At 42.7% G+C, this 144179-nt stretch overlaps 1 protein-coding gene across 11 annotated transcripts; it reads left to right on the top strand.

Annotated features, from left to right (window-relative positions):
- Nucleotides 1-23931: 23931 nt before the first annotated feature.
- Nucleotides 23932-59366, top strand: LOC139757860 (uncharacterized). Of its 11 annotated transcripts, none has more exons than XR_011714722.1 (9): nucleotides 23932-24067; nucleotides 34311-34351; nucleotides 35205-35341; nucleotides 37291-37433; nucleotides 38163-38224; nucleotides 39659-39833; nucleotides 57459-58411; nucleotides 58500-58543; nucleotides 58632-59366. XR_011714722.1 is itself a non-coding variant. In XM_071678763.1 (7 exons), the coding sequence occupies exons 2-7, from the start codon at nucleotides 34315-34317 to the stop codon at nucleotides 58051-58053; spliced, it is 1149 nt and encodes a 382-aa protein (XP_071534864.1). In that variant the 5' UTR covers nucleotides 23932-24067; nucleotides 34311-34314; the 3' UTR covers nucleotides 58054-59366. The 11 variants fall into 11 exon arrangements, 1 of the variants encoding a protein (XP_071534864.1); XR_011714723.1 differs by having other exon boundaries at nucleotides 57459-58278; nucleotides 58324-58411; nucleotides 58500-59366; XR_011714719.1 differs by having other exon boundaries at nucleotides 57459-58190; nucleotides 58235-58278; nucleotides 58324-59366.
- Nucleotides 59367-144179: the final 84813 nt, after the last annotated feature.

Genomic DNA, 144179 nt, shown 5'->3' on the forward strand with positions numbered 1-144179 from the left:
TCTAATAACGCTCTCTGGCCATCTCTCCTACTTACATACGTATTCTTATGTATATCTCGCTTTTTGAACCAGGTATTCCCAATCACCAGTCCTTTTTCAGCACATAAATCTACAAGCTCTTCACCATTCCCATTTACAACACTGAACACATCATGTATACCAATTATTCCCTCAACTGCCACATTTCTCACCTTTGCATTTAAATCACCCATCACTATAATCCGGTCTTGAGCATCAAAACCACTAACACACTCATTCAGCTGCTCCCAAAATACTTGCCTCTCATGATCTTTCTTCTCATGCCCAGGTGCATATGCATCAATAATCACCAATCTCTCTCCATCAACTTTCAGTTTGGAGATTGAGTTGATGGAGAGAGATGGGTGATTATTGGTGCATATGCACCTGGGCATGAGAAGAAAGATCATGAGAGGCAAGTGTTTTGGGAGTAGCTGTATGTAGCATTTATGGCTCTGGAGAAGGCTTATGATGGAGTTGACAGAGATGCTCTGTGGAAGGTACTAAGAATATATGGTGTGGGAGGCAAGTTGTTAGAAGCAGTGAAAAGTTTTTATCGAGGATGTAAGGCATGTGTACGTGTAGGAAGAGAGGAAAGTGATTGGTTCTCAGTGAATGTAGGTTTGCGGCAGGGGTGTGTGATGTCTCCATGGTTGTTTAATTTGTTTATGGATGGGGTTGTTAGGGAGGTGAATGCAAGAGTTTTGGAAAGAGGGGCAAGTATGCAGTCTGTTGTGGATGAGAGAGCTTGGGAAGTGAGTCAGTTGTTGTTCGCTGATGATACAGCGCTGGTGGCTGATTCATGTGAGAAACTGCAGAAGCTGGTGATTGAGTTTGGTAAAGTGTGTGAAAAAAGAAAGTTAAGAGTAAATGTGAATAAGAGCAAGGTTATTAGGTACAGTAGGGTTGGGGGTCAAGTCAAGTGGGAGGTAAGTTTGAATGGAGAAAAACTGTAGGAAGTGAAGTGTTTTAGATATCTGGGAGTGGATCTGGCAGCGGATGGAACCATGGAAGCGGAAGTGAATCATAGGGTGGGGGAGGGGGCGAATATTTTGGGAGCCTTGAAGAATGTGTGGAAGTCGAGAACATTATCTCGGTAAGCAAAAATGGGTATGTTTGAAGGAATAGTGGTTCCACAAATGTTTTATGGTTGCGAGGCATGGGCTATTGATAGAGTCGTGCGCAGGAGGGTGGATGTGCTGGAAATGAGATGTTTGAGGACAATATGTGGTGTGAGGTGGTTTGATCGAGTAAGTGATAATAGGGTAAGAGAGATGTGTGGTAATAAAAAGAGTGTGGTTGAGAGAGCAGAAGAGGGTGTGTTGAAATGGTTTGGTCAAATGGAGAGAATGAGTGAGGAAAGATTGACCAAGAGGATATATGTTTCAGAGGAGGAGGGAACGAGGAGAAGTGGGAGACCAAATTGGAGGTGAAAAGATGGTGTGAAAAAGATTTTTAGTGATCGTGGCCTGAACATGCAGGAGGGTGAAAGGCGTGCAAGAAATAGAGTGAATTGGAACGATGTGGTATACCGGGGTCGACGTGACGTGATGTCAGTGGATTGAACCAGGGCATGTGAAGCGTCTGGGGTAAACCATGGAAAGTTCTGTGGGGCCTGGATGTGGAAAGGGAGCTGTGGTTTCGGTGCATTATTACATGACAGCTAGAGACTGAGTGTGAACTAATGGGGCCTTTGTTGTCTTTTCCTAGCGGTACCTCGCACACATGATGGGGGAGGGTGTTGTTATTCCATGTGTGGCGAGGTGGCGATGGGAATGAATAAAGGCAGATAGTATGAATTATGTACATGTCTATATATGTATATGTATTCATTGAGATGTATAGGTATGTATATTTGCGTGTGTTGACGTGTATGTATATACATGTGTATGTGTGTGTTTTGGGCCATTCTTTTGTCTGTTTCCTTGCGCTACCTAGCTAACACGGGAGACAGCGACAAAGCAAATATATATATATATATATATATATATATATATATATATATATATATATATATATATATATATATATATATATATATATATATATATATATATCAAAAGGCCATGGTAGTATACCACTTTCCTCCTCATCTTCATCACCTCCCCTGTGGGATTTACGACAACATATTAACAAAAATCAAAGCTTTTTTAACGATACGTCCAGTGCAAAGAAAACAAACAAACAGTGACCCTCATTTTAAAGCCTCTGAACTCATTACAAGGGTGTCACAACCTTGGTGCAAAGTTTTTGCTCTTTGCAAGAATTTTATTAATGAGACCATTATCAATCATCCATAAAACTTGTTCTTTCAAATTACTAATTTCGTTGTTCCTGTTTGGCTGATTTTTTACAGACCAATACATGATATTCCAATGTATGTCCATCCCTCTTTGGCAAAGTTGACAGTGTCTACATATTATCCACAGATGGAAGGTTTGCCTCATGTTGAATAACACATTGGTGTTATTCAACACATTTAAATGATGTTGTAAAGTCTCATTATGTTTAGCTATTACACCTACACTTACATTTTCCCATTCTTCTCTTATTTTCATTTCATTCTTTATCATTCATATACTCTTATAACTAACAATAGCTATGTACATGTGTTCTGTAGCTTTTTTTACCAACCCATCAGCCACTTCATCAAAATGAATATCTACATGTGATGGAATCCCTATAAACTCTACATCACATTTCATCTTTTGCAATACTCTAACCAAACGTTGACAAATGTTAACGACATGGTAGTTACATGGGCGTTTACTCTGCAAGACCTTCAGTGCACTTCTACTATCCACAAAAAAATACGCATCTTTACATTTTTCTATGGCAATCTGAAGACCCTGACAAATTGCATGTAACTCAGCCAAATTGGATGAGGTGTTATCCCTAATCCTTTCACTAATTGTTTCGTCTGCGAAACATTCATTACTGAAAAATTCCCTAATTGAAACAACACATCACGTTCGGCCATAATGGAAGACTGGTCCATCACAGTATTATGTACAGAATTACGTCTGGGGAAGCTAAATACTTTCTCCAGAAGAAAAACATTCCGTAAGTGACTGGGGTGGCAATCAGCTTTTCTCCACTCAAGCTGTGTGATATCTACTGCGATGTATCCTTCTTGCCCTGGTCTAAACCTTACGTATGTTGGTATGGAAACACAATGTTTATTACCTCCATACTCCTTCTTAACATCATACAAAGTCCTTGCATACTTGGACACATAACTAAGATTTCTTCTTTCGCTCAATTGCATCATTGCACGAGACAGTCTAGTCATCTGCATTTCTGCTAATGGATCTGAGAACAGCAGCTACAGCAAGTTCCTTTACCCTTTGTTCTGTACTTGGCAAAGTTAATTCCATTCTCATGATATGTACTCTAAGTGTTTCGTTGACAACCTAACCCTATTCTCAGGACCTCATTTTGTATGTTTCAAGTTTGTAAATATCCTTCTTACTGTACGTAGTGAGAATAGGTGCTAAGATGCCAACGCCATTTCCATCCCACGCATAAGCTCTCATTGGTCTCAAACGCCCTTTGCATGCAGTCTCCATGTACTTATCTCCCGAACTCTACCAAGATACATGTTAACTTTTCCAAATCCTCTTCCATTCAAGAATAAATCTCTCTGTTCCAATTTTCCTTAACTTGATACTCAATTTTCTCATCATTAATTACAATACCCATTCTACAGCAAAGTATGCTCAAAGAGTTTAAAATCTGTTGCATGTTACTCTTACTTTTACACTGTAACAGAATGTCATAAGCATATATCATGATCTGAGTATCTCCGGTAAATTCATGCCGAGCTATTATATTATATTCATTAGCACATCAAAAAGAGTAGGGCTAAGGACACCTCCCTGTGGAGTTCCCAACTCCAAGTCTCTCTTCTGAATACCAACCTTGAAACCAAACTCTAACCTTTCTGTTACTTAGATTATCGTCAATCCATTTTAGCAACTTCCCGGAAACACCCAAATTAACAAGTTCTTCAAGTAAACCTTCTTTATTTGCTCTGTCAAATGCCCCTTTTTAAGTCGACAAATGTTCTACAAGTAGCTTCACCATTACTCACTCTTCATGACACAATCAGCAGTGCTTTTCCCCCCGTCTCATAAACCCATGTAACTTGGATGATAAATGATTTTCAACTTTACACAACAATCTGTTCAATATTATTCTCTCATTCAATTTGCTGAAACAGGAAATTAAGGATACTGGTCGAAAATCTCCGTTGCATTTAGGTATTGGTACGATTACTGCTTTTTTACACTTGAGTGGAATACAACCTTCATTGTATGCCATATTGAACAAGTCTAGCTATACAATTGATAATGTCATATGTCACTCCATCCTCCCCTGATTGAAGAGAAACCTGGAAATATAGTTTCAAATGAGCTTAAGTTCAGACCTCTGAACCGCTGTGTTTAAAATATTTTCGGAACTTGGCTTCACTGGCGTTTAGAGTTCTGGTGGAGTTTCACAACTCTTACCTTCCAGATTGGACCTCCTTCTCTGACCTTCTGAACTCATAGGGTAAAAACCGCTCGGGATTAACTCACCTCAGTCATGTGTAATGGTTGACTCCCCAAGAACTACTGAGACCCAGCTTACTGTACTTGAAAACAAAATCCAGAAGCAGAAATCGGATTAGAAATATCATGATGGACCAGGATGTGGTCCTGGTGATGGTCATGAGAAATGAAATCAATAACAGTCTACAGGGAAAGGGTTACTGTGTGTTGGGAATTCTAATTATTTTTTTTTTCTGTTGAAAAAGTTTCATCGTTTTACAAGTTTAGCAATGTTATCAATGATGTCCATACGGAAATAAAGGTCCTTTTTTTTCTTACGTAAGAGGCTCCAGTCACCGGAAAAAGTCCACGTCAAAGCCGGACCTTAATTGAGATATGAAAAGGGAAAAAGATGAGACGAGGAAAAGTATTTAAAAACTCTGGATGATTTGAAAAACCTGGTCCTTAAAAAGTGCCAGGTCATAGTTATTGGGAAAGACACGAGAGGGAAGAAGTTCCAAAGCTTCGAGATGTAGGAAAAAAAATAGTTATCAAAACGGCCCACCCTTGCGTTGCTCACAGCCACACAATAATCATGGGACGTGATACGATGTCGAGTATTGCATAGTCTAACTCGTGGTGGGGCTACACAAGCAGCTAGCTCATGGGAGCAAAAACCAAAGTAATATCTACGGAAGGGGGGAGCTTGAATCAACGTTGAGACGTAGGGACAAGGGGTCAAGTGTGGAAGCTAGCCAAGGAGAGTTGATAACTTGGACCACTTTCGACTCAATTTTGTCAAGTAAAGATGTAGAGCTAGAACCATCCCGGATGTGCGAGCAGCACTCCATACAAAGACGGAACAATTCTTTGTGTAAACGGGGCAACTGTTTGAAAGAAAAGAAATTTCGACATCTAAACAGGACTCCTACTTTCATAGAAGCAGACAGCAATTTCTGTAACTTGGGGTTTCCAAGAATGAGTGGATGTTTAGGTAATACCAAGTATGTTCATTGAGTCAAGAGGTGGCATTACAGAAACGTCAAAGGAAAAAGGAAAGCTGTAAGGCATTCTCGATGGGGAGATAGGCATTCAGCTTCACCAGGTTTCATCTCCACCACAGAGATATCCAGTCCAAGTCTGAGTTTATTGAGGAAATTATGTCGAGACGAGATGCAGATGCAGAGGAAACAGAATTGAAGTACTAGGATCGTCAGCATATTAGTGCATTGGGTTATTCGTAGAAGAAAGGAAATCGTTGATAAAAAGAAAAAAAAAGTGTAGGGGAGAGGACAGAACCTTGAGGGTCTCCGTTGGTGATGGAGAGAGAGAAAGAGGACAGGCTGATCCATCAACAACCATGGATATACACATCGGCCAGAGAGGAGCTGCAGATAAGAGAGCAAAGCGAGGAAGGGAAGCCATAAGAGAAGAGCTTAGAAATGAGGCCCCGATGCAACACACTGTCAAAAGCCTTGGTTACATCAAGGACAACTGCATAGGATTCCCCAAAATCTTTCTGGGGTGATGACCAGACATTAGTAAGTAAGAAAGTAATCAATGGGTCTTGCCTTACGGAAGCTTATTAGTCATCAGAGAGAGAGGACTGTATGATTCAAAATATCTGAAGATATGGGACCTGAGGAGTGATTCAAAGTCTGGAAAAGGTGAAAGTGAGAGCAACAGGATGATAGCTAGAGGGGTTAGAACAGTCACCCTTCTTAGGGATGGGATGCACCAACGCATGCTTCCAAGAAGAAGAAAAAGTTCTGGTTTTTAAACCAGAACAAAAACGGAACAGACGAGCAAGCACAGGTGAAAGTTCAAAGGCAGACTCTTTCAGTGGATGACGAGGAGAGTTTATAGCACTTCCTTTGAATAAAGGAACGCTTTAACTCACGAATATCATATTTGCAATGATTACGGGCAATGATAGACGGTGAATGGAAGTCAGGCCCGATATGCCTGAATGGTGAATGGATGTCATCCTGGAGGAAGAGGGGATAAAGCTTCTGTTCCTGCAACAGTAACCTCCGATATGCATTTGGCGGAGACAGAAGCATCACCACGTAAGAGACAGTAATTTACCCAAGGAAAGATAGCAGAGAATCGTCGGAAGATATTCCAGACAGTTTTGTTGAAGTGCCAATATTTGCGCTTAGAAAGGGCTACTGGAGTGAAAGGTGACGTTGAAACATACATTTATGAGAGTGCGATCAGATGAACCAACTGGAGGCGAGATTGTGTAAATACAGCGCGAAGGATTAGAGGTGAAAAACATCCAGAGGATTAAGAGAATGGTCACAGAGGTTAGGAATATGGGCGGGGTAGGTGATTATTTCCTGTAGATCATTGAGAATGGAGAACGTGAAGGCTTCAATCCCCCACCATCCATATGGGAGGAGTTTAACCAATCCCTATGATGAATGTTGAAATCTCAGTTTGTGGGTGAGAGTATATCATGACCTCATGGCCAGAGTTTAGGTAACAGAAGAAAGATATAAGATTTGTAGAATTAGAAGAGCAGAGGGCGACATGTAGGTATATGCGAGACAGACCTTGAGCTAGATTGCATCAAAGTTTAGGGACTCAAGGTCCTCGAGGCGTGCCACAGGTGTGTTGTCGTTCACAACCTGTTCTCATTCATATGTCTTGTATAAATGTATTGTACACTGCCAGAGCGGAGGTCAAATCGTTCTCAAAGAATCTGAAGTATGGCTTAATAGAAGAAAACAAAGTTGGGAATTACAGTCCGATATATTTCACAGCTTATCTCCAACGATCGTTTCCATTAAGTTTACCCACTTTACTCACGCTAACTGGACGATCATATTCGGGCAGGGAACCACTACCTTTTGTGACCAGGTTCACGTACATAGTGGGAGTGTACGTATATAATCTTAAGATTGTATTTAACACTGAAGAAAGTGATAAAGATTTTTTCGGTTGGTGAATCTACGTAGTCTGACGTTGACGGCCTTCATGACCCTGGCAGCTGATAGACCTGAAGCCCAAACAACCCACCAACCATTTTCTTCTCCAAATTGATGCTACACTGGCAAACTTGTTGACGAACTGAAAAGAACAGTTAGGGGCTTAACTATCTCATATTTTGTTTTATTATTCTCTAATAGAATTCATCAGGAGCTACAATTGTATCTAATTTTGTCATAAGCTCATTTTCTCACAACTGTGGTCCGCCGCGCCGCTAGGCAGAGCATCGAAGCGTGGTGAGGCGTGCTGGGCGGAGCCAGCCAACCAGATGGGTGGGAACGCTCTGTATGGATGGGCCGAGCTGAGGCCAGTTTCCTCAGACGGACGGGGCGGGCTAGTGAGGGAGGGGCGGGGCCCGGGTGTGGTGGGCGTATGTCGTCAGGGCAGATAACAGGGCGGCTGCTGTAAACCCACACTCGGGTGAGCAAACAGTGGATGTCAGCGGGAGTGTTGATGCTCGTCCTTCTTATTAATGGCCGGCCAAACAGTTGGCTGCTGACACACACCTCAGCACCTGTCATAATTCCTACACACACCAAAGTAAAGACATGGTATATACAAAGTTTAAAGACGGGGCAACGAGAGTGGGAAACTAGCTCCCCATAACACAAGCAGTAGTCACTTCAGCACTACGCACCAAAGTATTATTCTACCGTTAAGAATTTCCACCAATGTGCTCCTCAGGTCTCGTGTCTTTCATTAGATCCACGCAAGTTTAGCTGAGATGTACTGTGAAGATTTTACTAAAAATGCAAGATCTCTCGTAAAGGGTTCTTAACTGTGACACCAGGGTGGGGAACCAGGATACATTATAGAAATATCATCAACAAACAACAACCTTCATTATCTGGGATCAAAACACCATTCTGCCACACCAGAAGGACCCACCGTATCACTATTGACCACAGACCACAGCAATATATATATATATATATATATATATATATATATATATATATATATATATATATATATATATATATATATATATATATATATATATTTTTTTTTTTTTTTTCATACTATTCGCCATTTCCCGCGATAGCGAAGGTAGCGTTAAGAACAGAGGACTGGGCCTTTGAGGGAATACCCTCACCTGGCCCCCTTCTCTGTTCCTTCTTTTGGAAAAAAAAAAAAACGAGAGGGGAGGATTTCCAGCCCCCCGCTCCCTTCCCCTTTTAGTCGCCTTCTACGACACGCAGGGAATACGTGGGAAGTATTCTTTCTCCCCTATCCCCAGGGATATATATATATATATATATATATATATATATATATATATATATATATATATATGAATATATATATATATATATATATATATACATATATATATATATATATATATATATATATATATATATATATATATATATATATATATATATATATATATATATATATATATAAATTTTCTGTAAAGTCTCAACAGACATCGAGTAGCTGAATACGTTTAGTTTGATCATTTTTCTTACCGGGTCACATGTTGTGGTGTAGGTAAGGGATTACAGACAACCAACTTGCATGTTTAGAGCTATACAAATCCGGGTAAGTTTAAGGCAAATTACAATGGTGGGTTGTGAACCCTGTGCATTCAGCACATAGTACAGGACGAGAGAGTTCCCCATACCTATTGACATTATGGTAATATATAAGTTGTTACAGAATTGGTCTAATGAAGGCCCTATTCATTCAGTATAAAGGCATATACTTGAGAGTTTACAAGTTTCTCTCTGGTTAGATAATGAATTTGACTTTATACAGTTGTTTTTATATATCATGTATAATATGTGCTATATAGTTGTTCCTTAGACATACGTGAAATATAATAGAAAGTCTTGAAACAGAGATTATACTGATATAACACTAGATATGAAAACGAAGCTTGGAGAATATTCCCTACCGCTCGCTTGATTTGTGACGCTGTCAGCGGCTACTTAATTGTACCGGCCAGGCTCATCCTGTGGGCGGTGGAGTAAAAGGTTTACAGAGGTCACAAAGGGTCTTTGTCAGACCTCAGTGGGTAGATAAGCATTACATAAATTGTTACATAAACTTACGCTTCCACATGGTAGGTTTACCGACTTATTTGCAAAAAAGTGGATATGATCGTAGAGTTCCAAGTATAACGTTATCAACAAGGTGGTGTGCCATTTCTTGCTAGGTTCGTTTAAACCTATCCCTAAAATACTCATTTATTTAGTTAATTATTTTTTTTTTACGATTTGAGACATAATGTTCTCCTGTGTTCAGATCTCTGGCCATAAACATGATAAACATTTCCAGACAGGCCAAAGGGCTAATAGTATATGTAAAGCCTAGCAATAGTGTCATGATAAACATTTCCAGATAAGCCAAAGTGCTCATAGTACATGTGAAACCTAGCCACAACCAATGACATCTTGCAGTTTGCTAATCTTATCTCGTTTTTCATGCTCATGTTCTACTTTACACATTTCAATATTATGGAAAATATCTATACATGTACCTGTTTATCCTCGTCCATTTGCTTCAGAGATCTGTTAGTTCCTTTCTAGATACAGTTTTGAGACTTCTGACGGACAACCCTAATGTTGTTTTCTAAAATTCATTTGCTGAGTGCAAGTCTGAATCAAGCATCAACTTTGGCATGCTTCCAGAGGCCAATATAAAAGGGAATCCATCACAATTAGATTTGAATCCTTTGACCGGAAAAATCCGCATATCTTTGGCTTCAGAGACGAACATGTTGCATTCTGATCTCAGGGTGTTGATGGCAAGTATTGAGAATAAAAATCAGAAGTAATCAAACTGAATGTAGCAATAATTTCTACAAGCTCAAGAGCCTAGACGATAATTCAGTCTGGAGGGTATATGCCCAATTACTTATTCTAATATCTTTCTCTAATCTGTTACCAATGGGCAGCACCATCTGCCCTCCCAGGGGCAGAGATGAGATGAGAGAGCCGTCAGTATAGATGCATTGGTCCTAAGTTTCTGTGTGTGTTCAAGAGCACTGACTTACATGGTTTTGAAGATCAAGTTTGTAAGGCAATTAGTTTCTTTGCTGAATAAGTAGATATGGTGATAACAAAGAGAGATAGTCTAACAGGAAGACGGGAAATGCTGCTGCTTCCTAATTTTACGAAAACATTTGTACCCCAAACACTGTCACGTAATTGGCTGTTGTTTGGAGCCATTTAGATTTTCTTGTGCTACGTCACATATGGCACAGTAGTTCTGTAGAGATAACATTATCTGAATCACCAAGTTTCAGTTCTAGCATAAGACTGGTTTCCAGTAGTCAGTCCTCCATACTGGGGTACACCAAATTCTTTCCTCATGTTGAGTATTTTGGAGGTGTGCGAGCAGTCATGTAGGATTCTTAAATCTTTAATTCTTCTTTTTTTTCTTTTCTTTCACGTTTATCAATACCTTTTTTGTTTTGTAGGACTTAAGCTGGTGCTTGGTAATCTATTTGAGATCTAATACAAGCCAAGCACATCATGTTAACAATTCGAATATTTACACCATAATTAGGATTGTAGCTTATATATTAAACTATAATCAGCATATATCATAAAAGAGTTAACAAATGAAAAAAAAGAAAAAACTATGATCTTTGAGTCTGTCTATATTGCCGATATAATTTTTGCACACCAGCTGCAGTACATGGGACTTAGATACCAAGGTATATAGAGACATAATCATTGGTTATCTAATCACTTTTCAGGTTACAGTGTCCGCGCCTACCGGTATAAGTTCGTCGACTGAAGACCTTGGGTTTCTCTACAGAAATAAGAATACCGGGGTTATCACAGGTTGTGTGTATGCAGTTAAGAACGGTTTGCATTTCACGATATATTTAAGTGTATACGACAGTATCATCAGCATAACTAATAATGATATTCCTGGGACTTTCTGGGATTGATGTCAGTTTATGAAATGATTAGTAAGTTGAACAGACCGGGCTAGATACTTCAACTTGAGGAGTGCTAAGTAGCATGTCTTTAAACTTACTTTTGTATCTTTGGAACAACACTTTGTTAGACTTTGTTAGAGAGATAAACGAGCCTCCAGTGCAGGAGCCGACCACCTATATCCATTTCTGCTTATACAAAAAAAACCCTGCCAATTAGCGATATCCAATGCAGCTTTTAGATTAAGAAAAATGATGTACTTGTGCCATTTGTCCCTACAATCCGATGAGAAAGTAATGGTACAGTTATGTACATTTCTGCCGAGTGTGAAACCATTAGTATTAGGTGACTTACGCTCGTTGAGTCTCTGTGGTAATCTGTTGAGTCTCTGTGGTAATCTGTTGAGCTCCATCTTCTCAAAACTTTTTCATACGCAACTCGTTAGAGAGATGAGGTGAAACTCATCACGTTGATTGTATTTAGGTTTTGGTACAGACGAAATGTTGGTCCATGAGAGGGTAAATGACCCGTGGCATAACTCATATCATACAGCTTTAATAATAGATTATTAGGTACATGACGTAGAAGTCTAATAATGTCATAAGTGATACCATCCTCCCCAGACGCACGCCCTTGCTGCATCAGTTTCAGACTCAGTAAATGGCACATCACATTCCCAATGTTGCTCATTTAGTATGAACTGTGTAATATCCTCCCTATCTTAAATTTGTTTTGTTTAAGATTCCTAGTCTTATGTGGCAGCATGCTATAGTTAGAAGTATGATCCTATTTCGTGATTAGTTCAACAGCCTTTTGTAACGGGTTGGGATGAGATAATAGTTTGTTTTTTCCTTCCATTGATCGTTAATACCTTTCCAGGTTTGACTTAGAGGAGTGTGTTGATTTAGTCCACTAACAAGCTATTCCCAGTCATTCTGTTTAAGTTCAATCATACGTTCTCTCGTTAATGTAAGAGACGGTTGAAATAGTTTTAGTTTGGGTGTAAGAGGTTGTCTATATTCTGTACATATTTGCTTGGCTATAAATTTGAGTTGTTTCAGTTCGGGGTCATCATAGTAATGGTGTGGCTTATTGTGAACTTTCCTCGCTTTGCTTAAAGTAACTGTATATAGTAGTCTCAAGGTTAACATTAAAAGTTTGCACATATGTTGGCTCATAATCTTCTCATCAGTTAGACATATATAATCGACGAATTTATCATGATCGTTGTTTCACAGTCAGTCTTCTATTCTGTTTGACGCCAGGTAAGTGAACATTACCTATTCAATCATAAGATCATGAGCAGTATCAGCACTGTGAGTTGTGTATGGCAGGATGAAGCTAAGGATTCTTTCATATAGGTGTTGGTCGATTCTTACTGATGATTTGACCATCATCAAGTGCATTTATGTAGAAGTGAGATGAATCTTCTGTCATTGATGTTACTGAAGAGGTCAACCAGATTCTTGACTCGACCTTCTCCAATCGGGACAGTAATTACTTTTCAGTATGAAGAAAGTTCGGTAAATATGAGTAGTGGAGGTTGGTAGGTGCATAGGCATTAAGTATATTGAGTGTAGAATTACAGACTATACCTTGATACCTTCGTATCTAAATCTGTCAGGCTTTTGGGAAGTTATAGATACATAAGGTAGTAACAGTTTGCATATATCAGACAAGTATTTGTTGATTTAGGATTTGTAACTTCGTAATCTATGTGTTGGTTTGCCAGGTGTTCAACATTCTTACAGACAAATCATACCAATGTTGTCAGTGACGACTTTGTTGTGGTCAGAATATATCTTTCTTTCAAACTATTCGCCATTTCCCGCATTAGCGAGGTAGCGTTAAGAACAGAGGAGTGGGCCTTCGAGGGAATATCCTCACCTGGCCCTCTTCTCTGTTCCTTCTTTTGGAAAATTAAAAAAAAAATAATGAGAGGGGAGGATTTCCAGCCCCCCGCTCCCTCCCCTTTTAGTCGCCTTCTACGACACGCAGGGAATACGTGGGAAGTATTCTTTCTTCCCTATCCCCAGGGATTGTCAGAATATATATGTATGTGTATATATATATATATATATATATATATATATATATATATATATATATATATATTATTTATTTATTTTATTATACTTTGTCGCTGTCTCCCGCGTTTGCGAGGTAGCGCAAGGAAACAGACGAAAGAAATGGCCCAACCCTCCCCCATACACATGTATATACATACGTCCACACACGCAAATATACATACCTACACAGCTTTCCATGGTTTACCCCAGACGCTTCACATGCCTTGATTCAATCCACTGACAGCACGTCAACCCCGGTATACCATATCGCTCCAATTCACTCTATTCCTTGCCCTCCTTTCACCCTCCTGCATGTTCAGGCCCCGATCACACAAAATCTTTTTCACTCCATCTTTCCACCTCCAATTTGGTCTCCCTCTTCTCCTTGTTCCCTCCACCTCCGACACATATATCCTCTTGGTCAATCTTTCCTCACTCATCCTCTCCATGTGCCCAAACCACTTCAAAACACCCTCTTCTGCTCTCTCAACCACGCTCTTTTTATTTCCACACATCTCTCTTACCCTTACGTTACTCACTCGACCAAACCACCTCACACCACACATTGTCCTCAAACATCTCATTTCCAGCACATCCATCCTCCTGCGCACAACTCTATCCATAGCCTACGCATCGCAACCATACAACATTGTTGGAACCACTATTCCTTCAAACATACCCATTTTGGCTTTCCGAGATAATGTTCTCGACTTCCACACATTCTTCAAGGCCCCCAGAATTTTCGCCCCCTCCCCCACCCTATGATCCACTTCCGCTTCCATGGTTCCATCCGCTGCCAGATCCACTCCCAGATATCTAAAACACTTCACTTCCTCCAGTTTTTCTCCATTCAAACTCACCTCCCAATTGACTTGACCCTCAACCCTACTGTACCTAATTACCTTGCTCTTATTCACATTTACTCTTAACTTTCTTCTTCCACACACTTTACCAAACTCAGTCACCAGCTTCTGCAGTTTCTCACATGAATCAGCCACCAGCGCTGTATCATCAGCGAACAACAACTGACTCACTTCCCAAGCTCTCTCATCCCCAACAGACTTCATACTTGCCCCTCTTTCCAAAACTCTTGCATTTACCTCCCTAACAACCCCATCCATAAACAAATTAAACAACCATGGAAACATCACACACCCCTGCCGCAAACCTACATTCACTGAGAACCAATCACTTTCCTCTCTTCCTACACGTACACATGCCTTACATCCTCGATAAAATCTTTTCACTGCTTCTAACAACTTTCCTCCCACACCATATATTCTTAATACCTTCCACAGAGCATCTCTATCAACTCTATCATATGCCTTCTCCAGATCCATAAATGCTACATACAAATCCATTTGCTTTTCTAAGTATTTCTCACATACATTCTTCAAAGCAAACACCTGATCCACACATCCTCTACCACTTCTGAAACCACACTGCTCTTCCCCAATCTGATGCTCTGTACATGCCTTCACCCTCTCAATCAATACCCTCCCATATAATTTACCAGGAATACTCAACAAACTTATACCTCTGTAATTTGAGCACTCACTCTTATCCCCTTTGCCTTTGTACAATGGCACTATGCACGCATTCCGCCAATCCTCAGGCACCTCACCATGAGTCATACATACATTAAATAACCTTACCAACCAGTCAACAATACAGTCACCCCCTTTTTTAATAAATTCCACTGCAATACCATCCAAACCTGCTGCCTTGCCGGCTTTCATCTTCCGCAAAGCTTTCACTACCTCTTCTCTGTTTACCAAATCATTTTCCCTAACCCTCTCACTTTGCACACCACCTCGACCAAAACACCCTATATCTGCCACTCTATCATCAAACACATTCAACAAACCTTCAAAATACTCACTCCATCTCCTTCTCACATCACCACTACTTGTTATCACCTCCCCATTTGCGCCCTTCACTGAAGTTCCCATTTGTTCCCTTGTCTTACGCACTTTATTTACCTCCTTCCAGAACATCTTTTTATTTTCCCTAAAATTTAATGATACTCTCTCACCCCAACTCTCATTTGCCCTTTTTTTCACCTCTTGCACCTTTCTCTTGACCTCCTGTCTCTTTCTTTTATACATCTCCCACTCAATTGCATTTTTTCCCTGCAAAAATCGTCCAAATGCCTCTCTCTTCTCTTTCACTAATACTCTTACTTCTTCATCCCACCACTCACTACCCTTTCTAATCAACCCACCTCCCACTCTTCTCATGCCACAAGCATCTTTTGCGCAATCCATCACTGATTCCCTAAATACATCCCATTCCTCCCCCACTCCCCTTACTTCCATTGTTCTCACCTTTTTCCATTCTGTACTCAGTCTCTCCTGGTACTTCCTCACATAGGTCTCCTTCTCAAGCTCACTTACTCTCACCATCCTCTTCACCCCAACATTCACTCTTCTTTTCTGAAAACCCATACAAATCTTCACCTTAGCCTCCACAAGATAATGATCAGACATCCCTCCAGTTGCACCTCTCAGCACATTAACATCCAAAAGTCTCTCTTTCGCACGCCTGTCAATTAACACGTAATCCAATAACGCTCTCTGGCCATCTCTCCTACTTACATAAGTATACTTATGTATATCTCGCTTTTTAAACCAGGTATTCCCAATCATCAGTCCTTTTTCAGCACATAAATCTACAATCTCTTCACCATTTCCATTTACAACACTGAACACCCCATGTATACCAATTATTCCCTCAACTGCCACATTAGTCACCTTTGCATTCAAATCACCCATCACTATAACCCGGTCTCGTGCATCAAAACCACTAACACACTCATTCAGCTGCTCCCAAAACACTTGCCTCTCTTGATCTTTCTTCTCATGCCCAGGTGCATATGCACCAATAATCACCCACCTCTCTCCATCAACTTTCAGTTTTACCCATATTAATCGAGAATTTACTTTCTTATACTCTATCACATACTCCCACAACTCCTGTTTCAGGAGTATATATATATATATATATATATATATATATATATATATATTATACTTTCATTATACTTTGTCGCTGTCTCCCGCGTTGGCGAAGTAGCGCAAAGAAACAGACGAAAGAATGGCTCAACCCACCCGCATAAACATGTATATACATACACGTCCACACACGCACATATACATAACTATACATTTCAACGTATACATATATATACATACACAGACTTATACATATATACGCAAGTACATAATCCATACTTGCTGCCTTTATTCATTCCCGTCGACACTCCGCCACACATGAAATGACAACCCCTCTTCCCTCGCATGCGCGAAAGTTGCGCTAGGAAAAGACAAGAAAAGGCCACATTCGTTCACACTCAGTCTCTAGCTGCCATGTATAATGCACCGAAACAACACCTCCCTTTCCACATCCAGGCCCCACAAAACTTTCCATGGTTTACCCCAGACGCTTCACATGCCCTGGTTCAATCTTGTGACAGCACCTCGACCCCGTATACCACATCGTTCCACTTCACTCTATTCCTTGCACGCCTTTCATCCTCCACCATGTTCAGGCCCCGATCGCTGAAAATCTTTTTCACTCCATCCTTCCACCTCCAATTTGCTCTCCCACATCTCGTTCCCTCCACCTCTGACACATATATCCTCTCTGCCAATCTTTCCTCACTCATTCTCTCCATGTGACCAAACCATTTCAATACACCCTCTTCTGCTCTCTCAACCACACTCTTTTTATTTCCACACATCTCTCTTACCCTTTCATTACTTACTCGATCAAATCACCTCACATTACATATTGTCCTTAAACATCTTATTTCCAACACATCCATCCTCTGCTGCACAACCCTATCTATAGCCCACGCCTCGCAACCATTTAACATTGTTGGAACCGCTATTCCTTCAAACATACCCATTTTTGCTTTCGAGATAAAGTTCTCGTCTTCTACGCATTCATCAAAGCTCCCAGAACCCTCGCCCCCTCCCCTACCCTGTGACTCACTTCCCTTTCCATGGTTCCATCCACTGCCAAATCCACTTGCAGATATCTAAAACACTTCATTTCTTCCAGTTTTTCTCCATTCAAACTTACCTTCCAATTGACTTGTCCCTCAACCATACTGTACCTAATAACCTTGCTCTTATTCACATTTGCTCTCAGCTTTCTTCTTTCACACAGTTCACCAAACTCAGTCACCAGCTTCTGCAGTTTCTCACCCGAATCAGCCACCAGCACTGTATCATCAGCGAACAACAACTGACTCACTTCACAAGCCCTCTCATCCACAACAGACTGCATACTTGCCCCTCTCTCCAAAACTCTTGCATTCACCTCCCTAACTTCCCAATCCATAAACAAATTAAACAACCATGGAGACGTCACGCACCCCTACCGCAATCCAGCACGAATCACATTCCTCTCTTCCTACTCGCACACATGCCTTACATCATCGATGAAAAATTTTCACTGCTCTTAGCAACTTGCCTACCACAAAACATACTCTTAATACCTTCCACAAAGCATCTCTGTCAATTCTATCAAATCCATTTGTTTTTCTAAGCATTTCTCACATACATTCTTCATAGCAAACACCTGATCCACACCTCTTCCACTTTTCTCTTCACCCGCCTCTTTCTTTTATACATCTCAGAGCCATTTGCAGTAGTTTCCTGCAAAAATCGTCCAAATGCCTCTCTTTGCTCTTTCATCAATAATCTTACTTCTTCATCCCACCACCCACTACCCTTTCTAATCTGCCCACCTCCAAAGCTTCTCATGCCACAAACATGTTTTGCGCAAGCCATCACTGCTTCCCTAAATATATCCTATTCCTCCCCCACTCCTCTTATGTCCTTTGCTCTCACCACTCTCTTCACCACAACATTCTCTCTTCTTCTCTGAAAACCTCTACAAATCTTCACCTTCGCCTCCACAAGATAATGATCAACCATCCCTCCAGTTGCACCTCACAGCACATTTACATCCAAAAGTCTCCCTTTCACGCGCTTATCAATTAACATGTAATCCAATAACGCTCTCTGGCCATCTCTCCTACTTACATACGTTTATTTATCTATTCATTTTGCTTTGTCGCTGTCTCCCGCGTTAGCGAAGTAGCGCAAGGAAACAGACGAAAGAATGGCCCAACCCGCCCACATACACATGTATATACATACACGTCCACACACGCAAATATACATACCTATACATCTCAATTTACACATATATATACACACACAGACATATACATATATACACATATACAAAATTCATACTGTCTGCCTTTATTTGTTCCCATCGCCACCTCGCCACACATGGAATAACAACCCCCTCCCCCCTCATGTGTGCGAGGTAGCGCTAGGAAAAGACACCAAAGGCCCCATTCGTTCACACTCAGTCTCTAGCTGTCATGTAATAATGCACCGAAACCACAGCTCCCTTTCCACATCGAGGCCCCACAGAACTTTCCATGGTTTACCCCAGACGTTTCACATGCCCTGGTTCAATCCAATGACAGCACGTCGACCCCGGTATACCACATCGTTCCAATTCACTCTATTCCTTGCACGCCTTTTACCCTCCTGCATCTTCAGGTCCTGATCACTCAAAATCTTTTTCACACCATCTTTCCACCTCCAATTAGGTCTCCCACTTCTCCTCGTTCCCTCCACCTCTGGCACATATATCCTCTTGGTCAATCTTTCCTCACTCATCCTCTCCATGTGACCAAACCAATTCAAAACACCCTCTTCTGCTCTCTCAACCACACTCTTTTTATTTCCACACTTCATAATAAAGTGCTTAAGACAAGAAAACAAATGGGAACATCGGTGAAGGGGGCTAATGGGGAGGTGATAACAAACAGTGGTAAGTGAGAAGGAGATGGAGTGAGTGTTTTGAAGGTTTGTTGAATGTGTTTGATGATAGAGTGGTAAATATAGGGTGTTTTGGTCGAGGTGGTGCTCGAAGGGAGAGGGTCAGGAAGAATGGTTTGGTAAACAGAGAATAGGTATTGAAAGTTTTGCGGAAGATGAAAGCCGGCAAGGCGGCGGATGTGGATGGTATTGAAGTGGAATCTATTATAAAAGGGGTGACTGTGTTGTTGACTGGTTGGTGATGATATTCCATATATGCTTGGTTAATGGTGAAGTGCCTGAGTTTTGGCGGAATGCATGAATAGTGCCATTGTACAAAGGCAAAGGGGATAAAGGTGAGTGTTCAAATTACAGAGATAAAAAGTTTGTTGAGTATTCCTGGGAAATTATATGGGAGGGTATTGATTGAGGTGGTGAAGTCATATAAAGAGCATCAGACTGGAGAAGAGCAGTGTGGTTTCAGAAGTGGTAAAGGATGTGTGGATCAGGTGTTTGCTTTGAAGAATGTATGTGAGAAATACTTCGAAAAACAGATAGATCTGTATGTAGCATTTATGGGTCTGGAGAAGGCATATGAGAGGGTTCATAGAGATGCTCTGTGGAAGGCATTATGAGTATATGGTGTGGGACGTAAGTTACTAGAAGCAGTGAAAAGTTTTTACCAAGGATGTAAGGCATGTGCACGAATAGGGGGAGAGGAAAGTGATTAGGTTCCAGTGAATGTCGGCTTGTGGCAGAGGTGCATGATGTCTCAGTGGTTGTTTAATTTGTTTATGGAAGGGGTTGTTAGGGAGGTGACTGCAAGGGCTTTGGAGAGACGGGTAGGTATGCAGTTTGTTGTGGATGGTTACCTGGAAAGAATGAGTGAGGAAAGAATGACTAAGAGGATATATGTGTCAGGGGTTGAGGGTACGAAGAGAAGCGGGAGACCAAATCGGAGGTGGAAGGATGGAGTGAAAAAGATTTTGAGCGATCGAGCCCTAAACATACAGGAGCGTGAAAAGCGTGCAAGGAACGATGTGGTATACCGGGGTCGACGTGTTTTCATTAGGTTGAACCAGGAAATGTGAAGGCGAACCATGGAAACTTTTGTGGGGCCTGGATGTAGAAAGGAAGCTATGGTTTCAGTGAATTACACATGAAAGCTAGGAACTGAGTGAGAATGAATGTGGCCTTTTTTGTCTTTTCCTTGCGCTGCCTAACGGGGATGGGGGTGGGGGGAATTCTATTTCATCTGTGGTGGGGTGGCGACGAGAATGGATGAAGGCAGCAAGTATGAATTATGTACATGTGTATGTATCTATATGTCTGTGTGTGTATATATATGCATACGTTGAGATGTATAGGTATGTATATGTGCGTGTGTGGACTTGTATGTATATACATGTGTATGTGGGTGGGTTGGGCCATTCTTTCGTCTGTTTCCTTGCGCTACCTCGCTAACGCGGGAGACAACGACAAAGTATAATGAATGTAATCTGTGTATGCACATATGCCTAAGTATGTATATGTGCGTGTGTGGGCATTTATATACATACATGTGGGTTTTTGAGCCAATCTTTCGTCTGTTTCCTTGCTCTACCTCACTGACGCAGGAGACGGCGATTAAGTATAATAGATAATAATGATAATGAATTAGTACATCTCTCTTACCCTTTCATTACTTACTCGATCAAACCGCCTCACACCACACATTGTCCTCAAACATTTCATTTCCAACACATCCACCCTCATCCGTACAACCCTGTCTATAGTCCATGCCTCACAACCATGTAATATTGTTGGAACCACTATTCCTTTAAACATGCTCATTTTTGCTCTCCGAGATATCGTTTTCTCTTTCCACACATTCTCTGTTGCTCCCAGACCTTTGCCCCCTCATCCACTCACTTCTACTTCCATGGTTCCATTCGCTACACCCCAGTCGCACAACATACCACACTACACCCCACACTACACCCCAGTCGTACAACACAACACACTACATCCTAGTCGTACACAACAACACACTACACCCAGTCGTACGCCACGTTACGCACTGGCTCCATCCCTTACACTAAAGGGTGTATAATCAGCCCATAGGTCCATTAAAACAGGCAACTCTGAAATAATGGCTTCTGTAAACAGAGAGATTTGGGCGAGACACAGATTCCCTTACCATCTGGCTAACATCTCCTGACAGCAGACGGCCGTAATCATGTATATACTTTTCCTTCTCGTTATGTTGGTAAAATACCAAACACAGTGGTAAAAAGTTATTAGAAATATATTTACAATAGCAAAGGTAAACATGGGCTCTCTCTGAACATGAATAATACAATTTACTCTTGATACATTGAGCTCTCTCTATCTCACTTTACTTTGCAAATCTTTGGCAAATGTGATGGATTCAGTTTTATAGCATGAGTATTTGAAATTACTGCGAGGTGTACAGATTAACATTATAGAGTTGTGTCACAGCTTTCTCTGAGAGAGAGGCTTGTAAACACTTCCAACACTAAATTTATACTTGGATACAATTCCATTTGATTATCATATTCTTATCTTACATATGTTTTATCCTTCTATGATTTTTAATAAATAAGAAATATTTACTCTTAATCTATTTACACTCTAGCAAACAAAATTTCATATAACATACGATAATGAAAATAATATAATAGACCCTGGGTAACGTAAGTTAGAAAACGAAAAATATCATTGTTTAAAGAAAAGTGAATAAAATATAATTTTATGGGTAACTAAAACAATTATTGGTAAGGGGCTATACCTGTAACACACACCACACTACTCCAAGGTCATACACTACACTACAATTCACCACAGTCATACATTAAACTTCACCATGGTCATACACTACAATACACTACACCATGGTCATACACCACACTACACCATGGTCATGCACCACACCACATTACACCATGGTCATACACCACATTGCGCTACACCATAGTCATACACCACATCACACTACGCTATGGTCATATACCACAATGCACCATGGTCATACACCACACCACACTACACAATGGTCATACACCACACCACACTACACCATGGTCATACACCACACCACACTACACCACAGTCAAACACCACAACACACTACACCACAGTCATACACCACACCATAATACATCATGGTCATACACCACACCATACTACACCACGGTCATACAGCACACCACACTACACCTTGATCATTCACCACACCACACTACACCATGGTCATACACCACACAACACTACACCACAGTCATACACCACACCACACTACATCACAGTCATACACCACACCACACTACACTACAGTCATACATCAAACCATAATACACCATGGTCATACACCACACCACACTACACCATAGTCATACACCATACCACACTACACCATGATCATACACGACACTACACCACAGTTATACACCATACCACACTACACCATAGTCATACACCACACCACACTACATCAGAGTCATACACTACACCACACTATACCATGGTCATACACCACACCACACTTCACCACAGTCATACATTACGCCACACTATACTATGGTCATACACTACACCACACTACACTAGCTAGAGTCATCCACCACACTACACCATGGTCATGCACCACATCACACTTCACCACAGTCGTACAACACACCACACCACACCAATGTCATACACCACACTACACTACACCATGGTCATACACCACACTACGCCATGGTCATACACCACACCACACTTCACTATCATATACCACATCACACTTCACCACATTCATACACCACACCACGCTACACCATGGTCATACACCACACCACACTACACCATGGTCATACACCACACTACACCATGATCATACACCACACTGCACTACACCATGGCCATTCACCACACCACACTTTACTGCAGTCGCACACCGCACCACACGACAGTCGTACACCACACTACACGACAGTCGCACACCACACTACACTACACGACAGTTATGTGTTTTGGGATTTGGAATGGATATATTTCATTCGCGTGTAAAATTAAGGAGTGAGTTGCATATTGAATAAGGCTTTATATTTCCATTCTTATGTCTGTTTTGTTATTTCTTTCAGAGCAATGGATGATCCTTGTAGCAGTGGAGACTCTGATGCTGGTAAGTCGAATACTGATGTTGCCCTTGTACAGAAGTCAGTTGTATTAATTATAGAATCGGTTATGATAATGTGTTTCAGTTTGGAGTTTGTTATCTCTCCAGTTACATCATTTCTTCATGAGAAATGATGGCTGCAGTAGACTTTGTAGTATAGCTTCTCTGCCATTCATGATGTGAAGCAAACACCAATTCTGCCACACGGGAAACACCTGCACAAACAATTATTACAATCGGGAAGACTTTCAAATTAAGACGACCTCGTCAGCTCAACCATTTGAAGTATCTACCTATCTATCTATCACACTGAAACATCTAAATCCTCTAAAAGTTTCCTTTCATGGTGTATAGAGTCATTGCTTCGAATCACTTCATCAAGAGGTTCACACGGAGTTCCGAACCAAAGCTGTCGTCAGCCTGTGTTGTTAGACAGTCACCCACACTAATAACTGCAGTTCTCGTACGAGGAGGTTGGTTCCCGTGTTGTGAGGTTGAAGTCGTGTTATGGAGGAGAATTCCCTGTCATTGGAATTGCAAAGAGGTGAGTAAACGATAGTAGAGACCGGACTATGTCTTATCCATGTGACGAAGGGATATTGAATATTATTAGGTTGTGAAAATAGCGGTCCACTATGAGTGGACTACCTCTGTGTCCTCTCCTATATCTATTTTTGTAAGTATTGTCGACAGCCCAGATCAAGTAAGCCAAAACTTGAGAGAAATATATGGCTACTAAAGTGTTCTGGAAAATCCTTTCCCTCATAACTAGGAATCACCAATGCCTTGCTAACCTAACTCGACGAATGGTGTCAGTTGGTATGTGGTTGTGCTCTGTCCCGCACATTCTAAGTCCCGTTGTACACATAAAAGTTCGTGGGGGTCCGTGTGTGTATGTGTGTGTGTGTGTGTGTATGGGTTGGTGGAGGTCCGTGTATATGTATGAGTTCGTGATGGTCCGTGTGTGTGTGTGCGTATGGGTTCGTGGAGGTCTGTGTGTATGTATGGGTTCGTGGTGGTCCAAGTGTGTGTGTATGGGTTCGTGGTGGTCAGTATGTGTGTGTGTGTGTGTGTGTGTAGGGCTCGTGTTGGTCCGTGTCTGTGTATGGGTTCGTGGTGGTCAGTGTGTGTGTGTAGGGCTCGTGTTGGTCCGTGTCTGTGTATGGGTTCGTGGGGGTCCGTATGTGTGTGTGAACCTGTGCAGTCCCCACTCCTTTCTAGACGGCGTGTCTGTATAACGACGTGACATACATACACACGTCAGAACTGTAACGTTGATGTAATGATAAAGTAAGAAAGGATTGTCAATCTTGTGTTATCATAATCAGTTGAATGATATGAGGGTTGGAACCCCTTTGATGTTTTGAGTTTTCAATAAACAAGTGATCAGTAACGACCGTAATGCAAGGTGAGATGCATTCGAATAGTTTCGAAAATTTTGCTTCGTATCCACATGAATAATATTGTCAACCATCAAACGTTGTTTAGCATATCTTCTTCATTTATTCCTCCACATACCCAATGAAAATCAAATCTGAATGATAGATAATTAAACATTTTAAGTCGAACAAGACTCGAAACAATGAGCAGTGAAGCAGTTGACCCGTAATGGAAGAGCCCCGGGTGTAAGGCAAGAGTCTACTGCATTAGGTCTATCGCTGAATGTTTGTATTATATGCCGCCAGTGATTACAAATTCAGGTTATCATATAACTATGTCCGCAATATTGATACTAAAAATTGATTGAGGCACATAAATGTACTAGGTGATGATACAGTAGTGTGGACGTGTGTGCTCACAACAGGCAAGGCTGTGTGGTTGGCTGGGTTGGCGGGCGTATGGGAGTGACAGCTCGCAAACCCTAACTCGTCCTTCTTCTCTTTTACATGCCTACATTAGGAGCTAATTGCTTTATCACATATTACAGAGTAATTATCATGGGAGTTATGCAGTTTACACAATTAGCTGATATTTCGGCAATTTTGTGTTAACTGTGATGAATATCATATTGGCATGATCGTCACACTAAGCACCTTTGTGCCTGAATCAAGTTATAGTATTAATATTGCGGCCATAATTGTGTAGTAACCTGAATTTTCAATCGCTGGCGGCATATAATTACATACCTAACCTAACCCCACTTTGGTTAATATGAACTTTAGACCCACTGCTGGAGATAGTCTATTAGCCATCAATAATAATAAAAAAACGTAGTTCCTGTACAACATCTTTTGTAGCAAATGACATTTTACCTATACTCTTGCAGAAAACGTATCCTAACCTCTAGTAACCAAACCAAGTGTAACATTTGCAAATCTGGGTTTTGTTTGATAACTTTGTCGTGTGTAAACTAAACAATTGTCAATATTCTCCATGACACAGTAATGCAGTGGATAAATATGAAGGTAACTACCATTACTCTTGTCCCCCGCTACCTCCTCCCTCTTAATGATCGTGAGTAATATTGTTGAGGAATTGAAACCTCTCGTAATATCCTCCATCTTAACATATAATCAAATACGTCGTTACTTAGGATAGCTAATCCAGAAATATTGAGCAAAGTTGCAAATGTCAACATATCCCAAAATTGACGTGTGTGCATGAGAATGTAACCTTCATGTGCTGTCAGCGATGTAACATAACATTTATGACTTGGGTCAGTAGTGTGCACGCAGGTGAAGACACCGCTTCGTTACCTGTTGACTGGGGCCTGTTTGCTATCGCCTTCATCATATGTTATTGATTAATCATTTTCGGTTACTTCTCTTTAATCAACTGAATTGCTGAGTGTGGTAGTATGTTCATTCAGACTACCCACTTCCCATTTTCTGCCAGTAACCTTGGTAACGTGATGTGTCTACATTCAGGATTATATCATATTTTGATCATTGCTATAGACTCTGGTGCTTGTAGTCTTTCTCATAGTCCAGGTCTATGGTCCTTTCATGGGCTCACGAGTCATACACCACACCATACTACACCCCAGTCGAACACCACACAATACGACATCCAAGCCGTACACTGCACCATACTACGCCCCAGTCGTACACCACACCATACTACACCACATTCATACATCGCACCATACTACATCCCATTCATTCACCACACTACACCCCAGTCATACACCACATCATACTACACCGCAGTCATACACCACATCATACTACACCGCAGTCGTACACCACACTACACAACACCCCACACTATACCCCAGTCGTTCACCGCACCATACTACATCCTAGTTGTGCACCACAAAATACTACACCCCAGTCGTACACAACAACACAAAACAGCCCAGTCGTACATCACACCACACTAAACCCCAGCCGTACAACACATCACACTACCCCAGTCGTACACCACACCATAATACACCCCAGTCGTACACCACACCATATACTACACCCCAGTCATACACCACAAAATCCTACATCATACTAAACCCCAGTCGTACAACACTCTACAGACCAGTCGTACACCACACCACACTACACCCCGGTCGCACAGCACACCATACTACTCCCGAGTCGTACACCACACCATACTACTCCCGAGTCGTACACCAGACCATATTACACCCGAGTCGTAAACCAGACCATACTACACCATAGTCGTACACATCATCCTATACCTCAGTCGTACACCACACTACACAACACCCCACACTACACCCCAGTCGTTCACCGCACCATACTACATCCTAGTTGTGCACCACAAAATACTACACCCCAGTCGTACACAACAACACAAAACAGCCCAATCGTACATCACACCACACTACACCCCAGCCGTACACCACATCACACTACCCCAGCCGTGCACCACATCACACTACCCCAGTCGTACACCACACCATACTACACCCCAGTCGTACACCACACAATACTACACCCCAGTCATACACCACAAAATCCTACACCCCAGTCGTACACCACACCATACTACTCCCCAGTCATACACCACACCATACTACACCCCAGTCGTACACCACACCATACTACACCCCAGTCATACACCACAAAATCCTACAACCCAGTCATACACCACAAAATCCTACAACCCAGTCATACACCACAAAATCCTACAACCCAGTCATACACCACACCATACTACACCCTATTCGTACACCACATCATACTACACCCCAGCCGTACACCACACCCGACTAAATCCCAGCCGTACACCACACCATACTACACCTCAGTCGCACACCACACCATATTACACCCCAGTCATACACCACACTAACACTCCTACACTACACCCCAGTCGTACACCACTCCATACTACGCCCCAGTCGTACACCACTCCATACTACACCATAGTCGTACGCCACATCACACTACACCCCAACCGTTCATCACACTACACCCCAGTCGTACACCACACCACAATACACCCCAGTCGTACACCAATCCATACTACACCCCACACTACGCCCCAGTCGCACATCACGCCATACTACGCCCCAGTCGTACATCACGCCATACTACGCCACAGTCGTACACCACATTACACTCCTATCGTACACCACATCATCCTACACCCCATTCGTACACCACATCACACTACACCCCAGCCGTACACTACACCACAGTACAACCCACACTACACCCTAGTCGCACACCACATTATACTACACTACAGTCGTACACCACACTACACCACAGTCGTACTCCATACCACATTACACCCCAGCCGTACACCACACCACACTACACCCCACACTACGCCCCAGTCGTACGCCACACCACACTACACCCAAGTCGTACACCACACCATACTACACCAAAGTCGTAAACCATACCATACTACACCCCAGTCGTACAACACACCTAACTACACTCCAGTCGTACAACATCCTTCATCCTAGTCGTACACCACACCACATTACACCCCAGTCGTACATCACACCACACTACACCCCTGTCGTACACCAGATCATCCTACACCCCACTCGTACACCACATCACTCTACACCCCAGCCTTACACTACACCACAGCACACCCCACACTGCACCCTAGTCGTACACCAAACCATACTACACCATAGTCGTACTCCACACCAAATTACACCCCAGCCGTACACCACACCACACTACACCCCATACTACGCCCCAGTAGTACGCCACACCACGCCACACCCCAGTCATACACCAAACCATACTACACTCCAGTCGTACACCACAACACACTACACCCCAGTCGTACAACACACCACACCCAGTCGTACACCACAACACAATATACCCCAGTCGTACATCACACTACACCACATCCCAGTCGTACACCACGCTACACTACACCCCATTCGTACACCGCACCATACTATACCCCACTGTACACCGCACCATACTGCATCCCAGTCGTGCACCACACCATACTACACCCCAGTCGTTCACCACACCATACTACACCCAGTCGTGCACCACACCATACTACACCCCAGTCGTACACCACATCATACTACACCACATTCGTACACCACACCATACTACGCGCTAGTCGCACACCACGTCATACTACACCCAAGTCGTACACCGCACCATACTACATCCCAGTCGTACACCACACCGTACTACACCCCCGTCGTACACCATAACACAATACATCCCAGTCGTGCATCACATAACACTACACACCAGCCGTACACCTCATTACACTACACCCCACACTACATCCCAATCGTACACCACACCATACTACACCCCAGTCGTACTCCACACCATACTACACCCCAGTCGTACACCACACCATACTACACCCCAGTCGTACACCACACCATACTACACCCCAGTCGTACACCACACCATACTACACCCCAGTCATACACCACACCATCCTACACTGCAGTCGTACAACACACCATACTACACTCCAGTCGTACAACACACCATACTAAACCCCAATCATTTACACCATACTACACCCCATTCGTACACCATACCATACCACATCCCAGTCATACACAACATACTACACCCCAGTCATACACCACACCCTAGTCGTACACCACATCATACTACACCCCAGCCGTACACCACACCATACTAAACCCCAGCCGAACACCACACCATACTACACTACAGTCGTAAACCACACCATACTACACTACAGTCGTAAACCACACCATACTACACCCCAGTCGTACACCACGCCATACTACACCCCAGTCGTACACCACAACACACTACACCCCAACCGTACATCACACTACACTATACCCTAGTCTTACACCAAACCACACTACACCCCACACTACGCCCCAGTCGTACATTGCGCCATACTACGTCCCAGACGTACACCACACCACACTACACCCCAGTCTTTCACCACACTAAACTACACCCCAGTCGTACACCATATCATACTACACGCCATTCGTACAACACACTACACTCCAGTCGTACACAACACCACACTACACCCCAATTGTACACCACACCATACTACTCCCCAGTCGTACACCACACAAAGCTACACCCCAGACGTACAACACACTATACCCTAGTCGTACACCAAACCACACTACACTCCACACTGCGCCCCAGTCGTACATCACGCCATACTACGCCCCAATCATACACCACACTACTCCCCTGCCGTACACCACATCATACTACACTCAGTCATACAACACATCATACTACACCCCAGTCGTACAACACACTACACACCAGTCGTACAACACACTACACCCCAGTCGTACAACACACTACATCCCGGTCGTACACCACACCATACTACAACCCAGTCGTACATCCCACCATACTACACCCCAGTCGTACACCTCAACACATTACACCCCAGTCGTACAACACACCACACACTAGTCGTACACCACAACACAATACACCCCGGTCATACGCCACACCACACTACACCCCAGCCGTACACCACACCATACTACACCCCAGCCGTACACCACACCACAGTACACCCAACCCGTACACCACACTACACCCCAGTCGTACACCACACCATACTACACTCCAGTCGTACACCACACCATACTACGCCCCAGTCGTACACTACACCATACTACACCCCAGCCGTACGCCACACCCCACACTACACCTCAGTATTACACCACGTTGCGCACTGCCTTCACAATTTACATTAAATGCTGTATAATCAGCCCATAGGCGTATTAAAACAGATAACTCTGAAATAATGGCTTCTGTCAACAGAGAGATACGGGCTAGACACATATTCCCTCACCATCTGGCTAACATCTGACAGCAGACGGCCGTAATCATGTACATACTTTTCCTTCTGGTTATGTTGGTTGAATACCAAACACAGTGGTAAAAAGTTGTTGAAATATATTTACAATGGCAAAAGTAAACATGGGCTTTCTGAACCTAAATATAATTTACCCTTGATGCATTGAGCTCTCTCTATCTTATTTTGCTTTACAAGTCTATGGCAAATATACTGGACTCGGTTTTATAGCATATACTTGGATACAATTCCATTTGATCATATTTTTCTCTTACGTGTGTTATGTCCTTCCATAATTTGTAATAAGTAAAAATATTCACCCTTACTTTATTTACACTTTGGTAAACAAAATTTCATATAACATACGATAATAACAACATAATTGACCCCGGATAACGTAACTTAGAGAACGAAACGTATCATTGCTCAAAGAAAACTGAATAAGATTTGATGGATAACCAAAACAATTATTGGTTAAGAGGGGAGATAACTGTAACACGCACTACACCATGATCATACACCATACCACACTTCACCACAGTCATACACCACACTTCAACGTGGTCATGCACTACACTTCACCAAGGTCATACACCACACACTATAGTCATACACCACACCACACTTCACCACAGTCATAAACCACATTTCACCATGGACATACATCACACCACACTTCACCAACGCCATACACTACACTACACCATGGTCATACACCATACCACACTAGTCCATGGTCATACACCACACTTCACCATGGTCATATACCACAACACACTACACCATGGTTATATACCACACTTTACCATGGTCATACATCACACCATGGTTATATACCACACTACACCATGGTGATATACCCCACCACACTATACCATGGTAATATACCACACATCACTACTCCATGGTCATACATCACACTCCACCATGGTCATACACCAAACCACACTTCACCATCGTCATACACCAAACTACACCATAGTCATATGACACACTTCACCATGGTCATACAACACACCACACTACACCGTGGTTATACACCACTAAACACCATGATAATATACCACACCACACTACACCATGGTCATACTCCACACTACGCCATGGTCATACATCACACTTCAACATGGTCATACACCACACCAAACTACACCATGGTCATATACCACACTTCACCATGGTCATACACCACACCACACTACACCATGGTTATACAACACACTACACCATGGTAATATACCACACCACACTACACCATGGTCATACTCTACACTACACCATGGTCATACACCACACCACACTACAACATGGTCATACACCACACCACACTTCACTACAGTCATACACCACTCCACACCACACCATGGTCACACACCAAACCACACCATGGTAATACACCACACCACACATTATCAATGTCATACACTACACCATGGACATACACCACACCACACTTCACCATGGTCATACACCACACCACACTACACCATGGTCATACACTACACCACACTACACCATGGTCATACACCACACTACACCATGGTCATACACCACACCACACTACACCATGGTCATACACCATACTACACTACATCATGGCCATACACCACACTACGCTACATCATTGTCATACACCACACCACACTACACCATGGTCATACACTACACCACAGTCATACACTCATCACAGTCATACACCACACCACACTATACCATGGTCATACATCACACCACACTACACCATGGTCACACACCACACCTACTACACCATGGTCATACACCACACCTACTACACCATGTTCATACACACACACTACACCATGGTCATACACCACACCACACTACACCATGTCATACACCACACCACACTACACCATGGTATACACACACACACTACACATGCACTACACACACACAGCACACACACTACAACATGTCATACACCACACACTCACTACAGTCACACATCACACTACACCAGTCAACACCACCTACACCATGTCATACACCACACCACACTCACCATGTTACATACACCATCGATCAACACCACACTACACCATGGTCATACACCACACCAACACTTCATGGTCATACACCACCACACTACCATGGTCATACACCAATCCCAGGTCATACACCACACTCACCATGGTCATACACATACTACACCATGGCATACACACACACTACCAATCCATGTCATACACCACACATACACATGGTCATACACCCACACCACACTAACACACACTATCACACCACACTACACCATGGTCATACACACACACATCACATGTCAACACTCACACACTCACCATGGTCATAACACCACACTACACCAGTCAATACATACACCAGGTCATACACTCACACACACAACCATCATGGTCATACACACACACTACCACCAACTTCTCACACCACTCAGTCATACACACACACACTACCATTCATCACCACACTCACTGGTCATACACACCAATCACCATGGTCTACCCACAACACACTCTACCACACTATCACCATCACTACACTACAGTCATACACCCACACTACACCATGGTCATACCACACACTACCATATACATCACCATCCACATCACACCACATACACCATGTCATACACCACACTACACCATGGTCATACACCACAACCACAGTCAACACCACACACTACACCATGGTCATACACCACACACCTTAACACATCCATGGTCTACACCACATACACGTCATACACACACACACACCATGGTCATACAACACACACACCAAGTCACACCATCACATATCTCACCACAACCACACTACACCATGGTCATACACCACACCTCACTTTACCACAGTCGTACACCACACCACGCAACATGACAACCGCACACCACACCATGCTACATGACAGTCGCACACCACACCACGCTACATGACAGTCGCACACCACACCACGCTACACGACAGTCGTACACCACGCTACACGATAGTCGTACACCACACCACGCTACACGACAGTCGCACACCACACCACGCTACACGACAGTCGCACACCACACCACGCTACACGACAGTCGCACACCACACCACGCTACGTGACAGTCGCACACCACACCACGCTACACGACAATCGTACACCACACCACGCTACACGACAGTCGTACACCACGCTACACGATAGTCGTACACCACACTACGCTACACGACAGTCGCACACCACAGCACGCTACACGACAGTCTTACACCACACTACACGATAGTCGTACACCACACCACGCTACACGATAGTCGTACACCACACCACGCTACACGACAGTCGCACACCACACCACACTACACGACAGTCGTACACCACACTACACGACAGTCGCACACCACACTACACTACACGACAGTCGTACACCACACTACACCACAGTCGCACACCACACTACACTACACGACAGTTATGTGTGTTGGGATTTGGAATGGATATATTTCATTCGCGTGTAAAATCAAGGAGTGAGTTGCATATTGACTAAGGCTTTATATTTCCATTCTTATGTCTGTTTTGTTATTTCTTTCAGAGCAATGGATGATCCTTGTAGCAGTGGAGACTCTGATGCTGGTAAGTCGAATACTGATGTTGCCCTTGTACAGAAGTCAGTTGTATTAATTATAGAATCGGTTATGATAATATGGTAATGGGGGATTTCAGTTCATGATAATGTTGTAATGGGATTTCAATTTATGATAGTGTTGTAATGGGGGATTTCAATTTATGATGTTGTAATGGGGATTTGAATTTTTGATGTAATGGGGATTGCAATTGATGGTAATGTTGTAAAGGGGATGTCAATTTGATAATGTTGTAATGAGGATTTCTATTTATAATGTTGTAATGGGAATTTCAGTTGATAATGTTGTAATGGGGATTTCAGTGTATGATAATGTTGTAATGGATTTCAATCTATGATAATGTTGTAATGGGGCATTTCAATTCAACATAAATCGGTAATGATGCATTTCAATTCAAGATAGTTCGGTAATGGTGCATTTCAATTCAAGGTAATATGAGAATGGGATATCTCAATTTAAGATGATATAATTTGTTAATAAGGTATTTCAAGATAATTCGGTAATGGTGCATTTCAGTTGAAGGTAATTTGATAATGAGACATTTCAATTTAAGATAATTTGGTAATGGGTCATTCCAATTTAAGATAATTTGGTAATGGGTCATTTCAATTTAAGATAATTTGGTAATGGGGCATTTCAAGATTATTTGATAATGGTGCATTTCAGTTTATGATAATATTGTAATGCGGAATAACGATATATTCTGTTGATGGAGCAAAGTTCGTTTGAAATTATGGATGAACGAAGGTTGAGTTTTGTTCACTGGCCAGAAAACATCCATATTTGTTAGTGTTGATGACATCTGTAATCTTATACTATTGGTTATTTAACTATATTTACAGAACACGTTTGGGTAGTGAAGGTGCTGCCAAGAGAGCTTGCTAGAAGTAAGAGGCTAACTGGAAAATACCATGTCTATCTCACTCGCATGTCTCTTACTCTTGTTGGGGTTAGAGATCGTCAGAAAACTAGATTTCCAGTAAGTCATAATTATCACTAGTATGGCTAACTCATATACAATGATGCGAGCTTCAGGGGAGTAGTGTCTTGTCAATATCAACTTTTGTGTGTGTGTGCAGGTTTTTATCTAAAAGATTGAATTAGAAAAATTTGGTGTGGGAAATTTGAAAAATTCTTGACTCAGTGTATAACTTGTGCGCGAAGTCTGCCAGCAGCAATCCTGGGTTTTAGTGTAATTCATGAATATTCATCCCTAATATTCATTTTTCATACATGTTCGCCATTTCCTACATTAGAGAGATAGCACCAGGAACAAATGAAGAAAGGCCGCACTCGCTCACATCCATTCCCTCGCTGTCATGTGTAATGCACCAAAATCACAGCTTCCTTTCCACAACTGGACCCTGCAGTCCATTCCAGCTTCCCCTAGCTGCTTCACATGCCCTGGTTCAGTCCACTGACTGCAAGTCGACCCCAGTATAGCAGCTCATTCCAATTTGCTCTCTCTTATGCGCACATTTCACCCTCCTGCATGTTCGGACCCCAGTTGCTCAAAATATTTTTCGCTTCATTATTCCACCTCCAATTTAGTCTATCGCTTCTCCTTGTTCCCTCCACCTCTGACACATATACCCTCTTTGACAATCTTTCCTCATTCGTTCCCTCCATATGTCCAAACTATTTCAATACACCTTCTTCTGCTCTCTTAACCACAATCTTTTTACTTCCAGACATCTCTCTTACCCTTTCATTACTTACTCGATCAAACCACCTCACTCCACATATTGTCCTCAAACATTTCATTTCCAACACATCCATCCTACTCCTCACATCCATGTAATATTGTTGGGAATACTATTTCTTCAGACATACCCAGTTTTGCCCTCTCAAGTAACATTTTCTTTCAATACGTTCTTCAGTGCTCCCAGAACTTTCGCTCCCTCCTCCTATGACTTGCTTCCATGGTTTCATACTCTGATATGATTACTCCCACATATCTAAAACACTTCATTTCCCCAAATTTTTCTCCATTTAAACTCTCGCCTCGACTAACCTGCCCTTCAACCTGCTTAAACTGATAATCTTACCTTTATTCACATTCACTATAATTTTCACACACTTTTCCAATCTCTGTCAGTTCATAACTTTAGGAAGTCATTTACATATATCAAAAAGGTGATTGTTCCCAAACTGTGGCACTTGCTCAGGTGGTGAACTCAGTTGGACAAAGTTCCTCCGTAATGTCCATTTTTTTCCATCACCAGTGAGGTAATCTTATCCATCAAAGAAGTTTCTCCCTTATTCCTGCCTCGTGTTTTCTCTGGACACACCTGCCCTTTTTCCTCTGTCTTGCCCTTGATACATTCTCTCTCTCTCTCTCTCTCTCTCTCTCTCTCTCTCTCTCTCTCTCTCTCTCTCTCTCTCTCTCTCTCTCTCTCTCTCTTTTAAATGATTGCCTGTAATAAGAGGTAGTAGATACATAAATGGTAGTTTGGTGGATGATTGAAATGGTAATTTTGAAAATGATGCATATGATATGTAAATAGCTGTTTATTTGAATGTATAAAGCATAACATAGGTACTGAATGTTGTCTGTGTGTTTTACTTGTCAGTCGTTGTTTCTTTTCCTAGTATTGACAGCTACATGGACTATCATTACAATCTCATTGCTCCTGTGAAAGTGTTATTTTAGCCTCTGTTGTCTGAATTATGGAAGTTTAGTTCTGTGTATGTGTAATCATAATATCCCAGAAATTGATAAGATTTTTATGGAAGTATAAAGACAGTTTAGGTCCCACTTGAGAAGTACTTGTTTTGTACTGTTACAGATGAGAGAGAAAGGTTAAATGATGGAAAATTGAGGCATACAAAAGCACATTCATCTCCATTCTAAGAAAGATTATCAAGATTTATAAAAACAGCTGATTTTTTGGATATGTTATTGATGTGATATTTGTACCTTTGCAGGTGAGTTGTATCCGTAGATGTGGTCGCTCAGGATCATTGTTCCTCCTGGGTTTGGGGCAGTCAGCTGTTACGGGTGCTGGAAACATTTGGATGCAGACTGATGATGATGTTATTGCTCAGAATATGCAAAGCAACCTACGCTAGTAAGTTATATTGGCGTACACTATGATGAAAGAAATTTTAAACATTAGGCTTAATTCAGAAGTTCCATTGCAAAATGCACAAAAATGAAAAAAAAGAAGAATCTTGTGTGTCCTCTTTAAGATGATAGACCAGCATTTAAAAGTAATAGAAAATACACGAAGTTATTCCCCTTGTATTGGCCTGGTGAGGATGTGTGAATGACATGTTTGACAATAACAACCACAACCGTTGTGAGTGAAATTTGTCAAAATGATTCTTTTTATTGAGCAAGTTTTCATATTGTATTCTAATTTGATACACAAGAAAAGCATTACTGTTAGATGAGATGAGTGTTAATACTTGAAAATATTACACCTTTTGCACTTAACTTCAACATGAGGGGAATTGGTTGAAGGCTTTGTTTATTTCTGCTTACTGAAAACTTCCTTACTTCAGACACTGTTTTTTCATATCATACTCTGATATTAATAGCTACATTAAGTGAGCAAGGAACGAGCATTGCTAGATATGAATGAATGAGGAAATTGAATTTGAAAAAATAATATCGTGGACGTCAGAAAAAAAATCCAAAAAAAGGTTTTCATGTGATCATATTTAGATGCATTACACCTTTTATGCTAGACAGAATTTTGAGGAGGTCAAGTGGCAAGCACAGATTGTGAGGATTTTGGAAATGGCTTTTCCTTTGGAAACATTTAAGCTTAGGTCTCTTTTGTTATTTGTTTCAGTGCAATGTATCATCCTTGCAACCATGGAGACGCTGCATCCGGTTATCACTCGTCTGATGCAGGTAAGTGAAACTTGTGGTAATGGGGGATTTCAATTTATGATAGTTTGGTCTGTAACAAATCTAGACAAGCACTGATTGCTCTCACTGATGAGTGTGGTCTGTAATATATTTGGAAATAGAGTGACATTACGTTTTTAAGGACTTGCAATAGTTTTCCTGCTGTTAGAAGATTCATTACAGAAATTATATATTATAATCTAAGATATACTGAAGGTAAATGACATTAAGATATTATTTTTGAGGTAAGTATGTGACCCTTAAGTAAAAAGGTCAAAATGCCATAATTTGAGGAAGGATGATGAATGCTTAAACACAAAATATCTTTAATAATAAGCACTCATTAGAAAAAGAAATCTTTCCAGAGATAAATTTCTGAACTATTAATGCGACTTCTGTTGTCTCAATAGGTCTGGTAAGTGTGAATGTACGAAATATTTCCTGATAACGATAATAGCCCATCTCTATAGTTTTCCCACAAAAATATGAAATCGGCATTATATTGATTATTATGGCAAATGACAGGAAGTGTTGTTAGCAATAGGTATACCATAGTAGCGTGGAAGCAAAGCGGTCAGTGTGAGGGCAGAGCAATGGGCACTTCTCACATTGCTTTGTCCGTGGTGTTCATCATGTTTTACACAACAAAATGAAATAAGGTACCTTTTTACTGTGCGTACATGTGTGAGATGCATGATTAAAAAGCTTATATTTCTCGTTAATAAAGTGTGTGTGTGTGTGTGTGTGTGTGTGTGCTTCTGTGAAATGTATGTTCAAAAAGCTTATACTTCTTGTTAATATGATGTTTGAGTATCTGTGTGAAATGTTTGTTTAAAAATCTTGTACTTCTTGTTAATATAATGAATGAATACCTGTGTGAAATGCATGTTTGAAAAGCTTATACTCTTGCTAATATAATGTATGAGTACCTGTGTCAGATGGAAGTTCAAAAAACTTATACTTCTTGTTAATGTATGTGTACCTGTGTGAGATGTATGTTTAAAAAGCTTATACTTCTTGTTAATATAATGTATGAGTACCTGTGTGAAATGTACGTTTAAAAATCTCATACTATTGTTAATATAATATATGAGTACCTGTGTGAGATGCATGTTTAAAAAGCTTATACTTCTTGTTAATATAATATATGAATACCTGTGTGAAATATTTATTTAAATTCTTTATACTTCTTGTTAATATAATATATGAATACCTGTGTGAAATGTATGTTTAAAAAGCTTATACTGTTGTTGATATGATATATGAGTACCTGTGTGAGATGTATGTTTAAAAAGCTTATACTTCTTGATAATATAATGTATGAGTACCTGTGTGAGATGTATGTTTAAAAAGCTTATACCACTTGTTGATATGATGTATGTGTACCTGTTTGCAATGCTTATATTTGTTGATGATAAAGTAAAAATATTGTTTTAGGTAGTGGGGGATGCAGATATGGACGGAGTGGTAGCATGACCTCCCGTCGTCGAAGAATGAGTTGTTCCTACGGGTTGGAGGGACGCATGGCGAGATCTCTGGTCCTTCATGACTCATCCTCCTCCTCCTCCTCCTCTTCTTCCTCTCCTCCTTCAGCTTATGCCATATCATACAGGTGCGACAACCATTATCCTAGTAGCAGGTCCGTGAATGAATTGCTCGGCGACAACTCTCAGTGACCGGTTGAGGCCATTTCCAATGCAAAGTATTTTCAATTATACGATTTATATCCTCCCTTACCGTTTTCGAGTTTACAAAAGAATGAATAAAGAAGGGTGGCCAAGTGAGGATATTACCTCTTAATGTTCCGTCCTCTGTTCTTAACGCTTCCTCAATAACGTGAGAAATTGCGAATATGTATGTATGTATATATATATATATATATATATATATATATATATATATATATATATATATATATATATATTTTATCCCTGGGGATAGTGGAGAAAGAATACTTCCCACGTATTCCCTGCGTGTCGTAGAAGGCGACTAAAAGGGAAGGGAGCGGGGGGCTGGAAATCCTCCCCTCTCTTTTTTTTTTTTTTAATTTTCCAAAAGAAGGAACAGACAAGGGGGCCAGGTGAGGATATTCCCTCAAAGGCCTAGTCCTCTGTTCTTAACGCTACCTCGCTATCGCGGGAAATGGCGAATAGTATGAAATATATATATATATTATCATTATTATTATTTTGCTTTGTCGCTGTCTCCCGCGTTTGCGAGGTAGCGCAAGGAAACAGACGAAAGAAATGGCACAACCCACCCCCATAAACAATGTGTACACACACACGCCCACACACGCAAATATACATACCTATACATCTCAATGTACACATATATATACACACACAGACACATACATATATACCCATGCACACAATTCACACTGTCTGCCCCTATTCATTCCCATCGCCACCTCGCCACACATGGAATACCATCCCCCTCCCCCCTCATGTGTGCGAAGTAGCACTAGGAAAAGACAACAAAGGCCCCATTCGTTCACACTCAGTCTTCAGCTGTCACGCAATAATGCCCGAAACCATAGCTCCCTTTCCACATCCAGGCCCCACACAACTTTCCATGGCTTACCCCAGACGCTTCACATGCCCTGATTCAATCCACTGACAGCACGTCAACCCCGGTATACCACATCGATCCAATTCACTCTATTCTTTGCCCGCCTTTCACCCTCCTGCATGTTCAGGCCCCGATCACTCAAAATCTTTTTCACTCCATCTTTCCACCTACAATTTGGTCTCCCTCTTCTCCTCGTTCCCTCCACCTCCGACACATATATCCTCTTGGTCAATCTTTCCTCACTCATTCTCTCCATGTGCCCAAACCATTTCAAAACACCCTCTTCTGCTCTCTCAACCACGCTCTTTTTATTTCCACACATCTCTCTTACCCTTACATTACTTACTCGATCAAACCACCTCACACCACACATTGTCCTCAAACATCTCACTTCCAGCACATCCACCCTCCTGCGCACAACTCTATCCATAGCCCACGCCTCGCAACCATACAACTATGTTGGAACCACTATTCCTTCAAACATACCCATTTTTACTTTCCGAGATAATGTTCTCAACTTCCACACATTCTTCAAGGCTCCCAGGATTTTCACCCCCTCGCCCACCCTATGATTCACTTCCGCTTCCATGGTTCCATCCGCTGCCAGATCCACTTCCAGATATCTAAAACACTTTACTTCCTCCAGTTTTTCTCCATTCAAACTTACCTCCCAATTGACTTGACCCTCAACCCTACTGTACCTAATAACCTTGCTCTTATTCACATTTACTCTTAACTTTCTTCTTTCACACACTTTACCAAACTCAGTCACCAGCTTCTGCAGTTTCTCACATGAATCAGCCACCAGCGCTGTATCATCAGCGAACAACAACTGACTCACTTCCCAAGATCTCTCATCCACAACAGACTTCATACTTGCCCCTCTTTCCAAAACTCTTGCATTCACCTCCCTAACAACCCCATCCATAAACAACGCCATTTGGTAAACATGTTTACCAAATGGCGTCCTAGCTTCGTTTCTTCGATGTATATCAACTGACTTATATTTCTCTCTTGTGTCTCCCCTGATTATGTGATTATTACACGAAAGTGCACTTGGGAACTTTTCGTGTTTCATTTTCCCCGTGGACTCATAGTAATATCTTGATCACGCGCAAAATTATGATCCTTTCCAATATATACATATGTATGCATATATATATATATATATATATATATATATATATATATATATATATATATATATATATATTTTTTTTTTATACTAATCGCCATTTCCCGCATTAGCGAGGTAGCGTTAAGAACAGAGGATGAGGACTGGGCCTTTGAGGGAATATCCTCACCTGGCCCCTTTCTCTGTTTCTTCTTTTGGAAAAAAAAAAAAAAAAAAAAAAAAAAATATATTTATATTTGTATATATATGGATTTGTATGTAGCGTTATGGATCTAGAGAAGGCATATAATAGAGTTGATAGAGATGCTCTGTGGAAGGTATTAAGAATTTATATTGTGGAGGCAAGTTGCTAGAAACAATGAAAAGTTTTTATCGAGGATGTAACGCATGTGTACGTGTAGGGAGAGAGGAAAGTATCCGTTTTTACTGAATGTTGGTTTGCGGCAGGGGTGCGTGATGTCTCCATGGTTGTTTAATTTGTTCATGGATGGGGTTGTTAGGGAGGTGAATGCAAGAGTTTTGGAAAGAGGAGCAAGTATGCAGTCTGTTGTGGATGAGAGAGCTTGGAAGGTGAGTCAGTTGTTGTTCGCTGATGATACTTCGCTCGTGGTTGATTCGGGTGAGAAACTGCGGAAGCTGGTGACTGAGTTTGGTAAAGTGTATGAAAGAAGAAAGCTGAGAGTAAATATGAATAAGAGCAAGGTTATTAGGTACAGTAGGGCTGAGGGACAAGTCAAGTGGGAGGTAAGTTTGAATGGAGAAAAACTGGAGGAAGTGAAGTGGTCAGGGAGTGGATTTAGCAGCGGATGGAACCATGGAAGTGGAAGTGAATTATAGGGTGAGGGAGGATCGAAAGCTCTGGGAGCGTTGTAAAATGTGTGGATGTCGAGAACGTTATCTTGGAGAGCAAAAATGGGTATGTTTGAAGGAATAGTGGTTACAACAATGTTATATGGTTGCGAGGCGTGGGCTATAGATAGAGTTGTGCGGAGGAGTGTCGATATGCTGGAAATGCGATGTTTGAGGACCACATGTTGTGTGAGGTGGTTTGATCGAATAAGTAATGAAAGGGTAAGAGAGATATTTGGTAATGAAATGAGTATGGTTGAGAGAGCAGAAGAGGGTGTTTTGAAATGGTTTGGTCACATGGAGAGAATGAGTGAGTAAAGATTAACAAAGAGGATATATGTGTCTGAGGTGGAGGGAACGAGAAGTGGGAGACCACATTGGAGGTGGAAAGATGTAGTGAAAAAGATTTTCAGTGATCGGGGCCTGAACATGCAGGAGGGTGAAAGGCGTGCAAGAAATACAGTGAATTGGAACGATGTAGTATACTGGGGTCGACGTGCTGTCAATGGATTGAATCCGGGCATGTGAAGCGTCTGGGGTAAACGATAGGAAGTTTTCTGGAGCCTGGATGTGGAAAGGGAGATGTGGTTTCGGAGCATTATACATGACAGCTAGTGACTGAGTGTGAACGAATATGGCCTTTGTTGTCTTTTCTTAGCACTACTTCGCGCACATGCGGGAGGAGGGTGTTGTCATTTCATGTGTGGCGGGGTGGCGACAAGAAGGAATGAGAGCAGACAGTATGAATTATGTACATGTGTATATATGTATATGTCTGAGTGTGTATATATATGTATACGTTGAGATGTATAGGTATGTATATGTGCGAGTATGGACGTGTATGTATATGCATGTGTATGCTGGTGGGTTGGGCCATTCTTCAGTCTTTTTCCTTGCGCTACCTCGCTAACGCGGGAGACAGCGACAAAGTATAATAAATCAATATATATATATATATATATATATATATATATATATATATATATATATATATATATATATAGATACCATTATATTCGCCATTTCCCACGTTAGCGAGGTAGCATTAAGAACAGATGACTGAGCCTTTGAAGGAGTATCCTCACGTGGCCCCTTCTCTGTTCCTTATTTTGGAAAATTAAGAACGAGAGGGGAGGATTTCCCTCCCGTTTTAGTCGCTTTTTACGACACGCAGGGAATACGTGGAAAATGTAAATTCTCCCCTATCCCCAGGGATTTCATATTTATATATATATATATATATATATATATATATATATATATTCATTATTTATTTTGCTTTGTCGCTGTCTCCCGCGTTAGCGAGGTAGCGCAAGGAAACAGACGAAAGAATGGCCCAACCCACCCACATACACATGTTAATACATACACGTCCACACACACAAATATACACACCTATACATCTCAATGTACACATATATATACACACACAGACATATACATATATACACATGTATATAATACATACTATCTGCCTTTATTCATTCCCACCACCACCTCGCCACACATGGAATAACAACGCCCTCCCCCCTCATGTGTGCGAGGTAGCGCTAAGAAAAGACAACAAAGGCCCCATTCGTACTCACTCACTCTCTAGCTGTCATGTAATAATGCACTAAAACCACAGCTACCTTTCCACATCCAGGCCCCACAGAACTTTCCATGATTTACCCCAGACTCTTCACATGCCCTGGTTCAATCCAATGACAGCACGTCGACCCCGGTATACCACATCGTTCCAGTTCACTCTATTCCTTGCACGACTTTCACCCTCCTGCAAGTTTAGGCCCCGATCACTCAAAATCTTTTTCACTCAATCTTTCCACCTCCAATTTGGTGTCCCACTTCTCCTCGTTCCCTCCACCTCTGACACATATATCCTCTTGGTGAATCTTTCCTCACTCATTCTCTCCATGTGACCAAACTATTTCAAAACACCCTCTTCTGCTCTCTCAACCACACTCTTTTTATTTCCACACATCTCTCTTACCCTTTCATTACTTACTCGATCAAACCACCTCACACAACATATTGTCCTCAGACATCTCATTTCCAGCACATCCACCCTCCTGCGCACAACTCTATCCATAGCCCATACCTCGCAACCATACAACATTGTTGGAACCACTATTCCTTCAAACATACCCATTTTTGCTTTCCGAGATAATGTTCTCGACTTCCAAGCATTCTTCAAGGCTCCCAGAATTTTCGCCCCCTACCCCACCCTATGATTCACTTCCGCTTCCATGGTTCCATCCGCTGCCAGATCCACTTCCAGATATCTAAAACACTTCACTTCCTCCAGTTTCTCTCCATTCAAACTTACCTCCCAATTGACTTGACCCTCAACCCTACTGTACCTAATAACCTTGTTCTTATTCACATTTACTCTTAACTTTCTTCTTTCACACACTTTACCAAACTCAGTCACCAACTTCTGCTGTATCATCAGCGAACAACAACTGACTCACTTCCCATGCTCTCTCATCCAAAACAAACTGCATACTTGCCCTTCTTTCCAAAACTCTTGCATTCACCTCTATAACAACCCCATACATAAACAAATCAAACAACCATGGAGACATCACACACCCCTGCCGCAAGCCTACATTCACTGAGAACCAATCACTTTCCTCTCTTCCTACACGTACACATGCCTTACATCCTCGATAAAAACTTTTCAACCGCTTCTAACAACTTGCCTCGCACACCATATATTCTTAATACCTTCCACAGAGCATCTCTATCAACTCTATCATATGCCTTATCCAGATCCATAAATGCTTCAAACAAATGCATTTGCTTTTCCAAGTATTCCTTACATACACTCCTCAAAGCAAACACCTGATCCACACATCCTCTACCACTTCTGAAACCACATTGCTCTTCCCCAATCTGGTGCTCTGTACATGCCTTCACCCTCTCATTCAATACCCTCCCATATAATTTACCAAGAATACTCAACAAACTTATACCTCTGTAATTTGAGCACTCACTCTTCTCCCCTTTGCCTATGTACAATGGCACTATTCAAGCATTCCGCCAATCCTCAGGCACCTCACCATGAATCATGCATACATTAAATAACCTTACCAACCAGTCAACAATACAGTCACCCACTTTTTTAATAAATTCCACTGCAATACCATCCTAACCCGCTGCCTTGCCGGCTTTCATCTTCCGTAAAGCTTTTACTACCTCTTCTCTGTTTACCAAATCATTTTCCCTAACCCTCTCACTTTGCACACCACCTCGACCAAAACACCCTATGTCTGCCACTCTATCATCAAACACATTCAACAAACCTTCAAAATACTCACTCATTCTCCTTCTCACATCACCACTACTTGTTATCACCTCTCCATTAACCCCTTCACTGAAGTTCCCATTTGCTCCCTTGTCTTACGCACTTCATTTACCTCCTTCCAAAACATCTGTTTATTCTCCCTAGAATTTAATGATACGCTCTCACCCCAACTCTCATTTGCCCTCTTTTTCACCTCTTGCACCTTTCTCTTGACCTCCTGCCTCTTTCTTTTATACATCTCCCACTCAATTGCATTTTTTCCCTGCAAAAATCGTCCAAATGCCTCTCTCTTCTCTTTCACCATTAATCTTACTTCTTCATCCCACCAATCACTACCCTTTCTAATCAACCCACCTCCGACGCTTCTCATGCCACAAGCATCTTTTGCGCAAGCCATCACTGCTTCCCTAAATACATCCCATTCCTCCCCCACTCCCCTCACCTCCTTTGTTCTCACCTTTTTCCATTCTGTACTCAGTCTCTCTTAGTACTTCCTCACACAAGTCTCCTTCCCAAGCTCACTTACTCTCACCACTCTGTTCACCCCAGCATTCTGAAAACCCATACAAATCTTCACCTTAGCCTCCACAAGATAATGATCAGACATCCCTCCAGCTGCACCTCTCAACACATTAACATCAAAAAGTCTCTCTTTCGCGAGCCTATCAATTAACACGTAATCCAATAACGCTCTCTGGCCATCTCTCCTACTTACATACGTATACTTATGTATATCTCGCTTTTTAAACCAAATATTCCCAATCACCAGTCCTTTTTCAGCACATAAATCTACAAGATCTTCACCATTTCCGTATACAGCACTGAATACCCCATGTGTACAAATTATTCTCTCAACTGCCACATTACTCACCTTTCCATTCAAATCACCCATCACCATAACCCGGTCTTGTGCATCCAAACCACTAGCACACTCATTCAGCTGCTCCCAAAATACTTGCCTCTCATGATCTTTCTTCTCATGCCCAGGTGCATATGCACCAATAATCATCCATCTCTCTTCATCAACTTTCAGTTTTACCCATATCAATCTAAGATTTACTTTCTTACACTCTATCGCATACTCCCACAACTCCTGTTTCAGGAGTAGTGCTACTCCTTCCCTTGCTCTTGTCCTCTCACTAACCTCTGACTTTACTCCCAAGACATTCCCAAACCACTCTTCCCCTTTACCCTTGAGCTTCGTTTCACTCAGAGCCAAAACCTCCAGGTTCCTTTCCACAAATATACTACCTATCTCCTTTTTTCTCATCTTGGTTACATCCACACACATTTAGACACCCCAATCTGAGCCTTCGAGGAGGATGAGCACTCACTGCGTGACTCCTTCTTCTGTTTCCCCTTTTAGAAAGTCAAAATACAAGGAGGGGAGGGTTTCTGGCCCCCCGCTCCCGTCCCCTTTAGTCGCCTTCTACGACACGTGAGGAATGCGTGGGAAGTATTCTTTCTCCCCTACATATATCATCCCTAGGGATAGGGGAGAAAGAATACTTCGCACGTATTCCCTACGTGTCGTAGAAGGCGACTAAAAGGGAAGGGAGCGGGGGCTGGGAATCCTCCCCTCTCGTTTTTAATTTTCCAAAAGAAGGAACAGAGAAGGGAGACAAGTGAGAATAGTCCCTCAAACGCTCAGTCCTCTGTTCTTAACGCCAACTCGCTAACGCGGGAAATGGTGAATAGTATTAAAAAGAAATATATATATATATATATATATATATATATATATATATATATATATATATATATATATATATATATACCTACTTCCACAACGTCTTTTTATTTTCCCTAAAATTTAATGATACTCTCACCCCAACTCTCATTTGCCCTCTTTTTCACCTCTTGCACCTTTCTCTTGACCTCTTGTCTCTTTCTTTTATACATCTCCCAGTTATTTGCACTATTTCCCTGCAAAATCGTCCAAATGCCTTTCTCTTCTCTTTCACTAACAATTATTACTTTTTCATTCTACCAATCACTACCCTTTCTAATCTGCTCACCTCCCACCTTTCTCATGTCACAGGCATCTTTTGCTGCAATCCATCACTGATTCCCTAAATACATCCCATTCCTCCCCAACTCCCCTTACGTCCTTTGCTCTCAACTTTTTCCATTCTGCACTCTCCTGGTACTTCCACACACAAGTCTTCTTTCCAAGCTCACTTACTCTCACCACTCTCTTCACCCCAACATTCTCTCTTCTTCTCTGAAAACCTCTGTAAATCTTCACCTTCGCCTCCACAAGATAATGATTAGGCATCCTCCCAGTTGCCCCTCTCAGCAAATTAACATCCAAAACTCTCTCTTTCGCGCGCCTACCAGTTAACACCTAATCCAATAACGCTCTCTGGCTATTTCTCCTACTTACATAAGTATACTTATGTATATCTCTCTCTTTCTAAACCAGGTATTCCCAATCACCAGTCCTTTTTCAGCACACAAATCTACAAGCTCTTCACCATTTCCATTTACAACACCGAATTCTCCATGTACACCAATTATACCCCCAACTGCTACATTACTCTCCATTGCATTCAAATCACCCATCACTATAACCCAGTCTCGTGCATCAAAGCTGCTAACACACTCTTTCAGCTGCTCCCCAAAAAACTTGAGTCTCATGATCTTTCTTCTCATGACCAGGTGCATAGACACCAATAATCACCCATCTTTCTCCATTCACTTTCAGTTTTACCCATATCAATCTAGAGTTTACTTTCTTGCAGTCTATCCCATACTCCACAGCTCCTGCTTCAGGCGTAGTGCTACTCCTTCCCTTGCTCTTGTCCTCTCACCAACCCCCGACTTTACTCCCAAGACATTCCCAAACCGCTCTTCCCATTTACCCTTGAGCTTCGTTTTACTCAGTGCCAAAACATCCAGATTCCTTTCCTCAAACTTACTACCTATATTTCCTTTTTTCTCATATTGGTTACATCCACACACATTTAGACACCCCAATCTGAGCTTTCGAGGAGGATGAGCACTCCCCGCCTGACCCCTTCTTTTGTTTCCCCTTTTAGAAAGTTAAAATACAAGGAGGGGAGCGTTTCTAGCCCTCCGTTCCGGTCCCCTTTAGTCGCCATCTACGACACGCGGGGAATGCGTGGGAAGTATCCTTTCTCCCCTATCCCCAGGAAGGAGGTAAATAAAGTGCGTAAGACAAGAGAACAAATGGGAACATCGGTGAACGGGGCTAATGTGGAGGTAATAACAAGTAGTGGTAAAGTGAGAGGGTGATGGAGTGAGTATTATGAAGGTTTGTTCAATGTGTATAATGATAAAGAGGGTGATATAGGGTGCTTTGGTAGGTGGTGTGCGAAGTGAGAGGGTCAGTTAGAATGATTTGGTAAACAGAGAAGAGATTGACTGTGTTGTTGACTGGTTGTTGAGGATATTCGGTGGATGTATGGTTCATGGTGAAGTACCTGAGGATTGGCGGAATGCATGTATAGTGACATTGTACAAAGGCAAAGGGAATAAAGGTGAGTGTTCAAATTACAGAGGTATAGCTTTGTTGAGTATTCCTGGGAAATATGGGAGGGTATTCATCGTGAGGGTCAAGGCATGTACAGAGCACCAGATTGGCGAGGAGCAGTGTGGTTTCAGAAGTGTTAGAGGATGTGTGGATCAGGTGTTTGCTTTGAAGAATGTATGCGAGAAATACTTAAAAAACCAGATAGATTTGTATGTAGCATTTATGGATCTGGAGAAGACGTATGATAAGAGTCGATAGAGATGCTCTGTGGAAGGTAATAAGAGTATATGGTGTGGGAGGTAAGTTGCCAGAAGCAGTGAAAAGTTTTTATCCAGGATGTAAGGCATGTGTACGACTAGGAAGAGAGGAAAGTGAGTGGTTCCCAGTGATGTCGGTGTGTGAATGTAGGTGTGTGATGTCTCCGTGGCTATTTGATTTGTTTATGGATGGGGTTGTTATAGAGGTGAATGCAAGAGTTTTGGAGAGAGGGGCAAGTATACAGTCTGTTGTGGATGAGAGGGCTTGGGAAGCGAGTCAGTTGTTTGCTGATGATACAGCTCTGGTGGCTGATTCCGGTGAAAATCTGCAGAAGCTGATGACTGAGTTTGGTAAAATGTGTGAAAGGAGAAAGCTGAGAGTAAACGTCAATAAGAGCAAGGTTATTAGGTACAGTAGGGCTGAGGGACAAGTCAATTGAGAGGTAAGTTTGAATGGAGAAAAACTGGAGGAATTAAAGTGCTTTAGATATCTGGGAGTGGATTTGGCAGTGGATGGAACCATGGAAGCGGAAGTGAGTCACAGGGTGGGGGAGGAGGCAATGGTGCTGGGAACGTTGAAGAATGTGTGGAAGGCGAGAACGTTATCTGAGAGCAAAAATAGGTATGTTTGAAGAAATAGTGGTTCTAACAATGTTGTATGGTTGCGAGGCATGGGCTATAGATGGGGTTGTGTGGAGGAGGGTGGATGTGTTGGAAAGGAGATGTTTGAGGACAATATGTGGTGTGAGGTGGTTTGATCGAGTAAGTAATGAAAGGGTAAGAGAGATGTGTGGTAATAAAAAGAGTGTGGCTGAGAGAGCAGAAAGGGGTGTATTGAAATTGTTTGGTCACATGGGGAGAATGAATGAGGAATGATTGACAAAGAGGATATATGTCTCAGAGGTGGAAGGAACGAGAAGTGGGAGACCAAATTGGAGGTGGAAGAATGGAGTGAAAAAGATTTTGGGCGACCGGGGTCTGAACATGCAGGAGGATGAAAGGCGTGCTAGGAATAGAGTGAACTGGAACGATGTGGTATACCGGGGTCGACGTGCTGTCAATGAATTGAGCCAAGGTATGTGAAGCGTTTGGGGGTAAACCATGGAAAGTTTTGTGGGGCCTAGATGTGGAAAGGGAGCTGTGGTTTCGGTGCATTAGACATGATAGCCAGAGACTGAGTGAGGACGAATGTGGCCTTTGTTGTTCTTTCCTAGCGCTACCTCGTGCGCATGCGAGGGGAGGGGGCGGGTGTCATTTTCATGTGTGGCGGGGTGGCGGCGGGAATGGATGAAGGCAGCATGTTCGTGTGTGGGCGTTTATGTATATACATGTGTATGTGGGTGGGTTATACTTTGACAGCGTCAAAGTACAATAAAGAAAAAGATACACACACACACACACACACACACACACACACACACACACACACACACATATCTTTCTTTCTTTCAAACTATTCGCCATTTCCCGCATTAGCGAGGTAGCTTTAAGAACAGAGGACTGGGCCTCTGAGGGAATACCCTCACCCGGCACAATTCTCCGTTCCTTCTTTTGGAAAATTGAAAAAAAAAAAAAAATATATCATCCCTAGGGATAGGGGAGAAAGAATACTTCGCACGTATTCCCTACGTGTCGTAGAAGGCGACTAAAAGGGAAGGGAGCGGGGGCTGGGAATCCTCCCCTCTCGTTTTTAATTTTCCAAAAGAAGGAACAGAGAAGGGAGACAAGTGAGAATAGTCCCTCAAACGCTCAGTCCTCTGTTCTTAACGCCAACTCGCTAACGCGGGAAATGGTGAATAGTATTAAAAAGAAATATATATATATATATATATATATATATATATATATATATATATATATATATATATATATATATATATATATATACTACTTCCACAACATCTTTTTGTTTTCCCTAAAGTTTGATGATACCCTCACACCCCAACTCTCATTTGCCCTCTTTTTCACCTCTTGCACCTTTCTCTTGACCTATTGTGTCTCTTTTATACATCTCCCTGTCATCTGCACTATTTCCCTGAAAAAATCGTCCAAATGCCTCGCTCTTCTCTTTCACTAACAATCTTACTTTTTCATCATACCACTCACTACCCTTTCTAATCTGCTCACCTCCCTCCTTTCTCATGTCACAGGCATCTTTTGCTGCAACCCATCACTGATTCCCTAAATACATCCCATTCCTCCCCCACTCCCCTTGCGTCCTTTGCTCTCACCTTTTTCCATCATGCACTCTCTAGGTACTTCCTCACACAAGTCTTCCTTCCAAGCTCACTTACTCTCACCACTCTCTTCACCCCAACATTTTCTCTTATCTGAAAACCACTGTAAATCTTCACCTTCGCCTCCACAAGATAATGATTTGACATCCTCCCAGTTGCCCCTCTCAGCAAATTAACATCCAAAAGTCTCTCTTTCGCGCGCCTACCAGTTAACACCTAATCCAATAACGCTCTCTGGCCATTTCTCCTACTTACATAAGTAAACTTATGTATATCTCTCTTTCTAAACCAGGTATTCCCAATCACCAGTCCTTTTTGAGCACACAAATCTACAAGCTCTTCACCATTTCCATTTACAACACCGAATTCCCCATGTACACCAATTATACCCCCAACTGCTACATTACTCACCATTGCATTCAAATCACCCATCACTATAACCCAGTCTCGTGCATCAAAGCTGCTAACACACTCTTTCAGCTGCTCCCCAAAAAACTTGAGTCTCATGATCTTTCTTCTCATGACCAGGTGCATAGACACCAATAATCACCCATCTCTCTCCATTCACTTTCAGTTTTACCCATATCAATCTAGAGTTTACTTTCTTGCACTCTATCGCATACTCCCACAGCTCCTGCATCAGGCGTAGTGCTACTCCTTCCCTTGCTCTTGTACACTCACCAACCCCTGACTTTACTCCCAAGACATTCCCAAACTGCTCTTCCCACTTACCCTTGAGATTCGTTTGACTCAGTGCCAAAACATCCAGGTTCCTTTCCTCAAACTTACTCCCTATATCTCCTTTTTTCTCATCTCGGTTACGTCCACACACATTTAGACGCCCCAATCTGAGCTTTCGAGGAGGATGAGCACTCCCCGCATGACCCCTTCTTCTGTTTCCCCTTTTAGAAAGTTAAGATACAAGGAGGGGAGCGTTTCTAGCCCTCCAATCCGGTCCCCTTTAGTCGCCTTCTACGACACGCAGGGAATGCGTGGGAAGTATCCTTTCTCCCCTATCCCCAGGAAGGAGGTAAATAAAGTGCGTAAGACAAGAGAACAAATGGGAACATCGGTGAAGGGTGCTGATGGGGAGGCAATAACAAGTAGTGGTAAAGTGAGAGGGAGATGGAGTGAGTGTTTTGAAGGTTTGTTGAATGTGTTTAATGATAGAGCGGGTGATATAGGGTGTTTTGGTAGGTGGTGTGCGAAGTGAGAGGGTCAGTTAGAATGATTTGGTAAACAGAGAAGAGGTTGACTGTTGTTGACTGGTTGTTGAGGATATTCGGTGGATGTATGGTTCATGGTGAAGTACTTGAGGATTGGCGGAATGCATGTATAGTGACATTGTACAAAGGCAAAAGGGATAAAGGTGAGTGTTCAAATTACAGAGGTATAGCTTTGTTGAGTATTCCTGGGAAATTATATGGGAGGGTATTTATCGAGAGGGTTAAGGCATGTACAGAGCACCAGATTGGCGAGGAGCAGTGTGGTTTCAGAAGTTTTAGAGGATGTGTGGATCAGGTCTTTGCTTTGAAGAATGAATGCGAGAAATACTTAGAAAACCAGATGGACTTGTATGTAGCATTTATGGATCTGGAGAAAACATATGACAGAGTCGATAGAGATTCTCGGTGGAAATTAATGAGTATATGGTGTGGGAGGTAGGTTGCCAGAAGCAGTGAAAAGTTTTTATCGAGGATGTAAGGCATGTATACGACTAGGAAGAGAGGAAAGTGAGTGGTTCCCAGTGATGTCGGTGTGTGAATGTCGGTGTGTGATGTCTCCATGGCTGTTTGACTTGTTTATGGATGGGGTTGTTATAGAGGTGAATGCAAGAGTTTTGGGGAGAGGGGCAAGTATGCAGTCTGTTGTGGATGAGGGAGCTTGGGAAGTGAGTCAGTTGTTGTTCGCTGATGATACAGCTCTGGTGGCTGATTCCGGTGAAAATCTGCAGAAGCTGATGACTGAGTTTGGTAAAATGTGTGAAAGGAGAAAGCTGAGAGTAAACGTGAATAAGAGCAAGGTTATTAGGTACAGTAGGGCTGAGGGACAAGTCAATTGAGAGGTAAGTTTGAATGGAGAAAAACTGGAGGAATTAAAGTGCTTTAGATATCTGGGAGTGGATCTGGCAGTGGATGGAACCATGGAAGCGGAAGTGAGTCACAGGTTGGGGAGGAGGCAATGGTTCTGTGAGCGTTGAAGAATGTGTGGAAGGCGAGAACGTTATCTCAGAGAGCAAAAATGGGTATGTTTGAAGGAATAGTGGTTCCAACAATCTTATATGGTTGCGAGGCATGGGCTATAGATAGGGTTGTGTGGAGGGTGGATGTTTTGGAAATGAGATGTTTGAGGACAATATGTGGTGTGAGGTGGTTTGATCGAGTAAGTAATGAAAGGGTAAGAGAGATGTGTGGTAATAAAAAGAGTGTGGCTGAGAGAGCAGAAAAGGGTGTATTGAAATGGTTTGGTCACATGGGGAGAATGAGTGAGGAATGATTGACAAAGAGGATATATGTCTCAGAGGTGGAAGGAACGAGGAGAAGTGGGAGACCAAATTGGAGGAGGAAGAATGTAGTGAAAAAGATTTTGGGCGATCGGGGTCTGAACATGCAGGAGGATGAAAGGCGTGCTAGGAATAGAGTGAATTGGAACGATGTGTTATACCGGGGTCGACGTGCTGTCAATGGATTGAGCTAAGATATGTGAAGCGTTTGGGGTAAACCATGGAAAGTTTTGTGGGGCCTAGATGTGGAAAGGGAGCTGTGGTATCGGTGCATTAGACATGATAGCCAGAGACTGAGTGAGGACGAATGTGGCCTTTGTTGTCCTTTCCTAGCGTTACCTCGTGCGCATGCGAGGGGAGGGGGCGGGTGTCATTTTCATGTGTGGCGGGGTGGCGGCGGGAATGGATGAAGGCAGCATGTTCGTGTGTGGGCGTTTATGTATATACATGTGTATGTGGGTGGGTTATACTTTGACAGCGTCAAAGTACAATAAAGAAAAAGATACACACACACACACACACACACACACACACACACACACACACACACACACATATCTTTCTTTCTTTCAAACTATTCGCCATTTCCCGCATTAGCGAGGTAGCTTTAAGAACAGAGGACTGGGCCTCTGAGGGAATACCCTCACCCGGCACAATTCTCCGTTCCTTCTTTTGGAAAATTGAAAAAAAAAAAAAAAAAAAAAACGAGAGGGGAGGATTTCCAGCCCCCCGCTCCCTCCCCTTTTAGTCGCCTTCTACGACACGCAGGGAATACGTGGGAAGTATTCTTAATCCCCTATCCCCAGGGATAACACACACACACACACACACACATATATATATATATATTTTCTTTTCTTTCAAACTATTCGCCATTTCCCGCATTAGCGAGGTAGCGTTAAGAACAGAGGACTGGGCCTTGAGGGAATACCCTCACCTGGCCCAATTCTCTGTTCCTTCTTTTGGAAAAAAAAAAAGAAAAAAAAAAAAAAAAAAAAAAACGAGAGGGGAGGATTTCCAGCCCCCCGCTCCCTCCCCTTTTAGTCGCCTTCTACGACACGCAGGGAATACGTGGGAAGTATTCTTTCTCCCCTATCCCCAGGGATAATATATATATATATATATATATATATATATATATATATATATATATATATATATATATATATATATATATTCCCTGGGGATAGGGGAGAAAGAATACTTCCCACGTATTCCCTGCGTGTCGTAGAAGGCGACTAAAAGGGAAGGGAGCGGGGGGCTGGAAATCCTCCCCTCTCGTTTTTTTTTTGTTTTTTTTTTTAATTTTCCAAAAGAAGGAACAGAGAAGAGGGCCAGGTGAGGATATTCCCTCAAAGGCCCAGTCCTCTGTTCTTAACGCTACCTCGCTGTCGCGGGAAATAGCGAATAGTATGAAAAAAAAAAAAAAAAAAAAATATATATATATATATATATATATATATATATATATATATATATATATATATATATATATATATAAGGTGAAATGCATGCATAGTGACATTGCACAAAGGCAAAGGAGATAAAGGTGAGTGTTCAAACTACGGAGAGTAAGTTGAGTATTCCTGGAAAATTATATGGGAGGGTATTGATTGAAAGGGTAAAGACATGTACAGAGCATCAGAATGGGGAAGAACTGTGTGGTTTCAGAAATGGTAAAGGACGTGTGAATCCATACACAAATCAAAGAATCATCCCTGCTGTAGACCGACCTTCACTGGAAACCAATCACTCTCCTCTATTCCTACTCGTACATAGGCCTTACAACCTTGATAGAAAAAAAAAATAACTTTTCACTGCTTCTAGCAATTATCTCCCACACCATAATCTCTTAAGATTTTCCACAAAGCGTCTCTCTCAACCTTATCATATGCCATTTCCAGATCCATAAATGCGACATACTGTTTTCTAAGTATTTCTCATACACATTCTTCAAAGGAAACACTTGATCCACACATCCTTCACCGCTTCTTAAAACATACTGCTGTACCCCAATCTGATGGTCTGTGCATGCCTTCAATATCTCAATCAATACCCTCTCGTATAGTATTTCAGGAATACTCAACAAACTTATGCTTCTGTAGTTTGAAAACTCACTTTTATCCCATTTGTCGTTGCGCAATTGCACCATGCATGCATTCCGCCAATTGTCAGGCACTTCACTATGATCCATACATACCCTGAATATCCTTACCAGTCAATCAACAACCCAGTCATCCCCTTTCTCAACAAATTCAACAGCAATACCATCCTCCCCCGCCGCCTTGCCGGATTTATTTTCCACAATTCTTTCACCACTGCTTCTCTCTCCACCAAACCACCTTTCTTGACTCTCACCGTGCACACTATTCCAACCGAAACACCCTATATCTGCCACTCTATCTTGAAACATATTCAACAAACCTTTAAAATACTCTCTGCAACTCTTTCTCACTGCATCGCTTCCTGTGATAACTTCCTCCTTTGTTCTCTTGTCTTACGGACGTTATTTACCTCTTTCCAAAACATCTTTTCATTCTCCCTAAGTTTAATGATACTCTCTGACCCCAGTTCTCATTTGCCTTCTTTTTCAACCCTTTCACCTTCCTCTTCACCTCTTGCTGCTTTCTCTCAGTCACTGGCACTCCTTCCTTTTACGTATCGTCTAAGCGCATTGTGTTAATCTTTTCATGTTCTATGGCAGCATTGTCATGGACCATTTGGTATTTTCATTCTTATTCCATGTGGTTCAATTGTGATACGGAATTTAAGCAAAATTATTGTGTAGTCTCAACGAAAGAAAATGACATCGCAAAATATGATTGTCTTTATCACATTATACGTTTAAGTGTATTAATGTGAACCTTTCCCTTCTGCAGTCTTTCAATAATGGGGTCATCGCCTGCATCCAGCTCGAGGTCTGAAACACCTAGGTCATCGTCTGGGTCACCTCAATCGTCAGTCACTTCAGAGAACTTAGACACGACTGGTGAAGGTACTCATAGTAATCATGAATCTGATGATTATGTTGATATGAGTCAGGAAGGGCGTTGTTTATACCCATCATCAAGCACTTCAGAGTACTTAGACATGACTGGTGGAGCTTTTTGTAAGAGAGATGACTCTGATGAATATGTGGATATGAGTCAGGGGGTTTGGTCACCCCCATCATCAAGTGCACATGAGTATGTAAATGTGTCTGGATTCTGTGATCAACCAGAGTCTTCATATAGTTCAGGGTCACATGATGAATATGCCACTGGTGCTAGGGCTAAAGAGATTTCGTATTCCCAAGACACACCTTCTCAGTCGGATGAATTTCCCTCCGATTCCCTTGAGGAAGAAAAGAAGAAAAGTAAAAGTAAAAGATTCCTATCTTCCCTCTCCAAGATCGTGCGTCGAAAAAATAAGGCATCTCCCTTAACACTCCTCCCTCTCCTACTGATAGTCTACTATGACTGGTCGTATTGTTAATACAGGTGTTGAGTGGCGTGAGTTATGACTGGTCGTGTTGATAATGTAGGTGTTGGGTGGCGTGATGAATGCCTGGGCATATTGTTAATGTAGATGTTGGGTGGCGAGTTGTATAACTGGGCATATTGTTAATGTAGGTGTTGGGTGGCGTGTTGTACAACTGGGCATATTGTTAATATAGGTGTTGGGTGGCGTGTTGTATAACTGGGCATATTGTTAATGCATGTGTTAGGTGGAGTGCAAGTATGACTGGTTGTATTGTTAATGTAGGTGTTGGGTGGCGTGAAGTATGACTGGGCATATTGTTAATGTAGGTGTTGGGTGGCGTGAAGTATGACTGGGCATATTGTTAATGTAGGTGATGGATGGCGTGAAGTATGACAGGGCATATTGTTAATGTAGGTGTTGGATGGCGTGAAGTATGACAGGGCATATTGTTAATGTAGGTGTTGGATGGCGTGAAGTATGACTGGGCATATTGTTAATGTAGGTGTTGGGTGGCGTGGAGTATGACTGGTCGTATTGTTAATGTAGGTGTTGGGTGGCGTGGAGTATGACTGATCGTATTGTTAATGTAGGTGTTGGATGGCGTGAAGCATGACTGGGCATACTGTTAATGTAGGTGTTGGATGGCTTGAAGCATGACTGGGCATATTGTTAATGTAGGTGTTGGGTGGCGTGAAGTATGACTGGGTATATTGTTAATGTAGGTGTTGGATGGCGTGAAGTATGACTGGGCATAATGTTAATGTAGGTGTTGGATGGCGTGAAGTATGATTGGTCGTATTGTTAATGTAGGTGTTGGGTGGCGTGAAGTATGACTGGGCATATTGTTAATGTAGGTGTTGGATGGCATGAAGCATGACTGGGCATATTTATTAATGTAGGTGTTGAATAAATGCTTCCATTCCTGCTACATTATCCTCTGCTATGCTGCGACAGTAGGCTATCCAAGGAAAGTCAGAAAAGACTTTCTGTAAGTTATGGTTTATTTGGACTACATTTTTCAAATAATTTCTGTTTGTTCCTATCTATTTTTGTAGGCTTGGACCTACCGTCTTTACTTGCCTCTAAGTATGCTATGCATATCTGAATTGCTGATAATATCTACTAGTGTGTAAACAGACTTGAAGGACTTCTTTAATACTAAAGCCAGTATCATGTCGTCTTTTGTTTTCTTATATACTTTTAAAGCTTATGGGATTCTTTTGGCATTTTTTGCTACTCTTTTCTTTTGTACACATACACAGCGTCTGATTTGTTTTCTTTATTTTTTTTTCTTTCAATAAAGAGGAAGATTATCGTTTATGAAATAGACTTTCCTTTCTACCAATATTTTTCCTTTATGGTTTGGCTTCGTTATCATTACTCTTGAATTTTTAAGTTGCATTAGCACAGACTATCTTCAATATACTGGACTTTATTTTGCAAAATGTTCCACATCTTTTTTAACCGTCTGCCTGTAAAACATTCTAATTTACACACTGAAGTTCTTAACATATTTTATCAAGTACTCCTTAACTGTAATTAGAAACCATTGATATATTATCATTAAACTGAAAATGCATTTCCATGGAAATGCTTGTGATACACATAGAAATGATTGAAATAGTCTGTCAAACTAAAAGACATGCAAACATTACATTATTGTTCTGTAAAAGTTCAGTACAAAAAATGATAGCTTCACAACATTCTATGACCTAAGTTTTACTGAAAACAATTACCGCAGCTTTTACTTATCAGTCACTTCTTGACCTTGGGTTTGCAGGGCATCTTGACAGGTCTGAAGTATGGGTTGTCCAGCTCTGCTCCTTGAGATTCGTTCTACTTATACTTTTCCTGAAAAACTTTGGAATATATATAATTCCATCCCTGGGGAAAGGGGAGAAAGAATACTTCCCACGTCTTCCCTGCACGTCGTAGAAGGCAATAGAAAAGGGTGGGAGCGGGGGGCTGGAAATTCTCCCCTTCAGTCTTTATCTATCCAAGAGAAGGAACAGAAAAAGGGACCAAGTGAGTCTTTATTGATATATAATTCTGTAAAATTACAATCGTAAACACACCAAGTTTAAGTCTTAAGCACTTAATAGGAAAATTCCGGTAATTCCGTACTAAACCTGAATTCCCGTAATATCAGATTGTAAGTTGCTATTTCCTCCATTGACAGCACGTCGACCCCGATATACCACATCGCTCCTTACACGCCTCTCACCCTCCTGTATGTTAAGGCCCCGATCACTCGGTCTTTTTTCACTCCATCCTTCCACCTCCAGTTTGGTCTCCCGCTTCTCCTTGTTCCCTCCACCTCTGACACATGTATCCTCTTTGTCATCTTCCCCTCGCTCATTATCTCCGTACGTCCAAACCGTTTCAACACATGCTCTTCTGCTTTTTCAACTACATTCGTTTTATCAAACATTTCTCTTAAACTTTCATTACTTACTCGATCAAACCACCTCACCCCATATTTTGTCCTCAAACATTTCATTTCAACACATCCACCTCTCTCCGTAACCATATAACATTGTTATAACTACAATTCTTCAAACATACCCATTTTTGGTCTCCAAGATAACGTTCTCTCCTTCTGCACATTCTTCATTGCTCCCAGAACTTTCGCCCCTTCCCAACTCTGACTCGCTTCCATGATTCCAGTTGCTTCCAAGTCCACTCCTAGGTAATTTAAGACACTTCACTTCCTCCAATTTTTCTCCATTCAAACTTGCATCCCAATTAATTTGTCCGTAAACACTACTGAACCTTGCTCTTATTCAAATTCACTCTCAAGTTTATCATTTCAGATATTCTTCCAAACTCGGTCACCAGCTTCTCTAGTTTCTTACCTGAATCAGTCATCACTACTGTATGATCGGAGAACATCAACTGAGTCGTCTTTGAGGCATTTTAATCCTCAGCAGACCGCATACTCTGAGAGGAGTCTTATCAGGGTGTACAATGTTTCTTTTGGGTCTTCTTACCTTCTACATAAGATTGTTCACTTGCATATTGCAGTTCAGTAGTACCTACTTCACATGTGCTTTAAGAATATTTGAATTATGTAGGCTTGCACAAAATTTGAATGCTAGTCTCCAGTACATGCAAACATTTTCTGACATCCCACGAAATTCCCGATCCCCTTTTTTGGAGCCCTAGGCCCTCTCGTTGGCCGTATATTTACCTCCCTCACCAACTTATCCATAAACAAATTAAACGGCAAAACTGACATCACACACCCCTGCCGCAAGCCAATCTTCACTGGGAACCATTCACTCTCCTCTCTTCCTACTCGCACACATGCCTTACATCCTAGATAAAAACGGAGCGACGGAGTGATCGCCGCAAACCGTCTCCGCGGACAATTTCCTTCAAGTAGAGAGCATGAGAATGACTACGGGATGGAACCTGCTTTTGAGCTCGGTGCCTCCGAACAATATTCCCTTTTATCCCATAGGTAAGAAGCGCTGGCCATACTCGCTCCCACCTTGAAATGTCCATTATCTTACCAAGCCACACTTCGCTGGTATTGGAGTAATTCTACGATCAGTGCAACCCACATTTCATTAACCACAACGTTCTCATTGAGGGTATAGGCAAACTCCTTATAAGATCCCATGGGAAAATGAAATGCTAATTGCTTCAATCTCTCAGACTACTACTCGTGCTGCTTCCCCAAGTAAAGGAGTCGCTATTACAACTGCAACGAGCCAATATGTTGCCGCGCTCCGTCGTTCGGCGCTCCTGACCTCTCAGCCAAGCGGACTCTTGATCGACGGAGGACGGCACCGAGCCAGCCACGCTCCGCTACCTTACGCCATCCTAGGCTGAGAGGTAAGGCGGAGAAATCAGCGGAGAGTGCTACTTCCAATGATCGCCGCAAACTGTCTCCGCTGACAACTTCTATCTAAACTGAGAGGATAGGAATCACAAGGGGACAGAGCCTGCTTTGAAGCTCGATGCCTCCGAAGAATTTTTTCCTCTTATCCCAGAGGTAAGGAGCAGTATGTTAGGCGACGGATCGACTGAGAGTGATCGCCGCAAACCGTCTCCGTGGGCAATTTCCATCTAAGCTGAGAGCATAGGAATCACTAGGGAATGGAATCTGCTTTTTTAAGCTCGGTGCCTCCGAAGAATATTTCATCTTAGCTCAGTGGTAAGGAGCAGTATCTTAGGCGTCAGTTCTCTAAAACCATCAATAACAGCTCGGGCAGGTAGCTTTCTGGGTGTTAGGGAGGGCCCACATCACCAGACCATCGGAGGATGGTACATTAGTTTTCTGCAGAAAGGCGTAAAAATATCTAAAGTCCTCCATGGTAGCACTAGCAGGTAGAGGAGGAGCACCAGCACCGACATGTTCGGCGTAGTTTCCCTTGCGTAGAAGGTGGTGGATTCTACCTACGGGAAACTGGAGTCCCGCTCGACTGGAGCGACTCTTCGACTTGCCCTTTACTTTGCCTCCCTTGCCTCGTCCTGAACATGGTGGTGGTACGCAGCTGCTGCTGCGAGTGCGTTCTCTACTCGAGAAAGACAGAAAATGAATGCGTAGCAGTTTTATGGGTTTAAGGGCCAGCGACCTATGAGTAAGGTCATTAGACCTGCAACCCTGTTTGATTTTTGACTGTAAAGTCCCTAAATAATTTTTTTTTTTTTTTTTTTTTTTTTATACTTTGTCGCTGTCTCCCGCGTTTGCGAGGTAGCGCGAGGAAACAGACGAAAGAAATGGCCCAACCCCCATACACACGTACATACACACGTCCACACACGCAAATATACATACCTACACAGCTTTCCATGGTTTACCCCAGACGCTTCACATGCCTTGATTCAATCCACTGACAGCACGTCAACCCCTGTATACCACATCGCTCCAATTCACTCTATTCCTTGCCCTCCTTTCACCCTCCTGCATGTTCAGGCCCCGATCACACAAAATCTTTTTCACTCCATCTTTCCACCTCCAATTTGGTCTCCCTCTTCTCCTCGTTCCCTCCACCTCCGACACATATATCCTCTTGGTCAATCTTTCCTCACTCATTCTCTCCATGTGCCCAAACCATTTCAAAACACCCTCTTCTGCTCTCTCAACCACGCTCTTTTTATTTCCACACATCTCTCTTACCCTTACGTTACTTACTCGATCAAACCACCTCACACCACACATTGTCCTCAAACATCTCATTTCCAGCACATCCATCCTCCTGCGCACAACTCTATCCATAGCCCACGCCTCGCAACCATACAACATTGTTGGAACCACTATTCCTTCAAACATACCCATTTTTGCTTTCCGAGATAATGTTCTCGACTTCCACACATTTTTCAAGGCTCCCAAAATTTTCGCCCCCTCCCCCACCCTATGATCCACTTCCGCTTCCATGGTTCCATCCGCTGACAGATCCACTCCCAGATATCTAAAACACTTCACTTCCTCCAGTTTTTCTCCATTCAAACTCACCTCCCAATTGACCTGACCCTCAACCCTACTGTACCTAATAACCTTGCTCTTATTCACATTTACTCTTAACTTTCTTCTTCCACACACTTTACCAAACTCAGTCACCAGCTTCTGCAGTTTCTCACATGAATCAGCCACCAGCGCTGTATCATCAGCGAACAACAACTGACTCACTTCCCAAGCTCTCTCATCCCCAACAGACTTCATACTTGCCCCTCTTTCCAGGACTCTTGCATTTACCTCCCTAACAACCCCATCCATAAACAAATTAAACAACCATGGAGACATCACACACCCCTGCCGCAAACCTACATTCACTGAGAACCAATCACTTTCCTCTCTTCCTACACGTACACATGCCTTACATCCTCGATAAAAACTTTTCACTGCTTCTAACAACTTGCCTCCCACACCATATATTCTTAATACCTTCCACAGAGCATCTCTATCAACTCTATCATATGCCTTCTCCAGATCCATAAATGCTACATACAAATCCATTTGCTTTTCTAAGTATTTCTCACATACATTCTTCAAAGCAAACACCTGATCCACACATCCTCTACCACTTCTGAAACCGCACTGCTCTTCCCCAATCTGATGCTCTGTACATGCCTTCACCCTCTCAATCAATACCCTCCCATATAGTTTACCAGGAATACTCAACAAACTTATACCTCTGTAATTTGAGCACTCACTCTTATCCCCTTTGCCTAAATAATAATTTCATTAATACCTATAAGTACTACCCAGTCCTATAAGATGGATGGGAGAGAGAGAGAGAGAGAGAGAGAGAGAGAGAGAGAGAGAGAGAAAGTTGGTAAGTGGTTATTGTGTCGACATGGAAGCAAACATCATCCAGTCGGCACAACATCCACTTGTGCAGCTGCCAGAGGGACTACGAAAGAGAGAGGATAGATTAGAGATAGTCTTTCACCAAGACATGGAACCTATACATAAAATACATCATTATGGCTTCGTCAACTCGTCAGCTGGACACCATAACGGAACCAACCCTAGGCCGGACCACCCCCGATCCTGGCCAGCAGCATAATGAGCAAATTGCTTTGCACACCACTCAACCAACCCAGAGCGAAACCAGCCACACTCTGAAGCCAGCTCCGGCACAGGGTCGAACCAACGAATCACCTTGTATCATCTTGATTATTTCCGTTTCCTTGAGAAAGATAAACAATTGGTTAATTATGTTATCACCACCAAGTGGATTGTAGATGGTGAAGTTGCTATTTTTTCAAATAATTTATCAGCTTCTTCCTGTTTTCATGATGTTTCGTACACTGTGTGAGGAGGTGGTCTATTGTCAGACTGGATTGACAGGTTTCGCATCTTGCTGGAAAATTTCTGTTTATATATAGCTGTAGGTGGGTACTGTAGGTACAGTTGAGACGTAGACAGGCCAGCACGACTCCCTCTCTTCTGTTCTTCCTGTGCGAGGTCGTCCAGTCCGCTACTTGTGGTTCATATTTTCTTGCTATAGTCAGGCTGGTCCACTGACTTTGCCACAGAACAAATATTGAATCCTTTCCTAAGGAAAGGCAGGACCCCAGCTCCCGAGGGATCGGAACTTCCCACCTCCTCGGGTGCTGAGGTCGACTTAGGCAATCGGTCTGCCTGTTCATTGCCGTAAATGTTGCAATGACCCACCAGGCACCCAAATCAAGATGGTATTTTTATTCCATAATTCAGTTTATTAACGATGTTGCCCTGAATTTCATTCAACTCTGCATAACCCGAATTTATAGCTTTACGAGCTGACAATGAATCGGTAAAAATGACTGATTTAATATGAATTGATTTACTTGTATAATCCATGGCCTTGTCAATAGCAAATAATTCCGCGCAGAAAACAGTTGTATGGTTCGGTAGCCTGTACCTACACACTCACCTGTCTTGGAACCATCTGTGGAGAAGTGGATATATGATAAATGATTCATGATGACATAACGGAATCGCTGGTGTACCTCACTCTCCGGCGCCTTCCTTTTCGCCACAGGGAGCCAGTTGGTCTTAGTTTTTATTCTTGGCTGTTCCCAGGGAGGTACTTTATTTCTGACCAGAGTGTCACTTTATGCACTTTCAGACTAGAATTCTCACTGAAGAAGTGTATTCTGAGAACCAGGGGCCTGATGCCTCTGTTCTAAATCTATTAGATGATCCATTGTGCTTCTTTGTTTATGGAATGCACACTGTTGATCATTTGATGACTTCTGCGATTCTAATAACAAAAAGAAGCCTTTTATTAACCATTCTTTTCATGACCTTGCATATGCAGCTCGTCAGTGCAATAGGTCGAAACGGATTGATGTTCGTAAGGCGTCCAGAAGCTTTTGGGATGAGAATGACGTGCGCAAAGTGGCATGAGTTTGGAAACGTTCGAGACGTCCAAATCTCATTATACAATGCTAAGAACTTAGTCAGGTTGGCCTGACTAAGATGCTGAATCATCTCGTAGGTTACCCGCTGGGTCCTGGGCTGGAACCTTTAAAGGATTTCAGCGCAAGAAGTAATTCTTTATTATTATATGGTATGTTTTTGTCTTATGTGGCAAAGTCAATCACTGTCTGCTCGGCCTGACGTTTGTGGTGTAAAGATTGTCGATCATGATTGGTCTAGCTACTTATGTCTGAGAATCTCCTGGCGATAGCGTTGGCTATGTCAACTGGGTTTTCTATGGTGCCGACTTGCATAGTAAGTTAAGAGTTGGATGGTTGTTTATATTTTCTGGTCATTTTCGTTATTGTGGGCCAGACCTGACTGCTGGGTGTGTCTTATTTACACTTGAAACATAACCACGCCATGAGTCTCTTTTTGCTTGTCTTATTGCTCCTCTTGCCTGAGCCATCGCTTGTTTATATGCAATGAAGTTACTATCTGAGGAATCTCTGTCGAAAATCCTATATCACCTATTGAGCTCACGCAGTGCATTCCGGCAATCTGGTGTCCACCAAGGAACTCTATGCTTTGTGGATGTTGCAGGGATCTTAGGGATAGAGGCCTCAGCAGCCCTGAGGATGATGGTATTGGTTACATTATTGACCTTTGTGTCAGTGTCATCTCCGGATATATCACGGACGGCTTATCTTGAGAATGACCCCCATTCTTCTTTCTTATAATTGAATCTAAACGGAGACAGTCTGGTACACTTGTCCCATGTATAAGAAAGACAGATTGGGAAGTGGTCACTTCCCAAGGAGTCGTCATAAGTACCCCAGGTGATGTCATTTAGTATATCCGGGGATGACAAAGATAGGTCGATAGCTGAGATGTTTCCTATCCGATCATCTACATGAGTTCCACTACCATCGTTCAGAAGCAAGATTAGAACTGATGATATAATTTACCATTTGTTTCCCACGAGAGTCTGCCCGTATACTTCCCCACTGATGATGATGAGCGTTGAAGTCTCCAAGAATTAGTTTTGTGTGGGGTAGTTGACTATAGATGAAAGTGAACTCATCATCATCAAGTACATTGGAACCGGGACAGTAAATTGAACAAATGGCTAGGTACGTGCTACTAAATTTTACTCTACATGCGACAGCTTCCAGAGTATAATTCAAAGTCGCTCCTGTATGGGGTAAGCTTTGATGTACATAAATGGCTACCCCATGATCTTCATCTCCTCTATACGGGTGATAGTTATTTAAACCAGCACAATCTTCGACTGTGCTGTTCAGATTGGTCTCTTGTAGACAAATAACAGATGGCCTATATAGTGCAAGCAACAGTGATGGTTGTGCTTGCTTATTCCTAAGACCTCTACAATTCCACTGAATGATATTAAATGCGTTGTCTTGAGATTTCTGTAGCGGGACAACTTCGTGAGTCATTCTTTTGGACTTGGGCGAGTTCCTAGGGGAACGGGATCGGCTCCTGATAGTGGGGACGGTATTGTCGTCCAATGATTCCAACGAGGAAGACTTCATTATGGAGGAAGACCTCCTCGTTGGAGACACAGGGACGACCACCTGCCACACAGCTTCTTTTGTAACTTCATCTTGTCCTCACACATTGTTGGGGCAAACAGAGCAGGTGGCTCTTGAGTACGTGTCTTTGTGGGTATTATCGTCAGGGTCAGTGTCAGTGTCGGTCTGATTCGTTATGGGTTCGTCTGGAGTGGTGGGTCGTGGTTGGTTCAGCAGTTCCCGTGGCAATTGTGACCATGGCCAGCTTACATTTCAATGCCGTAGCATAGGACTCATTGGGTTTGGGAGTCTGGTGAGTCTCCTTCACCTCTTCCTTGCTTCATCATATGAAATGCTCTCCTTTGCCTTAGCTGCCCAGACTTCCTTCTCAAACTTGTACCGAGCACATTCTCGGTACGAGCTTGGGTGGTTGCCTCCCCCCACAGTTAACGCACAGTACCACCTTGGCTGTACAATTGTCAGCAACATGGTCCTCGCTGGCACACTTTCCACATCGAGATGAAAAAGTACAAGGCTTTTCACCATGATCAAACCTTTGGCATTTACAACATGGCAAGATGTTCGGTATGTAAGGTCTCACAGCTTCCTAACATAACCTATGGCAATATCCTTTGGCAATTTGGATTTTCCGAAAGTTAGAGTGATCAGGTGGGTTGTACGTGGCTCGCCGTCAATAAGTTTTGTAGTAAATCTAGCAGCGATCACTTCCTCGTCTGCAAGTTCATTTACTATGTCGTTCTCACTCATGCCCATGACATCAGGACAGAAAATTACTCCTCTGCATGAGTTCATGGTCACCGGAATGGAAGCCACAACATCGTAAAAATGAATTCTTTTCAGCTTTAGTAAGTCTGCCCCTTGATTTGATGACTCAACTTTAACAAGAAAATCACTAGCCAGTTTCCTTACCATCTCAACAGCACCAGCCTGGCTGTCAGTAACTTTCTTTGTGAGGAAGGGGTTGAGGGAAGCTAGAGTTGTTGAACCGGTCGCATGTAACATAACAAATTCAGCATTTTTGGACTTTATGTCCAGCGTGGGTCGGTCACCACCAGTACCCCCTACTGGAGTATTGGTTGGCTTACTAGAGTCCATACCAGTGAGGCTAGACTCCAGAGTCTGGGGTGGCATACCACCCCACACAAAAGGTAGTTATAACACCTTACATCTTCTCTAAGAAAACATACGAGGCAGCTGATCAGACAGACAAGCGCCCCAAAGTGGGACGAGCTGGACGTACCAAGATGGGATCAGGTCTCCTGCGGTCATCACCTCCCACATGGTCGCACAATTGTGTCCAATCAGCCTTCGTGAGATGTACCAGTGGTCCAACAACACCAGAAACACCGGTCAACACTCACTTGCCTGTAAACACAAAAAGAGAAGAGTAAACACAGAAAATAAACACGAATAAAAGTTAGGGGAGGAAATGGGGGAATGCTTCACTGAGCTAAAGAGCTAAGCTAAGCCTTAAATAAAACGGTAAACAAGGGAACACCTCTTTTACCAGTTCTGTAGGGAATACGTAGGAACATTCTTATATATACCGCGCTAAATGGACGCAAAAGTAGTTGTACCTTCTGTGCCTATCATCGTGTGATTTTTGTGAAATATGCATTTTTCTTTATGTATCTTATGGAACATAGACAACACCGCAAGCGCTATCTTATGACGCTATCATATTTTACCTTTTTTCCCTATATACATAGAGATAATTGTAAAAAATTACCTTTCAACCTTCATCTGGATCAAGTGAGGCAGGGTGGGCGGGGCTTATGGCTTTCCTTCAGCCAATAGGGAGGGAGTTTGTTAGTGCATAAAACGCGCTCGCACCACCGAAGACGACATTACCTAATTACTGATACTTAACCCAAACAATACATGGGAATTTCACCCTTACAACTTATCAAACTTTATCAAATGCAGCCCTCTCATTGGTAGATCAGTGTCAACTAATGGCAAGCACGTATTTCACTGTATATAGGCCCGTTAAACCCCTTTTTCAAACCTCCAGTCTACAAAAAAGGACTTTAACAGGCCTTCCTTTCCACGCTTAACACACCCAACCACTAATACCACAAACAAAACTCCCATTACTTGTATACTATATTTCTTTACTATAATTTCTCGCTGTATCCTGCGTTAGCAAATAGCGCAAGGAAACACACGAAAGAATGGCGCAACTCACCCACATACACATGTATGCACATACACATCCACACACGCGCATATACATACCTATACATTTCAAACTATATATATTCAAACATACACATACATATACATAAATACACATGTACATACTTCATACTTACTGCCTTTATCCATTCTCGTCGCCACCCCGCCACACTTTATTCATACTTTATGTGTATATATATATATATATATATATATATATATATATATATATACAAGGCATGTACAGAGCATCAGATTGGGGAAGAGCAGTGTGGTTTCAGAAGTGGTAGAGGATGTGTGGATCAGGTGTTTGCTTTGAAGAATGTATGTGAGAAATACTTAGAAAAGCAAATGGATTTGTATGTAGCATTTATGGATCTGGAGAAGGCATATGATAGAGTTGATAGAGATGCTCTGTGGAAGGTATTAAGAATATATGGTGTGGGAGGAAAGTTGTTAGAAGCAGTGAAAAGTTTTTATCGAGGATGTAAGGCATGTGTACGTGTAGGAAGAGAGGAAAGTGATTGGTTCTCAGTGAATGTAGGTTTGCGGCAGGGGTGTGTGATGTCTCCATGGTTGTTTAATTTGTTTATGGATGGGGTTGTTAGGGAGGTAAATGCAAGAGTCTGGAAAGAGGGGCAAGTATGAAGTCTGTTGGGGATGAGAGAGCTTGGGAAGTGAGTCAGTTGTTGTTCGCTGATGACACAGCGCTGGTGGCTGATTCATGTGAGAAACTGCAGAAGCTGGTGACTGAGTTTGGTAAAGTGTGTGGAAGAAGAAAGTTAAGAGTAAATGTGAATAAGAGCAAGGTTATTAGGTACAGTAGGGTTGAGGGTCAAGTCAATTGGGAGGTGAGTTTGAATGGAGAAAAACTGGAGGAAGTGAAGTGTTTTAGATATCTGGGAGTGGATCTGGCAGCGGATGGAACCATGGAAGCGGAAGTGGATCATAGGGTGGGGGAGGGGGCGAAAATTCTGGGGGCCTTGAAGAATGTGTGGAAGTCGAGAACATTATCTCGGAAAGCAAAAATGGGTATGTTTGAAGGAATAGTGGTTCCAACAATGTTGTATGGTTGCGAGGCGTGGGCTATGGATAGAGTTGTGCGCAGGAGGATGGATGTGCTGGAAATGAGATGTTTGAGGACAATGTGTGGTGTGAGGTGGTTTGATCGAGTGAGTAACGTAAGGGTAAGAGAGATGTGTGGAAATAAAAAGAGCGTGGTTGAGAGAGCAGAAGAGGGTGTTTTGAAGTGGTTTGGGCACATGGAGAGGATGAGTGAGGAAAGATTGACCAAGAGGATATATGTGTCGGAGGTGGAGGGAACAAGGAGAAGAGGGAGACCAAATTGGAGGTGGAAAGATGGAGTGAAAAAGATTTTGTGTGATCGGGGCCTGAGCATGCAGGAGGGTGAAAGGAGGGCAAGGAATAGAGTGAATTGGAGCGATGTGGTATACCGGGGCTGACGTGCTGTCAGTGGATTGAATCAAGGCATGTGAAGCGTCTGGGGTAAACCATGGAAAGCTGTGTAGGTATGTAAATTTGCGTGTGTGGACGTAAGTATATACATGTGTATGGGGGGGGGGGTTGGGCCATTTCTTTCGTCTGTTTCCTTGCGCTACCTCGCAAACGCGGGAGACAGCGACAAAGTATAAAAAAAATATATATATATATATATATATATATATATATATATATATATATATATATATATATATATATATATATATATATATTTATTTATTTATTTTGCTTTGTCGCTATCTCCCTAGTGAGCGAGGTAGCGCAAGGAAACAAATGAAAGAATGGCCCAACCCACCCACATACACATGTATCTACATACACGTCCACACACGCAAATATACATACCTATGCATCACAACGTATGCATATATATACACACACAGATATATACATACATACAGATTAGATTAGATTAGATTAGATTATTTATTGACCACAGAATCACATGTCACAAATTTCTAAAAAATACCGAAACCAAAAGTAAACCATTATCACCATAACATAAAACATTAATTATGGTCCAAATGAAAAATACTTATTATATAATGACTTAAGCATAAGACACCCAATACAATACATAAGAGAAACATAGCTGGCATATTCTAACACAATTAGGCATATAGGTTCAAAATTTCATGAATAGCATGACATACAGTTTTATGATCCATCCTATTTACAAAGAAGTCTTGCATGGTAGTAATACCGAACCGCTGTCTTAGCTGGGTAGACATTGCGCACTGTTCTATAACATGTTTCTCGGTTTGAATATTTCCACACATACAAAGCCGCTCCTCCAATGGTAACCTGCCCCTCCCTCGCCTGTTCCAACGCCCTTCCTCCACAGCGAGGGAGTGAGCGCTTAAACGCAACCTAGACCATGACATTCGCTCTGTCTCTCTTACATCTGTCTTCAATTTATATATGTCATGTGTTACAGGACTTGGATTTAGGGAACAATAAAGTTGAGTTCTGTTTGATGATGAGTTTAACGATTTTTGTTTCAAATCCATTAGAGCAATGTGTACATCATCTACCTCGTTTTCCAGTAAGTCATGGATATAGCGAGTATTGTACTGGATTACTGGAGTATGGATATAGCGAGTATTGTACTGATCGAATGAGCTAAAGGGTCATCTTCCATTGAGCATCTCTCCCTCCACTTGATTGAGAAAAATTGACGTTGTTTGCTTAAAATAAGTACACGTAGAGTAGGGTATCCTAACTCCAATAAACACAGATCATTACATGTTGTCCTTCTCACCCCCAACAACTGCTTAATGCACCACATGTATAATCTATTGACTGGTTTTATGTCACCATTGAGCCACGACTCACAGTCATACAACAAGGAAGATATTAACGCCGCTTCAAAAACTTTTCGCTTGACGTAAAATGGAATATCATTGTTCTTGTTTACAAAAGCAATATATTTAAGGACATGGCATATTTCTCTTTCTGCGTGTACCTTCACTGCTGTGGAGGGAGAGCCATCGGCAGTGAAGGGACTGCCCAGGTATACGTACCGCTCACAAGCCTCAACCACTATGTCGTCAACCACCATCTGTTGTTTGTCATCCTGAGTGCCATCTATAACGAAGAACTTAGTTTTGCTGTTATCTATCTTCATTCCATGTGTTGTACAAAACCTACTGAGCATCTTGAGTTTACAAATCATTGAATGTTTAGATGTAGATGATAGTACAGTATCATCCATTAAGATAAGTATATGCAACCAGCCCAAAAACCCGTCGTAGCCACAGCCTTGCTTAATCATATGAATGAGATCGTTGACATAGAGGACAAACAGCAGACAGGAGGTTGGAGAACCCTGCCTGCCGTACACCAATGGAGACAGTAACAAGGGCAGTACCGACTACATAGTTAGTCACTCTGTACATTGCTATAATTGACAACAGCATAGTCATGCCACATCCAAGTCTTTTTAATGCCAGAAAAAGAACATCACGTCGAACTCTGTCGTATGCCTTTTCAAAATCTATAAAAGTTACAAACAATCTAATATTTTTCTTTCTTGCTAGATCAGTAAACAGGCGTAACGCTACAATGTTTTCTATGCAGCCTCTGCCAGCCTGGGCCCCTGCCTGCTCACAATATGGACAGAACCACTCACTCAGTTTTTTACACAGGATCATGTCGTATAGCTTTGCAATACAGTCTATCACACTGATTCCTCTATAATTGGATACTTGGCTGCGTAAACCACGTTTGAATATCATGAACAGTTTTGCTGTCGTCCAATTTGAAGGATATGTATTAGATCCAGAAATCAAATTAAACAAAGTGACTAGACATAGTATCCAGGGAAGTGATAACCTCTCTTAAACATTCCTGGGGATAAACCATCTGGCCCACAGGCTTTATTACTCTTTAGTCTCCTTATCTGGTCAGTTACTTCTTGTAGAGTTATCGGATCGTCCAACACAGGCATGTAAACGTCCGTATGCAAAGATTCAAGTTCAATGTTGTCAGCATTTGGGTGATTCATATTGTGTTCAATATATTCTTTGAATTCAAAATCTGTGGGCGTGTCATCATTAAGTGACGTGGTGGGATTTAACCCTCCACGCCAATCAATTGCTCTCCATATCTGAGCATCTTCATTTGAATCAAGCAAACGTTCCCACCTACCTAATAAGATGTCGTGGGCGGGAGCGCGGGTTCGCACTCTGCTAGTGTTCACACACTCATACAGCACAGTACTTACATTCTGAGCACAGCTGTCAATATCACCAACAATCAAAGGTAAATCACGCTGGGTTAACACATCCGAGAATTTATCCAAATCAATAGAGTCAAGTTTAATAGGTTTACTCACCAAATCACCTTGTCCCCGGGTATGCAAGACAGCGTGATCACCGAGAAGCGACGCACGTGAGTGAACACAGTTCAAGTCAAAAGAAGGTTGCTGCAGTACCACTGATATGTGGGCATGGTCTGAAGGCAAAGACATATCCTGGTTTACAACAAAGTTACAAAGATAATCAGTAAGTTTGGGTGATACGATACAAACATCTAAACTAGCTCTGATACGAACTCAGACCTTTGTCGGAACGTTAAATTGCTGGGAGAATGTTTCTCACCCATCTTGAGATTATTCAGAACAAAAAGGTTTTCATCTTTACAGATACCGAGCAAAACCCTTGCATTCTCATTTGGTGTTCGAAGCGGGTCTGGGATACTTGGATATGAACACTGCGACTGTTCGAGGCAAACAGGCAGCTCATAAACTGAGTGACCGAGTGACCATCAATAAACTCAACTTTATTACACACGCGCCAAAGGCATCTTCACTACACATTTTCACCTTCAAGAAACAGATCTTCTCTAAGTCATTGACAAAAGCACCTTTACTACACTCTTGATAAACAGAAATTCATTTTATTCTCGACAAATGCATCACCACTTCACCCTCAACAAATGTATCTTCAATGCACAATGAATAATCCTAAGAATACTTCCTCACTGAATAACACATTTCTACCGCCCCCTCACTAAACTTAAATGTAACTTCACTGCTCCCTCAAGAAACCTAGATTCATTTCACCGCTGACAAACACATCTTCACTACTTTCTTGACAAATGCATCTTCACTATACCTTAAACAAATGTATCTTAATTGCATTATGGAGAAATGTAGTTATAATTACGTCCTAAGTAAATCAGAATTCAATTCATCCTCGAAACGCATCTTTACTACACCCACAACGAATCAATATGACAAAGAATGATATACTATACTTTCAGTAAACTTGAATTAATACATATCTTCACTACAACCTCGAAATACGTATCTTCACTACAATCTCAATGGATCTAAATTTGTTTCACCCTCGAGAAACGCTTCTTCATCAGACCCTAGACAGATACACCTTCACTACACTCCTCAGTAAATCTTAAACCATTTCGACCTCGACAAACGTATCTTCACTATACCTTCAAAAAATTAATCTTCACTACACTTATATACGTATCTTCGCTACAATCCCAATAAACCTAAATTTATATACGTATCTTCACTACAATCCCAATAAACCTAAATTTATATACGGATCTTCACTACAGTCCCAGTAAACCTAAATATATAAACGTATCTTCACTACAAACTCAATAAACCTAAATTTGCTTCACCCTCGACAAACGCTTCTTCATCAGACACTGGACAAATACACCTTCACTACACTTCTCAGTCACCCTTAAACCATATCGACCTTATAAACGCATCTTTACTACAATCCCAATAAACCTAAATTTATATACGTATCTTCACTACAATCCCAATAAACATAAAATTCATGTACGTATCTTCACTACAATCCCAATAAGCCTAAACTTATATACGTAACTTCACTACAATCCCAATAAACCTTGATTTATATACGTATCTTCACTATAATCTCAAGTATATATATAGCGCGTTCCTGGGCTCTAGGCTCATTCATCTCCAAGATGTGCTACAGGAAGGATCTCTCCCGATTGGATGTGGAACATCTTATTGCAACTGGGGAACTTCTTGGAGAAGGAGCTTTCGGAACGGCTTATCGTGTGAAATGGGAAGGTGCCGACACCGTCCTTAAAGTCGGAAAGACTTTCAGTGTTGCACCTCCTGTGATGTATGAGCTGGAGGCCTATTTTCTGGAAAAAGTCAGTGGAGCCGGAGGAGCCCCTCGACTGCTGGCCACTTCTGACGATCCTCCAGCTCTTCTCACAACCTTCGCTGGTTCCGACACCCTCGGAGACCTGCTCCTGGATCGAGAACTTCCCGACAAGTACCTAGGCCTCATCGGACTTCAGGTCTGCCTCCGTGTCAAAGAGCTACACGCCATTGGTATCTACCACAATGACCTACACACGGGAAACATCATAGTCACCATCCCACACGATCTCTCACTCCCGCCCGAGGTCAGCTTGATAGATTTTGGCCTTGCCTCATACCATCCATCTGCCCTTACTCAATTGCCGGCAGACGACAAGTACCACGTCTTGAAGACTACGAACAGTAGCGCCGTCACTCCCATAACACCAGACTTGGGTGACTTGGGGTACCTCCTTCACGACGACATACTCAGCGCAACGGAACAGGAGGCTCCAGAGTTTGTAATCAACGTAACTCGCCAGGCTGCTCTAGGCCATATTAAAGAAATAGATGAGATCATTTCTGCATTAACGGAATTCGTCTCAAGCAGTACCACCTCCTCATGAGCCAGTCACCACCCATGGGGGAGTGACAGGCCCATATAGCAGCGCTCGTAAAGGTAGAGAGATGTGGGGGGTTGTCAGAGAGGGACCCCTCTGTACAGTTAGGTTGCTTCAACGTACAGCCCAAAACATGTGACAAGCCCCATCTGAGGACAAATCTCACCAGGACACCAATAGGGACAATAGGGATAATCTGTATCTCTACCGAAGTGTTCCATGCACTGGAAGAAGGTAGTGTGGGGGGGATGATGAGGACCCGAAGTCGATCCCCTGATCTAGCCTCCAGGTGGCGGGTCAGGTTAACTCTTGAGGACACATTAACTCTCAGAGGCTAAGTATCAGGGGCAAAATACTATTACTGGAAGATATGCCTAAACATATACTGACGGAATTCAAATATTTTACAACAGTCACGTGCATAGTGATGATGTAGGCAGGCGTGAGAATAATTCTGCTGGTAGAGTTTCGTTTTACTTATCCCAAGTCACTCTGGCCGAGACGTGATGATAATCCCTCATAAGACCATTTCTCACAAATCACTCTCACACTGATGACTGCAAGTGGATCCATGATTTGAAATGGAATAATTACGTTCCAGACGGAAGCCTATATCAAGTTGTCTTCTCACTTTCTCTTACATACTTGCTGGCCTAGAAACACACAAGGAAACTCTCTGAAGAGTCCAGAGTCAAGATGGATCGCCTCCTGACCCTACCCGACGGAAGAGAGCACCTTAGGTCAGGCGTGTGTGGGGCAGAAGTGACCTGTTTGCTGGATTTCCCTGAATTTCGTATTGTCTTCGTCTTATGTTTATTTCCAGTCACTTCAGTGGAAACGAATGTTATGTTCAGTAACGTCGTATTATATGGTCGCTTGTTCAGTTCTACTTCCAAACCTCTGAGAAATAAAAAGACAATACAAAAAAATATCTGAAATATTGAAGTGGACTACCAGCAAAAGAAATCAGTTGCTGCTGTAACCAACAGTGCCACAATACCACTGTAACCAACAGTACCACAATAACACTGTAACCAACAGTGCCACAATACCATTGTAACCAACAGTGCCACAATACCACTCTAACCAACAGTCCAACAACACCACTCAAACCAACAGAGCCACAACATCACTGTAACCAACAGTGCCACAATACCACTGTAACCAACAGTGCCACAATACCACTGTAATCAACAGTGCCACAATACCACTGTAACCAACAGTGCCACAATACCACTGTAACCAACAGTGCCACAATACCACTCTAACCAACAGTCCCACAACACCACTCCAACCAACAGTGACACAAGACTACCGTAACTAACAGTGCCACAACACCACTGTAACTAACAGTGCCATAACACCACTCCAACCAACAGTAACACAACACCACTGTAACTAACAGTGCCATAACACCATTGTAACCAACAGTGCCACACTACCACTGTAACCAACAGTGCTACAATACCACTGTAGCCAACAGTGCCACAATACCGCTGTAACCAACAGTGCCACAACATCACTGTAACCAACCGTGTCACAATACCACTGTAACCAACAGTGTCACAACACCACTGTAACCAACAATACCACAATACCACTGTAACCAACAGTGCCACAATACCACTGTAATCAACAGTGCCACAATACCACTGTAACCAACAGTGCCACAATACCACTGTAACCAACAGTGCCACAATACCACTCTAACCAACAGTCCCACAACACCACTCCAACCAACGGTGACACAAGACTACCGTAACTAACAGTGCCACAACACCACTGTAACTAACAGTGCCATAAAACCACTCCAACCAACAGTCCCACAACACCACTGTAACTAACAGTGCCATAACACCATTGTAACCAACAGTGCCACAATACCACTGTAACCAACAGTGCTACAATACCACTGTAGCCAACAGTGCCACAATACCACTGTAACCAACTGTGCCACAACATCACTGTAACCAACCGTGTCACAATACCACTGTAACCAACAGTGTCACAACACCACTGTGACCAACAATACCACAATACCACTGTAACCAACAGTGCTACAATACTACTGTAACCAACAGTGCCACAACATCACTGTAACCAACAGTATCGCAATACCACTATAACCAACAGTGCCACAGCATCACTGTAACCAACAGCGCCACAATACCACTGTAACCAACAGTGCCACAACATCACTGTAACCAGCAGTGCCACAATACTATTGTAACCAACAGTGCCACAATACCACTCTAAACAGCAGTGCCACAATACCACTCTAACCAACAGTGACACAGTACCACTGTAACCAACAGTGCCACAACATCACTGTAACCGGCAATGCCACAACATCACTGTAACCAACAGTGCCACAATACCACTGTAACCAACAGTGCCACAATACCACTGTAACCAACAGTGCTACAAAACCACTATAACCAACAGTGCCAAAATGCCACTGTAACCAACAGTGCCACAACATCACTGTAATAAACAGTGCCACAATAGCCCTGTAACCAACAGTGCCACAACACACTGTAAAAACAGGTCATAACACTACTGTAACCAACAGTGCCACAGTACCACCGTAACAAACAGTGTCACAGTACCACTGTAACCAACAGTGCCACAACATCACTGTAACCAACAGTGCCACAATACCACTATAACTAACAGTGCCACAACATCACTATAACCAACAGTGCCACAATACCACTCTAACCAACAGTGCTACAAAACCACTATAACCAACAGTGCCAAAATACCACTGTAACCAACAGTGCCACAACATCTCTGTAACCAACAGTGCCACAATACCACTGTAGCCAACAGTGACACAATACCACTGTAACCAACAATGCCACAATACCATTATAACCAACACTGCTACAATACCACTGTAACTAACAATGCCACAGTACCACTGTAACCAGCAGTGCCACAATACCACTTTAACCAACAGTGCCACAACATCACTGTAACCAACAGTGCCACAAAACCACTGTAACCGACAATGCCACAACATCACTGTAACCAACAGTGCCACAACATCACTGTAACCAACAATGTCACAACATCACTGTAACCAACAGTGCCGCAATACCACTGCAACCAACAGTGCCACAACATCACTGTAACCAACAGTGCCAGAATACCATTGTAACCAACAGTGCCGCAATAAAACTGTAACCAACAGTGCCACAACATTACTGTAACCAACAGTTCCACATTACCACTGTAACCAACAGTGCCACAAAATCACTGTAACCAACAGTGCCACAATACAATTGTAACCAACAGTACCACAATACCACTTTAACCAAAAGTGCCACAATATCACTGTAACCAACAGTGCCACAGTACTACTGTAACCAACATTGCCACAATATCACTGTAACCAGCAGTGCCACAACATCATTGTAACCAACAGTGTCACATTACCACTGCAACCAACAGTGCCACAATACCACTGTAACCAAAAGTGCCACGTTACCGATGTAACCAACAGTGCCACAACATCACTGTAACCAACAGTGCCACAATGCCACTGTAACCAACAGTGCCACAACATCACTGTAACCAACAGTGCCACAACATCACTGTAACCAACAATGCCACAACATCACTGTAACAAACAGTGCCACAATAGCACTGTACCCAACAGTGCCACAACACCACTGTAAACAACAGGCCATAATACTACTGTAACCAACAGTGCCACAATACCACTGTAACCAACAGTGCCACAACATCACTGTAACCAACAGTGACACAACATCACTGTAACAAACAGTGCCATAATACCACTATAACCAACAGTGCCACAACATCACTATAACCAACAGTGGCACAATACCACTCAAACCAACAGTGCCACAATACCACTCTGATCAACAGTGCCACAATATCACTGTAACCAACGGTGCCACAACATCACTGTAACCAACAGTGCCACAATACCACTATAACTAACAGTGCCACAACATCACTATAACCAACAGTGCCACAATACCACTCTAACCAACAGTGCTACAAAACCACTATAACCAACAGTGCCAAAATACCACTGTAACCAACAGTGCCACAACATCACTGTAACCAACAGTGCCACAATACCACTATAGCCAACAGTGACACAATACCACTGTAACCAACAATGCCACGATACCATTATAACCAACACTGCTACAATACCACTGTAACTAACAATGCCACAGTACCACTGTAACCAGCAGTGCCACAATACCACTTTAACCAACAGTGCCACAACATCACTGTAACCAACAGTGCCACAAAACCACTGTAACCAACAATGCCACAACATCACTGTAACCAACAGTGCCACAACATCACTGTAACCAACAATGCCACAACATCACTGTAACCAACAGTGCCGCAATACCACTGTAACCAACAGTGCCACAACATCACTGTAACCAACAGTGCCAGAATACCATGGTAACCAACAGTGCCGCAATAAAACTGTAACCAACAGTGCCACAACATCACTGTAACCAACAGTTCCACAATACCACTGTAACCAACAGTGCCACAAAATCACTGTAACCAACAGTGCCACAATACAGTTGTAACCAACAGTGCCACAATACCACTTTAACCAAAAGTGCCACAATATCACTGTAACCAACAGTGCCACAGTACTATTGTAACCAACATTGCCACAATATCACTGTAACCAGCAGTGCCACAACATCACTGTAACCAACAGTGTCACATTACCACTGCAACCAACAGTGCCACAATACCACTGTAACCAAAAGTGTCACGTTACCGATGTAACCAACAGTGCCACAACATCACTGTAACCAACAGTGCCACAATGCCACTGTAACCAACAGTGCCACAACATCACTGTAACCAACAGTGCCACAACATCACTGTAACCAACAATGCCACAACATCACTGTAACAAACAGTGCCACAATAGCACTGTACCCAACAGTGCCACAACACCACTGTAAACAACAGGCCATAATACTACTGTAACCAACAGTGCCACAATACCACTGTAACCAACAGTGCCACAACATCACTGTAACCAACAGTGCCACAACATCACTGTAACCAACAGTGCCATAATACCACTATAACCAACAGTGCCACAACATCACTATAACCAACAGTGGCACAATACCACTCTAACCAACAGTGCCACAATACCACTCTGATCAACAGTGCCACAATATCACTGTAACCAACAGTGCCACAACATCACTGTAACCAACAGTGCCACAACATCACTATAACCAACAGTGTCACAATACCACTGTAGCCAACAGTGCCACAATACTACTGTAACCAACAATGCCACAATACCACTGTAACCAACAGTGCCACAATACCACTGTAACCAACAGTGCCACAATACCACTGTAACCAACAATGTCACAATACCACTGTAACCAACAGTTCCACAACAACACTGTGACCAACAGTGCCACAATACCACTGTAACCAACAGTGCCACTACATCACTGTAACCAACAGTGCCCCAACATCACTGTAACCAACAGTGCCACAACATCACTCTAACCAACAGTGCCACAATACCACTGTAACCAACAGTGCCAGAATACCACTGTAAACAACAGTGTCATAATACTACTGTGGCCAACAGTGCCACAATACCACTGTAACCAACAGTGCCACAATACCGCTCTAGCCAACAGTGACACAATATCACTGTAACCAACAATGCCACAATACCACTATAACCAACAGTGCCACAACATCACTATAACGAACAGTGCCACAATACCACTATAACTAACAGTGCCACAACATCACTGTAACCAATATGGCCACAATACCACTGTAACCAAGGGTGACACAATACCACTCTAACCAACAGTGCCACAACATCAATGTAACCAACAGTGCCACAATACCACTATAACCAACAGTGCCACAACATCACTATAACCAACAGTGGCACAATACCACTGTAACCAACAGTGCCTCAACATCACTATAACCAACAGTGCCACAATACCACTATAACCAACAGTGCCACAACATCACTATAACCAACAGTGCCACAATACCACTGTAACCAACAGTGCCACAACATCACTGTAACCAATAGGACCATAATACTACTGTAACCAACAATGCCACAACATCACTCTAACCAGCAGTGCCACAACATCACTGTAACCAACAGTGCCACAACATGATTCTAACCAACAGTGCCACAATACCACTGTATCCAACAGTGCCACAATACCGATAGTCAGGCAAGACAGGAAAGAGAGTCTTGGGACGAGAGTCAGGCAGGACAGGAGAGAGGGGCTTGAGACGAGAGTCAGGCAGGACAGGAGAGAGAGGCTTGAGACGAGAGTCAGGCAGGACAGGAGAGAGGGGCTTGAGACGAGAGTCAGGCAGGACAGGAGAGAGAGGCTTGGGACGAGAGTCAGGCAGGACAGGAGAGAGAGGCTTTGGACGAGAGTCAGGCAGGACAGGAGAGAGAGGCTTGGGACGAGAGTCAGGCAGGACAGGAGAGAGAGGCTTGAGACGAGAGTCAGGCAGGACAGGAGAGAGAGGCTTGAGACGAGAGTCAGGCAGGACAGGAGAGAGAGGCTTGAGACGAGAGTCAGGCAGGACAGGAGAGAGAGGCTTGAGACGAGAGTCAGGCAGGAGAGGAGAGAGAGGCTTGGGACGAGAGTTGGGTCTGTGTTATGGTCTCAGCTTCTGTTGAATTCTTTATAGAATTAATAACACGACATATGTAGACAGAATTGCCCAAACTCATCTCAATCTGCTACCGTCCACCAGACTGGGCCAAGAGATACGTATAAATGAGATTGTTTCATCCCAAACTCGTTTTAATGGTTGATGATAATCCTGGGCTATATATTTGCTTCGACTATCATCAACATAATTGTATACATGGCAAATGATATTCAGCGTAGAAAATAGCTGCTCTGGCTCTGTGTCGTAGCTTCACCAACTACCGAGTTCGCCCTAACATAAGCAAAATTGTTTTTACGTCCCTTTATCCCAATATCATTTCTTACGTTTATTTCCAGCAAAAATGTTTTGTATCTAATATAGAAATTCGGTGTAAGTATTTGTTGATGGCTCTTCAGCAAGATGTTGTATATATCTTTGTTTTTAAAGTTCATTTCATACAATGGACCATGTTTTACATAACTCTGTCTCTCCATACAGGTGGTACACTTCTCGGATAAAGATATATTTTTAAGAAATATGTTCTATCTAAGATAGATATGTCTTCTATAAATATCTTTAAAAGTTCTCGTGTGGGGCGATGCTTTAGAGTTTTGTATTAAAGTTTTTCACTCGTAACTGATCAAGCATAACAAAGCTGTGTTCATTCTTTTCTTCAACAGGATTGTCGACATTATCTGCCAAGTAGAGTGGTTGAGAGCAGTATTGTAGAGACGTAGTGTCACAGTTGGTTTGATCAATCCTTCAAGTCCAGGACTTTCCTTATTGGCGCCTCCATAATGACAACTTGTAGGTTATTTCCTGGTAATTCTCTGTATGTCTTCTAACGTTGACCACACTAATGTGTGAGTTACTGATGTCTTCATAAACAGCCCGGGAAGGACCCAGTGATCTCCTGCTGTTTGAATTCCTCTTTGTATTTCCACAGACGATACTGATCCTAAGCCAAGGTATTTCACAATCTAGGATTCCTTATGCCTTCTAGTTACTTATGTTTGGTATCTGATTCCACCCCAGCAGTCGATATTTGCGCTGTGTAATTCTGTTTATCCTGATCACATCAATATAATCAATGGAAGTGCAGAGCATTTTTCAACACAGTTACTCCTCTCCGTTACATAATGCCATACAAAATGTGTTACCGGACTCCACCCGTAAGTGATTACACCGGGAATGACAAGTCATCTTCGGCGAGACGGTATCGTTGGCAAAGGAAGGAAAGACATAGTACAGTCCAGTCGAAAATCTTGCTCTAGAGATGTCTACCATACCCTGCTCCTGCATGGAGTGCAGCCACGAAGCTGTAGGAGGCACATGGATGTTGTCCTGGGCATGTGTGGTTATGATGATACTGTTCAAACCACCAACAACCATTTCTCAAGGTTTCGTGACGTAATAGTCGTCAGTGGAAGTGTGTCATTGTAAATGTCTTCCTTATATGTACAATGGATCACAAAAGTATCGGTACACAGGAGGTCCCAGGCTGACCTTCACACAACTGGTCATGTTGTGGTGTGTGTGTGTGTGTGTGTGTGTGTGTGTGTGGTTCAGAAGGCGTGAACCACTGGGGCGATGGTTCACAAGGTCGTTCATGGAAACCTAACAAAGTGATGGTCGGGCAGCAGTATCCTGCTTGTGTCAGATATAATGGACACGTCACAGTCAACACATGCATGAAGCGAGCCACAACGTTTGTGATGACGCTTGGTCTCCACCAACACACCACACCAACACCACCACCACCACACACCATCACCACCAACACCACAACACACCACGACAGCACACCACCACCACCACCCCAACACCTCCACCACCACCACAACACACTACCACCACCACCACCACGAGCAAGGTGGATACATGCTATGTGCCACGCACGGCTCGGCTCCTCCACCACCCAGGATGATGAAGATCATGATGATGATGATGATGATGACCACGTCAATGATGTGATGACATGATAGATAATGTTGATAACAGATAATGTTATTATCATATATGGGTACATAATGGCGAAATATGTTGATAATGTTGACAAATTATGTTATTATATATGGTTACATAATGATGCAAGAGATGAAAAAGAGGGCAAATGAGAGTTGGGGTGAGAGAGTAGCATTAAATTTTAGGAATAATAGAAAGATGTTTTGGAAGGTGGTAAATAAAGTGCGTAAGACAAGGGAACAAATGGGAACTTCAGTGAAGGCGGCTAATGGGGAGGTGATAACAAGTAGTGGTGATGTGAGAAGGAGATGGAGTGAGTATTTTGAAGGTTTGTTGAATGCGTTTGATGATAGAGTGGCAGACATAGGGAGTTTTGGTCGAGGTGGTGTGCGAAGTGAGAGGGTTAGGGAGAATGATTTGGTAAACAGAGAAGAGGTAGTGAAAGCTTTACGGAAGATGAAAGCTGGCAAGGCAGCGGGTTTGGATGGCATTGCAGTGGAATTTATTTAAAAAGAGAGTGACTGTGTTGTTGACTGGTTGGTGAGGATATTCAATGTATGTATGACTCATGGTGAAGTGCCTGAGGATTGGCGGAATGCTTGCATAGTGTCATTGTGCAAAGGCAAAGGAGATAAAGGCTAGTGCTCTAATTACAGAGGTATAAGTTTGAGTATTCCTGGGAAATTATATGAGTGGGTATTGATTGAAAGGTTGAAGGCAAATACAGAGCATCAGATTGGGGAAGAGCAGTGTGGTTTCAGAAGTGGTAAGGGATGTGTGGATCAGGTCTCTGCTTTGAGGAATATGTGTAAGAAATATTTAGAAAAACAGATGGATTTGTATGTAGCATTTATGGATCTGGAGAAGGAATATGATAGAGTTGATAGAGATGCTCTATGGAAGGTATCAAGAGTATATGGTGTAGGAGGTAAGTTACTAAAAGCAGTGAAAAGTTTTTATCGATGATGTAAAGCATGTGTACGAGTCGGAAGAGAGGAGAGTGATTGGTTCTCAGTGAATATCGGTTTGCGGCAAGGGTGTGTGATGTTTCCATGATTGTTTAATTTGTTTATGGATGGGATCGTTAGGGAGGTGAATGCAAGAGTTTTGGAGAGAGAGGCAAGTATGCAGGGGCTTGGAAAGTGAGTCAGTTGTTGCTCGCTAATGATACAGCGCTGGTGGCTAATTCGGGTGAGAAACTGCATAAGCCGGTGACTGAGTTTCGTAAAGTGTGCGAAAGAAGAAAGTTGAGAGTAAATGTGAATAAGAGCAAGGTTATTAAGTACAGTAAGGTAGCGATGTCGAAATAGACACAAAAGGCCACAATCGTTCACACTCAGTCTCTAGCTGTCATATATATATATATATATATATATATATATATATATATATATATATATATATATATATATATTTTTTTTTTTTTTTTTTATACTTTGTCGCTGTCTCCCGCGTTTGCGAGGTAGCGCAAGGAAACAGACAAAAGAAATGGCCCAACCCCCCCCCCCCCATACACATGTACATACACACGTCCACACACGCAAACATACATACCTACACAGCTTTCCATGGTTTACCCCAGACGCTTCACATGCCTTGATTCAATCCACTGACAGCACGTCAACCCCTGTATACCACATCGCTCCAATTCACTCTATTCCTTGCCCTCCTTTCACCCTCCTGCATGTTCAGGCCCCGATCACACAAAATCTTTTTCACTCAATCTTTCCACCTCCAATTTGGTCTCCCTCTTCTCCTCGTTCCCTCCACCTCCGACACATATATCCTCTTGGTCAATCTTTCCTCACTCATTCTCTCCATGTGCCCAAACCATTTCAAAACACCCTCTTCTGCTCTCTCAACCACGCTCTTTTTATTTCCACACATCTCTCTTACCCTTACGTTACTTACTCGATCAAACCACCTCACACCACACATTTTCCTCAAACATCTCATTTCCAGCACGTCCATCCTCCTGCGCACAACTCTATCCATAGCCCACGCCTCGCAACCATACAACATTGTTGGAACCACTATTCCTTCAAACATACCCATTTTTGCTTTCCGAGATAATGTTCTCGACTTCCACACATTTTTCAAGGCTCCCAAAATTTTCGCCCCCTCCCCCACCCTATGATCCACTTCCGCTTCCATGGTTCCATCCGCTGACAGATCCACTCCCAGATATCTAAAACACTTCACTTCCTCCAGTTTTTCTCCATTCAAACTCACCTCCCAATTGACTTGACCCTCAACCCTACTGTACCTAATAACCTTGCTCTTATTCACATTTACTCTTAACTTTCTTCTTCCACACACTTTACCAAACTCAGTCACCAGCTTCTGCAGTTTCTCACATGAATCAGCCACCAGCGCTGTATCATCAGCGAACAACAACTGACTCACTTCCCAAGCTCTCTCATCCCCAACAGACTTCATACTTGCCCCTCTTTCCAGGACTCTTGCATTTACCTCCCTAACAACCCCATCCATAAACAAATTAAACAACCATGGAGACATCACACACCCCTGCCGCAAACCTACATTCACTGAGAACCAATCACTTTCCTCTCTTCCTACACGTACACATGCCTTACATCCTCGATAAAAACTTTTCACTGCTTCTAACAACTTGCCTCCCACACCATATATTCTTAATACCTTCCACAGAGCATCTCTATCAACTCTATCATATGCCTTCTCCAGATCCATAAATGCTACATACAAATCCATTTGCTTTTCTAAGTATTTCTCACATACATTCTTCAAAGCAAACACCTGATCCACACATCCTCTACCACTTCTGAAACCGCACTGCTCTTCCCCAATCTGATGCTCTGTACATGCCTTCACCCTCTCAATCAACACCCTCCCATATAATTTACCAGGAATACTCAACAAACTTATACCTCTGTAATTTGAGCACTCACTCTTATCCCCTTTGCCTTTGTACAATGGCACTATGCACGCATTCCGCCAATCCTCAGGCACCTCACCATGAGTCATACATACATTAAATAACCTTACCAACCAGTCAACAATACAGTCACCCCCTTTTTTAAGAAATTCCACTGGAATACCATCCAAACCTGCTGCCTTGCCGGCTTTCATCTTCCGCAAAGCTTTTACTACCTCTTCTCTGTTTACCAAATCATTTTCCCTAACCCTCTCACTTTGCACACCACCTCGACCCAAACACCCTATATCTGCCACTCTGTCATCAGACACATTCAACAAACCTTCAAAATACTCATTCCATCTCCTTCTCACATCACCACTACTTGTTATCACTTCCCCATTTACGCCCTTCACTGAAGTTCCCATTTGCTCCCTTGTCTTACGCACCCTATTTACCTCCTTCCAGAACATCTTTTTATTCTCCCTAAAATTTACTGATAGTCTCTCACCCCAACTCTCATTTGCCCTTTTTTTCACCTCTTGCACCTTTCTCTTGACCTCCTGTCTCTTTCTTTTATACTTCTCCCACTCAATTGCATTTTTTCCCTGCAAAAATCGTCCAAATATATATATATATATATATATATATATATATATATATATATATATATATATATATATATATATATATATATATATATATATATATATGATGCAATTGGTAAACAAGTGTTTCGGGTTGTTGGTGTTCGGGTCTGGCACCATGTCTGTCATAAGATTTTTGTGTGTAGACAGGAAAAGGGAACTGTTTACAAATTTTGTCTTTAATTAGTCTATCCAGATTGTATAATATTCATGTTACCATTCTTTGTGTATCTAATAATATAAGACTCAGTGATGTTTATCATGGTAAAGGAGTTACAGTTAATAACTGAATTAGCATTACTGCAGTCAGTGCAGTGGTCAAAATTTTTAACATGATTAAAAGCAAACATTTGAATCTTTTCCTATTCTTATAGTATGTATGTGTTGGCTAAGTCTAACATGAAGATCCTTGCCAGTTTGCCCAATATATAACATATTAGAGCTTTTACAAAGAATTCTGCAAACAGCCTGCAGAATATCATGGTGATTTTGCGATTAAGATATTCTTTATAGTATCGTTATTGCTGAAGGCTGCATTTATATTAAAGGATTTAAGAACCTGGGGAGTAACATGAAATTATCTCTAAAAGGGAGAACTAAAGGATTCTTGATAACAAGGGGAGGTGTGGGTTAACCCTATAAAATTATTTCATTGCCAAGTTAAGGGACTTATCGATGAATGATATAGGATCCGAGTTAAAGTATCCTAGATCTTTCAGTGATAAATCTCTTACATTGGCAAAGAAATCATTTTATAGAATGAACCCCTTCTCATACAAGGAATCTTTCAGTCCTTCCTTTTAATGATAATTTTACATTACTCCTCAAGTTGTTTAAATGCTTCAACATAAATGTAGCCATCACATGACAACATCCTGCCAGCTGCCCCTCACAACATATTCACATCCATGAGTCTCTCCTCTCAAGGCCTATCAATTACTACATAATTCAGTTATGCCCTCTTACTCTTTTTCCTGTTCATCCTTGTACACTTAAGTATGTCCCTCTTTAAGTCAGGTATTCCTAATCACCAATCATATCTCAGCACACAGTTCCACAAGCTGTTCCCCATTCTTATTCACAATGCCAGGTACCCTGCTCCTCCTCTCTCACTCATATCCACCATCACTGATACTTGATGCTTTGCGTCAAAACTGCAGACACATACATTCCGCTCCTCCTAAAACACTCACCTCTCCTTCTTAGTTTACTCACTTCCAGGTGTATAAGCACTAGTAATCACCCACTTCATGTAAGCTATTTCCATTTTCTACCTGTATCATTCGGGCTCACTTCCTTACGCGCTTTCACACATTCCTGCAAGTCTTCCTTCAGCACTGCTACCCTTCCTATACCTATCACCCTCACACTAACCTAACTTTACCCAGATGACATTTCCAAACCATTTTTTCCCTTTCTCTTGTAGCTCCATTTCACTCAGAGGTAGACCCTCTAGGTTCCTCTCCTCAAATATACTGTCTATCTCTCCCCTTCATCACCTATCTCTCCCTTCTTCTCATCTTAGTTACATCCACACACATTCAGACACCCGAGCCTGAGGCTCTGGTAAGGATGAGCGGTCCTCGCTTGGCTCCTTCTTCTGTTCCAATTCTTGGAAATTTAGAAATGCAAGGAGGGGAGGGTACCAGCCTCCACCTCCTGCCACCCTTTATTCGCCGTCTATGATATACAGGAAATATGTAGGAAGTATTCCTTCTCCCCAGTCCCCAGCATCTTGCCTTCTTCAGTCACTCTCTGTGATACGTGGGCAATATATTGGAAGTATTCTTTCTCCCCAGTGCCAATGGCTGTGTATGAATATATATGTAAGTATGTGGCTTCTGTGCATTACACATGACAGTTGGAGAATGGATGTAATCTAGTGTGGCCTTTCTTTGTCTGTTCCTGATGCAACCTTTCCAGCAAGGGAAATGGCGATCAAGCCTGAAAAATAGTAAGCATACATCATAACACGTCGTTTAAGTGATTTTTGGTCTCACCTCCTCCCTCACCCACCACCTCATTCACATTAGCTAAATATGGTATGTTAGCTCACTTTTTTGTACATAGTCTTTCACTTATATTTCTTTCATTCCATGATGGGAAGCAGAAAATTTGTTGTAGACGAAATAATTACAAGAAGAACAGTTGCATTTTTAAAGAAAAAAGAAAACTAAATTTAGCTATTTATGTATTTGAGTGAATAACAACTTGAGAAAGAAGTGTCAGAATGATGATCAGTTAATTGCATATTCCCCAGTTCCATCTACACCCAAGAGAACCTTAATCAACAAACAGATTGAAACAAGGACTGATGATGGCAAGAGGAGTACACCATTCTTTATTCCTACAACAGAAGGGGATGGAAAGAAGTCAGTAGAGGCGTTACGGTAAGGTAGGTCACCACGGGTGGGGGGGGTTAGTATACCTGGAGGTGAGGTGTGCTGGACACCGTCTCAAGCTATGGTACTCACATCTCTGTCCTGGTCTTGTGCTGGACTATATCATTTATGACGTATATAGTAACGTAAGTAGGCTATGGTACACACATCTCTGTCCTGGTCTTGTAATGGTCTATATCATTTATGACGTATATAGTGACGTAAGTAGGCTATGGTACACACATCTCTGTCCTGGTCTTGTGATGGTCTATATCATTTATGACGTATATAGTGACGTAAGCAAGCTATGGTACACACATCTCTGTCCTGGTCTTGTGCTGGGCTATATCATTTATGACATATATAGTGACGTAATTAAGCTATGGTACACACATCTCTATCCTGTTCTTGTGCTGGTCTATATCATTTATGACGTATATAGTGACGTAAGTAAGCTATTGTACACACATCTCTATCCTGGTCTTGTGCTGGTCTATATCAAGACCATTTATGACATATATAGTGACGTCAGGAAGTAGTGGCATTTATGACGCATAGAGTGACGTCAGTAAGTAGTGGCATCAGCCAATGTGTAGAGGAAGGTCAAACTGAACGGAGGATGATCAAATCAGATCAACACTTTACAACGCTGCAGGAAGACTGACATATACCATCACACTGGACAACCAAACCTCAGTAGGCAGGAACAGTTGCCTTAACCTGGAGAGCCAGGTGTACATGACTGACTGACGTTAGAGAAGGATATAAACTATGGTCTTAATAACGTAGAGGTGGTCTCCACCAACACCACCACTACTCATCATGATGAACAACCAGAGACACACATGGTGGTTCCTAGTATGATGGTATAGTGTTGTAGGTTGGATGATATCCATAGGTTCCTCCTCACTCGCCAGTCTATAAGGGAACACCAATCCTCGCTGACCACCAGGCTCTCCGGCGCTGTCTGTCACAAATCTCTTCCTTAACCTGGACTTAGTAAGTGAAAGTAGCTACCAACCTTATCTTACGCTTCTCCATAACCAAAACTACTATATACAAGTGACTCTTCTCCATTATGTCCATCTTAACACTCCATCTTAACACGCTCCACTGTCATCCAACTACGAGAAAATCAAACACAACCTCGTCCACACAAATGTTTCAACACATTTTACCAATCAGTTTTGCTAGTACATGTATGGGTGTTTGTCTGACTGCATATTTCAAGATATGGGAAGGAGCTTTTCATTCTTAGGGCCCCACTGAGGAAACGTTTGACAAGTACATGTAGAAATAGAGGACAAGTTTTGTTGAGAGAATATGAGTTATAAAGTAAACAGGATCGGAAGGGTACATGGAAGTGGACAGAAAGGTGAATTCGATACCCACTCAGGTGACAGAGGATTGGCCTGAAACTATCCTCAACACATAACAAGAGGAGCAGCAGGACAGGCAAGCTTATAACTGATAAAACAACGATCTATAGTTAGAAGAAACGTAGGGTAGACGATGAAAAGGAAAGGAAACAACTAGCGCACTGTTTGCCAAGGCTCCTGCCTAATGTTTCTACTTTCTACTTGTACCTAATGCTCCTGTCCAAATGTTCCTACAACCTGCTACTGCTACTATCTACTGATCCTACCAATTTGCCAGGAGGCAGAGCTAGCACATACCGCTCACCCCAGGAAAGTTGGAGTTTTGAAGAATGAGCTGTGCGAGGCAAGCGTTGTTAAGTGCTATGCATGACAAGGAGAGACTGTATATTTGTGGGCAAAATGCCAGTAGTCCACGTGTGGGTGACGCAGAAAGAAAAGACAATTAACTGGGTCAGAGGAGTGCAACTTGACAACCACTGAAGTGATGGCTCCCTACGCAGCCGTCAATAGCCCTCTAAATACCCAGGCGGGTAGAACTGGTAATATACCTCCCTGGTCATTACTATCTACTACTATCTAGAATATCTAAGCAAACTAACAATAAACATGGGAATTATATGACAAAAAACACTGCCATCTTGCCATAACGATACAGCTGGTAAACTGTCAGTGGTTTACCAGTGTGTTGACTGGATATCAACATACCTGCAACGTATAAACTGAACGTGGAAGAACCCTTAATATTAGTTCGGCTAATGAAGATGTTGTAGTGGGTAACATAACTTACTTGATTATGACAACCTCACCACTTACTCCTGATGAAGATCACCTAAGCATATCAAGATATTTTGGGGTCACGTTGTTACCTTATCCACTTCCGTTGTTAGACACTTCCTTACAAATGATAAATGACCGTAGTAATGTAAAGGTACGTCAGTCTGGCTGGTCTATGTAAGAAGAAGAGATCACTCAGTAACCAATAACCTCTTGGTGTAAATATTGTTATGATCATGGTAGCCACAAGCAGTGCACCCGACACCATCATATTTACCAAACAGGTTTGACGTACGATTTACTGACCATCTTTGATGATGATCCAAAGATTTTCTTCAATGTACCATTCTAAGATAAATCACTAGACTTACAGAAATACAGAAATATCATACAGTTGTATCGTGACTATTGGCAACTATGGCTATATCCACATCAAAGAAACGTGTTACCAACAGAATGGTAAAAAAAAGTATGCCATCCATACTGCATACAGGAGGAGCATAATAAGAATACCAGGCGCACGTGCACTACACAAGGTTGAGCTGGAGAGGGATATTGGCGTCTACATGGACTCCAGTTGTATGTATCTATGCCAGAGTCAACACCGATAACATGATGATAGCAATCAAGACATGATAACAAGATATCTGGCTACTTGTCAAAGCTCTTGAGAAACCCCACAATGAGTCTTATTGTATCTAATATTCCTACAAGTTATGACATTTATATTTTTTTTTTTTTTTTTTTTTTTTTATACTTTGTCGCTGTCTCCCGCGTTTGCGAGGTAGCGCAAGGAAACAGACGAAAGAAATGGCCCAACCCCCCCCCCCCCCATACACATGTACATACACACGTCCACACACGCAAATATACATACCTACACAGCTTTCCATGGTTTACCCCAGACGCTTCACATGCCTTGATTCAATCCACTGACAGCACGTCAACCCCTGTATACCACATCGCTCCAATTCACTCTATTCCTTGCCCTCCTTTCACCCTCCTGCATGTTCAGGCCCCGATTACACAAAATCTTTTTCACTCCATCTTTCCACCTCCAATTTGGTCTCCCTCTTCTCCTCGTTCCCTCCACCTCCGACACATATATCCTCTTGGTCAATCTTTCCTCACTCATTCTCTCCATGTTCCCAAACCACTTCAAAACACCCTCTTCTGCTCTCTCAACCACGCTCTTTTTATTTCCACACATCTCTCTTACCCTTACGTTACTTACTCGATCAAACCACCTCACACCACACATTGTCCTCAAACATCTCATTTCCAGCACATCCATCCTCCTGCGCACAACTCTATCCATAGCCCACGCCTCGCAACCATACAACATTGTTGGAACCACTATTCCTTCAAACATACCCATTTTTGCTTTCCGAGATAATGTTCTCGACTTCCACACATTTTTCAAGGCTCCCAAAATTTTCGCCCCCTCCCCCACCCTATGATCCACTTCCGCTTCCATGGTTCCATCCGCTGACAGATCCACTCCCAGATATCTAAAACACTTCACTTCCTCCAGTTTTTCTCCATTCAAACTCACCTCCCAATTGACTTGACCCTCAACCCTACTGTACCTAATAACCTTGCTCTTATTCACATTTACTCTTAACTTTCTTCTTCCACACACTTTACCAAACTCAGTCACCAGCTTCTGCAGTTTCTCACATGAATCAGCCACCAGCGCTGTATCATCAGCGAACAACAACTGACTCACTTCCCAAGCTCTCTCATCCCCAACAGACTTCATACTTGCCCCTCTTTCCAGGACTCTTGCATTTACCTCCCTCACAAGCCCATCCATAAACAAATTAAACAACCATGGAGACATCACACACCCCTGCCGCAAACCTACATTCACTGAGAACCAATCACTTTCCTCTCTTCCTACACGTACACATGCCTTACATCCTCGATAAAAACTTTTCACTGCTTCTAACAACTTGCCTCCCACACCATATATTCTTAATACCTTCCACAGAGCATCTCTATCAACTCTATCATATGCCTTCTCCAGATCCATAAATGCTACATACAAATCCATTTGCTTTTCTAAGTATTTCTCACATACATTCTTCAAAGCAAACACCTGATCCACACATCCTCTACCACTTCTGAAACCGCACTGCTCTTCCCCAATCTGATGCTCTGTACATGCCTTCACCCTCTCAATCAATACCCTCCCATATAATTTACCAGGAATACTCAACAAACTTATACCTCTGTAATTTGAGCACTCACTCTTATCCCCTTTGCCTTTGTACAATGGCACTATGCACGCATTCCGCCAATCCTCAGGCACCTCACCATGAGTCATACATACATTAAATAACCTTACCAACCAGTCAGCAATACAGTCACCCCCTTTTTTAATAAATTCCACTGCAATACCATCCAAACCTGCTGCCTTGCCGGCTTTCATCTTCCGCAAAGCTTTTACTACCTCTTCTCTGTCTACCAAATCATTTTCCCTAACCCTCTCACTTTGCACACCACCTCGACCAAAACACCCTATATCTGCCACTCTGTCATCAGACACATTCAACAAACCTTCAAAATACTCATTCCATCTCCTTCTCACATCACCACTACTTGTTATCACCTCCCCATTTACGCCCTTCACTGAAGTTCCCATTTGCTCCCTTGTCTTACGCACCCTATTTACCTCCTTCCAGAACATCTTTTTATTCTCCCTAAAATTTACTGATAGACTCTCACCCCAACTCTCATCTGCCCTTTTTTTCACCTCTTGCACCTTTCTCTTGACCTCCTGTCTCTTTCTTTTATACATTTATATATATATATATATATATATATATATATATATATATATATATATATATATATATATATATATATATATATATATATATATTTATATATATATACATTTATATATAGTATGTAATAATAAGTGAAGATGAACAGGGATGGACAATTAGAATACAATTTGCTATCTAGACAAACTGTGTTACAAGGAAAGGCCACAAACAGGAGCAGCTAACCCTGGCATACAGATACCAGACAGGTCAGATGGTGGAGGTGTATAAGATATTGAATAGCTATTATGATCAAGTATTATTATTTTATGTAGTCATGTGAGTGTGAAGGTACGGCAGATCACTCACTGATGACAATGAACAAGGGATGATGGAGACCATGGAATTCAAAACATTCACTGAAGGAAGCGTTGATACGAGTAATTCACTGCCAGAAAATGTTGCAAGTGACCCTTTGTGTGTAAGCCTTCCAGTGTAGTGTAAACATAAAGTCAGTGTTTAGATGATTTAGTCAAAATAATGGTCAAGGCATGGCCAACCTGAAGGCAGCGGTCTGGACATAAGCTTCAGCCACAGTCCAGTAACGTACCTGAGCAAGTAAACCCAAGTAATACACCTGACCCAAGAATCAAGGGCTTCACCTACGCCTGGTTTACCTACTCCAGGAGGGGGCTCCTATCCCTAGTTTACCTCTACCTACTCCAGCAGGGGGCTCCTACCCCCAGTTTACCTCTACCTACTCCAACAGGGGGCTCCTACCCCTAGTTTACCTCTACCTACTCCAGCAGGGGGATCCTACTTCTAGTTTACATTTACCTACCCCAGCAGGGCGCTCCTACCCCTAGTTTACCTCTACCTACTCCAGCAGGGCGCTCCTACCCATAGTTTACCTCTACCTACTCCAGCAGGGCGCTCCTACCCATAGTTTACCTCTACCTACTCCAGCAGGGCGCTCCTATCCCTAGTTTACCTCTACCTACTCCAGCAGGGGGCTCCTAACCCCAGTTTACCTCTACCTTCTCCAGCAGGGGGCTCCTACCACCAGTTTACCTCTACCTACTCCAGCAGGGCGCTCCTACCCCCAGTTTACCTCTACCTACTCCAGCAGGGGACTCCTACCCCGGACCCTACACAGACAACACAACATGGAGACATCACTTACCTTAACGAGGTGATTACAGCTCTGTGGTGGAAGAGGTGGTCAACGATGAGCAATATCCTATGGAAGATGTGGTGATGACTGTGGCTGCTCCATGACAGCAGTGGTGGCAATGTTGTCAGTTTCCTGGGCTCAGTCTGGGAAGGACAATAATTATCTTGCCTTCCCTCCATCACTCGGTAACTTGGATATAATATTTAGCCCAAGTAACTTTCATTAATTTCATGGTGAGGAATCTACAACCATTTCAGCGTTCTCCTCACAACGATGTATAATGACCTCACAAACGATTGAGAACACACACACACACACACACACACACACACACACACACACACAGTTGTTTACGAAGTGGAGTCGTTCACCTTTAACCGCTGGAACAAGTGAACACACAACAAAGTGGCCACATTTGTAGATATATTATCCAGTAAAAGAAAAAACAGATCACATAATTTTGTCATAAAGGATTGGATGATTTATTCACAGACACCTAAAGTTCAGGTATTGCACTGCACCATTACGAGAAGAGATATTCCCCACACCGATCTTCATGGATATTGACGATTACGAGAAGAGATATTCCCCCACACCGATCTTCATGGATATTGACCATTACGAGAAGAGATATTCCCCCACACCGATCTTCAAGGATATTGACCATTACGAGAAGAGATATTCCCCCACATCGATCTTCAGGGATATTGACCATTATGAGAAGAGATATTCCCAGCACCGATCTTCAAGGATATTGACGATTGCGAGAAGAGATATTCCCAACACCGATCTTCAGTGACATTGACCGTTGAATTACGAACACTGAAGGAGCGACCTTCACACTCACTGAGCTACTTCGCGCCACTGATTATAAGCAAATCGAAGTTAACAAATGTGCGCATGCGTCATCAGGCCGAGCATGTGCAAGAGGCAAAAGTTACACTGAGCATGCGCAAGAGGTAAAACTAACACTGAGCATGCGCAACATGTAAAGCTTACACTGAGCATACGCAAGAGGTAAAACTTACACTGAGCATGCGCAAGAGGTAAAACTTACACTGAGCATGCGCAAGAGGTAAAAGTTTCACTGAGCATGCGCAAGAGGTAAAACTTACACTGAGCATGCGCAAGAGGTAAAAGTTTCACTGAGCATGCGCAAGAGGTAAAACTTACACTGAGCATGCGCAAGAGGTAAAAGTTTCACTGAGCATGCGCAAGAGGTAAAACTTACACTGAGCATGCGCAAGAGGTAAAACTTACACTGAGCATGCGCAAGAGGTAAAAGTTTCACTGAGCATGCGCAAGAGGTAAAACTTACACTGAGCATGTGCAAGAGGTAAAAGTTTCACTGAGCATGCGCAAGAGGTAAAACTTACACTGAGCATGCGCAAGAGGTAAAACTTACACTGAGCATGCGCAAGAGGCAAAAGTGAATCTCAATCTGAGCATGCGCAAGGAGGAAATCTTATAAGCATGCGCCAAAGACAAATTTTGCGCGAGCTTGTGCAAAAAGAGGATTTCATCCAGGATAAGTCCATGTAGACTCTGGCTTACATTTAAAATATATAATACGAAAACATTAATCCTAAGACTCGCGCAAGACATCACATAAGAACAGTGCAAAATACAGTAAGTGGTGAAGTAATACAGCAAGAAATCCTCTTCTGCGCAGACTTGGCCAAAATATCACTTTCGCGCATGCTCAGAGTAAGCTTCACCATTAGCGCATGTTTAGAATAAGCTTCACCCCTTGCGCATGTTTAGATTAAGTTTCACCTCTAGCGCATGTTCGGAGTAAACCTCACCTTAGCACGTGCTCAGAGCAAGCTTTACCTCTTGCGCATGCTCAGAGTAAGCTTCACCTCTTGCGCATGCTCAGAGAAACCTTTACAAACAATGAAAATAGCTGTGTATGTTAAACTGTTTGTTTCAAATGCTCGGTAGATGACTGGTACATATGTCCTGTACGTAATGATATGCGAGTATGCTGGAACAACAACAAAATTATGGCTGACAGAGAAATTCTGAAAACATTTGGCTTCATCATCCAGCAAAAAAATACATAAGAAACAAATGTTTTCTTCCATGGGACCAAATTCTTGTTGACCAGTGTTACCGGACTGTGGCTGAGCTTATGTCCAGACCGCTGCCTTCAGGTTGGTCATGTCTTGACCATTATTTTGACTAAATCATCTTAACACTGACTTTATGTTTACACTACACTGGAAGGCTTGCACACAAAGGGTCACTTGCAACATTTGAATTCCATGGTCTCCATGATCCCTTATTTATTGTCATCAGTGAGTGATCTGCCGTACCTTCACACTCGCATGACTACATAACATGACAAGTTTAGTCAACACAAACGTGATAATTAGAAGAAAGACTTACACGAGTGACCTTTGTAAAAGACGAAGGATAAAATGACCCACAACTTGTCCTTCATGTTTCTCCTAAGGTTAAGATAAGGCAATATCCCTTTTACACAACAATACAGCTTTACATAAAGCATCATGCTTGAGCCTTATTCAACTATGAGCATTATAGAGTTGAAACTGCTGATGGCTAATGATTCATTTGCCATTGGGGAAAAATCTGATAACTTCTTATACGAAACCAGTGGCAAGCCGGAGTTAATGATTTAACTTGACAACATCCACAAAGGTTTTGGTAACTCTCTAGTTTAACATGGCACTTTCGTGATCTGTCAAATTAATCATCATTAAACATGTTTTTATATTCATAAAGCCACAGAGCTCCTCTTTCTCTCTTACGAGTATTACAGATAGCTTGGGGTGAGGAAATTATAATGCATAAAAGTAACTGACTTCTACGAAAGTACATAGACAAGGAACACTGATTTATGTAAACAAGTATATAAGTTTCATATGACGTAGTCCTCTCATGCTGAAGAAAAGTTCCAGAGTAAAGGTTAAAGTTTGATGATTCGTGAGTCCCTCAAAACAAGATCAAAATATTTTGGTCATACGTGAACCAGAACAAAAAGATCGTAAAGGGAAGTTCCAAGTTCGATGACCCGTGTGCAGTGTAAAATCCAATTAAGAGTTCCAAAGAGATGCTGCAGTTTCACGACCTGGGGCCCCTCAAAAGCTGAACAAAATCGTGTGGCGTTCGTTTAAATGAAAGTTCCAAAATGAAGCTTTACTCTGATGGAGCCAGCATGTGCTGAATAAAATCGTAATTTGTCCTCCAGAATAAAATTCAGAAAGTGAAGCTTTATTATGATGACCCATGCAGCCAGCTAAAGCTGAATAAAGTAGTTTAGCGTCGGCCAAATTTAAATTCCCAAATTGAAGCTTTACTTTGATAATTCATGGAACCTAAGAAAACGCAAGAAACTGTCTGGCGTCGGCCAAAATAATACTACCAAGGTGAAGCTTTACTTTGATAAAAACATTGGAAGCCTCAAAAACTGAGTAAGTCGTCTAGCGCAGGCAGAATAAATTTCCGAAAGTGAAGCTTTATACTCATGCCCCGCGGAGCTGCGAAACTTGAATAACGTCATATGTGGCATCAGCCAAAATATTTCCCAAGCTGAAGCTTTACTTTGACGACCTTTATAGCCAGCAGAAGCTGCATGAAAACGTCTGGCGTCGACCAAAATAAAATTCCCAAACTGAAGCTTTACTTTCACGACCTTTATAGCTAGCAGAAACTCCATAAAAACGTCTGGCGTCGGCTAAAATTAGATTCTCAAGCTGAAGCTTTACTTTGACGACCTTTATAGCCAGCCGAAGCTGCATAATTTCCAAAGTGATGAATTCCTTTAATTACCTGTGAAGCCCAATAGATATGAATAGATTGCTAGACTTCGACCAAAATAAAATTCGGAAAGTGAAGCATTATTTTCATGATTCTTGGAAGCCATAAAAGATAGATATAATCCGGCATCGGACAAAATATAACCTAAAGTGAAGCTTTAGCATGATGACCAGTGGACAATGCAGAAGATGAATATGATAATGTGTCGTCGACCAAAATACAATTTCTAAAGTGAAGCTTTATTTTCATAACCCAAGGAGCCCAGAAAAACTGCAAAATATTGTATGGCATTGGTCAGAATAAAATTCGTAGAGTTGAAGCTTTACTTTGATGACCTATACATCCCTTAAAGATGAATAGAATCGTTTGGCTTCGACCGGAATAAAGTTCTCAAAGTGAAGTTTAACTTTGAAGACCCATGTAGCCCACACAATGTTAGCCAGAGGAAAATTCTCATTGTGAAACTATATTTTGACGAGCCATATATGTGCCCCACAAAAACCTATATAAAATCATCTAGCGTTAGTTAGCATGAATAAAAGTCTCAATGTGAAGCTTTGACGAGCCATATATGGGCCATGCAAGTTGACTATAATCGTCTGGCATTAGCCAGAACAAATGTCGTAAAGGAACACTTTAGTTTGGCGTCAATGTTTCATTCCACGACCATCTACTTCGACGAATTGGTTTACACACAATATGGCTTCCTGCCTCACACACACAGACACACACACAAGACAAAGGTGAAGCATATATACGTTCCTCACTGTGGCTAGTCGTGTGTGGGTCAGTGTGTGATAACGTACTTCACCACACTTTACCACCACTAACTCTGCTCACTCTCCACCAGTCATGGATGACATCGTCTCTAACACAGGTCGTGGGCAGCTCACACCACGACACACGACCTCCTTCCTGTATTTCGTGTACAGGGACGTGTGTCATGAGGCAGCGACCAAACCTTTACTGGCCATCATCAGGCAGGAAGCCTTCACTGTATGTCGTCACCATAATGTCTCGAACAAGACTACACCTCCACCATATTGATGACGCTGGTCATTATGAATGTCTCGTAATAACATTAGGGTCAGTACAACGCCGGAGAGCACACCTCTGATGGATCTTCTTTGAAACAAAATTATAGAAATGATATTTCTGTACACAATCACGATATAAAGAAAATACAGCTTTTAACATTCATACGCAAAGAAATACATAACTTCTACATAAACTATAGAAAATACAACTATTTAGTCAAATTGTCTATAATCATCATGAAAATTGAATTATAATAAAGCTATGGTGATAGATGAACAACTCACTTAGGTCAGTAGTGGATCAGCAGGTGTCGTTCATCACGACCCTCCACACATCTGTCTGTCTATAACTTCAACAACAAATCCTTCACGGTTCATCGTCATTATGGCTGACGTGATATTTGGCTTCCACTCAGCGCTGCTTCTTGTGACGCACGACTGTTATCCCCCCACACCATCAACAACTGAATGTTTACACTTGTCTGAACGTGTGTATGGACGTCAGCCACATCCACATTATTTCGGAATGTCGTCAGCCAATGTTCTCATACTCACAAGTATGTCAACAGTTTACACGACTTTACACTCAGGTAACACTGGAGAAACTCGGGTTAAAACAATGGTATAAACAGAGACACAGACACTGGGGAAATTCGGGTTAAAACAATGGTATAAACAGATGCACACTGGCCACGTCTGGCAGACGCCAGTGCTTTGGTAAAACTAATCTGAAGTTTGAAGGGAATGTATTTGGGAAGCGTAACTACCCCACATTACCAGTGATGATATAGAGGTGTCGAAAACCGCCACTAGCGCCATCTTACCCATGATAGTAAACGAAAACGTGTATTGACGTGACGGTTAGGTTAGGGTAAACTTAACTAACTTGAAGGTGATACATGATACATAATGTACATGATGAATGTTAGGGTAAACTTAACTAACTTGAAGGTGATACATGATACATAATGTACATGATGAATGATTAGGGTAAACTTAACTAACTTGAAGGTGATACATGATACATAATGTACATGATGAATGATTAGGGTAAACTTAACTAACTTGAAGGTGATACATGATACATAATGTACATGATGAATGGTTAGGGGAAACTTAACTAACTTGAAGGTGATACATGATACATAATGTACATGATGAATGATTAGGGTAAACTTAACTAACTTGAAGGTGATACATAATACATAATGTACATGATGAATGATTAGGGTAAACTTAACTAACTTGAAGGTGATACATAATACATAATGTACATGATGAATGATTAGGGTAAACTTAACTAACTTGAAGGTGATACATAATACATAATGTACATGATGAATGATTAGGGGAAACCTAACTAACTTGAAGGTGATACATAATACATAATGTACATGATGAATGATTAGGGTAAACTTAACTAACTTGAAGGTGATACATAATACATAATGTACATGATGAATGATTAGGGTAAACTTAACTAACTTGAAGGTGATACATAATACATAATGTACATGATGAATGGTTAGGGGAAACCTAACTAACTTGAAGGTGATACATAATACATAATGTACATGATGAATGGTTAGGGGAAACCTAACTAACTTGAAGGTGATAATTCATAGAAAATGTGCTTCATGAAACTGTTACCAGTAGACTCCGTCTCTGGACGCGGAGGCCAGTAGACTCCGTCTCTGGACGAGGAGGCCAGTGGACTCCGTCTCTGGACGCGGAGGCCAGTGGGCTCCGTGTCTGGACGAGGAGGCCAGTGGACTCCGTCTCCGGACGCGGAGGCCAGTGGGCTCCGTGTCTGGACGAGGAGGCCAGTGGACTCCGTCTCCGGACGCGGAGGCCGGTGGACTCCGTCTCCGGACGTGGAGGCCAGTGGACTCCGTCTCCAGACGCGGAGGCCAGTGGACTCCGTCTCTGGACGAGGAGGCCAGTGGACTCCGTCTCTGGACGAGGAGGCCAGTGGACTCCGTCTCTGGACGAGGAGGCCAGTGGACTCCGTCTCTGGACGAGGAGGCCAGTGGACTCCGTCTCCGGACGAGGAGGCCAGTGGACTCCGTCTCCAGACGCGGAGGCCAGTGGACTCCGTCTCTGGACGAGGAGGCCAGTGGACTCCGTCTCCGGACGAGGAGGCCAGTGGACTCCGTCTCTGGACGAGGAGGCCAGTGGACTCGTCTCCGGACGAGGAGGCCAGTGGACTCCGTCTCCGGACGTGGAGGCCAGTAGACTCCGTCTCTGGACGCGGAGGCCAGTGGGCTCCGTGTCTGGACTTTGAGGCCAGTGGACTCCGTCTCTGGACGCGGCCAGTGGACTCCGTCTCCGGACGCGGAGGCCAGTGGACTCCGTCTCCGGACATGGAAGCCAAAACACCAAGAGAATCGTGTGACGCCAGCTCGAACAAAAGTCCTAAAGTGAAGCTTTACTTTGAAGCTCCTTTGGCCACGCCAAACCTCAATAGAATCGTCTGGCGCCAGCCAGAAGAAAATAACAATTCTAGAGTTATCTTTATTTCCATAAGATCACTGACTGTGCAGACTCATAGTAATCACCACCACTAAGATCACTCCACTACACAATTCCAAAGTTATCACAGTTTCTTTAAGGCCAGTAGAACAAGCAGTTAACTTAAAAGGGATGTCATAATTACTAAATCTGTTAGATCTAGTACAAAAAGCTAAGACTTCTATAGCAAATAAATCTAACTTCTCAAGGTTTAGATGGATTCTACTTAACATAGAAAACTACATTCAAAGCACCATTAAGGAGTGGATTTGAAAACGAAACGATGAAAATAGCAAGAAAATGAAAGAATATTGTAAAATAAGTATTTAGATTCTTTCAGTTTGTTGCATAATTGTGCCATGCAAAGTTTAAGGTGTGTAGTGTATATCAACACTATGTACGATTTTACGACGCATGAGCACGACGCTACGACCCTTGGGCACGACAATACGAATTTTGGAAAACGAAGGGACGACCTTTTAGCACGACGGTACGACTCTTGAGTATGACGGTGCGATCCCTGAGTACGACGGTACGACCCCTGAGTACGACGGTACGACCCTTGAGTATGACGGTACGATCTTTGAGTACGACGGTACGACCCTTGAGTACGACGGTACGACCCTTGAGTATGACGGGACGATCTTTGAGTACGACGGTACTACCCTTGAGTACGACGGTACGACCCTTGAGTACGACGGTAAGACCCTTGAGCACGACGGTACGACTCTTGAGTACGACGGTGCGACCCTTGGGTACCACGGTAAGACCCTTGAGTAAGACGGTACGACCCTTGAGTACGACGGTACGACCCTTGGGTGCGACGGTACGACCCTTGGGTGCGACGGTACGACCCTTGAGTACGACGGTACGATCCTTGGGTACGACGGTACGTCTCTTGAGTACGACGATACGACCCTTGAGTACGACGGTACGATCCTTGGGTACGACGGTACGACCCTTGAGTACGACGGCACGACCCTTGCGTACGACGGTACGACTCTTGGGCACGACGGCACGAACTTTGGGTACGACGGTACGACCCTTGATCATGATGGTACGACGTATGAGCACGACGGTACGAATTTTAGAGCACGACAACTTGGCCTTTGACCTAAACCTTTAAGGATCAGGTCAGAGGTTACGCCATTATACCCCAGGGTCGTATCGTCGTGCTCAAAGGTTGTACCGTTGTACTCAAGGATCGCACTGTTATCTTCAAAGATCGTTCCTTCGTGCTCGAGGATCGTACCTTTTGCGTTTAACGGTCGTAACGCCGTAGTGAACAATTGTACCGTTGTGTTTAACAGCCACACCGTCGTACTCAAGGATCGTACCGTCGTGCTCAAGGATTGTATCAAGGATCGTGCCGTCGTGCTCAAGGATCGTACCTTCGTGCTCAAGGATCGTATCAAGGATCGTACCGTCGTCGACAAAGGATAGTACCTGCGTGGTCACGGATCTTACCGTCTACAAAGGATCATACCGTCGTGCTCAAGGATCGTACCGTCTACAAAGGATCGTACCGTCGTGCTCACGGATCGTACCGTCTACAAAGGATCGTATCGTCGTACTCAAGGATCGCACCGTCTACAAAGATCGTGCCGTCGTGCTCACGGATCGTACTGCATACAAAGGATCGCACCGTCGTGCTCAAAGGATCGTACCGTTTACAAAGGATCGTACCGTCTACAAAGGATCCTACCGTTGTGCTCAAAGGATCGTACTGTCTACAAATGATCCTACCGTCTACAAAGGATCGTACTGTCTACAAAGGATCGTACTGTCTACAAAGGATCGTACCGTCTACAAAGAATCGTACCGTCTACAAAGGATCGCATCGTCGTGCTCAAAAGATCGTACTGTCTACAAAGGATCGTACCGTCTACAAAGGATCCTACCGCTGTCCTCAAATGATCGTACTATCTACAAAGGATCGTACTGTCTACAAAGGACCGTACCGTCTACAAAGGATCGTACTGTCTACAAAGGATCGTACTGTCTACAAAGGATCGTACCGTCTACAAAGGATCGTTCCGTCTACAAAGGATCGTATTGTCTACAAAGGATCGTTCCGTCTACAAAGGATCGTACTGTCTACAAAGGATCATACTGTCTACAAAGGATCGTTCCGTCTACAAAGGATCGTACCGTCTACAAAGGATCGTTCCGTCTCCAAAGGATCGTATTGTCTACAAAGGATCGTACCGTCTACAAAGGATCGTTCCGTCTACAAAGGATCGTACCGTCTACAAAGAGTCATACCGTCTATAAAGGATCGTACTGTCTACAAAGGATCGTACTGTCTACAAAGGATCGTACCGTCTACAAAGGATCGTACCGTCTACAAAGGATTGTTCCGTCTACAAAGGATCGTACCGTCTACAAAGGATCGTTCCGTCTACAAAGGATTGTTCCGTCTACAAAGGATCGTACCGTCTACAAAGGATCGTACCGTCTACAAAGGATCGTACCGTCTACAAAGGATTGTTCCGTCTACAAAGGATCGTACCGTCTACAAAGGATCGTACCGTCTACAAAGGATTGTTCCGTCTACAAAGGATCGTTCCGTCTACAAAGGATCGTACTGTCTACAAAGGATCGTACCGTCTACAAAGGATCGTACCGTCTACAAAGGATCGTACCGTCTACAAAGGATCGTTCCGTCTACAAAGGATCGTACTGTCTACAAAGGATCGTATTGTCTACAAAGGATCGTTCCGTCTACAAAGGATCGCACTGTCTACAAAGGATCGTACTGTCTACAAAAGATCGTTCCGTCTACAAAGGATCGCACTGTCTACAAAGGATCGTACTGCCTACAAACGATCTTACCGTCTACAGAGCTTCGTAACGTCTACAAAGGGTCGTACCGTCTACAAAGGATCGTAGCGTTTATAAAGAATCGTTCCGTCTACAAAGGATCGTACTGTCTACAAAGGATCGTACCTTCTATAAAGGATCGTACCGTCTACAAAGGATTGTTCCGTCTACAAAGGATCGTACCGTCTACAAAGGGTCTTACCGTCTACAAAGGATCGTACCGTCTACAGAGGATCGTACTGTCTACAGAGGATCGTACTGTCTACAAAGGATCGTACCGTCTACAAAGGATCGTCTACAAAGGATCGTACCGTCTACAAAGGATCGTACCGTCTACAAAGGATCGTACTGTCTACAAAGGATCGTACCGTCTACAAAGGATCGTACCGTCTACAAAGGATCGTACCGTCTACAAAGGATCGTTCCGTCTACAAAGGATCGTACCGTCTACAAAGGGTCTTACTGTCTACAAAGGATCGTACCGTCTACAAAGGATCGTACCGTCTACAGAGGATCGTACTGTCTACAAAGGATCGTACCGTCTACAAAGGATCGTACCGTCTACAAAGGATCGTTCCGTCTACAAAGGATCGTACCGTCTACAGAGGATCGTATTGTCTACACAGGATCGTTCCGTCTACAAAGGATCGTTCCGTCTACAAAGGATCGTACCGTCTACAAAGGATCGTTCCGTCTACAAAGGATCGTACTGTCTACAAAGGATCGTTACGTCTACAAAGGATCGCACTTTCTACAAAGGATCGTATTGTCTACAAAGGATCGTTCCGTCTGCAAAGGATCGGACTGTCTACAAAGGATCGTACCGTCTACAAAGGATCGTTACGTCTACAAAGGATCGCACTGTCTACAAAGGATCGTTACGTCTACAAAGGATCGTTCCGTCTACAAAGGATCGTACTGTCTACAAAGGATCGTTCCGTCTACAAAGGATCGTACCGTCTACAAAGGGTCTTACCGTCTACAAAGGATCGTACCGTCTACAAAGGATCGTACTGTCTACAAAAGATCGTACCGTCTACAAAGAATCGTACCGTCTACAAAGAATCGTACTGTCTACAAAGGAACGTAACGTCTACAAAGGATCGTTCCGTCTACAAAGGATCGCACTGTCTACAAAGGATCGCACTGTCTACAAAGGATCGTACTGTCTACAAAGGATCGTACCGTCTGCAAAGGATCGTACTGTCTACAAAGGATCATACTGTCTACAAAGGATCGTTCCGTCTACAAAGGATCGTACCGTCTACAAAGGATCGTACTGTCAACGTGGTCAATGGGCTTAAAAGGTCATTGTCTCGAAAAAGAAGAAAAAAAAATTCAATGAAAAGGGCCCCCCTTTTTTCATCCCACACAATATCAAATCTCAGGCCAATGTCTCTCTCTCTCTCTCTCTCTCTCTCTCTCTCTCTCTCTCTCTCTCTCTCTCTCTCTCTCTCTCCTCAAAGCCCCACAAAAAAACGTTTTTGCCTTTATTTCGAAGCCAATTCATTTGTTTTCCATATATGTATGAATTTCAAATTAGATACATCTTCTCGCTCTCTAATTTCCATTTTAATTTTTCACTCTTGACGTCTCAGGCGCAAGAGAGAGAGAGAGAGAGAGAGAGAGAGAGAGAGAGAGAGAGAGAGAGAGAGAGAGAGAGAGAGAGAGAGAGATGTTTTATCACACATCCTCTTTCTTCCCCACCACCCCATCCCCACCCCCGCCCCCGACCATGTACATAACAAGACCCTGAAATATATCAGGGTCCCCCCCTCCCCAGACCCCCCTTTGACACGGCCGTCAACAGACCCACGAGTTTTATTAGTGACTTTATCATACCCCGTCGCCACATCTTTCTATAAAATTCTTTATCATTCTCGCAGGCGAGACTTATTCCCGGACTCATAAAACTTTCTTGGGTTTATGTTTGGAGTGAGGCATAATTCATGTGGCCTCAGCAGTATGATGGATGTGTTTATGAAGGCGAATTTCATGTGTGTGTGCGTGTGTGTGTGTGTGTGTGTGTGTGTGTGTGTGTGTGTGTGTTGAGATCAGAAAGATTAACTGAAAGAGACAGACAACACAACGATGAGAAATAGGTTATCTTCACTGTACGTAAGAGAGGAGGAGTTATCATAACGGTCCATCCTCGTATGGCTAGCCACCACACACAAACTGAGGGAAGCAGCAGCCTTAACGTCGGTGGCTTCGTCTCTAGCTCACTCTGTCGCTCGCTACACACACACACACACACACACACACACACACACACACACACACGACTTCTAACTCACTCCCTCACGCACGCACGTTGGAGGCTTACGTCCTGATGTACGACAGAGCATTACGACGATCTGTTTTCTGACGCACGTACGGTATTCGCTCCCTGGTCAGCAAGACCATCAAAGTCGCCTTTCCAATCATGTCTCATCAGCTGACATACGTTAGCACCTCACTTTCCTGGCACGTCTCCTCCTGACACCAGACGTCAGCTCCCTCCAAGCCTGACGACGACGCCCGACACATGCCGGCGATTCCCTCCCTGACAGCAGTGTGTCAGCCACCGGCACGCGTCGGTGTTGCATTCCTTGACTCCCTGTTGTGGCTTTCTCCCTGGGAGACTACGGCAACTCGCTCCCTGATACACAACCTCCCGGCTAATACCTCACGAAACCCGCCCCGCCCAGCCCCGCCCCGCCCCGCCCCGCCCCGCCCCGCCTCGCCCCGCCCCGCCCCGCCCTCATCCCTGACTAACGTCGCTGGGTCATGCCTCGACCTGCCCAAGGTTTACCCCCTGAAGTATGAAGGAGAGGCACGTCCTGACGGGCGACAGCGGATCACTCCCTGACGTCTGACGTCATGTTGGCTGACTGCCTCTTGTGACGTCATGTTGTCTGACTGTCTCTTGTGACGTCATGCTGTCTGACTGCCTCTTGTGACGTCAAGTTGGCTGACTGCCTCTTGTGACGTCATGTTGGCTGACTGCCTCTTGTGATGTCATGTTGGCTGACAGTCTCTTGTGACGTCATGTTGGCTGACAGTCTCTTGTGACGTCATGCTGGCTGACTACCTCTTATGACATCATGTTGGCTGACTGTCTCTTGTGACGTCATGTTGGCTGACTGCCTCTTGTGACGTCATGTTGGCTGACTGCCTCTTGTGACATGTTGGCTGACTGTCTCTTGTGACGTCATGTTATCTGACTGTCTCTTGTGACGTCATGTTGGCTGACTGCCTCTTGTGACATCATGTTGGCTGAAAGTCTCTTGTGATATCATGCTGGCTGACTGCCTCTTATGACATCATGTTGGCTGACTGTCTCTTGTGACGTTATGTTGGCTGACTGCCTCTTGTGACGTCATGTTGGCTGACAGCCTCTTGTGACGTCATGTTGGCTGACTGCCTCTTGTGACGTCATGTTGGCTAACTGCCTCTTGTGATGTCATGTTGGCTGAAAGTCTCTTGTGATATCATGCTGGCTGACTGCATCTTGTGACATCATGTTGGCTGACCGGACTGCTGACAGAGGGTCGTGACTGTCAGCTCTGCAGTTTAACCCGCATGCTGGTTTACTACAATGAAAACACGAAATGTATATTTATCAGTTAACTTGCATTATTATATTTAGGTAGATTACCTTATTTTGTATTTAACATTTACTAGCGTTTTTGTATTGGCAATAAGAGATTTTAAGTCGTGAGTACATTATACCTCCTCACTTTATCATGCGTTTTTGATGATACACTTAAGATTGGTTGCAAATTACAGTATGAAACTCAGAATGACAAAGTTAGTTTAATCATTTCTGTTAATTGTTTCCCTTTTCTTCCGCTAGCACAAGGAGCATCAAAACGACCCATTGGTTTGTTACTGTTTGTATATTACAAACCCAAAACAAAATTAGCCATTTCGATGGTGAGCTAAACTGGTAATTTACCCAAACAACCGTGTAACTGTAACAACCTGTATGGCTGGTTACACGTTCTAGGTCGACCAATCATAAGCTGTCACTTGAATAATACCATACACTAAATTCTGTCTCCAGTGACGTTCCACATTTTCTTTATTTTCTCCCTGTGGTAACTACAATAAGAGGCGTCAATTCTTCCCAGTACGCCCAAATATAGTTCATCAGTCCTTCAACAACTGGTTACAACCATTCCTCTACAAATGGGACTCATAAATCTGGCTACAAGTACGACCCTTGTTAATGGGATCTCAAGCACCTCCTAGCCGAGAGCATGAAGCTAACTGGGAGCTACCTAGCTGGCTGACAGCTATCTACAAGCCGTCCGAGAGCCAAGGACCAGGTTGGCAGGTACCTTGCCGGCCAGCTGGTGTTCACCAGTGGCCACACATACTAACCCTCTAACCCTAAATAGCGTCACTCACCTGAATGACTCAGTGACCAGCGTCTTACCTCTGTGGTTCCCTGAGTGATTGCTCCACCACCTCACTTGCCGGAACCCCTCATCGTACGACCGTCACTCACCACCACACCCCCAGCCTGGGTGCGAGTTGCTGGGTTTTACGGCCATCGACCATCTGAGGAAGGTCATTAGGTCTGAAACCTTACCTGATATATGACTGAAGTCATTATCCCTAAATACCTAGTCTAGAAAAAAAAAAGAAAAACATAATTCTGATATTATGATAATAAAGATAAATCATAATTAAAAATAGATAATGGAAAGAAAAGATTTTGTGGGTATTGAGCAGACGTAGCGGCAAACCCTACCCAGTCAGCACAGCACCACAGTTGCAGTTTACCCAAGAGTGCGAGAAGATAGGACACACTGGAGATAGTCCTTCACCACGTCATGCACATAGAATAGATAGTTTGTTCGGAGGTCTGTCAGCTCAGCCCCATGGCGTAGCTGCCCCGTGGGATAGCTACCTCTTCCCAAGGTCGATCGCCACGTGAATGGACATGTCTACCCACCATGCGACCAGCCCAAGGAGGAGAGGAGGAGCCTCACCCCGAAGCCAACTCCGCCACAGAGAACAACCCACGAACCACCTTACATCATGCTGAGTAATTTCTGTCTCTCTGAGGAAGATCATCAATTGGTCAATAGTACTCGACTGATCCCCGAATACATTAATGATGTTAAAACAGATGATTTTCTTGTAATTGTCTATCAAAATTTCCCAATGTTGATTGAAACTATAGCATCGAAGTAAATTTTCTATCTTCAAAATTTCTCGGGCATTGTTGACATGTTGGTGGAAAGGTTTTGTTGATAGATACGGCTTCATGTGTGTGATGAATGGTCATTTCATTGTGAGGCTGAGGTGGCGGGCCAGCACCACCTCCTCTCATCTGATCTTGCGGTATGAGGTCGGCCAGTGCGCCACTTCTTGCTAGTATTTTCCATTGGTTGTCAGGCTGGTCCAATGACTCTGCCACGGGAGATGGATTGATATCTTCTCCAAGGAAAAGGCAGGACTCCAGCTCCCGAGGGATCGAAACAATCACCTCGAGTTCTGAGGTCGACTTAGCCAAGCTGTCTGCCTGCTCATTGCCGTATATGTTGCAATGACCAGATCAAGATGATATTTCGTGGACTACGTTTATCAATAGCATTGCCCTGAATTTCATTTGACTCTGCGTGGCCAGAGATAATTGCCTTAAGAGCCGAAAGTGAATCAGAAAAGATGACTGCTGTATCATGATTTGAATTGATTATGTAATCTGTGACTTGATCAATAGCAAATGATTCTGCGCAAAAAAAGCAGATGTGTGGTCTAGCAACGGTACCTGAGGGCATGATATTCCACCGACCATACACTTGCACCTGCTTGATAGTATGACAGATGTTTGACGATAATCTCACCACAACGCTGGTGTGTACCTCGCATTCCATCAAGTCCGCCTTACTGGCTGAAAGTCAGCTTGTCGTAATTTTGGTTCTTTGAACCTGCCATGGAGGCAAATTTCTCTTGACCAGCGAGTCCACATCATTTACTTTGATACCTGAGTTCCCACTAAAGAGGTGCATTTCTGACGGCCACGGGGCCTGACGCCGCCTCTGTCGACAAGCTGTCAACATTCCCTTATGAAGCGACAAGCGGGAGTATTGTTTCTTCCGGCCATCAGAATACCGCTTTTCCAGGGCGAAGGAAGTTTTTTCTTTTTTTTTCTTTAAGAGTATAAGAGATGGATCGTATCTCTGACTGACAGACACTGATATTGCCAAGATGTTCCCTACACGGATTTAGTTGTAAGATCTATAGTATTTTGTAGATTTTAAATTCATATATATGGGGACTGGATATTGTACAGGTTGAACATTGAACATGTGGTCTGGGTGATCTATTCCCAGAAGATTATTGAAGTAGTCAGTCCAGTATGTATGGTGTATTTCCAATCGCTCTACTTATTTTTCGTACAGTTTCCTTCAATAAATGTTTAGTGGAGGCAATCGCACTCTCTCGTGGAGTTCCGCATTCCTGATGAACTCGTGCCATTTGGTGTTGAAGACCCAACGTAGAGTATTGTTCTGAATCATTTGGAGGGAGTGGGTGTTGGATTTGGCTCCGAGTTTAAGAGCTGAAGGATCGTAGGTGATAAGTGGTCGAACTGATGCTTTATAGAGGTGCAATTTGGTTTTGAATTGCTCCTCTCTAAATCTTTACAGTTTCGCGAGCTCTGCTCTTACAATAGCCACTATAGATTGAATGTGATGGTTCATCCGTAGATGAACATCTTAATTTAGACCCAGTGCAGGGTTGATATGTGAGATCGGTATGGGTAAATGACGGTGTATACGGGAGTGTAAGTAGACATTACTTATGTTGTATCCCTGACTTACGTTAAAGTAGGATATGTTAGATTTTGCAGGATTTTACTTTGTCCTCCATTTTCATTCCCAAAGCAAAACGTGGTCAATTTCTTTTAAACGACTGTCAGGAGGCATGATGATATCAATGTCCTAATGCCGAGGAAAGGTAGGTGAGGGACCACAACCCCACTCCAGGGAGGGCCCTGCACTATCACAGGGTAACCCAGGATGCTCGGCGGGAGTGGTAAGAATGTGAAGGTCTCAACCCCGTTAGGTGAGAACAGGTGCACACCAAGCCTCCGCTCCTCAGGAAGTAATTTTCCTGAATGGGGTGGGGAAGCTGGGGTAGAAATTGTTCAAGCCTAGGGGTCGAGAGCTGTTGGATGATGGATGGTAAAAAAGATAGCAAAAAGCACGAGAGAAATGGACTGGAGGCAACGTAGGGGGGAGAGTGAGTTGGCTAGCCAAGGTCAGTCTCTCTCTGGTGTTCACTCGCAAAGCACCTCATGGTGTCACGGACGGCAGTTGTGGACTGACAGGGTGAGCTACACTGTGGTATAAACGTGTTATGGTGATACAGAAGACTGCAGCATGGAGGGATAACCAGGGCCATACTCTCCGTGCAGCGAAACCTCCTCAAACAGTTTTGACAACAGGAGACAGAAGGTCAGAAATACAAGAAAACCCTTCAAATGTCCTGAGTGTCAGAAAAAGCTTTACGAAACATGTCTATCTTCATAGGCACATGAAATTACATACTTTTGAGAAGATATATCAGTGTAAAGAATGCCTTCTCCCGTAAGAACAACTTAGTGTTGCAGATGAAAGTTCACATTAGACAAAAGCAATATCAGTGTTCAGAGCGTCAAAAGTATTTTTCTAAAAAATGTGATTTAAAGAACACCTGAGAATCCATACTGGTGAGAACCCATACCAATGTTCAGAATGTCAAAAAGTTTTTCTTTTAAAGGTATATTAGTGACACACCTGAGAGTTCACACAGGCGAGAAGCCATACCGATGTTCAGAATGTCAAAAAAGTTATTCTCTGAAAAGTAGTTTTGTGGCACACCTGAGAGTTCACACGGGCGAGAAGCCATACCAATGTTCAGAATGTCAAAAAACCTTTCCTCAGAAAAGTATAATAGAGAGACACCTGAGAGTTCACACAAGTGAAATGCCATACTTGGCAATGTTCAGAATGTCTAAAACAATTCTCTCAAAAAGGTAATTTAGTGAGACACTTGAGAGTTCACACGGGCGAGAAGCCATACCAATGTTCAGAATGTGAAGAAAATTTTTCTCAGAAAAGCAGTTTAGTGACACACCTGAGAGTTCACGCAGGCGAGAAGCCATACCAATGTTCAGAATGTCAAAAAACATTTTCTCAGAAAAGTAGTATAGTGACACACCTGAGAGTTCACACAGGCGAGAAGCCATACGAATGTTCAGAATGTCAAAAAACTTTTTCTCGGAAAAGTAGTTTAGTGAGACACCTGAGACTTCACACAGGCTAGAAGCCATACCAATGTTCAGAATGTCAAAAACAATTCTATAACAGAGGTAATTTAGTAAAACGTCTGAGAGTTCACACAGCCGAGTAGCCAAACTAGTAAAAAGAATATCAAAAAACCTTTTCTGCTATAAGTACTTCAGTGACACATCGAGAGGTTACACATGCGAGAAACCATAATAGTGTTCAGAATGTCAAGAAACTCTCCCTGGTAAAAGTGCTTTAGTGAGACACCTGAGAGTTCACACAGGCGAGAAGCCATACCGGTGTTCAGAATGTCAAAAACAATTTTCTTGAAGAGGTGATTAAGGAAGACATCGGAGAGTTCACACAGGGTAGAAACCATGCTTATGTTCAGAATGTCCTAAATGTTTCTTCCGAAAAAGCAGTATGGTAAAACGCGAGGTAGTTGAACGCATCCCAGATCTCATGTGGTAAGAAGAACCGGCCACGACCCGCGTGTAGAGGAGCGACGAATGACGTCACACCCATCTTTCCCAAGTTAACAAAGGATCCCACCAGGGAGGTCAGGCGCCAAACAGGTGAGACCCCACACGGATAAACAAATGATATTGTTTCATTTCTGGTATTATGCTAGTATTTCTATAAAATAATATTCTATATATATATATATATATATATATATTTTTTTTTTTTTTTTTTTTTTTTTTTTTTTTTTTGTCGCTGTCTCCCGCGTTTGCGAGGTAGCGCAAGGAAACAGACGAAAGAAATGGCCCAACCCCCCCCATACACATGTACATACACACGTCCACACACGCAAATATACATACCTACACAGCTTTCCATGGTTTACCCCAGACGCTTCACATGCCTTGATTCAATCCACTGACAGCACGTCAACCCCTGTATACCACATCGCTCCAATTCACTCTATTCCTTGCCCTCCTTTCACCCTCCTGCATGTTCAGGCCCCGATCACACAAAATCCTTTTCACTCCAACTTTCCACCTCCAATTTGGTCTCCCTCTTCTCCTCGTTCCCTCCACCTCCGACACATATATCCTCTTGGTCAATCTTTCCTCACTCATTCTCTCCATGTGCCCAAACCATTTCAAAACACCCTCTTCTGCTCTCTCAACCACGCTCCTTTTATTTCCACACATCTCTCTTACCCTTACGTTACTTACTCGATCAAACCACCTCACACCACACATTGTCCTCAAACATCTCATTTCCAGCACATCCATCCTCCTACGCACAACTCTATCCATAGCCCACGCCTCGCAACCATACAACATTGTTGGAACCACTATTCCTTCAAACATACCCATTTTTGCTTTCCGGGATAATGTTCTCGACTTCCACACATTTTTCAAGGCTCCCAAAATTTTCGCCCCCTCCCCCACCCTATGATCCACTTCCGCTTCCATGGTTCCATCCGCTGACAGATCCACTCCCAGATATCTAAAACACTTCACTTCCTCCAGCCTCTCACCATTCAAACTCACCTCCCAATTGACTTGACCCTCAACCCTACTGTACCTAATAACCTTGCTCTTATTGACATTTACTCTTAACTTTCTTCTTCCACACACTTTACCAAACTCCGTCACCAGCTTCTGCACTTTCTCACATGAATCCGCCACCAGCGCTGTATCATCAGCGAACAACAACTGACTCACTTCCCAAGCTCTCTCATCCCCAACAGACTTCATACTTGCCCCTCTTTCCAAAACTCTTGCATTTACCTCCCTAACAACCCCATCCATAAACAAATTAAACAACCATGGAGACATCACACACCCCTGCCGCAAACCTACATTCACTGAGAACCAATCACTTTCCTCTCTTCCTACACGTACACATGCCTTACATCCTCGATAAAAACTTTTCACTGCTTCTAACAACTTTCCTCCCACACCATATATTCTTAATACCTTCCACAGAGCATCTCTATCAACTCTATCATATGCCTTCTCCAGATCCACAAATGCTACATACAAATCCACTTGCCTTTCTAAGTATTTCTCACATACATTCTTCAAAGCAAACACCTGATCCACACATCCTCTACCACTTCTGAAACCACACTGCTCTTCCCCAATCTGATGCTCCGTACATGCCTTCACCCTCTCAATCAATACCCTCCCATATAATTTACCAGGAATACTCAACAAACTCATACCTCTGTAATTTGAGCACTCACCCTTATCCCCTTTGCCTTTGTACAATGGCACCACGCAAGCACTCCGCCAATCCTCAGGCACCTCACCATGAGTCATACATACATTAAATAACCTTACCAACCAGTCAACAATACAGTCACCCCCTTTTTTAATAAATTCCACTGCAATACCATCCAAACCTGCTGCCTTGCCGGCTTTCATCTTCCGCAAAGCTTTTACTACCTCTTCTCTGTTTACCAAATCATTTTCCCTAACCCTCTCACTTTGCACACCACCTCGACCCAAACACCCTATATCTGCCACTCTGTCATCAGACACATTCAACAAACCTTCAAAATACTCATTCCATCTCCTTCTCACATCACCACTACTTGTTATCACCTCCCCATTTACGCCCTTCACTGAAGTTCCCATTTGCTCCCTTGTCTTACGCACCCTATTTATATATATATATATATTTTTTTTTTTTTTTTTTCATACTATTCGCCATTTCCCGCATTAGCGAGGTAGCGTTGAGAACAGAGGACTGGGCCTTTGAGGGAATATCCTCACCTGGCCACCTTCTCTGTTCCCTCTTTTGGAAAATTAAAAAAAAAAGCGAGAGGGGAGGATTTCCAGCCACCCGCTCCCTCCCCTTTTAGTCACCTTCTACGACATGCAGGGAATACGTGGGAAGTATTCTTTCTCCCCTATCCCCAGGGATATATATATATATATATATATATATATATATATATATATATATATATATATATACTTTTTTTTTTTTTGCTTTGTCGCTGTCTCCCGCGTTTGCGAGGTAGCGCAAGGAAACAGACGAAAGAAATGGCCCAACCCACCCCCATACACATGTATATACATACGTCCACACACGCAAATATACATACCTACACAGCTTTCCATGGTTTACCCCAGACGCTTCACATGCCTTGATTCAATCCACTGATAGCACGTCAACCTCGGTATACCACATCGCTCCAATTCACTCTATTCCTTGCCCTCCTTTCACCCTCCTGCATGTTCAGGCCCCGATCACACAAAATCTTTTTCACTTCATTTTTCCACCTCCAATTTGGTCTCCCTCTTCTCCTCGTTCCCTCCACCTCCGACACATATATCCTCTTTTTCAATCTTTCCTCACTCATTCTCTCCATGTGCCCAAACCATTTCAAAACACTATCTTCTGCTCTCTCAACCACGCTCTTTTTATTTCCACACATCTCTCTTACCCTTACGTTACTTACTCAATCAAACCACCTCACACCACACATTGTCCTCAAGCATCTCATTTCCAGCACATCCATCCTCCTGCGCACAACTCTATCCATAGCCCACGCCTCGCAACCATACAACATTGTTGGAACCACTATTCCTTCAAACATACCCATTTCTGCATTCCGAGATAATGTTCTCGACTTCCACACATTCTTCAAGGCTCCCAGAATTTTCGCCCCCTCCCCCACCCTATGATCCACTTCCGCTTCCATGGTTCCATCCGCTGCCAGATCCACTCCCAGATATCTAAAACACTTCACTTCCTCCAGTTTTTCTCCATTCAAACTCACCTCCCAATTGACTTGACCCTCAACCCTACTGTACCTAATAACCTTACTCTTATTCACATTTACTCTTAACTTATATATATATATATATATATATATATATATATATATATATATATATATATATATATATATATATATATATATATATATATATATATATATATTACCCATTCCTTACGTGTCGTAGAAGGCGACTAGCTGGGACGGGAGCGGGGGGCCAGAAATCCTCCCCTCCTTGTATTTTTTAACTTTCTAAAATGGGAAACAGAAGGAGTCACGCGGGGAGTGCTCATCCTCCTCGCAGGCTCAGACTGGGGTGTCTAAATGTGTGTGGATGTAACCAAGATGTGAAAAATGGAAAGATAGGCAGTATGTTTGAGGAAAGGAACCTGGATGTTTTGGCTCTGAGTGAAACGAAGCTCAAGGGTAAAGGGGAAGAGTGGTTTGGGAATGTCTTGGGAGTAAAGTCAGGGGTTAGTGAGAGGACAAGAGCAAGGGAAGGAGTAGCACTACTCCTGAAACAGGAGTTGTGGGAGTATGTGATAGAATGTAAGAAAGTAAATTCTCAATTTCTATGGGTAAACCTGAAAGTTGATGGAGAGAGATGGGTGATTATTGGTGCATATGCACCTGGGCATGAGAAGAAAGATCATGAGAGGCAAGTGTTTTGGGAGCAGCTTAATGAGTGTGTTAGTGGTTTTGATGCACGAGACCGGGTTATAGTGATGGATGATTTGAATGCAAAGGTGAGTAATGTGGCAGTTGAGGGAATAATTGGTATACATGGGGTGTTCAGTGTTGTAAATGGAAATGGTGAAGATCTTGTAGATTTATGTGCTGAAAAAGGACTGGTGATTGGGAATACCTGGTTCAAAAATCGAGATATACATAAGTATACGTATGTAAGTAGGAGAGATGGCCAGAGAGCGTTCTTGGATTACTTGGTAATTGACAGGCGCGCGAAAGAGAGACGTTTGGATGTTAATGTGCTGAGAGGTGCAACTGGAGGGATGTCTGATCATTATCTTGTGGAGGGTAACGTGAAGATTTATATGGGTTTTCAGAAAAGAAGAGTGAATGTTGGGGTGAAGAGGGTGGTGAGAGTAAGTGAGCTTGGAAAGGAGACTTGTTTGAGGAAGTACCAGGAGAGACTGAGTACAGAATGGAAAAAGGTGAGAACAATGGAAGTAAGGGGAGTGGGGGAGGAATGGGATGTATTTAGGGAATCAGTGATGGATTGCGCAAAAGATGCTTGTGGCATGAGAAGAGTGGGAGGTGGGTTGATTAGAAAGGGTAGTGAGTGGTGGGATGAGGAAGTAAAATTATTAGTGAAAGAGAAGAGTGAGGCATTTGGACGATTTTTGCAGGGAAAAAATGCAATTGAGTGGGAGATGTATAAAAGAAAGAGACAGGAGGTCAAGAGAAAGGTGCAAGAGGTGAAAAAGAGGGCAAATGAGAGTTGGGGTGAGAGAGTATCATTAAATTTTAGGGAGAATAAAAAGATGTTCTGGAAGGAGGTAAATAAAGTGCGTAAGACACGGGAGCAAATGGGAACTTCAGTGAAGGGCGCAAATGGGGAGGTGATAACAAGTAGTGGTGATGTGAGAAGGAGATGGAGTGAGTATTTTGAAGGTTTGTCGAATGTGTTTAATGATAGAGTGGCAGATATAGGGTGTTTTGGTCGAGGTGGTGTGCAAAGTGAGAGGGTTAGGGAAAATGATTTGGTAAACAGAGAAGAGGTAGTAAAAGCTTTGCGGAAGATGATAGCCGGCAAGGCAGCAGGTTTGGATTGTATTGCAGTGGAATTTATTAAAAAGGGGGTGACTGTGTTATTGACTGGTTAGTAAGGTTATTTAATGTATGTATGACTCATGGTGAGGTGCCTAAGGATTGGCGGAATGCGTGCATAGTGCCATTGTACAAAGGCAAAGGGGATAAGAGTGAGTGCTCAAATTACAGAGGTATAAGTTTGTTGAGTATTCCTGGTAAATGATATGGGAGGTTATTGATTGAAAGGGTGAAGGCATGTACAGAGCATCAGATTGGGGAAGAGCAGTGTGGTTTCAGAAGTGGTAGAGGATGTGTGGATCAGGTGTTTGCTTTGAAGAATGTATGTGAGAAATACTTAGAAAAGCAAATGGATCTGTATGTAGCATTTATCGATCTGGAGAAGGCATATGATAGAGTTGATAGAGATGCTCTGTGGAAGTTATTAAGAATATATGGTGTGGGAGGCAAGTTGTTAGAAGCAATGAAAAGTTTTTATCGAGGATGTAAGGCATGTGTACGTGTAGGAAGAAAGGAAAGTGATTGGTTCTCAGTGAATGTAGATTTGCGGCAGGGGTGTGTGATGTCTCCATGGTTGTTTAATTTGTTTATGGATGGGGTTGTTAGGGAGGTGAATGCAAGAGTTTCGGAAAGAGGGGAAGTATGAAGTGTGTTGTGGATGAGAGAGCTTGGGAAGTGAGTCAGTTGTTGTTCGCTGATGATACAACGCTGGTGGCTGATTCATGTGAGAAACTGCAGAAGCTAGTGACTGAGTTTGGTAAAGTGTGTGAAAGAAGAAAGTTAAGAGTAAATGTGAATAAGAACAAGGTAAATAGGTACAGTAGGGTTGAGGATCAAGTCAATTGGGAGGTAAGTTTGAATTGAGAAAAACTGGAGGAAGTAAAGTGTTTTAGATATCTGGGAGTGGATCTGGCAGCGGATGGAACCTTGGAAGCGGAAGTGGATCATAGGGTTGGGGAAGGGGGCGAAAATCCTGGGAGCCTTGAAGAATGTGTGGAAGTCGAGAACATTATCTCGAAAAGCAAAAATGGTTATGTTTGAAGGAATAGTGGTTCCAACAATGTTGTATGGTTGCGAGGCGTGGGCTATGGATAGAGTTGTGCGCAGGAGGATGGATGTGCTGGAAATGAGATGTTTGATGACAATGTGTGGTGTGAGGTGGTTTGATCGAGTAAGTAACGTAAGGGTAAGAGAGATGTGTGGAAATAAAAAGAGCGTGGTTGAGAGAGCAGAAGAGGGTGTTTTGAAATGGTTTGGGCACATGGAGAGAATGAGTGAAGAAAGATTGACCAAGAGGATATATGTGTCGGAGGTGGAGGGAACGAGGAGAAGTGGGAGACCAAATTGGAGGTGGAAAGATGTAGTGAAAAAAATTTTGTGTGATCGGGGCCTGAACATGCAGGAGGGTGAAAGGAGGGCAAGGGATAGAGTGAATTGGATCGATGTGGTATACCGGGGTTGACGTGCTGTCAGTGGATTGAATCAGGGCATGTGAAGCGTCTGGGGTAAACCATGGAAAGCTGTGTAGGTATGTATATTTGCGTGTGTGGACGTATGTATATTTGCGTGTGTGGACGTATGTATATACATGTGTATGGGGGTGGGTTGGGCCATTTCTTTCGTCTGTTTCCTTGCGCTGCCTCGGAAACGCGGGAGACAGCGACAAAATAAAAAAAAAATATATATATATATATATCTATATATATATATATATATATATATATATATATATATATATATATATATATATATATATATATATATATATATAAATATATATATATATATATATATATATATATATATATCTAAGAAAGTTTGGATGAAAAAAAAATGTCATTTTTTAATGGGATGGAGTTTTGACAGTAACGCCTATACGAGAAAACTGTCTAGAAAAATACATATTTGTTATCAGGGATACATAGTCCAACTGTGTTATAGAGTATATTACAAAACTACATACTATAAGAACATGAGAAGTAAGGACACTGCAAGAGGCGTATTGGCCCGAGCTAGGCAGGTCCTGAGTCTGTCCACAAACCATCTGCCTGTACCCATAAACACATCCAACCTTCGTTTAAAGCTAACTAAAGAACTAACTTCAACTACTGTACTTGACAGCTTGTTCCATAAATCTACTACCCTATTCCTGAACCAATATCTACCCACATACGACCTGAATCTATCTAAATCCATTATTTTTGGTCCGTCCTACCCAGTGGCGTCATTCTAAGAACTTTATTTATGTTACCTCTATGTATGGTCTTTACCTATTCAAAAACTTCATTCACATTCCCTCTAGACCTTCTCCTCTTAAATGACTGCAAATTCAGCCTTTTTTACCTTTCTTCATAAGTGGGGTTTCTAATTCCAGGAATCTTTTATGTTATTCGCATTTGTGCTCTCTCTCTCTCTCTCTCTCTCTCTCTCTCTCTCTCTCTCTCTCTCTCTCTCTCTCTCTCTCTCTCTCTCTCTCTCTCTCTCTCTCTCTAGTAATCATTATTAAGTGCATAGTATGGAGCCCAAAACTGAACCGCATGATTCAAATGTGAGTCTCACCAATTCAAGATAATGTTGTAATAATACTCTAGGAGTCTCATTGCTAACAGTCCCATTAATGAACCCAAACATACTATTAGCCTTATTACACACTTTAATACATTGTTGCCGCTCACTCCACCTAAAGTACGTGGAATTGTTGATCTGATTAACATGTAATGGCAGACCTGAAAATACACACACACACACACACACACACACACACACACACACACACACACACACACACACACACACACACACACACACACAACACACACATACAAATTCTCTCTACTTCTCTCTTTTCATTTCTCGTATCTTTAATTTTTTGCATTATACACAATAACTACTACTATATTTATTCTCTTTACTCGTATATTTCAATTAAGTAAATTAAAGCTTAAGTCCATGTAATTTGTTTAGTAAATCGTAATGAGATCTTTTTCTCCTCTGTGTCTGTTGGAACCGAGGAAAGTAAAACCATTCCTCATTATTGACAACAGTGTTTTAGGGTTAAGTAAGCAATGGTTTCATCAATATAGACTTTGGTAAAGAGAAATTGATATTAAATCTAAGAAGTTCATGATAAGGCAAATAAATGATCCTAGCCCTCTTAGCAAAATCTAATCTATTATTTACATTATATGGCGAGATTCTTTTTCCTTTAACGTAGCTGAGATGCCCCTACCCTCAAAAACTTTCATTGACTTAATAGAACTTTGTTGACAATAACGTTTTCCAAGATGCTGAGGGTGATTCTTATTGAAAGAAATTCGGTTTAGCCATGATAAATTCCCTCACTCCCATTCTCAGTAACTTATTCATGGAATACTATGAGACTGAGATCCAAACTTCCGTTAGTAACAGTCCAAAAATAAGGTTATGTTAACGATGTGTGGTCTTTATGGCCATCTTACCAAGATCATGATGTTTTCTTTAATGAATTATGATTCATCCCACCATCAAGTTTAAGACTAAATGGAAACACAAAGGCAAATCACCCTTCCTTAATGTGGTGATAATTAGGTATTTTGATTAGTTATCCTTTAAGATCTACAGGAAGCCTACCAGTGCTGAGAGTTATATTCATTATTTTTCAGGATGTGGGAAAACAGGATCCCAGCTCCAGGTGTCGTGTGCAGGACCAGTTCCCCAGTGCTACGTCTGGTGTGTGAGGGACACAATACCTATGTGTGAGATGTGATGTGTGAAGGAACGCCATGCCCAAGCAGAGAAACGGAACTCTTATCACAGTATTCTCATGCCGGTACAAGCTTGTGGTGTGTGGGACATAGTACTACCTGCCAGGTCTGGTATGTGAGGAACAGAGTACCTCAGTGCCAGTGCAATACTGGTGAGTGTGAGATAAAATGTCTTAGTGTCAGATGTGGTGTGTGGCGAGACAGCACCCCAGTGTCAGTGTACGTGTGGTGTTACACCGTCCTAGTGCTATGTGGGTGTCTGGTGACAGTACTCCATTGTCAGTGTTGATATGGTGGTAAAGTACCTTAGTGCTAGTGCAGTGACTGTTGACACCGTACCCCAGTGACAATGAAGGTGTAGTTGTACAATACCCTAGCGCCAGGTACAGTGCTGGTGACATATTACCCCAGTGTCAGTGTAGGTGTGGTGTTACACCGTCCTAGTGCTATGTGAGTGTCTGGTGACAGTACCTCAGTGTCAGTGTTGATGTGGTGGTAAAGTAACTTAGTGCTAGTGCAGTGACTGTTGACACCGTACCCCAGTGACAGTCAAGGTGTAGTTGTGCAGTACCCTAGTGCCAGGTACAGTGCTGGTGACATATTACCCAAGTGTCAGTGTACGTGTGGTGTTACACCGTCCTAGACCCTCGTGGGTATCTGGTAACACAGTACCCCAGTGTCGGTGTAGGTGTGGTATAGCGCTCAAGTGCCAACACTACCTTCCTTCACCACCTACGTACACTGCTCACCCTCAATGCCGACCTACAAGACCTTCCTTCACTACGGTGAGGTTTCTGGTGACATCAGTACCCCAGTGTTAGTGTCGGTGTGGTATGGTGGTACAGAACCCTCGTGACAGGTGTGGTGTGTGGTGAGACACTACCACAGGTTTAGTGTATGTGTGGTGCCACAGGATCCTTGTGCCAGGTGCAGTGTCTAGTGACACACTACCACAGTGCTAAGCCTGTTGTGTACTGACACAATCGGCAAGCTTCTCTGCAGGTCTGGTTTACAGAGACACGTTGCCAGTCTTGATGTTTGAGGACATTATGGTTGGCTTATGGGAAATTCATTATCTTGTACCATCCATGATGAGTGAGGAATACAGCAGCCCAGTGCCTGGTCTAGTGTGTGGGAGGCATAATGCCTCACTCCCAGGTCTGGTCTATAGTAACACAAGTGTCACACTCTTGCTCACATATGATCATCTCTGGTGGGTGTCTGCGACTTATGTAACTTTATGTCCACGACCTTTTGATCATATCTAAACATTATGGCCTCAGTAAACCGTGCAAGAGATTAATTGATTTGTAAAAATTCTCTATAGAAATATCAATAATTTTTAAATAAGCAGTGATTTACTGTGTTTATTGTATTAGTGATATGTTATCAAAGAAATAAATTACCTTTTAATCAATGTTTTCTTTTTTTTTTACTTCCCTGACCAGTAGTGTATGTCATTTCACTTGCATCTCCATATGAAAGCAACAGCAGGACACATGTTATTTTCAGTGAAAATGAACTATACATGGTGGTAAGTACAGACGTACAGTACAGTACATGTAGAGCCTCAACATTAAGCCAGGAGAGCTCAGGTTACTGGCTGCAAGCAAATGTGACGAAGCTCCTGAAGGAAAGTGACTTTTCCCTAAAATAAGCTCATTGTAGGTAAATTGTCTGTTTATTGCCATTAGACTGTGTAGAAAACCTTAATAATTATGTGTGGTGGTAACGAGTGGCAACAGTTTGCAGTGTTATACTAGTCGCTGCAACTAATACTAATGTTGAACTTTGCATTGTTTTACTGTCATTGGTTCATGACATAAAGTATTCTAGATATTGTTAATGTTCGGAGGCTACGTAACTAAATGTCAGAGTCTGAGAAAGCTTCTGTAGAAGATATTATGTAATTGCTATTTCTGAATCTTGGTTTGATATAAAATAGATAGACTTCTTTGCCTAATACGCAATTCCAGGGTATAGTTTTTAATAGAAACATGGTAAATAATGTAGGCGGTAATGTTTGGCCTTCGTTAAAGCTCATCTTAATCTTGTGACGAATAAAATGTACCCGATGGGAATGTCGATTTCATTTTACACAGATTAAAGATGAGCTTCGTAAGAAAATAACAGTAGGACAAAAACCAGAGAAAGGGGACAGAATTTATGATCAGTTTGCAGAAATTTGTGATGAACAAGATTCTGTCGTAAAAGACTTAAGTGGAAGGTTGAGGCGAATGTCTCTTTCCACCAGCTTCGGGTGCAGATCCACGTAGATTTGCTTGATATTTCCATAATCCAATTAGTTGAGAAACCTGCTCGTGACGTTGATAATGTTGAAGATTGAGATAAGTTTATTACAATTGAATAAATGTTATTTCTTTTATAAAAAGAAAGATTATTGTCTGGATATCCATAGAAAAAGTATCTCAGTGATTGTATGGGTGAAGTGTACATACATATCTAGGTGTAGGTGGAGGCCAGTATAGAGTGCACAGTGGGTAAAATACATCAACATAGGAGAGTGACGGGGGAAGGCGAGCGGGCTCCGGGACCCCAAGGGTAAACCCCCTTCAGAGGTGGGTCTAGGATACATTAATTACAGTATACTAAGCGATACTGATGGTAACATATATAAGAACGTTTGTGTAACACAAAGCAGGCATAACACGACATACAATATACTGATAGTGACATAGGTAACAACGTTTATGTAATACAAAGTAGGTATAACATAAGTCATCCAGTATACTTATAGTAACATAGGTAACAATGTTTGTGTAAAACAAAGCAGGTATAACACGACATACAGTATACTGATAGTAACATAGATAACGACGTTTGTGTAACACAAAGAAGGTATAACACAACATGCAGTATACTGATAGTAATATAGGTAACAACGTTTGTGTAATACAAAGCAAGTATAACACGACATACAGTATACTGATAGTAACATAGATAACAACGTTTGTGTAACACAAAGCAGGTATAACAAGACATTATACTGATAGTAACATAGGTAGCAACGTTTGTGTAACACAAAGCAAGTATAGCACGACATACAGTATACTGATAGTAACATAGATAACAACGTTTGTGTAACACAAACAGGTATAACACGACATACAGTATACTGATAGTAACATAGGTAACAACGTTTATGTAATACAAAACAGGTATAATTAAGTAATACAGAATATCATCTCAACATTGATACGTATACATGGATAAGTGATGAAACATATTAGACTTACATTATATACATAAGAATACATTTATACAGAGAATGTGTATTTGAAATAGGGCACAATATGGTGTACAGTCGTTAGGAATGATAGCAATATAAAAGGTCAAAGGTCATACACTTCGACATACACATACCGAGTATGTATATGTCAACTTAGCTGGTAACGCTGTAAAGGAGGAGGAGCAAGGGGACATGGAACACAATAGAGTGACGTGAGCTATTAAGTGTTGCAGGTGTAAATAGTTAGTGCAAGTATTATAAGGGAAAGCAACAGTGATGTTTATTATCTGATCAGAGGTAATCACAGACGTGTAAAGGCGGCGATATCACTGGCCAGAGAAGGTTGGGTGAAAACATGGTTGGGGACGTTAAGGAGACTGGGAGGTGTAGCAGAGGGAGAGGATGAGTGTCTAGAGGTCACAAGACATTACTATTTTCCAGTGAATGTTGCTTGTTCATGTTTGACACAGTTGCTGTGATTATATCTAATATATGGTACACAGAATCTTGCATGGACTTCCACAATGGGCACTAGCTAATAAAGTGTCCCGTAACATAATCATTACGTGATGAATGACAGCTGCTGAACGACTTTAACAATTGGTCTTACCAATACGACCAAATATTACGTTACTTAACATTCGTTATCACTTATACAAAACATACTACCGGACCAATCTGCATGAACAATTTGACTGTACTATAAGTGGCCATCTATTTAACAGTTCGCATCACTCTCCTATGTTCCTCATATCCTTACTTCTCCCCATTATAGCGCTTTTCAGCTCAGATGACATATTCGTGCTAGGTAAGTGGTCTTGAATTTATGTGGTCGAGGAAATTGTATATGGGACATGCAGTCATAAAATGTACTGGCACTGGTCATGTTAACAGTGACGATAATAAAAGGAAGGTTAAGGTACAGTATACATGGGTCATTCAGTAAGAGAATGTACTTTTACTGGGAATGGTTACATCAGTTTCGAAATATTGATCACCGTGAAATTACGTTTGAGGTCACTTTCAACACTGCATGGAATGCTAGTCAACATGAGTCGTAAAAAAAGATACCAGATTTTAGACTTTCAGATCTTAGTGATTTCCGCATTGCTTTTGACTGTCAAATCCTAATTGATATGGTTGCTTAAAATGACATGAACGTAGCTAGGAAATGCTTCAATAAAACTTTCAAAGTAATCGAGGGTACAAATGTGCCAGTGCCTAGTAGACCTTGTTTTGCAAAACGAAACTAATGTGGTGAAAGGATGAAACGAAGAGATGCCTTTTGTTGAAGAAAGTAACACATAAAAAAATGAGACCTACAAAACATGATAGACTATACTGTATAAATTTGCGTAAATCAAGATAGTTATACGACAGACTATACATCAATATGAAGGTAATATTGCCGAAAATGCAAATTGATTAATGCTTTTCATAGTTATGTTAGAAGCAAGAATCACTGCTTAATCATTTGGTTCATTCATTACGGAAAACGGTGACTTAATTCCAGAGAACGAAGCTATGGCAAGAATCATGTTTTTTCTCACTGCATTTGTATTTACAATCAAAGACACAGCTTATGTCCTAAATCCAATTTCATTGATAAGAAAGTACAGTGTATTTCAACATTCTTACATAAAAGTTAAAGACATACTATCAGAAACAATGGAACAAAAGAAACAAAACGGCAGACCTGGATAAGTTTTATCCGAGGGAATAATAAGGCCGTGATGACTGGTCTTGTCAACAGTTCACCTGCTGTCGGTAATGTCTCACGGGAATGTAGGTATATTCATTCACAACACAAGGATGGATGTCATGTGCTTCCATATGCCTTTTTCTTGCCCAGAGAGAAATATTACTTATGGACTTTACAGGAAGAGATTTTAGGATTTGCAATGCGTCAGTTAGAGGTACTTTAACGGGTGAGGGAAATGTTAGACTGATCGGGAGTTGGAGCAGATAGAGCGAAAAATGATAAGCTCTTTCAGTAAGAGATACAGCGAAAAGTGTCGTCAAATTGTATAAACGAAGTAAATGTAATGCCATATAAACTGTTTGAAATATTTCTAGCTAAATACAAAAAAGAATCCGGAAGAAGATGCGTTGTTGTATTTACAGTGGATAAAGAAATAGTTTGCCTCACGAATAACATGAAATTTTTCAAGAATTTTAGACGAATATTAAGGTCGAATGAGTGTTGGAGGAAGAAGAGACTCCCAGGTTAAATTTGTTTGGTCTCTTGGACAAATGGCCTCAGAACTACGATGGTTGTACAACGAATTGGAGAAAAGGGTTATTACAGGGGATGAAGGAATATATGCCTCTATTCACGCAACAATAACTTAACCTATAGGCTCAGGATATATAGAAACATCGCCCTAAGAAAGGCAGTAATCTTTCCATGGAAGGTCACACAAATGAAGATCTTTTTATAGTTACCTCAAAATACTGTGATGTAGGGTGGCCAACTAATGGAGGAAGTAACGTAGTGAGGAGACACCAGAGTGTGCTCATAGTAAACGAATTGTGTAGGTGTTACAGGAGGGACTGGAGAAGAAAAATGACAGGTCCAGAGTATTTGGATAGAGGTTGTGACGGTCTGGAATATGAGTAAAGTGGTTGATAATCTGGTCCAAATTATTATGCGTGGAAAACAAAGTCAAACAAATGTGCGCACACACACACACACACACACACACACACACACACACACACACACACACACACACACACACACACACACACACACATATATATATATATCTGCATATGGACCTTCCAGCTGTTCTCTGTGATGTGCGCTAAAACTTCCCAAGTAGAGAACCTTCGCTTGAGGATGAGAGAATGTCGCTGCCTCGTGGAGGAAATATAGACAGTCAAAGAAAGATATACAGTGTGAAGAGTCAGGAGAGCAGGAGGTGAAAACAGAAGTGTTAGTTGGGAGACAGATTCTCAGCCAGATAACTTCAGTGTCTAGACATTCTAGGTTCATGAGACGTGCAAATGGCCTGTTGATTTTGGAAGAAGCACAGACTTCCTTTGTAACGACAATGTAAATGATTATAGTTAGAAATGTTAAATGGTTATTGAAAACACAGTTGTTAGACAATTGAGTGTCTGGTCAGACAGCAGGGCTAGTATATTAGAAGTACTGGCCAGATGATGCTCAACAGAAGAAAGGTTAATAGAATGACCGATAATGTTGGTAACATGAATGAAATATGAGTATATTTTTTCTTCATGGTGAGCACAATAAACTAGTCGGTGACAGCGGCACAAATCAGATCAATCATTTAGATGGGCAAAGGTCTTGGGAGGGGCGTCACTGCTGCTGCCTGAGCCCTCCTCCCTCTCGTTGACAGCAGAGATGGGCGGGATTCCGGGGATTCTTTGCCACCCATTATGGAAAGTAGATCTATAAGCTTGTCACTCTTGTTGTTTGTATATGAAGGTTTTCTTATAGGACAAAGAACGGAAAAATGAATAACGTTAATACGGGGAGTAAAAATGGATAGGGTTCCTTTACTGTACATGTAAGGTGAAGATGAAACTCATTACGAACTGACTATCGGTCATTCCTCAAGTGTTGTTATTACTGCACTTCTTACTCTGAAATGAGAGAGAAAATGAGTAAGAAAAAAGAAATTAGTGTGAGAAGAAACAGGACATGGTACGCATCCTGAATATGAGTGAGGTGAATCTATGAAGGGAGAGATGAAGACCATGGATGAACAAAGTGGGATTTGTGTAGATGAGACGGATGTTAACATGCAAAAGTGTATGGAAGTGCAGTGAGAAGATTCTGCATCGTTCACCCTTCCAAACAGTAGAAGAGAGTGAGAGAAATGGACATATGCCAAGTGGCAAATTCTCTTGTCAAGCCTACGTCTCTCAGACAACACCTGACATAGTTACTTTGTCATTATTCTTAGAACATTCTATGGAACAGTGACGAGTGGAACTGTCTGCACCCGCATCCTCGTGATGAACCGAAGATAAAGCAGTGATGAGTGGAACCGTGTGTGCAAGCGTCACTATGACAAGCAGGAGGTGGAGCAGTGACGAGTGGAAGTGTCTGCACCAGCGTCACTATGACGAGCAGGAGGTGGAGCAGTGACGAGTGGAAGTGTCTGTACCAGCGTCACTATGAAGAGCAGGAGGTGGAGCAGTGACGAGTGGAAGTGTCTGTATGTACCAGCGTCACTATGAAGAGCAGGAGGTGGAGCAGTGACGAGTGGAAGTGTCTGTACCAGCGTCACTATGAAGAGCAGGAGGTGGAGCAGTGACGAGTGGAAGTGTCTGTACCAGCGTCACTATGAAGAGCAGGAGGTGGAGCAGTGACGAGTGGAAGTGTCTGTACCAGCGTCACTATGAAGAGCAGGAGGTGGAGCAGTGACGAGTGGAAGTGTCTGTACCAGCGTCACTATGAAGAGCAGGAGGTGGAGCAGTGACGAGTGGAAGTGTCTGTACCAGCTTCACTATGAAGAGCAGGAGGTGGAGCAGTGACGAGTGGAAGTGTCTGTACCAGCTTCACTATGAAGAGCATGTTTATGATACCACAAGAAAACTTAGTTACCGTGAAAAGATTGTACAGTTCCCAGTGTTGCAGCAATATTTATAAGGTACTTTGGTACGGGCCAGCAGCTCAGACCTCATGATGCATGAGTCACATACTCGTTGATAATTGTTACTGTGTCACAAATACTGACGCTGTTACGAGATAATGGATGGTTGTGACACAGAGGATGGTTGTGAAACAGTGGATTATGGATGTGATGAGAAGGAAGACAAATTCAACAAGAAAAAGAATTGTGGTTCCACCGTCATTAGTAATTTTCACCTCTTAGTATCATTTTGAAATAATGTGTTGAAATATGGAGACACCATATTGAATTCCTTTATACAGAACAGCCCATTATCTAATGGAAAATCAGGTGTCTGGTCCACATGACGTCTGTAAATTTCTAAAAAAAAAAAAAAAAGGATTCAGCAGCATAGGTATTCTATAAAGACAGCCTCTGGATCACACACAATATTCATACATTTATAATACAGTATTATTCATATCCAATGAAGTGTGAAGTCATTAACTGTTTACTCTTGTGTGTCACAGAAAGATATAAGATGTATGATGAATAACTTAACCAGAGTTTTACTCGCCAGGGCTAGAGGGAAGGGACTGATTATGCAGGTAAACGTCAGGTCACTGGCCGTTGAGTGAGGTCATGACTAAAGCAGGGGTGAAGAAAGAGGGTTGGGCCAACTTAATGCTCTCTGACCTCGTTAATTATGGGAGTGAATACCTCAATGTCTTGTATCACTAAGATACTCTTGTCGTTTTTACTGATAGGCGATGTATGATGTGGAAAACACGTTGGCTTGTATGTTGATTACTGGGGCTGTTCCCTGATGTATACAGCTTCTAAAATATACAGCATTTTACGATTATCACAACTGGTGATAGAATCAGTATCTTTTACGAAGATTTCCCGTGTTAATCTACTTCCTCGGTGATGTTAGTGATGCTTCCTGATTCCTCACTGCTGCAAGTATGAAGAGAGACGCAGACTGAGGATGTTAGTCGTGTAAGCAATGTAGTTCACGTTACGGGTTGTACAGTTCCCAGTGTTGCAGCAATATTTATAAGGTACTTTGGTACGGGCCAGCAGCTCAGACCTCATGATGCATGAGTCACATACTCGTTGATAATTGTTACTGTGTCACAAATACTGACGCTGTTACGAGGTAATGGATGGTTGTGACACAGTGGATGGTTGTGAAACAGTGGATGATGGTGACACAATGGATTGTGGCGACACAGTGGGTGATGACGACACAGTGGATGGTGGTGACACAGTGAATGTTGATACAGAGGATGGTGGTGACACAGTGGATAGTGATGACAAGGTGGATGGTGATGACATTGTAGCTGGTGGTGACACAGTGGATAGTGATGACAAGGTGGATGGTGATGACATTGTAGCTGGTGGTGACACAGTGGATGGTGGTGACACAGTGGATGGTGGTGACACAGTGAATGTTGATACAGAGGATGGTGGTGACACAGTGGATAGTGATGACAAGGTGGATGGTGATGACATTGTAGCTGGTGGTGACACAGTGGATAGTGATGACAAGGTGGATGGTGATGACATAGTAGCTGGTGGTGACACGGTGGATGGTGGTGACACAGTGGATGGTGGTGACACAGTGGATGGTGGTGATACAGTGAATGCTGATACAGAGGATGATGGTGACACAGTGGATAGTGATGACAAGGTGGATGGTCGGAATGCGTGTTTGTATCATCACTGTTAACGTCTGCGTGTGCAGCAGCGAGAGAGATAAGGTTTTCCATCAGTTTTGGGTTCGCCGCCTAACTCAGACCCTACCCGCACTGGACCCTGCCAACCTTGTTCCTTAAGGTTACGTGAGAGTTGACTTGTGGCTGTGCTAACCCGCTACTTATACCGCCTAAGTTGTCCCTAACTGACCCTACTTGACCTTTTTTCGCTAATTCCTCTGCTTGTGAGGTTACTGCTACTCCCCGAGGATCCCTACCGCCAAGGTCCCATCTATCCCCTACCGCTACCTTTATGGTGGTCATATTCGACGCCTTGTCCCTCATACCCTTTTCACACTCAGATCCCCCCACCTCCCACCAACCCACCTCTCACAGCTACCCCTTCACCCTTCTCACTCTCCTAGTTCCTTCGTTAGCTAGACAGTGATTTGCTCGCCTGAGTAGTTTATCTCTATAGAAATAAGTCCTAATGTTCTCATCCAATACTCTGTTAAGGCTGGCTTTTCATACTCCATTCAAGTGAAGACCATCCCTACCGTACAATGATATGACTTGACACACCTATTCTCCTCCCTACAGAGAGCTTCGATTCTCCTGTTTGTCTCCAGCATCGACTTCATACACTGGCAGCAATACCGATATTATAAGCTTCTTCCGACTTTGTTTAAACCTACTAATAAGTTCCCTATAATTTGCTAACATTTCTCCCGATCTTCCATTACCTGCATTGTCCGTCCTCACCTGAAATACAAAAATTTACATCCTCGTGATTGTTTGAGATTATGTCGTCAAACGTATCTTGGACGTGTTCTATCCAAGCTCCTGCAAAACACAAGTTCTTCCTGATTCTACCCTTCGCACAAAACTCTTGGTCCTGATGTCTGACTATAGAGTCCCCGACCAGGATGATGCTATGATCATCGTGTACTTTATCATCTAATACGATAAACCTATTGTGAGTGGAGAGTTCGTTCGGTTGTTTGGTAATATGGCGACAAGTTTTTCTTGCAGTGTGGAAGGTGGAAGTATCTTCCAAGTTCATTTCAATGGTTGCTGTCCTACTATTTAAGCTATCCACCCTAGATGATATACCTGTGTCTGTCTCATGTATCGCAACCGCTTTCGTCGCCAAGAGCCAAACTTCCTCTTCTCACCCTTTTCTCCAAACATCCAGTTTCTTCAAGGTTTCGTTGTTTTTCCTAACAACTCCCGAAAGCCTATTAAATAAGTCGTAGACAAACAAGAAGTATACTCACCTTCTTCTCTGAGGAGAAAATCCCTGGTGAAATCCCGATGGAATCTAGGGCAGGCGACTCGAGAAATTGGATCCATTTTGTAGGATTTCTTATCTTTACACATCATATCCGACTTTTGCAACAGGTTTCAGGTAAACAGTTTACAATTCCTTCTTCAAATCTTTGATGTATTCTTTCCTTCAGGAATGTTATAATCATGATGATTAAGTTAGTTGTGATACTGGTTTAGCTACAGTGTCCTACTCTAAGTAATCATCATCCTATCACAACCTAAAGATACGTACCACAATCTCCGTCATTCAAGTGGTCTCAGTTTCTTCCCAATAAAAGTTCATATCCAGAAGAAAACTCAATTAGCCCTTCCACTCTCCCACCTCGAAGAATAATAGAAAAAATCGTCGTGTGCTTATCATGTTCTCTGAAGTTAAGGAACCATTTCTTGAGGCAAAGTTGCAGGACCTTAGTGAGGAACTCAATATATGTTCATTTCTGGAGGGCGTCTTGGCTCTTGTACCGCTTGCCGCATACCGCCAGTGGGAAAGCGAGGTATAACACATGAGGCAGTTAGTGTGATGTGTTGTGCTGGATGTCACAAACTCTGAGATGATTTACGTCAAAATTTCCAATTGTGTTTACTTATCTTTAATTTGTTTCGCTTGTAGAGATAATAAACCCCTTTAATCTGATGACGATTGAATACAGTAGATGAAATAATATAGAATATTCATTAAAATCACACACACACACACACACACACACACACACACACACACAAGTTAAGCTAATCTAATTGTTTTATTTCACCAGAAATGGATTTAGAAAGGAAAGGTAACATGATTAGTTATGACTTGACCTTTAAGAAAGAAGCTAGCCGGTGAGGGTCATGAAGACCTTACAAAAGACAGAGAAAATATTGAAGAGTTGAAAGATGAGGAGCCATCTGAGACCACGAGCCTGGGGAATTACTTGTGATAATTGAGAAACAGGATTAGGAGGTAACACTGTTGAAGGAGGAAATACAGAGACAAACGAATAAGATATATGATTGTGGTAAGGATTATCACCTGGGAGAAGATATCAAGGAAAGGAAAAATATAGGCAAGGGTCATGATGACAGAATCATATCAGTTGAGAGGTTGTGGAAGGTATGTAGCCAGTGGAAGGTATGTAGCCTGTGGAAGGTATGTAGCCAGTGGAAGGTATGTAGCCAGTGGAGGGTATGTAGCAAGTGAGAGGTATGTAGCAAGTGGAAGGTATGTAGCCAGTGGAAGGTATGTAGCCAGTGGAAGATATGCAACCAGTGGAAGATATGCAACCAGTGGAAGGTATGCAGCCAGTGGAAGGTATGTAGCCAGTGGAAGACATTCAACCAGTGGAAGGTATGCAGCTAGTGGAAGGTACGCAGCCAGTGGAGGGTATGTAGAGTAATTGGTGGTGATAGATAGAAAGCTTAATTACAAAACAACAAAAGGCTACAAAGTTGCCGAGCGCTGTTATTGTGATAAAAAGATAATTGCTGTATATAATCAAGACAAAAGGAAGTACTAGTTGTGGTTACGTTCGTACTGGAGTTGGCTGGCCAGGAGAGACTTAGTCTGGGTAGGAAACTTAAATATAACAAGGTGGTGTTCAATACGATATTCATCAGAGAAGTTAGGTCAAGGGAAGAGAGGGAAAAAATTGAAATTACGATCAGAAAGTACAAACAGGATGACACTAAATGATGCAAGAGGATAGACTAGTCCCCTCACTACCACAGAGAAGTTACGAATGTTAAGTCATAGAAAAGTCAAACTGAAAGTTACATATGCAGATGGGTGAAGGGTAAAGAGCTGGAATTCAAGGATCAAATTAAGAAAAATGTAACTGATAGTTCTGCAGTTGTGGAGATATTTACTAAGGAGATAAGATCTCACTTGTTCTGGTCAGAGGAATATATGATAGTAAGGAGGCAGAGAGAGGGTTATGAAGCAGGATTGTCTCTCCTAATTAATAACAATCTTAAATTTCAACCAATACTGGGAAATGGTCCGTTAGAACAATAGATAACGGGAAGACTAAGTGTATGAAGAAAGTGCACAGCGGTCTTGATAATATGTGATACTAAAAAAAAATTCTAGGAACCGTAGGATATATACGCAGATATGAGAAAGAAGAAACAAATAAAAGGTACATGATGCGCTTCTCAGAGATGGTAAGGCAGTGATGATGTTGGTTGACAAATAAAAGAGATGAATTAGGGAAACCTTGGTTTTCGCGAAGACAGACACACACACACACACACACAAAACACACACACACACACACACACACACACACACACACACACACACACACACACACACACACACACACACACACAAAACCCAAGGGCTGGTCGAAAAAACGGTACATGGCTGTGTGTGTGAATGTGTGTGTACACACACATAGGAGTAAAGAAATGGTATATATATACATATATACAAGGTTAAGAGACGGGACAACACTAGTATAAAACCCTCTGCCCGCAACACACAAACAGCACTAGTAGTAGTCACTGAAGATCATATTTCAGACAAAGAGGAAAGGATGGAGAAGAAGGAATGCTGATAAAAGACTAATTGAATCTGTAGACATTACAAACACAGTTTCTCTGATAAAAGATACGAGGAGAATTGGTAGATATAGTCAGGAGATAAGGAGACGACCAGTGATGGTTAGGTTCGGTTTGGAGGTGTGTAGCTAAATGTATGTAAGATGGATGAGAAACTCAGGAACAAAGAGGAGTTTAGATGTGATATACCAAGTCGGGGGGGGGGAACAGAGAGAGAGAGAGAGAGAGAGAGAGAGAGAGAGAGAGAGAGAGAGAGAGAGAGAGAGAGAGAGAGAGAGAGAGAGAGAGAGAGAGAGAGAGAGAGAGAGAGAGAGAGAGAGAGAGAGAGAGAGAGAGAGAGAGAGAGAGAGAGAGAGAGAGAGAGAGAGAGAGAGAGAGAGAGAGAGAGAGAATAATACAGACAGAAAGCAAAACGCGGAAGATATCAAATGAAACGAGGACGGAGCATCCACGGGAGAACCTCAGAAAGGTCAGGAATGTTAAGTGACGGTTGTAACAGACAGAATGAAGAGTATACAAATATATACACTGGAATTGAATTGATGCATCGAGTTAGTGAAACGCACCAGACAATAATGGTGTTGTTCCGACAATATTTACAAAAAAGATAAGACGCCACCATCAGTGCGGTCGAGAGAAATGCATGACAACAAGAAGGGAAAGAGAAGACAGAGGAGGAAGACTGGTCTTCTTGATTAGAAACAACCTTAACTTTGAAGAAACTCTGGAACATGACACATTCGAACACTACATAACGGGAGGAGTAAGTGTAGGAGATGAATGTATACTGGTGCTGATGATATACCATCCTCCGAAGAATGTAAGTTAACCTCATCAAATATACAGTGATAAAGAACATCAGGAAGAAATGTAATACAGTGAAACATGCGCCTCTCAGAGATGGTAACATACTAGAATCAGGGATTGTGGTTATGATAATACAGACTTGGGGAGTTGGGGTTATCACGGAGACATTGAGTCATGGAGTCGCTTACAGGAAAAATTCGTGTACCAGAATGTCACTGAGCAGACTAGGATAAGAGGGATTAACACACCATCATCACTAGATCATACTTACACATAATGTAACATAAGAATTGAGAATATCATATACGACACACCTACTAGAAAGGGTGATCATGTAATGCCTGAGGTTGACTATGTGGCAAATGTGTACCAAGAAATAGAAGTCATGAAGCCAGCTTCAAAGAGGAGTTATGATCGTAGAAACTGTACACAGCTTAACTCTTTCTGTGGTAACATCAGTTTCGAAATGGTGTTCAGTATTCCAGAACGACGACAGTATTGTGGTTGAAGGTTCTGAGAAATTCACAAAGACGTTGTAGGAACATATATATCTTCATATACAGGCGGAAGGAAAAGGAAAAACAGGGAGCAGCTTGATATAATACATCAAAAAATGATACGTTGTCGAAAAGATATAGACGACACGCCAGCCTGCCAATGATTGTAAAGTACAGGAGAACAAGAAATAACCATAGAGGGAGAGTAAAGGAGGAGGTATGATAATATGAGGATAATTTTATAGACCGGCAGGAGAATATCCAAAACTAAGGTAATGGTATTCGGAAGGAAGAGTTGTAGAGGAAGATGTAAGGATATGTGAAGGAGTGAAGATCAAAACTGTTCTCACAATACATAACACTAAAACTCCAACAACAATGAGGCGGTATAACGGAGGAAGCTTTGGAAAGCAATGAAATATCAAGTAAAGATATAGATAGGTTTCGACCTATATACGTCTCATAGTTCTGCTGAATGCCTCATTATATAAGCGACAGACCACTGAAATTTTGATCAAGGTATCTCTTGGAAGTTAATTACCAACGAAGTATAAGATGGCAAACCTTTTACCTGTCTTTAAGAAAGAAGACCTGTAGGATGCGCTGAACATCAGACTGGTCTCCTTAACGAGCATAATCTGTAGTGAAAACGATGATCAGAAATAAAATGGGTAAATAACTTGGACACAACAGGGTTTTACGGAACCAGATGTGAAACGAACCTGTCGTATTTCTATAGGAGAGTGATCTTCTTAGACAAGAGATGGCTGGATGGACTGTCTTCATCTGGACTAATAGAAAGTATTTGGCACTTTACCTCGCAGGAGGTTGTTAAGAAACTGGATAATTTTCAGAAATAAGGAAAAAATCCTTATGGACTAAAGATTATCTCAGTGGAGGGAAACAAAGGACGCATGTTAGAGGAACCTTCTCGAAATGAATTAAGGTCGCCAGTGGTGCGCCACAGGTTCTGTTCTGGGACCACTGCTCTTCCTTGATCGATGTGAATGACTTGCCAGAAGAACTGGTCTCCTACCCGAATATTTCTATGCAGAAGAGGTCGGACGGGTTTGTACAGGACAGAACTAACTCAGAAATTGTTTAAAAAGGTCAGATGAGGTCGGTCCCGTAGTGGCTTTGCTGAGGGTCACTGTAAAAAACGGGTCAGCTGGGCTTCTAGCGGGACTAGTGAATTAGGATCAGCGAGATGATGGTTTATTTGCTGTCATATCACAAACAAAAACATACATGTCAGATCTATATGTACTGGACTGGACTACAGATATCTCTTGTGTAGTGCTGGACTGGTCCAACTATCTCAAAAGTACGAAACTAGTCCATATATTTCTCGTGCATTGTACTGGTTTACATATCTCTCATTACTGGACTGGATCATATATTTTCGACTTGCTAGACTAGATCACAAATTTCCTACTTACTGGACTACTCCTCACATGTCCTATGAACCGAACTGGTCCACGTTTCGTTGTACATGCTGAGTAATTATCTGCATATTTACAATGGATTGGATTAGTATGAAGACTAATGTACTTGAGGAAACATTAGTCTGGTCGGACAAACTAAGGCGATTAAAATAAACTTGTCAAGGGCATGTTCGGTGGGAGAAGAGCTGATAGAATAGCACAGGAAGAGAAATGGAAGAGATCTGAAGTAAACGTTATCATTTGACGAAAAATGTGGCAATAAATTACCTCTTGCGAGGAAAATGAGAGGAGAAATAATGAAAGTGTTAAGGGAGAGACTGATATACGTGTGAGTCAGTACGTATGGAGGTGGGTGAGTCTCGTCATGATGAAGTTGTGCTGGTAGACCCAGAGAGACATGGTCAGCATTTCTGTTGGTGATGTGTCGTCTCCCGGGCGGTACACCATACCACACGGTGAGATCACTGGACAATAATAAACTCTCCAGATATGTACGACACAAGCAGACATGACCAGCTGAAATGTTTGTGTCAACTCCATCATGTCCCTCAGTAACAAATGACTGTCGTATAAATGATTAATCATACAATTTAATCGTCTAGTTTATGTACGGTTGAAGTGTAACAAAGGGATTACTGTTCTCGTCTTTAGATATATCTAAAACGAGACCGAAGGCTGTACTCGGGCCCACGTGTATGTGTGTGTGTGTCTGTGTGTGTGTGTATGTGTGTGTGTGTGTGTGTGTGTGTGTGTGTGTGTGTGTGTGTGTGTATGTTTCCATGGCTATCGGGGAGCACCACTGACACACATAGCTAAGCAAATACATCGTCTTTAATGTATTTCTTATTTGCAATGAAAATGATATACGAATCGAAGGTGAGGAATATATGATTATTTCATCGTTTTCTTTGTCTTTCACTTTGTTTTACTATAATCTTCATCATTTATCCTCTACTGTCTTCTTCACTTTTTTGAATTTTTGTCACATTCCCAGCATGGTACAGTTCATACGAAGATGCCAGGAAATGAAGGACACTCTCTTGATAATCTAATAGTTAAGAACAGACAGAGATAAAGATACATCGATATATGGATTGGATGACTAAATGATGATGGAGAGAGAGAGAGAGAGAGAGAGAGAGAGAGAGAGAGAGAGAGAGAGAGAGAGAGAGAGAGAGAGAGAGAGAGAGAGAGAGAGAGAGAGAGAGAGACCATTCGCATATATTCCATATAACTCAAGTAAGACAGAACCTGAAATGTGTAGACAGTGCGACTCCGACACTCCCTCTCCTGCCCCTCAGGGTGGTGGGTTCCTCTCCTGCCCCTCAGGGTGGTGGGTTCCTCTCCTGCCCCTCAGGGTTGTGGGTCCCTCTCCTGCCCCTCAGGGTGGTGGGTTCCTCTTCTGCCCCTCAGGGTGGTGGGTTCCTCTCCTGCCCCTCAGGGTGGTGGGTTCCTCTCCTGTCCCTCAGGGTGGTGGGACCCTCTCCTGCCCCTCAGGGTGGTGGGTCCCTCTCCTGCCCCTCAGGGTGGTGGGTCCCTCTCCTGCCCCTCAGGGTTGTGGGTCCCTCTCCTGCCCCTCAGGGTGGTGGGTCCCTCTCCTGCCCCTCAGGATGGTGGGTCCCTCTCCTGCCCCTCAGGGTGGTGGGTCCCTGACCTGCCCCTCAGGGTGGTGGGTTCCTCTCTTGCCCCTCAGGGTGGTGGGTTCCTCTCCTGCTCCTCAGGATGGTGGGTCCCTCTCCTGCCTCTCAGGGTGGTGGGTCCCTCTCCTGCCCCTCAGGATGGTGGGTTCCTCTCCTGCCCCTCAGGATGGTGGGTCCCTCTCTTGCCCCTCAGGGTTGTGGGTCCCTCTCCTGCCCCTCAGGGTGGTGGGTTCCTCTCCTGCCTCTCAGGGTGGTGGGTCCCTCTCCTGCCCCTCAGGGTGGTGGGTTCCTCTCCTGCCCCTCAGGGTGGTGGGTTCCTCTCCTGCCCCTCAGGGTGGTGGGTTCCTCTCCTGCCCATCAGGGTGGTGGGTTCCTCTCCCGCCCCTCAGGGTGGTGGGACCGTCTCCTACCCCTCAGGGTGGTGGGTTCCTCTCCTGCCCCTCAGGGTGGTGGGTTCCTCTCCTGCCCCTCAGGGTGGTGGGACCCTCTCCTGCCCCTCAGGGTGGTGGGTCCCTCTCCTGCCCCTCAGGGTGGTGGGTTCCTCTCCTGCTCCTCAGGGTGGTGGGTCCCTCTCCTGCCTCTCAGGGTGGTGGGTTCCTCTCCTGCCTCTCAGGGTTGTGGGTCCCTCTCCTGCCCCTCAGGGTGGTGGGTTCCTCTCCTGCCCCTCAGGGTGGTGGGTTCCTCTCCTGCCCCTCAGGGTTGTGGGTTCCTCTCCTGCCCCTCAGGGTGGTGGGTTCCTCTCCTGCCCCTCAGGGTGGTGGGACCCTCTCCTACCTTCAGGGTGGTGGGTTCCTCTCCTGCTCCTCAGGGTGGTGGGTTCCTCTCCTGCCCCTCAGGGTGGTGGGACCCTCTCCTGCCCCTCAGGGTGGTGGGTCCCTCTCCTGCCCCTCAGGGTGGTGGGTCCCTCTCCTGCCCCTCAGGGTGGTGGGTCCCTCTCCTGCCCCTCAGGGTGGTGGGTCCCTCTCCTGCCCCTCAGGATGGTGGGTCCCTCTCCTGCCCCTCAGGGTGGTGGGTCCCTGACCTGCCCCTCAGGGTGGTGGGTTCCTCTCCTGCCCCTCAGGGTGGTGGGTTCCTCTCCTGCTCCTCAGGGTGGTTGGTCCCTCTCCTGCCTCTCAGGGTGGTGGGTCCCTCTCCTGCCCCTCAGGATGGTGGGTTCCTCTCCTGCCCCTCAGGGTGGTGGGTCCCTCTCCTGCCCCTCAGGGTTGTGGGTCCCTCTCCTGCCCCTCAGGGTGGTGGGTTCCTCTCCTGCCTCTCAGGGTGGTGGGTCCCTCTCCTGCCCCTCAGGGTTGTGGGTCCCTCTCCTGCCCCTCAGGGTGGTGGGTTCCTCTTCTGCCCCTCAGGGTGGTGGGTCCTTCTCCTGCCCCTTAGGATGATGGGCCCCTCTCCTGCCCCTCAGGGTGGTGGGTCCCTCTCCTGCCCCTCAGGGTGGTGGGTTCCTCTCCTGCCCCTCAGGGTGGTGGGTTCCTCTCCTGCCTCTCAGAGTGGTGGGTCCCTCTCCTGCCCCTCAGGGTTGTGTGTCCCTCTCCTGTCCCTCAGGGTGGTGGGTTCCTCCCCTGCCCCTCAGGGTGGTGGGTTCCTCTCCTGCCCCTCAGGGTGGTGGGTCCCTCTCCTGCCCCTCAGGGTGGTGGGTTCTCTCCTG

Source organism: Panulirus ornatus, chromosome 28, assembly GCF_036320965.1.
Source record: "Panulirus ornatus isolate Po-2019 chromosome 28, ASM3632096v1, whole genome shotgun sequence".
NCBI lineage: Eukaryota > Metazoa > Arthropoda > Malacostraca > Decapoda > Palinuridae > Panulirus > Panulirus ornatus.

Excerpts from the sequence above, each read along its gene's own strand:
- LOC139757860 (XM_071678763.1), top strand. The coding sequence starts at position 34,315 with ATGGATGATCCTTGTAGCAGTGGAGACTCTGATGCTG. Across the intron at positions 34,352-35,204 it reads CAGTGGAGACTCTGATGCTG|AACACGTTTGGGTAGTGAAG; the intron begins GTAAGTCGAATA and ends CTATATTTACAG. Across the intron at positions 35,342-37,290 it reads GTCAGAAAACTAGATTTCCA|GTGAGTTGTATCCGTAGATG; the intron begins GTAAGTCATAAT and ends GTACCTTTGCAG.